This window comes from Mustela nivalis (assembly GCF_964662115.1).
Source record: "Mustela nivalis genome assembly, chromosome: 5".
Classification (NCBI taxonomy): domain Eukaryota; kingdom Metazoa; phylum Chordata; class Mammalia; order Carnivora; family Mustelidae; genus Mustela; species Mustela nivalis.
Window position 1 is genome coordinate 23,879,205 of NC_139024.1, and position 121,896 is coordinate 24,001,100.

Sequence of the window (121,896 nt, forward strand, 5' to 3'; positions counted from 1 at the left end):
AGGCAAGATGTGGAACCAACCTGGGGGGAAAGATAGAAGTTGGTTTGAGATTCTTCAAGTGGAGAAGTTAGGGAGGCAGCTGGATGGACGAGTCTGGACGTGGCCAACAAAATCTAGTTAGGAATACAAACTTGGGACTAAATGACATTACCATGCTGAATGAGAACCCCCCAAAAATAAGGACGGAGGTCTGGGCCCCGAGGGGGGTTGACATTATCAGACTGGGGGTGGGGGAGGCAAGGGCGGAGGAGTCAGAGAAAGAGCACACGGTGCGGTCACAGGAAAACCACGCGTGTGGTGACCTGGAAGACACTGTGTCAGGAGAAGGGGTACCTCTGGTGTCACCTGCTGCAAGTGAGGTGACAAGTGAAGGCAAGTGAGATGAACACTGGCCTTACCCAGGAAGAAGTGTTGCTGATCTCCCTAAGAGCAATTGCAGGGGAACAGTTGGAGACAAAACCCCATTCCAAATGGGCTTGAAAGAAAATGGGAATTAGGGCAGTGTGGTACTGGGACAAAAGCAAAGAGATCAGTAACACAGAAGGGAAATCCAGAAACAGGCCCACACATGTGGACAGACTCATGCACAGGGTGTATGTAACAAGTCGGTGTCGTAGTACAGTGAAGGAAAAGAAGGCATTTTGAAAATATGGTCCTAGGAACAATGGGATACCCATTGGGAGGGGAGTGGGGAAAAATGCACGGGCCCCGTCTCATCCTTTATGCAACAATTAATTCCAGGTGGCTTGGAAGTCTAAATTTGAAAGGCCAAACAATAAAAGCTTTTAGAATATAGGAGATATTTATGACCTTCGGGTAGGCTACAAAGATCATGTCTAAAAAGGAAAAAAAATTTTTTGAAAAATTGAATTACATCCAAATGAAGGACTTTGATTCTTCAAAGACACAATAAAGAGATGAAAAATGGAAGCCCTGGCGTGGGAGAAGATACTTGCCACACACACAATTGACAAAGCACTTGAATCCATACTAAACAAAAGACTCCTACAAACCAGTGAGAGAGAGAGAGAGAGAGAGAGAGGAAGACAACTCAATGGGAAAATTGGCGTTAGGCTTAAAAAGACACTTGGAGTCACAGATTGAGTCCTTCAGAAGCAGACACTGAGACGGGTTTGCGGTTTCAGATGTTTATTAAGAACCAAGATGTTTATTGTGAGCAAAAGAGGGAGGAAACAGGATGGGGCAAAGAAAGGAGCTCAACTTTGATGTAGGCCTAGCAAAGCCTGGGCCAACCCAGGAGGGTTGCTCAGTAGTGAATATTGCTTATTAGTATGTCCTGTGCTGGGCTGAAAAGGCTGTGTTTCTACAGTCCTGCCTTGCTCAGTGAGCTTGGACTCCTCAGGAAGAGCATGACCTTGCCAAGATGGCTTTCTGTGTCAAGGTGAACCCTGAAGGAACCGTTGGCTGGAGGCCGTGTGGCGACCACACTCCCTGCTGCCAGGCAACACGACCTTCCCCGAAGGAGGATCTGAGTGCCATATCTACTTCACAAAACACTAGATCCGAAGGGCAAAACAAATACATGAAAAGCTGTTCAAGTTCTTTATCCATCAGGGAAATGCAAATTAAAGCCACAATGAGATATAACTACCTGTTCACCAGAAGGCATAAGTTGAAGAGTTGGCGATACCAAAGAGTGGACACGTAGCACCTTAAAAATCTTACCTGCTCCCAATAAAAATATAAATCCTAGATCGCTTTGTGAAGCAGTGTGCCTTTGTTACTCAAACTCAAGTTAATGCACAGGCCGGGGCATAGTAATTGCAATTTTGGGTATTTACTGGACAGAAACACATGCACGTATGTACCAGTAGATATGTATTAAGAATGCTCATAGAAACTCTATTCGTACCAGTAGAAACAACCCAAATGTGGACTGATAATAGACTGGATAAATAAATTTTTCTGTGTTTATACAAAGGTTGTGATGGGTTTTCCAGTGATCCCCTGCCTCCCAGTGCTCACATCCGGGCTGATTCCCCTCCCCCACTGGACCAGCTTGGTCTGTGTGATCCTTAGCATACAGCAACAGTGATGGTGTGTCACTTCTGAGATTCGGTTATTAAAAAAATTGCAGCTTCCATCGTGAGCTCCCTCCCTTATTTTCTCTTAGACTATTTGCTCTGGGGAATCTGTGTTGCAGGCACTCCTACGGAGTGGCCCACATGGCGAGGACCTAATCCCCTGTCAACAGCCCTGTGATTGAATATGGAAGTGAGTGAAGGCTTCAGAGATTACCGTCTCGGGCAACAGCTTGACTGCCACCACTTTGAGAGACTATAAGCCAGAGCACCCAGCTAAAACACAAATGATTCCTGACTCTCAGAACATAGGTGATATAAAAAGTATGAAAACAGATGAAATGCAGTTACATATGTCAACATGGGTGAATGTTACCAACACAATATTATCCAATCACCGAAACCAATCACCGAAGACATTTTCCATCATCCCATTTTTTAAAGCTCAGGAAACAGGTAAAATCAAAGTGCAATATTTAGGGATGCATGCTGACATGGTAAAACAATCAAGTCAGTCAGGAAAGTGGTTTTCCTAAAAGGTTGATGGTTACCTTTGGGGGCAGAACGGGGTCAGAAGTGAGAGGTAGTGCAAGGAAGGCTTCCATCCACTGGCTAATGTGCTGCTTCTTCACCTGGATGGTGATAGCAAGGGAATTTGTTGTGGATAAATCATTAAGTTGTATGCTTATGTTTTTACCCGACTCCACCTTTTTGTCTGTGTGTCAGTTTCACAATGAATGGGCGAGCAAAGAGGACAGGATGAGAGAAATGAGGGACAGAGAGCACAGATAACTCGTTAGAGGATTGTTACAAAAACGACCAAAGAAATGGGATAGTATCCAGAAGAGAACTTCTAAGATTTCCAAAACAAGACTTTTTAAAAGATGAAACAACAGTATGTTTTATGCAGAAGGACATCTACTGGATAGGAAAAACTGGGAAGGCAGAAGGAGGGTATTGCTAGAGCCAAGTTGTGAACTGGGTGAGCGACGGGTCTGGCCTGAGTTGGGGACACTGCGTAGTCTAGAGTTCTCTAGAGATACAACCAAGAGAATGTATCTACTCACATCTATGTCTATTAATAAACCTATATCTCTATCTATCTATCTATCTATCTTTAGATTTATTTTAAGGAGTTTATGGACAGTGTATTTTAAGACTCACATGATGGTGAAGGCTGGCGGTCCCAAATCTCCAGGGCGGGCTGGCAGGCTTGGCAAGTCTTACATTTCAAAAGATGGGATTCCCCTATCACACACATACTGGGACCAGCAAAGCATTAAGCTCCCGAATCCCTGCAGAGGAGACAGGCAAAGATACCCTGGGGAGGAATGAAGATCTTCCCTGGGGGACATGCAAGCGAGAGCTTAGTTCCGCCAGCAGATGTGGGTGACAAGGTAGATCCTTTGGGGGAGTCTCAGCTGTTCCTAATCCGCGAAGACCCTGATAGAGGTGCCTTCGGAGGACATGGTCACTTTCTTCTTTCCTGTCCCCAGGGGAGGGCAGGAGCTGCCCCAGGACTCTGCCTACCCCACCCGTCTCTCGCCACCCGCCCCACCCGGTCCCCCCCAACCTCCCCTCCCAACTCCCCAGTGCAAGTGCTCATTCCGCGGGCCCGACTGCGGCGGGAGCGGGCGAGCCAGCTGTGGCCGCCAGGGGGCGCGAGCCGGCCGAGGAGGGCCCGGTCGGCGCGCGGGGCGGGGGATATGCCGTGCCCCTTCCTGGAGCCTGCGGGCCCCAGCGGGGCGGCTGGAGCTCTGCTGCAGGGTCCCCGCCCCCCAGCTCCGCCGGGCCCCCTCGGCCGCGGGCCAGGCCCCAGGCCCTTCGGAAACCAGGGCGGCCCCGGGCCTCCCCTGGTTGACCGACCACGGCCTCTGAGCGCGCTGCCAGCCCTGAGCTGCTCTCCCCGGACCCCGGACGCCAAAGGGAGCTCGGGCCGCTGGCCCGTTTGGCCTCTCAGATGCGTCGAGGTGCGCCCTGCTTCGTGCTGGGCCCTCCCCCTGTCCCCAGGCCACCCCGGGGGAAGGGGACAGCTACCTACGTTCAGGCCTCAGAGATGCCCAGTGAGCTTTCGGGGTCTGTCTCTAGAGCGGGGAGGGTAGCTTCCCTCACCCAACGGACCCCCTCTTCCTTAGGACCAGCCGCACGCCCGGCCGAGCTGTCTCCCACTTGCTGGGCGACCGGAGCAGGGGTGCCGCGGCTCCGCTCCCACAGGAAGGACCCCGGGGTCCATTTGAATCTCGGATGAACAGCAAATTTTTTTAGCGTGTGTCCTGGGCAATATTTGACACATACTTACGTACTTGGGACAATACTTACCATATGTATCTATATATAGGTATCTCTCTCTGTATAATAGATATATCTTATACATTAAATTACATTTAACTATATCTAATTATATATTATATATTAATAAATTTAATTATTTAATATATCTATGATATATAATTGTGTTATATTCATTAATATATTATATACTTATAATTATATACTTATATATTATATATAATTATAATAAAATCTATAATATAGATATAGATATTTATATTATAGATATATGTCTAGTTAAAAAAATCCGACTTCTCTCTTTATTTCAGTTAAACAAAAATACACCACCCCCTCTCCCCCCGCAAGGGCATCCACTTTCTTAACAGATTTTAAAAAGAAGCAATTTATCCTTATAATCGTGGGATTCATTCAGCTAAAGCTGCCGCCCTTTAAGTCTGTGGAACCTTGGCCTTCAAGGATCTTAATGTTTTAGTGTTAATTTATTTTTATGAGCAACTCTATATTTTGCTGTTTTAGCATGGGTCCGACGGATTACAGAAATCATGATAACATCTGTACATCACCCTGGACAAGGCCGGGTGGGAGCCTCCTGGGGAACTTACTTCTGGGAAACCATTTCATACCTACTCGCCTACGGGAATGGGACACACACACACACACACACACACACACACAGTCTATGTGTCCATTACATTCAGATTTTGGGTCAAGAGACCACTGCCCTGTAAGGAACCAAAGCCCTTACGATATTCCTAGTAATACTGCTTGGCCCTTGTTGAACTCATTTCCCTCATTCCACTGTGGAACACCATCCCAAATCCAACTGGCTCAGATGTAGATATGCTCCCCCTTGGTCCTGACTTGCTTGTCTGGGTGGACAGGAAGCCGAGGACATCAGTCTCCTGGGACCGCTGTGACAAAGTACCACAAAACTGGATGGCCTGAGCAACAGAAGTGTAGTGTCTCCCAGTTCTGGAGGCTGGATTTCCAGAATCAAGGTGTCAGCAGGTGATTTCCTTCTGAGGGCTGTGAAGGAGAGCCAGGACTTCTCCTTGGTTTGTAGAGATGCGTCTCTTCATATTTTGTTTTCCTCTGTGTATGTATGTCTCTCTAAATTTTTCCTTTTAATAAGGATACCAGTCATATTGGACTAGAGACCATCCGAATGGACCCTATCTCAAATAAGGTCATGTTCTGAGGTCCTGGGGGTTCGGATTTCAACATGTCTTTTTTGGTGGAGGGACACAATTCAACCCATACACTAAGGAAATCCTGATGTGAGGGAAGGTGCAGTTCATTGGTATCTGAGTATGACTCTTTGAGAGATCCTATCAACATCTCAGTAGACAAGAGTTTGGCCGTCAGGCTGGAGTTTTGGTCAGGAAGCTTCTAGAACCAGGAAGTGCTGACTTCATGGGAGAGCCTCCTGTTCTCGTTGGACATCTAAGCTTGGTCTGAGAGGCCGGCTGAGCTCCCAGTAAGAGAGATGATTTCCTCTCTACAGGAGTCTCAGGGAGGGGTCCTTGTCTTCACCAGCGCAGAGGCCCACTTGCCTTCTCTCACTGCAGGTGGGAACAGGACTGTGAGCGGAGCATTCTCCACAGACGTGTCCAATCCATGTGGCACCCGAGTTCAATGGGAAGCTGGGAATTGGTCCAGGAAAGAAAAACAAGGGCAGGCATTTGGAGGATTTGAGGTAAAAATTTAATAACATGTGTGGTAAATGTTCATAGTAATTTGGGTCTCATAAAACCCTGCCTTCTCACACTGTATCCCCTTACTCAGACAATAAAACTCTTATGTTTTCACACACAATTAAAAGCTGAGGGTTCGAAATAATACCTTGCCTTTTTCTTTCTATGGCAGCACAGTCACTGAAGAGTTTCAAACTCAGATTTTGGTCACCTTATCATTCTCATAAGTTTTTTTTGTTTTTGTTTTTGTTTTTTAAGAGAAAGAGCGAGTACGTGTGCACACAAGCAAGGGCCGGGAGGAGACGCAAAAGGAGAGGAAGAGAGAGAATCTTAAGCAGGTTCCACATCCAGTGGGCAGCCCAGTGGGGGTTTCGATCTCACAAGCCTGAGATCATGACCTAAGCCTAAATCAAGAGTTGGATGTTTAACCAAATGAGCCACCCAGGTGGCACTCTTATAAGATTTTATTTCTTTATTTTTAAAAGATTTTATTTATTCACTTGACAGAGAGAGAGAGAGCAGGCAGGGTGGTGTGCAGAGGGAGAGGGAGAAGCAGGCTCCCCACTGAGCGGAGAGCCTGATGTAGGACTCCACCCCAGGATCCTAGGATCATGACCTGAGCCGAAGGCAGACACTTAATGCACTGAGCCACACAGGTGCCCCTCTCGTAAGATTTTAATATTCTATTTTTTTTTAAAGATTTTTATTTATTTATTTTACAGAGAGATAGAAAGAGCACAAGTAGGCAGAGAGGCAGGTGGAGAGGGAGGAGCAGACTCTCCACTGAGCAGGGAGCCCAATGCTGGTCTCGATCCCAGGACCCTGGGATCATGACAGGAGCCAAAGGCAGCGGCTTAACCTACTGAGCCATCCAGGCGCCCCTAATATTCTATTGAGTAATAGGAAATCATGCAAGCAAGTGAGAAAATCCCAGTCCCTCTACTGATTCATGGAGAAGAAAGACTGAATCATTCTGTCATTTCCAGAGAACCATCACCTCTCCAACAGCTGCTAAGTCCAGTGTGAAAAGAGGCTATAGCCCCTCTGATCTCTCAGCATTCCTGGCCCCATGGGAGAGAATATCCAGGCTCCGACAACACTAACCTGGCAGTCAGGGTCATCACGTCGTGCTGTGTTAGGACAGATTTTTTTGACAACCCCCATACCCCACCCCACCGGCCCGTCCCAAGACTAATTTCAGACGGTCTTTTTTTTGCCAAAGTGAGATCCCTTGAATCACTATGTTGGGGATATGATTTCTTAACCTCTCCAAAATATATGGTGTGTTGGAGGTGCGAAGTTTGGCACGTGAGCACATGGGATGGAGAATTGAGTGCAGGGAGGGAGACCCCCGCTGTGACTGCCCGTGCCATTTGGGGCTTCCGAGTTAGTTGCTTGGAAAATGAATTAGATTCTGTGTTTAAAAAATAAAGTTATTTAGCAAAGTGAGGAAGCCTTGATCCAGCTGAGAGCCACAGGAGCAGCTGGGGGCTTAACACCCTTCCGCACACCTCTAAAGACATTTGAGGCTTGTGGCTGCTAGTCTGGACCTGCAAATCATTTTAATCATCAGCTTCTGGATACAAGGGAGGCACATGAATATTTTTTTCTCAATGCCTTTAAGGGAAAAAGAGATTGCCAGGAGAAGCCTGTTTAAACTGATCACCTGGGGCCCTGGGCACCAGCACCCTTTCCTCTGCCTTCGTTCTCTGGCAGCCTCTGGCTACGACCGATATCCATCACGCACATGTGAGTCAACCTTGTGCCACAAGGCCCGCTCGCCCTCCTGTAGCCAAGTGGTGCTTTCTTTCTGCTCTTCATTTCCTCTCCTCCTTGCACATGCTCACATCTGTTTCCCATCGTTTAATTATTCTGTGTCATGGTTTACATTTTACTTTTTCAATTTTCCTCCACCAGCCCACCTCCAGTTTTCCTTCAGCAAACACGTACTCCTTTCATTCTGATACTGTGTCCTGGTAGTTTTCCCTACTTGGTTCGCTTTTGTTGTTTCTTTTCTGTCTTTTTTAAATGTTTTTTGTGTTTGTTTGTTTTGTTTTGTTCTCTTTTCTTTTGTTTTGTTTTTCTGTTGCTTTGAGTTTTTTCTCTCTCTCTCAGGGTCAGGGAAACCAGGGTACAGATGCTGAAGCTGGTCAAGAGGGCATCGCCAGCAGCCCGGGATTATATCTGCCCATCTCTGTATTGGTGGTCTCTCTACTGCTTGTGAAAGCGGGGTATCATAAAGTCCCCTTCCCCCCACTTCCAGGCCGGTTCACGAAGTTTGGGTGCGTCCTCCCCACTTGGTAATATGTCCAATCATCTTCTTCCCCAAGGTTGAGTGTGCCTGTGAGTACACTGTTTTCTACAATCTCCCTCTGCAATGTCTCCTGTGCTAAGGACAACATCCCCGAGGTCACTGGCAGGGTCTGCAGGCCGAGGAGGCAGGTGGATGAAGAAGTCAGTGAGTGACAGAAGGGTACTCGTGTAGAGGGAGTTGTTTTCCCATGTTTACTTTGAATAAGGTGCTTCTCTGTACTTTGGAATATCTGGTTGTCAAAGGGCCTGCTACTGAAAGTTTAAAGATTTCAGCAGAATAGGATGCTCTAAGTTTGGTGAAGTCAATTTTAGATTTCTTTTTTTCTTTTGTTTTTAATTTTTGGATTGGTGATCTTCTGAAAGGGCAGGAGAACGATGTTTCTCTCAACTCTGTGAGCGTCTCTTGTCTTCCGCAGGGAATGTAATTTGCCTTTTCTCTTTGGCTGCCTTCAAGATTTCCTTTTAATATTTTATTTTCAGCAGTTTAAAAATGATATACCTCAGTGTGATTTTTTTTTTTTAAGATTTTACTTATTTGTCAGAGAGAGAGAGAATGAGCTCAAGCATGAGGAACAGCAAGCTGAAGGAGAAGCAGGCTCCCCACTGAGCAAGGAGCCCGATGTGGGACTCAATCCCAGGACTCTGGGATCATGACCTGAGCCAAAGGCAGATGCTTCAGTGACTGAGCCACCCAGGTGCCCCATGTGTGTGATGTTTCTGCTCGTTTTCTGCTTCATGTTTTTGTGCTTCTTGGATTTGTAGTTTGATATCTGTCATGAACTTTGGGAAATTCTCAGCCATTAGTTCTTCCACTATTTCTTCTGCCTCATTCTCGCTTTTCTCCTTCTGGTATTCTAATTGCATGTATATTAGACCATTTGACATTGTCTCACTTAAAATATAGAACATAGATTCATTATGGCTAAAAGGATGAAAAATAAATAGCATGCAAACAGTAAAGAAAGCTGGAGTAGCTGTATTATGTTAATATTTGAAAAAGTAGACTTCGGAATAAGGAATATTTTCAAGGATAAATAGTGACACTCTATAATGATAAAGAGTTAAATCCTCCAGAAAGACCTAGTGATCCTAAATGTGTACATACCTAACAACAGTGCTTAAAAAAACACAAAGCAGGGGCACCTGGGTGGCTCAGTGGGTTAAAGCCTCTGCCCTCGGCTCGGGTCATGATCTCAGGGTCCTGTGATCGAGCCCCATATTGGGCTCTCTGCTCAGCGGGGAGCCTGCCTTCCCCCACCCTCTCTCTACCTGCCTCTCCGCTTACTTGTGATCTCTGTCTGTAAATCAACGAATAGAATCTTCAAAAAACAAAACAAAACAAAACAAACCCACAAAGCAAAAACTGCTAGAACTGAAAGGAGAAAGAGACACATCTAATTAGAGATAGAGACTTCAATGATTCATAGAAAAAGGAGAGAAAATCAGTAGACATAGAAGATCTGAATAATATCATTAACCAACTTGACCTAAGTGACATTTACAGAATACTGTACTCAACAATGGCAGAATACACATTCTTTTCAATTGCATACAGGAGAGTCACCAAGACAGACCATACCCTGGCCCATAAAGAAAACTGACCAACATTTGAAACTGGACATCTCTTCTTGACTCCTGGAGGTGCAACCTCTGGGTAAGAATGGTGGGGCCTCCCTCCTGGGTTCAAGGGCAGAGGGCAGGAAGAAAGTTTAAAAAAAAAAAAAAAGGAAAAAAATAAACCTCTCAACAAAGCATGTTCTTAGAGCACAATGGAATTAAACTAGAAATCAATAACTGTGAGATATCTGGAAAAATCCCCAAATAATCAGAAATTAAACAAAACACTTTTATATAATCCATCAACAAAAAGAAGAAGCTTCAAGACAAATGTAAAAATAGTTTGAACAATTAAATATGAAAATTTATTATATCTAATCTGCAGGTTGCAGCTAAAGAGGAAAATGCATGGCACTAAAATGTTTATATTAGAAAAGAAGCAATGTCTCCAATCAATAATAAAGCTTCTACTCTAAGAAACTAGAAAAAGAAGAGCAATTAAACCCAAAACAAGCAGAAGGAAATAATTAAGAACCTAAATTAATGAAATTAAAAAAAAAAAAGGGAAAATCTTCCTCCCACCCACCCACCCCCTAGAAGAGTCCTATGTCCCTATGTACATTACTGGGTGCAAACAGAGGCACATGGAGGAGGAAGAATATATCTAATTACTCAGATCAGATTGTGTTAGCTCTGTCCTACCTAGGACCTCTGTGAAAACTACATATTATGAATGCCTTTTAAAAATATTATAAGTGGGGCTCCTGGGTGGCTCAGTTGGTTAAGCATCTGCCTTGGGCTCAGGTCGAGATCTCACAGGCCCTGGGATCAAAGCGAGCCCAGAGTCAGGCTCCCTGCTCAGCGGGAAGCCTGCTTCTTCCTCTCCCTCTGCCCCTCCCCCCATTTGTGCTCTCTCCCTCTGTCTCAAATAAATAAACAAAATCTTTTAAAAATATTATAAGCTGAGGTACCTGGGTGGCTCAGTGGGTTAAACCTCTGTCTTCTAGTTGGGTCATGATCTCAGGATCCTGGGATCAAACCCCGCATCAAGCTCTTTGCTCAGCAGGGAGCCTGCTCTTCCCCCACCCCACCCCCGCCTGCCTCTCTGCCTACTTGTGATCTCTCTGTCAAATAAATAAATAGAATCTTAAAAAAAATAAAAAATAAAAAAATATTATAAGTGATCTATGTAATTTTAAAAGCTAGCACCTATTGGGAACTTATGACAGCCCAGGTACTCTTGTAGGCACTTGAAATGCTAGTTTACATCATCCTTACAAGTTTCCTATTTCTACTTCCATTTTAGAGATGTGGAAACTGAAGCTCACAGAAGTTAAATAATTTGGCAAAGATTACTCACCTAACGAATGACAGAGTCAAGATCTGAATCCAAGCAGTGTGTCCGCAGAACTCAGATGTCATGGAGTGTTTTTGTTGGTATCTGGGACTGTGAGGTCCATGATCCAAAAGGCCATCTTTGTTTCTCCCCTGTGCCTGGCATACAACAGCTCTGGGTAAGTGTCAGTTGGCTGATTTCCAGCTTGAGACCACTATAGAATAAAAGGGAAACAGTAGTGACTTTTTAAAAAGGTAACTTCAAAATTGCTAAGAGACTAGGTCTTCAACGTTCTCGCCTCAACCAAAAAAAAAAAAAAAAAAAAAGGATCATCAGCAGCAGAAGTAACTATGTGACATGACAGAGGTGTTAGCTAAAGGTCTCGTGGCAGTCATTTTGCAATATATAAATGCATCAGATCAGGATGTCATACATCTTATACTTTCCCCATGTTATAACTCAACTCTATCTCAAAAAACAAAAAAGGTGATGACTACAACTCAACGTTTTAAACTGTATGTACTGATATTGATCAATATAGATGACTCTTTATTGTTTGATACTATATAGTGGGGACAGAAGAGAGATGGTATGTTTGCAGATTGAGTAGATCGGTGGGGAATGAAGTTTCTCTGATAACATCACAAAAATCCAGAAGAGAGCAGATAAATTCAGTCTCAAAAATCTTCCTATCCCTTCTTCAGGGTGACTTCCATTATGGCCACTCTGAGGCGCCAGACAGAGGTTAGGTAACTTGCCCAGGGCTCCTCTGCCAACATGCAGGGGGTGAGGTTCCCCTAGAGCGGATCCCTCGCTCACCTTCTTTCCACTACACATTGTGGTAGAGTTCTTGAATCTCACTGGGCTCTGCCCCACTCCCTGCTTTCAGGTTCATTACATATTTGTGGAATGAATGAATGAGTGAAGATTCCCTTGTCGTTTCACCTGTAAGTTAGGAGAAGGACATTCTGAAGTCAAGACTCTGTGGTATCTGATAGGATAGGTAGCTCAAAAAGTGCCATGTTAATGAGAAAATCCCTGCTTATGACAAGGCATGTGGCGGCACATAGTGGCTCATGTTATTTCTCTCAAATCAGGACCCACAGATAAATCTGAAGCAGCCTCTGCCTTCAAGGAACTCTCTCCCACTCATTCAGAGTTCAAGCCAGGATACTAGATGTTCACAAGTATGAAACAAATTAGTATTTCTCATTCATTCATGATCATTTAAGCATGCTTAAAATGTTTTATTTAAAGCTTTTAACAACCAAAATTATGTGTGCATATATGTACGTGTGTAACTATTGAGAAAGATTTAAAAGGGAAATATTTCTATAAGATTTATATAAAAAATAGTTGTTTCCTATTCCCCCATCTCTTCTCTCTAATGACAACCATGGTTTTAGCTGTTGCTTCTGATATTTGCCTCGCAATTTCTAATTAACCTGCATATATTGCGATTTCTTGATTACTTTTTGGTTTAGATCTAGTTTATTGATTTCTTACTTTGGAAGGTGTGGGTTTAGTTGAAAACCTCATCTCATCTTTTCCTCCCTCCATCTCCCAAAAAAGTTACAGCATAATTTTTAGTGAAATCAATACTTAGTGATAATATTATTTTGAAAATGTGCATTTTATTTAGACTTGAACTCGTGTACTATGGTTATGCTTTCTCCTCCTGAGTTAATAAGTCTCATTCTCTTTTTTATTTGTTCACTTGCTTTTCCAAGTAACTTCCATAAATTTATTTCCAAATTATCCACCAGCACTGTAACACTTTCCTTACATTTAAACATTACTTTATCTCCTACTTTTATTTTTTTTCCTTTGGAGACATTCCTCTAGGATGAACAAATCACTAGGTCCATTGATAACTTTCATTCTGGAATTTCTCCTCACCCTTATTCTGGAACGAAGCACTACTACCAACTGCCCTCTGATGATTTCTCCATCTTCAAATACTCCTGAACCAAGCCTTAGAGGACCATGGGGAAGAATTAAGGATGAGCCAGACCTGACATCATGTCTCTCTTACCACCCCTGGTATATGAGTTCCTTGACCACCGTCGCAGGCATGGTGCAGCCAGAATGCCTGTTCTGAGCCACTGGCTTCGCCTAAAACTTGTACATTTCTTGTTAAATTTTCTTTTTAGTTTTTGCTATTTCTAGCCCCTTTAGTGTTCCTATATGGATTGTATTCCTTCCTACAATCTGGGAAAATAGGGTTTCTCTCTCCAGAGAGTCCCCCAAACTCTCTGGGTTTTGTTCTTAGTCCAGAGAGGCCATTCCTGGTCTCCATCACTGGAAGGTCAGTAAAGGGCCCGCTTGTAGATGGTGCTGTCTTGTCCTGTTGCTACCGGAGTCCCCTTGGTGTCCCTGGAGCCCCAAGCTGTGTGATGCTTGCCCACCAGCTCCTTCAGTCACTGCCCCCACCACCAACCCTGGCCATTTTCTTAAGGCTTGTCTGTACCCGCGACATGGTCTAAGAGTCCAGAACTGACCCTCCCACAATTCCCTTCAGGCAGGGCCTGGCTCTACTCCACACCACACCACATCACACCACACCACACCACACCACACCACACCACACCACACCACACCACACCGGCACACATGCGCAGACATGCCCATGCGGCCAAGGGGCTGACTGTGAAGCCAGTATTCTCTTAAATAACTCATCCGGAGAATACCAATTCCAGTCAAGTCTTCCCCTCCAGAAGATCCCTCCCCTTCATTAAAGGACACAATATAACTACATACACACTCCACTTATGTGACTCTAGCCCCTTTGTCAGCTGGCTGCCTTTCTGCCCTTTAAATTTCTGATTTTCACATCCTGGAAAAGTCCAGAGTCCTCCTGGTATGGCCACTGACTCCCCCAGGCTTGATAGTTCCTAAATCCCTTTGGTCTTGGCCTCTGGCTTCTCATGAGCTATTTGGATTCACTTGCATCCACCCAGGATGCAAAACTCAGACTCTTCCACAGTTTCTGCAAAAAATTCAACGACATTAAGCACTTCACAATTCTTATGATCTTTCCCGAAGATCTGTGTCTGAGAGCACTGTAGGGGTGAGGGTCTCAGGCACAAAGCACAACATCCTACCATCTCCTCCCCACCCCCACCCTGTGCTCTTCTCTTCTTCTAGATCTCCCCCTCCCCACCTTCTAAGAGTCAGTAGCTTCTTGCTGATTTAGGTCTTTCAGCATCCATTTCTCTTCCTCTTTGCTAAGAGTACTGCAACTATTCAGGCATCAAGCCCTTTCTTAAATAACTCATTTTCCTGGGAGAAAGCAGAACTCTTCTCCTTCCAAAGGTGGACTTAAGCCAATCAGCATATCCTGGTGCACTGGTTGGTTCTAGGATAGGCCATCGTTCCCAGGAGATGAGAGAGATATTGGTAGGAGACTCTAGGAAGGAAACTTCCTAGCTCCTCTGCAGAAAAGTACCTGGAGAGGCTCTCCCTTGTGCTGGATGTCAGTGGGTAAGGATGGACTACTGGAAGCAACTGGCAGCCATATTGTGACCATGAGGAAAGCCAGGCATAGGATGAGTCTGACCATTTCTTTGGTGACATCACTGAGTTGTTAGATCAGCCTCACCATAAAGCTCACTGGACACTCTGTCAATGACTGATTTTTATTTTTAAGCCAGTTAGAGTTGTTTTTACTGTTCCTTGCAGTCTTCCTTCTTCTTCTTTCCTCTTGGCCCAGACCCAGCTTTTTGAGTTCAGTTTATATCCCAAGTGAGCTTATCAAAGACATGGTCCACACTAAAGTTGGTTATCCTTAAGAATTTATCAGCCAGTTGCTTTTTAGTCACCAGCTAGCTGCTTTTTTTTATTAAAGAGAGTGAAAAATTTCAGATTGTGTATCATCTGCATTCAGACTCAAGTTTTACTAACTAAGAAGCTTATCTTGGAGATGTTCCCTCAAATAAAGGGAGACAGGGTGCCTGGGTGGCTCAGTCAGTTAAGCATCTGCCTTTGACTCAGGTCATAATACCAGGGTTCTGGAATCAAGCCCCAAATCAGGTTCTCTGCTCAATGGGGAGCCTGCTTCTCCCTCTCCCTCTGCCTGCCACTCCCCCTGCTTGTACTCTCTCTCTGTCATAAATAAATAAAATCTTTTAATTAAGTAAAATAAAGGGAAACTAAGCCTCAGGTGATCCAGGTGACTTTATTCTAGAAACTGGAAGTGTAGGCAATCCTAACAGAAAATATCTAAGTGAAAAAAAGAAAAAAAGTAGTCTCTCTCAGCTGTACCCCCTGCTATGTCCTTGCTACTTTCATGTGTGTGCTTGCGCGTGCGCATGCGCACACACACGTCTTTCTAGAAATTTGGCCCAGGGGTGCCTGGATGGCTCAGTCAGTTGGGTGTCAGACTCCTGATTTTGGCTCAGGTCATGATTAGGTCATGATCTCAGGGCCATGGTTTCAAGCCCCACATCAGGCTCTGCCCCGCACCCCCCCCCCCCCCCGCTCAGGTGTTTCTCTCATGCTCTCTCTCTCTCTAAAATAAGTAAATAAATCTTTTTAAAAAATAATTAATTAGGGGCACCTGGGTGGCTCAGACAGTTAAGTGTCTGTCTTCAGCTCAGGTCATGATCCCAGGCTCCTGGGATCGAGTCCTGCCTCTGGCTCCCTGCTTTGTGGAGAGCCTGCTTCTCCCTCTCCCTCCTCTTGCCGCTCCCCTTGTTTGTCCGTTCTCCCTCTGTCAAATAAATAAAATCTTAAAAAAAATTTTTTTTTAAATGAAGAAAAAGTTCATTTGTTTCCAACAAACATGGCTCAGAGCAGAAGCGATCTGAAGGAAGTAACATTTTAAAAGTATAAAGGAGGAAGAAGATAGGAACTAGAAATCATCCTTTCAATTTTAACAAATTAAGATTTTTTTCCCTTTGACAGACATCCAAAGTCAATCACTTTTATCAGGGAAAAGGACTCGTGTCTAAAAGCTTATACTAAAATTGATTAAGATTAGGTTATTGTCTTTAACCCCTAGTTTCTTTTATTCATCAGCAGTAATCCTTTGTTGACTTCCTCCTCTAGAACAGACAACGTGTTACGCGCTGCAGACCTAGTGGAGTGCAGGATTGGTGCCCTGCCATCTTGGAATTTACGGCCTAGTGACCAAAGAAAAAGCCCCTGCTGTCGTGCCCCTCAGATCTCCCAGCTGTCAACACATGCACTCACCACACCACCCCTGTTAACAGACGCTGCCCCTGGGATGAGGGTCTCTGGGCTTTGCTGCTACCCGTACCGCCAGACCTTGAGACAAATATTTCCACTAAGTCAATCCCTGAATACCAGCCAGGACCACAGGCCCAGAGCCACAAAGAGAGGAGGCCCCACCTGAACGGAACCATGTTTTAGGCCCAGGAGAACTTGAATGAGTCACTTTTTCCTTGGGCAGGAGTGATTTTCACTTTATTCCATCACCTTCCACGCTCCCCGACCGCTGGTGTCTTCAGCACGTGGCTTCGCTCTACAAGACTGAGTATTACCAGCCTGGGGAGGACCCCACAGACTGTGAGAGCCCTTGGGTGGGGAAGAGGAGGGAGCCCGTCCCTGATTTTGTATAGGCTGTGCTGAGTGCCCGGTGGGGCTTAAAGGTACGAAGAGGTGGTAAGGCCCAGCGTGGAACACAGCAAGGACAGCTTCGCGAGGTGGGGACGGTCTCCATGATTGAAACACCACCTGAAGGCCATGGCTGAATGTGGCCCACAACCAAGTATGAAACAAAGGTTTTATTTTGATTCGTCACTTAAAAAAAAAAGAAATTCGAGACTTAAGATTCATGAGAACTATAAGCAAATATGTTTGTAGAGGTGATAGGAAAAATTCCGTTGCTAATCCATTGATTCACATACCTTTTTATTATCACCAAAATGTAGGTCTTCTGTTGTAGAAAATATAAAAAGGAAAGATTAAGGGCACCTGGGTGGCTTATTTGGTTAAGCAGCTGCCTTCGGCTCAGGTCATGATCCTGGAGTCCCGGGATCGAGTCCCACGTCCAGCTCCCTGCTCGGTGGGGAGTCTGCTTCTCCCTCTGACCTCTCCACTCTCATACTCTCTCTCTCTCTCTAAAATAAAATAAGATAAAATAAAATAAATCTTAAAAAAAGGGAAAGATTAAGAAGGTACAAAGTACTCATAATCCAATCACCAAAAGAACATGACCATTAACATATCTCCAACATTTTGCAAATTATTATTTTTTTCTAAGTGAAATTCCATTCTGCATATTACTTTGTAACCTACAATTTTTTTTTTTAGCGATTGTATATCAAGAACACTTTCTCCTGTCATTAAATGGTCTTCTATGAAGTCCTTTTTGGTAGTTACATTGTATAATCTATGGTGTGGAGACAGGATACACTTACTTAAACACTCTCTCTTTTTTAAAGATTCTTTTTAAGTAATAGTTATACTCAAAGTGGGCTTGAACTCACAACCCTGAGATTGAATCACATGCCCTACTGACTGAGCTAGCAGGTTCCCCATTAAGTAATCTCTTTTCATTGGACATTGAGGTTATTTCCCATTTACCTTCACTCCGAAGAATAATTCTGTTTTTAATTTCGAAAGGTCCCTGCTTGCATTGTTTAGACCAAAATCTGGCCCTGTGGCAGGCGGGGCTTTGGGTTGAAAGAGACTCAGATTGGAGGAGTCAAGGAGTCTGGCGTCCCCTTTTTGTTCTGCCTCTCTTGGTCTGAATCATCAGGTTAATCATTTGCTGCCTCAATTTTCCTTTTGGCGAAATGGTCACATAAGCCTCGTGACTTCCATAACCCTGAAACTTCTGAAGCTCTTGAACCCTTAAGGAAAAGTCTGTGTTGAATAATGGGAAGCCAAGTCTTGTGGCCACTGAATGTGGGAGACTGGTCTCCCTTCGCTACTTCAGGAATGGAATCTCAGCCTTTACGACTCCCCTGTTTTTTTCTCCACGCTCTCTCCCTCTCCCTCCATCCCAAATTGGCATTCCAAAGCAACAGTTTGCCGGGTCTTATTCTATTGAGAGAGAGGGTGCATTTTGTCCCATAGTCCTCAAAGCCATAGCCACAAGCACAGCTGAGTTCTCCTCCAACCCAAAACACTGGTTTGTCCCTGCAGATAAAGCAGTTCATCAGACTGTAGAAGGCCAGACCATCAGGGACCACAAAGATGATAGTCACCTATGTAAGGACCTATTTAGCCAGAGCGATTCCATCTTGGTTAAAAGCCATTTTGTTGTTTGTGTAGTAAAACTTAAACTGACCCTGCCACCCCCACCCCCACCACCACCTAGAGAAACTTACTTAAAAACAAGTCTGGGAAGCCAGGAGAATGTGGCCAGCCAGTTCCTAATAACAGAGCCCAGAATACAAGGCCAGGCCGGCCAGTTTCTGATAACAGAGCCCAGAATACAAGGACAAGTCAGGCCAGGTGGAGACATCCAATTAGTAAAAAGCACACATATTGTCACCCTAACCACCAAAGAATGTAAACTCCGCCTTTTGGGCGCCAACCTTGAGCGCCAATTCTGACCAGAGTAATAGGTTAGTTCAAACAGCTACTCGAGGGTAAATTGTAATTCAGTTGGCCGCCTGCGTGTGACCTAATATGACTACAATCTCATCAGCCACCTATGTGTGGCCAAAATTTTGCTCTCTAAAAGGTAGTCTGTAAGATTGGGAGGGGTCACCCTCTTTGGAGGTGGCCCTGACCGATCAGTCAATCAATTCTTAAACCTGTAAGCCAGGGCCGTCTCTGGCCAGTCAGTCTGACTTCTAATGCTTAGCATAGGATAGAACTTTGAATAACTTTAACTTTGTTTCCGTCTCGTTCCCCTGGCCAATCAGTCTGACTTCTAATGCTTAGCATAAAATAGAGCTTTGCATAACTTTCACCTTGTCTCAGTCTCGTTTCGTTTAATAACAGACCTAACAATCTACCCCCGTACCCTGGTGCTGTGTAAGGACAGTGATTTGACCAATGGCTTTGAGCTAATGGCAAAGCTGAAACAGGGGCAATGCCAGGAGTCCATGATTCATCTTGTGTCTTTGGGGACAGACTGGCTGGGGCAATCCTCTATCCAGCACTTCTGAGCTGTGTGAGCAACTTAGCATCCCTGCCTCAGTTTCCTTATCTGTAAAATGGGGATGGTCCTCAAAAGGCTCACTTCGGAGGGCTGTTACAAAAGAGGCAACTTATGAAAAAGATTCCTACGTAGTATTTCCCTAGTAAATGTTAGCTATTATTATGCTAATATGGTTGGTTTTTGCAGCTCCCACTCCTCTGCCCAGGGCACAGCTCTCACCACCTGATGCTTGCATCGGAACCACAGCTTTTTACCAGCAGCTGACAGGGATTACTCTTCAAATGGATACTCCTCTGAGCGGGTTTGCATTTGGGATGCCCCCAAATTCACCTGCTCCCTCTGGCCGCCTCTTGCTAACCGCCAACCCAGAAGCATTTGTGTGGAAAGAGCAGAGTGTGCTGCCTGTGGTCGGAGACAGAAATGTATCCTCGGTGCCAAAGAAAATTGACAGCGTGGCACAACAAAGCGTCCTGATTCAGCACAGCGGGTACAAGACTGAGAGGTGTGTTCGCTGGGAAGGGCCCCATTGCTGCGCAGCACACCCCTTAGCCGGTGTGCAGCCACCCCCCCCCCCCCGCCAATTTCTTTTCCCTTACTTGTTTAACTTAATTTTTTTCTTGGAATTAAAAACATTTAGGATTTTTACAAACAGGGATTTCATTTCTTAAGGCCCACGTCCGGGTGCATAAAGAAAGAAATTCCAGGAGATATCTATCGATCAATTATCCATCATCCATCTCTCCATCATCTCTATCTTTCTATCATTTTTTAAGCAAGCCACCTTTTAGTTAACTTCCGTTTTAAGCCTCACACTGCACCGCTGACCTGTGATGCCGATGCCTGTATTCCAGACACTCCTGACTTAAGGACAGGCCACAAAACAGCACGTCCGGGAGGAGGTGAGAAGTGTGGACTTCAAGGATCCCAATCCCAGACTCTCACAGAGCTGGGCTGGAAAACAGGAAACTCCTTTCTTTTGGGCAGATTCTGCCCAGCTCCTCCCACTCCCCCTCCCCCTTCTGCCCAGCTTCTCCCACTCCCCCTCCCCCTTCTGCCCAGCTCCTCCCACCCCCCTCCCCCTTCTGCCCAGCTCCTCCCACTCCCCCTCCCCCTTCTGCCCAGCTCCTCCCACTCCCCCTCCCCCTTCTGCCCAGCTCCTCCCACCCCCCTCCCCCTTCTGCCCAGCTCCTCCCACCCCCCCTCCCCCCTCCTTCCCTTCCTTCCTTCATTTTACAGGATTTGACAAATATTCTGATTATTTAAGAAAGATTTATTTTATTTATCTGAAGAAACATTTTAAAACAAACACTGGTTTAACATCCCAGACCTCTTGAGGCATTTTGCCGATCGTGCTGTGGGATCACGCTGTAGGACGTGTCGCGAGCATCACACACAGCAGCTGGAACAGAGATCCTGGCAGTAGAAATCCCCCTTTGGGTCCTGTTTTCTTTCCTCCACCTCTTCCTTTTCTTCCTGCTTCCTTTAATGAAATCAACTTATATTAAATAACTGATGTGAAAAACTACCAAACTTGCCTCCTCTCACACAAAACAAAACGACAAAATTAGAGGATTAAAAGAACTAAAGTAGCTGATTTCATTCTTTTTGTTAATGTAAGGCTTTATTTATTTAATTAGAGAGAGGAGAGAGCGCAAGTAAGAGAAAGAGAGCACAGGTGGGGGAAGGGGCAGAGGAAGAAGGAGAGGGAGAAGCAGGCTCCCCACTGAGCAGGGAGCCTCACCCAGGACCTGATCCCAGGACCCCAGGACCACAACCTGAGCTGAAGGCAGACCCTTGACTGACTGAGCCACCCAGATGCCCCTATTTCTTGCTCAATAAGTGCTTTGTCTTAAAAATTTTTGAATTTTTTCCTATGTTCATAATTCGAGGAGAGAGATTTCTTATTTCTTTCTAAGGTGACTCTGTGTATATATTCAGAAAAACCTCAAACTGTAATTTCTTTTTTGTCACTCTCAGTAACTGTCCAAGTTGTGGCCTAAGCCTTTACTGGCCCAAGGTCATGGTTAGTCCTAAACATTTGCTAACTTTGCTTGTTGCTCATCCCCAGGAGCAAGCCAGTGGGTGGCCCCAGATTTGCTGAATGGATCTTTCATCTTGTAGGAGAGACTTGGGAATAATACCCCAGAATGGGTGGAATGAAATGGGTGATGCGGAGTTTTGCTGCACTTTCCTAAAAAAGAAGGGGGGATCCAGTCCCTTGGCCAGTGTAAACTGGTTTGCCACAAAGAAAACAATGGGGCACAGAGGCTGACCAGTAGCCTTTCTCCTGCATGAGGTCCATTCGAGCCCACGCACACTCCGGTCACGGTCACAAGTGGACACGGGCTTCTGGGCTTACACACGGATTAGAGCCCCAGTCCTGGCTGCGTTCTCTGACCACGTGTGCTGCCCACAGCTGTCGAGTCCATCCGTGTGACTATGGTGTGTCCACCTGTGTAGGCAACACTGTGACAAACACATTCTCTCCCACACAGTCATGTTATTAGAATATTTTTGTCGTTGTCGTTTTATCTGTTTAAACTCAAACACTTACTCGTCCAGATCCCCACTATCTTACAAGCCCGGCGCTGGCCCACACTGCTGTAGGACTGGGACAAAGAGATGATGTTGCAGTCTGGTTTCTATGGCAACAGAGGAGGGGCAATGAAAACCGAAATGTTGGAAACACCCATTCTGACAATTGTGACATAATTCAGGTTATTACAAGGATGTAACTACCAAAGAAGCAGAAGTGTCATTACCCTGCAGCTCATGTCGGCAAAAAGCTATACCACACATTTCTCTGAGTTGGGCTGCTAAGAGGAAGGAAACACGAAACACACACACACACACACACACACACACACACACGCCTCGTTTTCTGCATGTAAAATGTGTGTGTTCTTTAAAAGCCAGTGGTTGGCTGGTTTTCCGGACATGATGTGGTTGAAGCTGTCATCGTAATGGAAATTCATTGCTGTAGCTATGGTAAATCGAGTTTTCTGCCTGTGCTGAATGCATTAGTCTAATGAGATGTTTGCAGCCGGAGAGCGGGGCTGCTGGAGACTCACTGTGAGCTACTAACACACGGGTGGAAGATTAGCTTTTGTAATACTCGGTTTGCATGTTCTGAAAGTCATCTGTCTTCTGAGTCAACATTCCCGGCCTGGTCAAGAATCTGATCAGGGCTCCGGTGCACCAGCCGTAGGTAAGGGAGATGCATAACTGGAGGGCGTGCCATTGACATGGGATCTTTCTCTTTCTACTGTCAGCATGACAGGTGACTTGTTCCAGAGTATCTGGCTTGCATTCCTCCCTCCATGGCAATGCCCGAGTGTCCTGCACTCAAACCACTAAGGCCAGCAGGTAACTTCAGTTCCTCCTACGCAGAACAAAAATGTTTGATTTCTTAACCAGATCGCAGAGAGGAAGAGGTCGTCTAGAATTATATAGTTTATAAATTTGGGGTACTTACACGTTCATTACTCTTTAACTCTGCATTGAAAGACGTAGAAAGTTGTTTTTGTTTTCCCCAAATATGAACTCAAATAACTGTTCTACTTTTTTGCATGATGATTTTGCTTTGCTTTTGTTTGGTTTGGTTCTAATTCAAAAAGTGTTCTATGTCTTGGGATAAACATATTTATTTACTAAAATTTAATTAGTAAAATTAATGTGTTGTGACTCATAAGAGTACTTTTTAAAATTGAGTTTTATTATTTCTATCCCAGGTAGAATATTTTACAATGTCTTTGTAAATGTAATGTCTTTTTCTTAATTTATCAAGGTAGATGAGAATACTATTTACTGCTAATAGCAGGTACTGGTTAGCTTTGGCGGAAAAAAAACAGGTGTCTATGAAGCGTCAGGATCAGTTTTCCCAAGTTCAAATACAGAGTCACCTTCTTCCCAGGTGGGGTGTTGCGTGACTACGACCCGGTGCACAAAGCTTCCTCTCCAGGTTGCTTGCTGAGTAGGACAGGACAGTGGACGAGGGTGGTGTCAGCTGTGTGGAAATCATTTGACCCATAATTGAGGCACTAAGTCCAAGTTCTTTCCGCTACCCCTAATAGTAATGGAGAGGTGCCTCATGGTGTTGTCTTGGGATCCTCTGACCATCTCAAGAGGGTCAGACAATCAGTAGCTTTCTGGAAAGTGGCTTTTGGTTGATCTCAGACACTGTGGTACTTGAAAAAGTGATCCCGGCGACACGTCAGAATAGAGATGTTGTATATTCTCGTGTTTTTCTTTCTTTTCAACCAGAGGAACCATTTTTGAAGAGTGGGAGACATAGTTTTTTTTGTTTTGTTTTTCTCAAGACTTAAAAAGAAAAAAGAATATTTGGAGTGAAAGCACAAAAATAACTTTGAAGGAATTTACAGTGTGGTAAAGTAAACTACCTAGAGGCACAATATTTGTGTGGAACATTTGTGTGTGTGTGTGTGTGTGTGTGTGTGTGTGTGTGTGTGTGTGTTGCTTGGTAGAACCAGACTGAGAAAATAAGGGGGAGCAGTTACGGAGGAGTCGCAGTTGGGTGAGGATTACCTAGAAAGTCAGTAGTGATCAACTCAAACAAAACCTTAACATGGAAACTTTGGTTTTAGGGAAGTTGTTTGATGGCTTCAGATTTTTACCTTCTAAATCTATGCGTTTACGCAACTGTTTTTTTTTTTTTTTTTAAATGTGGATATGTTTTCTTCAGCTCTTTAAATTGTGTATGTAGACAGTCTCTGTGATATTTCGGCAAATCTCTCAGTCGGTGCACTTTGTCGAATCACAAGAGCAAATCCCACCCAAAACCCCAATTCTTCCGTGCTTAACACGTTTACATTTCTTTGTGGCACCAAAATGACTTTTATTTTACCGCAAAGGAAAAAAAAAAAAAAAGTAAATGAATGGTAATAGAAAGAAAACAATAAGAGAAACAGGAGTAAATCGCTTTCGGTCACTTATTTGCTTTTGGTGGTGTGTTTTCAAGGCAAGTGAAACCAGCAGAAGCAGTTTCGCTTTCTGGTTCTCGGCTGCGGGGGCGGGGGTCGCGCGCGCAGCAGGTAGGACCCGCGGACCAGCTGCTGGGGAGCCAGCCGGCCCCACGTGCTGTCGTCCCGCCGCCGAACTTTTCTATTGAAAATTCAAGAAAGTCATGACTTTTTCAACGTGGAGTCGTTCGTATTGGCTTATTCTAAAGATCCGAGCGATGCCCCAATGCACAAAGATCGAATTTAAACTTTTTTTTTTTTTTTAATTTTTTAACTTGCAATGATGTGAAAATCACAAGCAGATGGCATCCAGCCTCTCTTAACTTGGTGGATGTATTGATGCCTCCATCTCAGTCGTGGAGCTCACACACTTCCAACCCACTGAAGGCAGCATCCCAGCCCTGAAGTTCCCCGAAATCCGAAGGAGGCACGCTCGGAGAGGAATACCCGTTCCTAGGGTTGGGGGAGTTCCCTTTCAGGCTGTTTTGCAGATCGGAGACGCATCACACACACACAGACCCCGACACGCTTGGGTCCAGGCAGGGGTGGGGCGGGCGGAAGCCGGGAGCGGGCTCCCGGGGGCTCCCAGGCGGGGCTCGGCGGGGCGTCGTCCCTACCCGGCCCGGTGCCCCCCGGCAGCCTCGGCCGCGCGCGGACGCCCGGGAGCCCCGGGGCGCGCCCGCCGCAGCCCGTGCGTCCCCAGCCGAGCGGGAGGCGACGCCGGCCGGCGCCGGCCTGGGGCTTCCCCTGCCGAGTCCCCTCCAGGTTCAGCCCGCGCCGCTCCTCTCCTACCCAGCCACCTGCTTTGACTCGGGGAGGGCGAGGGAGAGAAGAGAAACCAGGGGGCATCTCACTGCGTCTCGCCACCCCAGGGTGTAAAATTCGGTCTCACATTTTGGAGCCGAAGTTTGCGAAGGGACAAGCAGTCCCTTTGGGTGTGAGCGTCCGTGGTTCGTCGTGGGGGTGGGCGCCCTGGACCTATCTAGGAGGGAGCTTTGTTTAAGCGTCTCCTTGGACATCTGAATTCAGCCAGCTCCCCAAAGGCTGGTTTGAGATTTACGCGTTTTTAATGTTTTTTGTTGCCTCCGAAGGCAGACAGGTGAGGAGAGATGAGGGGGCTTAATAACAGCCCCTGGGAGAACAATCAAATTGTTTGGGATATATATCCCAATTTGATTGTTTGTGTATATATATATATATATATATATATATATATATATGCACAGAGAGAGAGAGAGAGAGAGAAGCCACCACTGTGTCTGGTAAATGACTCTAAATTTTAATTAACGAGTCACAAAAGCCACACCATAAGCTTTAAAAATTACCCCTTTATCAATAAGGTGATAATTAACTTTCTCTGGAATTAGCAATTCTCTCAGCCCCGGGCAGTATGCAGCCTAGGAAGTTCTCTGGAATGCTGCCAATTTTAAACAATCGGTCTTTTGGCAAATCTACTGGATTTTAATTCAAACATCTATTGTGACATTTTCCAGTGAGGTTCCAAGACCATTCGGATCGCCCCAACCACAGTTACATTTCCGAGATTGAAAGGAGTGTCTCAGACTGTTGAGATTGCCTGTGAATTTGTCCCTTTCTCTTTCTTCATTGTCCTTTTCTACCTCCGCTCCCCCCCCCCAACCCTCTGCATTTCCAGGAGCGCCACACTCGAGTCTCTGCTATAAATCTCTGTGAGCCATCTCTGCTATGAATCGCAGTGGCAAAGCCCGCAGTTGTTGGTAGTCGCATGCGAGGTTCCAGGGCTCTGGCTGCAAGCCCAGGAGGTTCCGAGTGCTTTTCTATTGTTGTTTTCATCTCGGTTTCAGTTCTGGCAAGGGTTCTTCCCTAATATTTCTGCAAACTCTCACCCACGGCTTGTCAGATGTTGAGATTTAGGTTGAGATTCAGAGAAGAGGAGCTGCGGGCAGAAGGGCCATTTTGGCTATGCTCGTGGCCGATTGAAATTTGGCTTCTTCTGACCTACACATGTTAGTGTCTGAAGAGGTACAGGAGCATTGGGCAGACAGAGCAGCTGGCTCCACAGGGAGCCCTTCCCCACAACGCACACAAATACTCCTCAGCGCTGCTAGTCACTGTTGGGTGACGTTCAGGGGAAGCCGGATGAGGGACGCTGCTGTGTGGCCACAGTGGCCAGAAGGCAAGCAGCGATGAGTGCAAATCACTCCTCCAGAAGCCAGACCTCCCTCTCCTCCTCTGGGTCCTTCAAATGTTAGCACAGGTGGGCTTCTGCTTCTCTCAGCCAAGAGTCTGGCGAGGATGGCATGCTGGTGATAAAGTTTGCTGCTGGGTTCAGCTAGCAGCGTCGACACGGTCAAGAACATCCTTCAGGAGGGTGGGATGGAGATGAGCAGCGGGCAGGAGTAGTGCCTTTTGGGATAAATCAGCATTTTTCAATCAAAAGAGGCACTTTGCCACCACCGAGGAGATAAAACACCTCTCGCTTCTTGCAATGATGACGTCGTGGACTACTATTTTAGGACAGAAAGGAATTTATTACCCGGTGGCAGGTCTTACTCTGTATTAAGCTGAAAAGCATTCCACTGGGTCTCTGGGATGCCCTGGACCAAGGGAGATATATTTGGAAGCCACACTGTAGGCTTCCCTGCGATGGCTGTTGTTATCCTCAGACCAGGTATGTTTTAGAGAGAATCCAATGGCATAGAACCATGGGAAACCCTCTTGACTCTCCCACAGATGCAGGCATGTTCCACCTAAATTTTCATTTGTGGGGAAGCACGTGTGCATTTCTTTTTCAGCAGCTGCCTTGATTGATGGGATGAACGGAACCTGGTCCTGGTGTTGCTGATTTTCAAGAATGATTGCGTACTCCTGCCGGCTAGCTGTGCCAACCCTTTGAGGGAGGGGCTTGGCTGAGGAATGGTGTCTTTACTTTCTCCAGAAGGCATCCAATACAGAAAGAGTGGAGTTGGCTGTTAGGAGAAAATTGACGTGCCAGGGAAAGAGAGTGTCAATGCTGTGTTTTGCAAGGTGGTGACGTTGTCTAGTTAGCCCCATGATAGTGACTCAACTTTTGGGAGCTCAGTATTTGGTAACAAAAGCCTTTGCCCTTTTTCTCTCTCTGTGCTGATCGTTACAGAGCAAAAGCCATCGTAGTTTCAAAACAGAAACATATGGCTTGAAATTAATCCTAAAGAAACAGGGAAACTTTCATGAGGATGTACTAAACTTGGGAACAAACACTGGGCTGGCAGAGCAAAGAATTACCCTCACTGGGTCCCAGTCCAGCCATTGGAAAATGACCCTTAACAAAGAAGTAGTGAGATAAAACCCAAAGGAGAGAGCCTGTTCCTGGCCCTTCCAACGAGTATTTGACCATCCCTGCCCACCGACCCTCCCACCTCCAGTACCCGCTGGTGCAGTTCAGATCAGGCTCAGTAATGGCCAACAGGTAGCACAGGACTGTCAGCTTATAGGGTTATTTCCTTTTAGATGGAGGGAAAGGTTTTTTTCCTTTTTCCTTTCACATTTGTCTACAAGTCATCCTGGGACATCATTGTTCTGATGAGAAAACCAGGGTCAAACACCAAGGCGTCTGCTTTTCCCAGGTGTGTGGAGCTGGGCCTGAGCCCCGCCTCCAGACCAAGGTTAAGATCACAGACGCCATATCTGAGGGTTTGCCCTGGATGCAGCCTTCAAGCTGGCTGGGGGGGGCGGGGGGGGCTCGTGGCAGGATTTTATCCTGTCTGATAGGCAACTTTGAACAAGGAAAGGAAGAACTGGAGAGAAAACCACAGGTGAAAGATAGCTTTGGCTCATTTGTGCTTTTTGCTTCGGAGACAGGTTTTAGAGGTCCCGTAAGGAACAATTCCTTTGGGCCTCGCCATTTCTACACTATCACAAGCCAACAGGAATTATTCTCTTTCTTTGCAGCCTTTTGAGAAAGAGCCTGGCTGCTTTTCTTCACAGCCCTTTGGGATTTGGTATCCTCACTTTTGGGAAGTTATGGTGATATCAATACTTCATCTAACAATTAGCTATTAAGCTATGCTATTCATCCCAAAGGGAATAACTCAAAAATGTTGTGGGAGGCACTGGGCTTATTGATCAGTAAAGAACGCCACTCCAGGAATAGATTTCGGTCATTTTTCAGTCTTGAGAAATGTGTGTCATTGGTTCATGTTGTTGCCATTGTTGCCTATGCTAGGGTGTTTGCCATGAGATCTGGGGGTCAGTACAGCACGTGCCCATCTGTGCATTTCCCCTTATGTTGGGAATATAATATAATATAATAATATAATATAATCCCATTCAGATGTCGTGAGATGCTCCAGCATATTTGATTGTATCCCTCTTAAGAACTCATTTGTAAAAATGCTTCAAGAGAATAACTGTAGATAATCAACATTTGGGTGCACAAATTACAAAGCACACAAAGAGTGGGAGAAAAAACCCCAACTAGTTCTAGTGTCTGAAATCACTACCCACAGTATGAAAATACAGCGTTTGTTTTGAGTGTTTGTAACATAATTAACATTAAGTACTTGACATAAAGAAGGAGAGCAAATTGCACGGTGTGGTTATGTTGGTGCCTGATAGGGAAACAGTTAATTGGTCCCAGAGTGGGACCTTTACAGTTGTGTGTTGCCTTAATGAGACCAGGTGAATATAAACTCTCTCCAGGGAACTGAAGTTATAAAGTCAAGTTGGGTGTGATGTATGTGCCAATGTATGGGGCCAGTGATCTGAAATAGTATGGAGGACTGATCCTTTCTTTCTCTCGCCCTCCCTTTCAGTTAGAAGTCATTTGTCACAAACCTGGTAACAAATAAAGGGACTGAAAGCAGTCTGTTAGCAGAGTAAGGGAAAAGAACGTTTAGAAAAGTTTGTCTCACAGATGTTTCCAAATCAGCCCCAGCCTCTGCTAAGGTCAAGTGCTGAGTTTCTACTAATTGGATGGAGACCAGAGTGATGTAGAATAAACTGGAAATATAATCATTTAAAGATATATTTCTGGGCACAGGTTAGGTCACTGTTTTTAGGGACTATATTTCATGTTTTCATGCCCGAAGGAAAAAAAAAATCCCATGGGACCAAAGACATGGCTGGTCCTTATAGATTTCTAATAGTGGATAGTGTAGGTTACCCAGCTTCCTGGACAAAGTCAAGCAAACCCAAGGCCTCCTTCGGCCAAGGTTTCCTGTATTCTGCTTGTGTACTTGGTAGATTATCAGTTTCCAGGGGGGCTTTCTTTCTCTTCCCTGAGAATACAGATTCAGGGCAGGTTAAGAAGAATTTGCATTGGGACCATGCAATTACTTAAGTTCCAGACCATGTTCAAGTCCATTCACCCTTCTTTGGAAGCTGGAAGGTTAAAATGTAACCAAACTAATGAACTTGAGGGAAAAAAACATTTATCTGACATTTGGAGGGATAAATTGAAAGCAAAACCCTATATTCTGAGAAGTGGTCTCACAGTGATTCCTAGATTCTTAGATCGAATGGATTTAAAGGCCTTCCTCCCTCCCAGGGCAAGCCTCAGACTCTTCCTGAGGGTCTGCAAAGGATGTAGCCGACACAGACTCCATTCTTAAGAGGCTGCCCCTTCTGCCATTGTTGGAAACTTTGATTTTTTAGCATGGACATTTTCCCCTCCAGAACTTCCCCTAGTTTTCCCATTCAGGAACTTCCTCCTGGGGGTACTTTTGTCCTCAGAGAGGTAGAGAATAAATATCCATGGAGCAGCATGGATTCTGAGTGGGAAAAGTCAGGTGAATGGTCACCAGTGTGACCTGGGGCCAATAGGGTGGCCACCCTGGGCCTCCCTTCCTCCCTGGGGATGGTATTCCCTGTCCATCTCCACTGCTGAGCCCCAGTGGTTTGAATGTGGCAAGTCCTCAGTAAACATTTGTTGCGTGAGCGATGGGGTGATGGATAACACCAGCAGGGTGAAGACAGCAAGGTGTTGTAGAAAGAACATGTGCCATTTTTGGTGTCACCCCGAGTTGATCAGATCATGGGATACAGTGCTCCGGAAGTTGTTGGGAAGACTCTTTGGTTAATGCAAATAAAGTTCAAAGGAAACAGTATATGGGGTATTTGTAAACTGTAAAGTGCTGGAGAAATGGGAACAAATACATGTTCCGTTTATTGAGCTGCGTATGCTTGGGGATGCCGAGAGAAGCACTTGCCACGCTTTATCTCATTTGTCTGACTTGAACCACACAGGAAGTCACTATAAGGCTATTTTTTTAAAATCTCCATTACACAGGTAGGCAAATTGAGGCTCACATTAAATAATTTGTGGAGGGTCACATTGCCACATGAGGCCTGCTGAGTCTTTCCTTCAGGGTTGAAAAGCCAGTGGGGCGTCCATGTCTTTTCACCTGTGAGGGCTGAGGAGAAAGAGCTCTTTCATGCCCCAGAGCCAGCTGCTGCTGCTCAGCCTGGCTGGGCTGCTCCCAGGTCCAGCAGGTTCCAGAAAGGAAATGATTCCCTGGTGTTTCCACTTGGAAAAGCATTTTGGATCCACAGCAAACTTCCTTTAAAGCAGTAGGCTCTCAGTCCTGTCAGACTCAACCCTCACTTTCATTGCAAATGTTTTTAATGCCCTGTTTACAATCCCAGAGTGAAGTTCCCAGATAACACAGCCCTCCTGCATCCCTTATTGGAGAAAACCTGGTGTAATGTCATACCTGAACTATAAAGAGGAGTAAAAGCAAAGTAATTTATAATTACTTCCGGTGCAGGCGCCCTTTTCTGGGCGCCATAATGAAGCGGTTCAGTGCTTGACACCCGCTGTCTCCACTGAGGCCTCAAACAGGGCTGTCGGCGACTCGGTTAACACAAGCTGGTCCTCCTGCCAGTGACGTGGTTTTCCCAAATTGTAAACAACCCTTGAAATCCTAAACAAAATAGAGAACAGGCTTCCCTTGATCTATGTATTATTTGCATTCCTGGAAAATACAGTATATATTACAGCTAAGTAAAAATATATTTGTTTGTAGAATGAGGTGAACTCTAGGCTCACCAAAATGAGGTTTTCACTCGTGTGACCATATGGGGAGACAGTGCTCCATTGTGTGGACGGCTCCATCTGTCTGGCATCCTTGGTTTCTGCCCTTAAAGGTCAGGAGTGCTCACAGCACCCCCCATGGTACTAGGTAAAACCATCTCCAGCACATGTCCAAAATGCCCCTCTGTGGGGAGTGTTCCCACCACCGCTGAGCACCTGTGGGTCAGAGAGTGCCAACCTGTCATGAATTTCGCTTTTTCCTACCTCCCCAAATGCCTGAATAATGGTAGTTTCAGAAAGATGGTGCTGTTCTGCCAGTTCTGTAGGTGATTGTTAAGTAAAGGCGTTTCGAATACCATGGCAGAAATTCGGGGGTAACTTGCACATTCCATGAAGCTGCTTGTAGTGGATTTCCTCTAAAAACTGGAGCTTTGAGGGGCACCTGGGTGGCTTAGTGGGTTGAAGCCTCTGCCTTTGGCTCAGGTCCTGATCCCAGGGTTTTGGGATCAAGCCCTGCATCGGGCTCTCTGCTCAGCAGGGAGTCTGCTTTCCTTCCTCTCTCTCTGCCTGCCTCTCGTGATCTTCTCTGTCAAATAAAAAAATAAAATAAAAACTGTAGCTTTGAGCCTGAGAAGATCCTTTCTGCCACATTTCATTCTCTTTCAGATTATGCACAGGTTTTATCATAAATACAGTATTTTAAAAGCAGGTTGGTGAAATCCTCACTATTCTCTGGGTCTGCTTAAAAGCATTAAAAGCCACTGAGGGACCTGGATGATGTAGGCTTTGTGCGAGTTATCCACACAATAGTCCTGGAATGTAGGGTTATTCTGCTTCACAGACAAAACTTCAGTCTTCAGTGAATTTAAGCAATGAGTCTCAGTGCTTCAGGGTCATCCATTAAAGTCCTATAACTGATTTCAAAGCCAAAGCCATGCTTTTGCTTCTGTATCAGTTTGGGTATATGGTATGCACGTTTATCTGTGATGTGGAAATCCCATGTGTGAGAACTTTCTCCTTGTTGAGTACATAAAAATGCGGTAGAGGAATAAACATGACCACAGATTCTTTGACATTCCTGCCATGAGGCTGTGGGGTCTCATTCCCCTCTCCTTGTCTCTGGGCTAAGTGACTTGCTTGGTTCACAGAATGGCCAAAGTAATGTTCCAGGACTGACGTCAGGAGTCTTGCCATTCCCCTTGGGGCTCGGAATGCTCACCCTTGGAGCCCTGAGCTGCCACAGAAGAGGTTGATGGCTCCAAGGCTGCCAAGCTGCCAGGAGCCAAAGCTCTGTAGAAAACCCTGAACAAAAAGACATCAAGGTGGGGGTGAGGCGGGTAGAGAAAGAGGCAAGAAACATAGAGCTACTCGGTGTGTGGATGAAGAAACCACCTTGGAAAGCGGATCCTTCCACCCCAGCCTCCCTAGCTGATGCTCCACAGCTCAGAGACACACTGTCCAGTCCAGCCTTTCCTGAATTTCTGACTCACAAAATGGTGAGCCAAAATAAGCCACACACTTTGGAATAGTTTTACATGCGCTGATAACCCAAACACGTGTGAATGGTATTCTTTCTTTTGTAGTGTGCATTGTGGATTATTTTTGATGCCTAAGAGAGAAAGATTTCCCATTTCATTTCTTTAAAGATATTTATTTATTTATTTATCTATTTTAGAGAGAGAGCATGGATGGGGGCGGGGAGGGCAGAGGAAGAGAGACAAGCAGACTCCCTGTTGAGTAGGGAGCCTGGTACAGGGCTTGATCCCAGGACCCTGGGGTCACGGACATGAGCTGAAGGCAGACACTTAACTAACTGAGCCACCCAGGCACCCAAGATTTTCCACTTTAAAAAAGAGGGTAAAATATAACTGATTATATAAAATATAAAATAAATTATATAAAATATGAAATATATTTATATAATTAATAATATAATAATAAATAATAATTATATATCACATATAATTTATATAATATATAATATAAATAATAATTATATATTTATACATATTTATATAAAATATAAAATATTATAAAATATAACTGATGTTGGGGTGCCTGGTTGGGTCAGTTGGTTAAGCATCCAACACTTTTGGTTTGGCTCATAACATAAGTCTTAAAACAATAAGTCTTAAAATCTATATAGTTGATCTCCATTTGCTAAGAGTCAAAATAAGAGAAGTTTTATTCCATATAGAGTTACCATCAAAAGCATGTATTTTCAGGGGGACAAAGGCTGTACCTAAGGGATCTGAAGTTTGATTAAGCACTGCTTTGAGCCCTAGGCTGTCTGTGTCTCCAGTCCAGGGGTTTAGAACTAAAATCCAGGTGGTATATCTCCTTTACCCATAGGGACATGGTCCTCTGGGTCCTTCCCATAAAGTCTCTTGAAGTTATCCTTTGGTTTGCAGAGCAGCTTTTAGAGAATGTCCCTGGAGGTGACTCTAATTCTGAGGAAGTTTGAGCTATCCTTTAGATTTCTGGCCACCCTCTCAAGAGTGGCGGTTTCCCAGCATCCCATAGCTGGCCGCCATGTTTACTGTCAGTGCCTTGGGCGGCCCACCATTCTACAGCTGCAGCTCAGGCTCCCTGCAGGCTCCCACGCAGGATTGCATGTCACAGCAGACTCAGTCCTCTAGTGAGAGAATGTCTGCCCTGAAAGTCCAGGTCACTGATACCCTGTCTCACTACTTAGTGTTAAGTCCGGCTCAGTGGTGACAAGGAGCTCAGATGTGATGTATATAATATGACATCATAGCAGCTGTGATCGGTCTATGTCTCATGGCCATGAAGGCAGCTAGACATTTTCATGTCCCCCTCTGGCCCATGCTTGTTTATATGATGTTATGTAGCACCATCAATTTCACTTACCTTCTGTCCTATCTCTGTGGATTTGTGTCCAAACTGCCCCCAGAAACAGGAAAAATCTTAAGGTCAACAATTTCATCTCTGGCTTCTTTGGCTTAAAGTGTCATTGCAGAACAGAAAATCAATGAGTCCTGCATCTGCATGAGGTAGTCAAGCTTCATGGCGAGGAGACTGAGGGGCTCTAGTTCAATGTCTTGCTCCAGGATCAAGGACAGTCACTGGATTGGGACAAAAATCTTGCATTCTTGAATCGTCAGCCACAGTCATCGTCAACTGGCTCTGGCTGTTTTCCTAAAACAGTTATTAGCAATGCATGGTGTCTGAGCATGAGGAAGCTTGAAAATATTTGCTTTTAAAATTCCAACACTTGGGGTGCCTGGGTGGCTCAGTGGGTTAAAGCCTCTGCCTTCAGCTCAGGTCATGATCCCAGGGTCTCAGGATGGAGCCCCATATCCGGCTCTTTGCTTGGCGGGGAGCCTGCTTCCCCTTCTCTTTCTGCCTGCCTCTCTGCCTACTTGTGATCTCTGTCTGTCAAATAAACAAGTAAAATCTTAAAAAAAAAAAAAAATTCAAACACTCTCCTCACTCACATTAGGTGATGTCCCAAATGTCAAGAGAAAGCACAAATGAGAACTGCCTTGCCTAGGGGTCAATGGATTTCCTGGGGGCTTGGTTGACAACTTTCTTTATCCATATGCCAGTGCCCCCTCCTGAAGGTTTCCAGTGGATTCTGGTCCCGATGTGGCAGACAGTGTGGGGAGGGCTGTAGTGAGAGGAGTGAGAATGAGTGCCCTTGCCTTTGGGCTCCTCACCTGATAGAAGTGTGGCATCAAGACCGTTGTGTGAACCTCCAGGACAGAGGCCAATGGCCAAGTAGCTAGTACCAGGGATCAGCTTTTTCAGCCCAGAAATGGCCTCTGCTTGTTAACAGCCCTTGCCTGCTGACATGTGAGAATGGGGCCTAGCGCAGAGAGGCGCTCCTTGCGTTTTCTAGATAGACTGAAGGACTCCGGGGCGGAAAAAGAGATGGGTCCCCACGTAAGGGGGTTATGTACTCAAAGTCTTACTTGGCTAGTTCCTTGGGTTCCAGGCTGGAATTCCAACTGTTTCAACAGCCACCTCCACCCGCATGTTCTATAGGCAACCTAAACTCAATGTTTCCAAAGCTGGACTTCTCATTTGCCCTCTTCCCCATAGTTTCTCCTTTATTCTGTCTTCACAAAAGCTATCACTGCTACTCCTCTGAAAGTAACAGTTTCAGAATCCCAAACTTTCCTTACCCCGTCCTGTGCCTTCCAAATGGAAGTCCTACCTGATGCTACTTTTCCAAAAGAATTTCCTGTACTTGCTCCTTTTTCCGCCTCCACCCTCTCTGTTGGCCTTGTCCAGGTCCTCACCAGCACCCTCCACCTGGACCATGGTCGTGGCCTCCAGCTCCACTTCTCTGCCTGCAGTCCTCCTCCCAACCCCACCTCATGCATCACACAAGGTTACTTTTGTAAGACACCCACATGCTCTAGCCACTCAGTTGCTTAGAAATCTCAGATAGATTCCCTTATGTCAATGGTTGCCAAATATTTGGATCGTGTTCCCTATTATAAATAATTCCTCGAGTGCGTATCTCCAATGTATGTATCATAGATTATAAACATACTAATACCTTAATATGTTATACATAGTGTAAAACATGCAAAAATAGAAATGGAAAAGGCCATGTGAGCCTTTTGATTCCCCATTGATTCTCGAAGCCTCTGTGTTTCTGCACTTTCTCTCCCCTCTTCCTTCTCTTCTCCAGGTGATGAAATTCTTCCTGTCTTTCAAGTCATTGCTTACACATCACTCCCCTGCCCTTGATTCCTTACACAGACTGCCTCTATGCCCCCTTTTTACATAATATTTATATTCCGCCTCTTCTCCTGCGGCCTGACTTGAGAACATTTTTCTAGTAGGCAAGCGGAAAGGAGGAAGGTATCAGGATATATGTCCCTGTTGTTGCCAAGAACAAAATTGTAATGGTACATACCTTTCCTTCCTTGTCAGACATTCCAAAGAGGTGTTTGGTTTGGTTTGGTTTTCTCCCTTTTTTTAACCTTCTTGTTACTCGGGGTAAAGTACTTCTCCCCCAGACGAGCGCAGACGCAGGCAGCCAGACAGACACAGAATGGGAGGGGGAGGAATTGAGGGAGATGCGCAAAAGTAAACTTAATTCTGCATATCAAGCAATTAGGCTAATGCGATTTAGAACAACGTGATGGGTGAAGTTTGTTTGTTTTCCCCTCGGTGTGTAATTAATTCATGGTAGTGTTGTAGGTTAGTACATTTTGGTAAACGAATAAAGAACTGTTCTTTGACGTAAAAGCGGTGAACAGCCTAGTCCTTTCACAGTAGCGTCAGTGGAAGATAATTACAGTTTGAGGGACCGTCCCCATCCAGCGTGAGAACACTGGCGGCTTGTCTTGGGTGGAGGGGGGAGTTGCTGCGAGCTTGAGTTGCAGGTTTGATGTCTGCCGCACCAAGGAGAGGGCTTAGCTCAATTTTTCGATATTCTGCCAGGGTCCTACAGGGAACTATGCTAATAAATATGACAATAACGCTGTAATGGGACAAGAAAGGCTGACACAGCATTTTGTTAATTTGTGTTCAGCATTAGCAGGGAGTTTTGCAACCCCTGGGCAATGAAACAGGAGCTACCGGTCGACTGTAGGCATTTTAATTAGAGGTCTTGGGAATATCCGTGCGCTATGCCCCCGGAGTGAGACGTGGCCCTGCAAACTTTAGCCAAAACTTTAATGGTTGCCCTCGGCAGCCATTAAAAGGTCTTCAGGTGGCAGGGGCTGGGGAATGGCAAAAAAAAAAAAAAAAAAAAAAAAAGTTTCTGAGAAGGGGAGGACTCCTGGTGGGCTGACGTCCAACACCAAGCAGCTACTTGGCTGTCAGTGCCCACAGTTCTTGTTTTAACAGAGTGGTGGCAGAGATGGACAGAAATGGCTTGACCCAGTGATGGATCCCAAAGCGTTTTTAAAAGGCTCTTTTTACTCTTGCTACCTTTCCACAGTTTGGTTTAAATACAATGCAAGAATAAGAACATCGTAAGTCAAAAGCTGTTACCGTATGTGACCCCTGAGATTTATGGGAATTAAGCAGAAAAAATTAGGAACGTATAACCAAATAATTTTTCAGTCCCCTAAGACTCCTTTAAAATTTACTTCCTCTCCACCCACTGTTGCTGAAGTGGATTTACTCTAGGGAAGCCTCTGAGCGCCAGAGTGGAAGGAGCCCAGAGTGGGAGGAGCCTGGAGTGGGAGGAGCCCGGAGTGGGAGGGGCCCATACTGGGAGGGGCCATAGTGGGAGGGGCCAGCTAACATTGGCACCTGAGGGGCAAAGAGCCAGGAAGCACGAGAAAGAAATGGCAAATGCCCTCGGTCAGTGATGCAGCCTTGGAAATGGCAGGGTCTATCAGTGCCGCTTTCCTTCCCATTTCTTTCACCTTCAGTCCTGGCACTGGTGGGGCGGGGGAGCTTCAGTGGGAGATGGTGGGAATAATTGGAGGTAAAGGGCCCACTGCCAGGCTAGGATGGGGACTTCGACGGAAAGCCGTCACTTCTGTGACCATTCATAGGTTGGAGGCCCAGTGCTAAGGTCAGGAAGGCAAGATGCACAGCCGTGGGCCACCGGACGGCAACACGAAGGGGCAGAACCACCAGGTTACGCCCTGGATGGTGGTTACCAGGTCTCACTGTGTTCGTGGAGAAGTAGACACCCATTGGTGGCGTTATTTAAAATTGTTGGTCACCTTGACAAATAATCCTTGAGCCCCTCTGATGGGCAAGTCACTGCCTCTGGCCAAGCAGACAGACAAAGTCAGGTGAGTAGCCACTAGGGCCAGAAGTGGTTCTCCAGCCCTCCAAGGATCACTTCTTCCAGAAAGCCTCCTAGCCTTCCTCCAGCCCCTGTCTTTACTCTTGGAGGGCCATTCAGGTCTGTATCTCAATCCTGCTTCCTTACGTTGGGGTTTCACTGGGATGTGTTTGTGTGTGTGTGTGTGTGTGTGTGTGTGATTGTGTTTTCTTCTCAACTAAGGCTAACTCTGAGGACAGCTGCTGCCTCGCACATGAGTCTCTGTGGTTCACCATTGGTGTCAGGGCAGCCTAGGCTCTGCCCCTCAGTCCTGCCATTGCCTTATGGTCACGTGGCCTCTTTTCACCTCTGTGAGCCTCAACCTTCCTACCGTGAAAATGCAAGACATTAACACCTGGATCACAGGTTGCCATTAGGAGCAAATGAGCTGGACCCAACACTTTGTATATTGCCTGGCCCATAGGGAATACACAGTAAATTGAAGCTAATAGCATTATGTCATTGAGTACATGGAATGTCGACTGAGCCTCTCTGTTCATTGTCTAATAGGAACAAAATCTCATTTGACTGTCTTTCCTTCTCGAGATGAGAAGGGGCCCTGTAAATTAAAAGCTACCTAGGAAAACTAGAGAAGGTGGTGGGCATACAACTCCATTGTGTCACTTGGCCCTGTGACAAATCCTATTCTATTCCATGAGGAAAGAAAGAAAAAGGAGCCCATCCTTAGATATTTTTCTGAGGCTGGTGGGAATATACATGGTTATCTACCAAATAACCTTGACCTTCTCCATATGAATCCCTGGGCTCTCATGCTCTCCAATCCCCCCACATGTCCTGGTTCTTCCCGGAGATAATGTCTGTCCATTCCAATGACATTGTTCTTCTTATAATTAGGAATATGATACTTCAGAACCGGGCTGATTTCTCATCAGGTCTCATGGCCAACATCAGAGCTGCCATGTGCTCTTAGATCAGAGGGCCTATAAAACAGCCCACCACATAGGTGAAACTTTATGTCATTCTTCCCTGAGCTGAGTTGGAAAATTTATAGTTAGAAGAACAGAGTCAAGTTGAAAATGTGGCTTTCGACACATTTCTCTGGGTATAATTGGAGTTTTCGGGTATAGTTAAAATCAGTCTGGTTTTAACTGAGGGTATCAAAATGGCAGGATACAATGCTTTAAAAAGGCCACAATCCCCATCTGCCTCACAATGAGTGAGAACAGCATGCTGTTGAAAAAGGTGCTGCCTGATGTTTTCCTATTTATTCATCTTTTCTTGATATCTATTGACCTCCCTGTATTTTAGGCAATTTCCTGTAATAGAAAAAAGAGTAGGAGGTGTCTGAGTCCCCAGGCAGCTGAGGGAGTACTAGAAGGGTCAGCAAACATTTTCTGTAAAGGGCCACATAGCATCTATTTTATCTTGGGGGCCATGTGGTTTGGATGGCAATACCCACCCCAGAAACTCCAGGCATTTCCCACAGCCCTCCGCTCTCCATTCATCGTGCTCTCCCTCATGTGGGCTGAACCCTCTCTTCTGTGCTGATACCCATTGCCTTGACACCTGGAAGAGAGACCTTAACGCTTACAGCAAAAGCTGATTGTGAGGACAAACTGACCTAACGTGTGCAAAGCCCTTGCTCAGGCTCTAACTGTCACTGACAAATGTTAGTCTGCCTCCCTCCTGTCCTTCCAGAAGAATCTGAGAAAACAAAATCCCTCCTGCCTCTTCCAGGTTAAGTCTACTCATGTCCCAACTTGAACCCAGACATCTTCTCCAAGACCTTGATCTACTCCGCTCTTTCTCTCAAACATCCAAGCCACCTCTCTGTCTTGTTCTGCTTTGCTGCAACACACTTAGTTATCTTCTGTATAAGACAGTTTTAAAGGAGAAGGAGAAGAAAGAGGAGGAAGAAGTAGAGGAGGAGGGAGGAGAGGAAGGTGAAGGGGAAGAGGAAAACTCGCTCTGACCTTACAGCCTCCTCCAGCTACCATTCCTTTTCTCTTTTATCCCAGGGGTCTCCAACTGCCTTCACTTTCCCATTATTTCTCTTTGTTCATTTCTGCTCCTTCCTTATGTTTTTCCTTCCCAGAGGCATACTGGGCTATGGAAAAGGAGTGCTCTAGGGTCAAGCACACATCTCCATGGTTCTGTTTGTGGTGTCACAGACCCCGTGTAGCATACACAGCACCAAGGTCCTTATCTGTGAAATGGGAACAGTGAGGCCGCCCCCAGGAGAGGATTATGAGAGATCAGGGAGGTAATTGGTGAAAGGCACCTTGTCAGGGGTTGACATGTGACAGGTGCCACTCAATGAATTCTGTTCTCTTTCTCTTCTACAAGCTGTTTAGGACAGGCAGGGACCTCTGTCCTTAGGGAAATGAGGAAAGAATGGATCGAGACTATTTTTTTGGAACAAAAAGTACTCACTACAGTCCCTTGAGTTGGGAAAACTTGCCTTGACATCTTTTTTTCCTTTTTCTTCATCTTTTATAAGATTTGCAAAAAATTGATGTGGGATTCTAGTCACGTAAGGGTGGGCAAGTGCCCAGGTTGATTTCATTTGTTAATTAATCACTCTACTCAACATATATTTATGCAGCATATGCTCACCCCTATGAGAGGCCTGGTGGCTCCTGCCTCAGAGAAGCTCTCAATCTGACTGGGGTACAGAGAAGTGAGCCAAGCCAATCACACAGGATTCTTGTGTTTTGGGGGGTGAGCTATGGGAGAGCCCACAGGGTACCATGGGAAGGCAGGCAGGGAGAAGCCCTCTCTGCTGGATGAGGCAGGGAGTCTCATGAGGCAATGAGCCAATGGAAGGATATGGCAGGGCAGAGATGGCTGATGGCTGATGGATTCTAGGAGGCTGGACATCTTGTCTGTAGGTCAGTGATAGCCAGTCCTCAGGCTGGACCAGAGAGAAGTGAGGTGAGAAAGGCAGGCTGAAGGTGTGAGTCTTGTCTTGATCCTCCTCTAGAAACGTAGAGACTTCTTCTTCCCTAGGAAGGGAAGAATGGACTTTCCCATCCAGGGGGTAAGAGGTAAGGCCTGAGGAGAGTAGTTTCTGGGAGGCAGAGTTCACATCAGGATTAGGAAGAATTTGCACTCAGTCATCTCCAGCAATGGGGGCAGGCATGTGCAAGCAGGAACCAAGGCATATGGAGGCAAGGAATGTGGGGAATCTAGAACTAGGACGGTCAGGAAAGATGAACTTGATTCGCAGCCCATACCTGGGCCATGTCCACCCTACCCCAACCCACACAGAGAGCTGATGCTGGCTCTCACACCACAGGTCTCCTCCCAGGAGAGGGCTCTGGGTCTAGCTCAGTTCGTGGCTGCCTCAAGAACTCCAGCTTTGCCACACGTTTTCCCCCTAAGGGATAACAAAAAGAAAGGGACAATTGGATAATACCTTCTGGTAGCAGGAGTTTATGGAGCTAGCCAATTTTTAAAATTAAATGGATGTGTATGTGCATATGTGTGTGCAGACACACGTATACACATTTACATAGGCTTAGTATAAAATATATGATTTGATTCCAAATATTGTTATTCCAAAAATACCAATCATTATTATGATAGCATAATTATTTATTTTTACATATTTGTTGTTTTTATATTTCATTATATAAGAATAATGATTATTATTGATATTATTCCAAATTTTAAGTCTGTTTAGAAAGTTTAAACAAATCACGATTTGCATCTGGCCCATATTGTCTCCTATCTCCTCTGGACTCCCCTTTGTGTACACTGAATCTAAAAGGTGGAAATTAACATGGAGAAATGGAACCCCAGATCCTATCTTGTCTTCCTGTGGGGTCTGGCCTCATGCAACTGTGAACACTCTGCCAGGACTTAATTTTGTAGCAGGCTGCTAGGGTTATTTATTTATTTTAAAATTGTTTTTTCTAGTTATACAAGTTGTACACACACATATTCTTGTTTACAAAGAAAACTAGTAAATTAGGACAGAACCTCCAAAGTTGTGTTCTACTCCCAGCCACTAGAGTAAGTTTGTAAAAATGTGAGTCAGATCACTTCTCTGCCAGGCTCGGAGAAAGAAGCAGTGATCTTAAGTGGCCTACAGGGCCCTCATGCTCTGCCGTACTCCCTACCCCCATTTTATCTCATTTTTCTCCCTCCCCTGCTCTGTCACGCTCTGTTCCATATCCTTACTGTCTTGTCACAAAGCTATAGTTAAAATCAGTCACACACCCACCACAGGACTCCTATAGTTGCTTTCTTCTCTGACTGGAACATCCTTCTGCTCACCCTCCAAGCTCCTTGAGGTCTCTGCTCAAATATTCTTTAATGAGAGAGATCTTCAGACCATCATTATGGAATAAGCCCATCACTACCATCACGCTTTAGCTCCCTTAACCTGATTTTGTCTTATTAACATTTATCATCACTTGGCATATTATATATTTGATTACTTATAGTCTGCCTCTCCCTACTAGAACATAAGTTCTGAGAGAATGTAAGTTCCTTGACTTTATGTTGTTGTTTCTACTATATTCTTAGTGCCTGAAGCAGTAGCATGCAGTAGGTGCTCAATAAATATTTATTGACTAAATGAATGAATTCATGAAGACTATAGTAAGAGGTAAGAATTGCTCTCTCTTATGTGCTCACTCCCTTTCCATATTTCTCAGTTCTTAGCACTGTAACTGTATCCTTCTAGAAATTTTCTTTGCATGTGAAGCATACCTAGAGGTATCTGCTTCTAGTCAGGATGTAGTAGGATGTGAAAAACTTCTGGTCATGGGAAGAAGCAGTGTTTTTCAATAGGACTAACAAAAAGTGGTGGGTGCAAGGAAATCCTGATGAATCATATCTAGAGAGAAATGATCCCTTGCCAGGTAGAGCAGGAAACTATAGCTTCCATACCTGGGGAATGGGCAGATACAGGTAGATGTAGAAGTGGGGAGTTTTCCCAGATGCAGATTCCTGTCTGGAAGGATGACTCTGAGTGAGGGAGCTGGGGAAGGGATTGCAGGAGTTGGGGAGAGTGTGTGCAAGGATTGTGCTGCCTTGGGACCATTGAAGGTGTGACCTGGGTATGGAATGGAGGAGTGGACCTGCGAAAGGCAGAGAACCGACAAGGAGAAATCAATTAGGCTTCATATACAGTGTGAGTTGGTAGGAGGGATTAGAATCTAAAAGACCCTTGGGTTCAGTCAGAAGGTATTAGCCATAGGCAAAGTTTGAACAAGGAAGATTTTTTTAAAATATTTTATTTATTTATTTGACAGACAGAGATCACAGGTAGACAATGAGGCAGGCAGAGAGAGAGGAGGAAGCAGGCTCCCTGCTGAGCAGAGAGCCCGATGCGGGGCTCGATCCCAGGACCTTGGGATCATGACCTGAGCCGAAGGCAGAGGCTTTAACTGAGCCACTCAGGCGCCCCAAACAAGGAAGATTTAATATAAAGAATTGCTAACTACATGAAAGGTGGTTAACTACTGAAAGAGATAAAGGAGAACTCTAAAGTAGTAGCTACAGGGGTGCCTGAGTGGCTCAGTGGGCTAAGCCTCTGCCTTTGGCCCAGGTCATGATCTCAGGGTCCTGGGATCAAGCCCCACATGTGGCTCCCTGCTCAGCGGGGATCCTGCTCCCCCACGCCACCCCACCCCCGCCTGCCTCTGCCTACCTGTGATCTCACGCTCTCTCTTCCTATTTGTCAAATAAATGATAAAGTCTTTAAAAAAAAAAAAAAAGTAGTAACTACAGAAAGCAGTAGCCAGCCCTAAAGCTGACAGAAAAGTTAATAAGGAACTTAGACTGGGAACCACTGCCAGGGCCCTGGCATGCCTATCAATTTGCCACCAAGTAGAGAGACAAAACAGTGGAAGAAGAAAAAGTCCCTTCTTTCTCTTTCAGATTTGCGATGTCTCTCCAGTGCTTTCTGTTGACAGGGCCTGTCAACTTCCAACTGTCAAGGGAGAAATGTAGTTGCAGAATCACCCCAGGATTCCAGAGTAGGGCAAAGAAAGATGGCTATGTTGCTGAGAAGCAATATATTAACAAATGGCACAAAAATACATATGTAAAAAAGACATAAAACCACCACAAATTCATCTCCGATCTTTGCTGAGACAGTACCAGTGAAGGAGGGGCTGGTGGGCAGAGAAAAATCAGGTAGTTTCCGACATTCTCCTGGTTTTTGGATTCTGGGGGCCGTGTAAGTTTTGAATTCAAAGATAAACAAAGAATAGAGGACACTGGCTAGGAGCTGAGCAAATCAGCAGTTAACTCGGTCTGCATAAAGGTACTGCTCAGCACCAGGCCAATTCGACTCTGGGTAAATGTATTCCATTTGCTGCTGTTTTTCTGTACACAATTCCTGAAGTACGGTTTTATTTTATTTCATTTTTTTAAAGATTTATGTATTTGAGAGAGAGAGAGAGACAGCACGTGTGCCCGTGTGTGCACAATTGGGGGCAGAGAGAGAGAATATCCAAGCAGAAGACCCATGAGATCTTGACCTGAGCTCAAACCAAGAATTGGCTGCTTAACTGACTGAGCCACCCAGGTGTCCCTGGAGTACAATTTTTAAAAAGACCCATATGTAAATAAACAGGGAAATGTTACTCATGATTAAGAAAAAATGCAGACAATAGGAACATATCCACAGGTGGCCCAGGCATTGGAATTATCAGCTAAGTACTTGAAATTAACTATTATAAACATGTTAAATAATTTAAGGAAAAGAGATGGATATTAAGGAAGAGAAATGGAAACTCTAAAAATAAAAAGTGGAAACTGAAACTCTAGAACCGAAAAATAAAATACAAGACATAAAAAAAAAAAATCCACTGGATAGACTTAATAACAGAGTAGCCATTGGGGAACAATGGATAAGAGAACTTGAACACAACTAACAGCAAGAAGCTGAGAAGACAAAAGCAGAGATAAAAATGGAATTCTTAAAAAAAAAAAAATTCACTCAGTTAATACAAAAGAAGGGAGGAAGAGAGAAATAAAAGACAAGTAGTGAGCAAATAGCTCACTGGTAGGCTCAAAGTAAACTCTTTCTTTTCTTTTCTTTTTCTTTTTTTTTTTTTTTTTAAGATTTTATTTGTTTATTTGACAGAGATCACAAGTAGGCAGAGAGGCAGGCAGACAGAAAAGGGGAAGCAGGCTCCCCACCGAGCCGGATATGGGGCTCTGGGGCTCGATCCTGAGACCCTGGGATCATGACCTGAGCCAAAGGCAGAGGCTTTAACTCACTGAGCCACCCAGGTACCCCAAAGTCAACTCTTTCAATAATTACATTAAATACAAATGGCCCAGCGTGCCTGGGTGGCTCAGCTGCCTTGGGCTCAGGTTATGATCCCAGGGTCCTGGGATGGAGCTTGGAATCAGGCTGTCTACTCAGCAGGGAGCCTGCTTCTCTCTTTCCCTCTGCTGCTCCCCCTGCTTGTGCACATGCTCTCTCTCTCTGTCAAATAAATAAAATCTTAAATAAATAAATACAATTGGACCAAATACTTCACTTAAAGGCAGTGATTTTACAGACTGCGTAACAACAACAAAAAACTTCACTCTGCTGGCTACAAGAGACGCATTTTAAGTATAAAAATTAAACGTAGGTCACAAGTAACAGATCAATAAAAGAAAGCATGCAAACAGTAATTAAGAGAAAGATGGAGTGACTATATTAATGTCATTGAAATAGACTTAAAGACAAGTAGTTTTAACATAAATATAGAGAGTCACTCTTTTTTTTTCTTTTTAACATTTTATTTAAATAAAAGAGAGGGAACACAAGCAAGGGGAGTGGGAGAGGAAGAATCAGGAGCCCCATAGAGCAAGGCTCCATCCGGAGATCATGACCTGAGCTGAAGGCAGATGCTTAAGGACTGAGCCACCCAGGCGCCCCAGGAGAGTCACTCTTAATGATAAAAGAGTCAAATCATCAAGAAAGTATTAAAATATTAAATTTATTTGTACCAATAATAAAGCTCAAAATACATGCAACAACAGCCATCGGAACTAAAGGGACAGATAGACAAATTCACAATTTTATAGTTAGAGTCACAATTAGAGTTGCAGATTTTAATATTACACATTCAGTAATTGATAGAACAACTAGAAAAAAATTTATAAAGCTATAGAGAATTTAAACAGGACTACCAACCACTTAACCTAACTAGTATTTCTAGAACATTACATCCTAGAGCTGCAGGATACTCATTCTTTCCAAATATACGTGGAGCATTCACCAAAATGGAACAAAAGCTTGTCCATAAAACAAGTCTCAATAAATTTCGAAGGATTGAGAGCATACAGAATGTTCTAAAAGTCAATAACAGAAACATATCAGGAAAATGTCAAATATGTGAAAATTAAAAACAAGCCAGCAAATAACCCTTGGATTAAAGATGAAATCATAGGGGCGCCTGTGTGGCTCAGTGGGTTAAGTCTCTGCCTTCAGCTCAGGTCATGATCCCAGGGTCCTGGGATCGAGCCCCGCATCGGGCTCTCTGCTCAGCAGGGAACCTGCTCCCCTCTCTTTCTCTGCCTGCCTCTTTGCTTACTTGTGATCTCTGTTTGTCAGATGAATAAATAAAATCTTAAAAAAAAAAAAAGAAAAATTATAAGGGGAATTAGAAAATACTTTAAACTGATGGAAAATGAAAAGAAGAAACCTAACATACTCAAAGTTGTTAGATGTGGCTAAAGGAGTGCTTAGACAGGAATTTATGTTTTTTAATATTCATATTGGAAAAAGAAGAAAGGTCTAAAATCATTAATTAAACTTCCACCTTAAGAAGCCAGAATAAGAAAAACAAATTAAACCCATAGTAAGTAGAATAAAGGAAGCAATCAAGTTAAAAGCAAAAATCAGTAGACTAAAAATCAGACAGTGGAGAAATAGTAGCAAAACCAAAAGTTGGTCCTTCAAAAAGATTAATGCAATTGATGCTCTCTTACAGGATTGATTAAGAAAATGAAAGAAAAGTGAAAATTATCAGTAGAGGAATGCAGAGAGGACATCACTACAGATATTAAAAATATTAAAATTATAATACAGAAGTATTGTGAATAATTTATGCTAATAGATTCAACAAATTCTTCAAAAAACACAACTAACAAATCTAATGCGAGATGAAATAGAAAACCAAAATAATTCTCTTTTAAATAAATTGAATTTATAATTAACAACTTTAGAACTTCCCACTTAGATTACTTTACTGGTGAATTCTATTGAATATTTAATTAAGAAATAATACCAGTCTCACCCAAGTTCTTTGAGGAGAAAGAAGAGGAGAGATGACTTCCCATCTTGTTTTTTTAAGCCATTCACCATACCTGTTTCCAACCTCGACAAAGATATGATAGGAAAAGAATATTATAAATCAATATTCCTCACAATAACAGAATAAAAGAAATTTTATGATCATCTCAATAGATGGAGACAAAGCATTTTACAAAATTTCATGTCCATTCATGGCAACAAAACAAACAACAAGGAAACTAAACATAGAAGAAACGTTTTCAATCTTGTGTAAATACCTAAAGATAATACCACACTTAAAGATAAAATATTGGAAAATTTCCCCCTAGGAAATTATTTTATTTTATTTATGTTATATATCATTGTTAATGTTCAGCATTATCCCATAGGTTCAAGGCACTATAGCAAGGCAAGGAGAAGAAATTAGAATAATTAAAAGGCAAAAAGATTGGAAAGAAATATAATTTTTAATTCACAGGTCAGATTGTGTATATAGAAAATCTACAGATGTGTACAAAAAGCCTCACGAAGTCTGGTCGTTTAGAAGTAGTTTCATAGCAGAAGACAAAGTCGATGTACACAGGTATTTCTATGTAAAAACAACAATCGGAAAATAGAGTAAAAGTACCTTTCCAATAGCATCAAAAAACAAAATATACTTAGTAATAAATTTAATAAGACATGTGCATGATATCTACACCAAAAACTACAAAATGTTTCTGACAAAAAAAACAAAGTCATAAGTAAATAAAGAGATACACTACATCTGTGGATTCTAAGACTCAGATTTCAATTCTCCCAAGTTGACTGTCAGCAGGTTCTTGGCACTTATGTGGAAATTCAAATTGTAAATTATGAAGTAATCATGAAAAAGGAAAATAAAGTTGGAGGATTCACATTACCTGATTTTGAGATTTACTATAAAGTTATAATAACTACAAGAGTTTGATATTGACATAAAGATAGACAAATACATCAATGAAATAGAGTAAATAGTTCAGATAAGAAACTAAAACTCCTCTGGTTAATTGGTTTTGACAAAGGCACCAGAGTAATTAAATGGAGAGAGAAAAGTCTTTTTAACAAATTGTTCTGGGTGACTGGATATCTGTGTGTAGGACTTTCTCACACCAAACGCAACAGTTGAGATAAATCATAGGTTGTTTTTTTTTTTCTGATTTTTACATGGTGGGATTTAATTTAATTTAATTTTAATTCAAGTTAACAAATAATGTAGTATTGGTTTCAGGAGTAGAATTTCGTGATACATCACTTACATACAATACCCAGTGCTCACTACAAGTGCCCTGCTTAATGCCTATCACTCATTTTCCCCATCCCCACCCACTTCCCTCCACTAACCCTCCATTTGTTCTCTGTAGTTAAGAGTCTTTTATGGTTTGCCTCCCTCTCAGTTTTTATCTTATTTTTCCTTCTCTAGCCCTATGTTCAACTGGTTTTTTGTTTTGTTTTGTTTTGTTTTGTTTTTAAAGATTTTATTTATTCATTTGTCAGGGAGAGAGAGAGACAAAGAGCACAAGCTGGGGGAGTGTCAGAGTGAAGAGCAGGCTCCCACTGGGCAGAGAGTCCAATGTGGGACTTGATCCCTGGAACCTGGGATCATGACCTGAGCCGAATGGCAGACGCCCAACCGACTGAGCCATGTAGGCATCCCTGTTCATCTGTTTTGTTTTTTTTTTTCTTAAATTCCACATATGAGTGAAATCATAGGGTATTTGTCTTTCTCTGATTGACTTATTTTGCTTAGCATAGTACACTCTGACTCCATCCATGTTATTGCAAATGGCAGGATTTCATTCTTTTTGATGGTAGAGTAATATTCCATTATATATGTATATCATACCTTCTTTAGCCATTCATCAGTCAATGGACAAATATTTGGGCTCTTTCCATAATTTGGCTATCATTAATAATGCTGCCATAAATCTTAGGGTGTATGTTTCCCTTCACATCGACATTTTTGTATCCTTTGAATAAATGCTTAGGAATACAATTTATGGGTAAAGTAGCTCTATTTCTAACTTTTTGAGGAAGCTCCATACTGTTTTCCAGAGAGGTTGCACCAGTTTGCCTTCTCACCAACAGTGCAAGAGAGTTCCCCTTTCTCCCCATCCTCACCAACATCTGTTGTTTCCTGAGTTGTTGGTTTTAGCCATTCTGACTGGTATGAGGTGATATCTCACTGTGGTTTTGATTTGTATTTCCCTGATGCTGAGTCATATTGAGCATTTTTCATGTGTCTGTTAACCATCTGGATGTCTTCTTTGGAGAAATAGCTGTTCATGTCTTTTTCACATTTCTTAACTGGATCCTTTATTTTGTTGAGTTTGAGTTCTATATAGATTCTGGATAACTGCCCTTTATCTGATATGTCATTTGCAAATATCTTCTCCCATTCCATAGGTTGCCTCTTAGTTTTGTTGATTATTTCCTTTGTTGTGAAGAAACTTTTTATGATTAGGAGGGCCCAATGGTTCATTTTTGCTTTTGTTTCCCTTGCCTCCAGAGATGTGTCTAGTAGGAAGTTGCTGCAGCCGAGGTCACAGAGGTTGCTGCCTATGTTCTCCTCTAGGATTTTGATGGTTTCCTATCTTACATTTATGTTTTTCATCCATTTTCAATTTATTTTTATGTATGGTGTAAGAAAGCAGCTCAGTTTCATTCTTCTGCATGTTGCTGTCCAGAGTTCCCTGCACCATTTGTTGAAGAGACTGTCTTTTTTCCATTGGCTATTCTCCCCTGCTTTGTGGAAGATTAGTTGATCATACAGTTGTGTGCTCTATTCTGTTCCATTGATCTATGTGTCTGTATCTGTGCCAGTACCATACTGTCTTAATGACTATGATAATACAGCTTGAAGTCTGGTATTGAGATGTCTCCTGCTTTGGTTTCCTTTTTCAATATTACTTTAGCTACTCAGGGTCTTTTCTGGTTCCATAACAATTTTTAGGATTATTTGTTCCAGTTCTGTGAAAAATGCTGGTGTCATTTTGATTGGGGTTGCATTGAATGTGTGGACTGCTTTGGGTAGTATAGACGTTTTAACAATATTTGTTTTTCCAATCCATGAGCATGGAATATTTTTCCATTTCTTTGTGTCTTCTTCAATTTCTTTCGTAAGTGTTCAATAGTTTTCAGAGTACAGGAATAAAACTTCTGTGGTTAGGTTTATTCCTAGGTATCTTATGGGTTTTGCTACACTTGTAAATGGGATGGATTCCTTGATTTCTCTTTCAGCTCCTTCATTATTAGTGTATAGAAATACAACAGATTTCTGTACATTGATTTTATATCCTGTACTTTGCTGAATCCCAATAACAGTTCTAGCAATTTTTTTGGTGGAGTCTTTTGAAAAACCTTTGCTTATTAGCACACACTACTCAGAGAGTGAATAAGCAAGCCATGGACTGGGGAAGAAGTTTTGTAGTACATATATTTAACAAAGGAATTGGATCCAGATAAATAGATATAGAACTTCTACAGCTCAATAATTAAAAAGGTTAGCAACCCAATAATAAATATTCGGGCAAAGGACTTGAACAGGCACTTTCAACAGAAGATATGCAAATGGCCAATATACACATAAGAAGTTGTTCAATGTCTTTAATCATCTAGGAAATGCAAATTAAATTCCACCTGGTAGAATAGCTAAAGTGAAAGGCTAACAGCACCAATGTTGTGATGATATAGAGCCCCTGGCCCTCTTCTATGCTACTGGTACAGCAAAGACGGTACAACCATTGGGAAATTGTCAGGCAGTTCCTTACCAAGTTAGACTGGAACCTATCCTATGACCCAACATCTCCAGAAACTGAAAACGTATGTCTGCAAAGGACTCATACATGAATGTTCCTAGCGGACTTATTCAAAATATCTTAAAACTGGAAACAGTCCAAATGGCTATCAACAGGTGAATGAATGAACAGACTATGGTGTAGTTATCCGATGGGATACTACTCAGCAATAAAAAGAAAAAAACTTCTGGTATATGCAAAAATAGGTTTATGAACTAATGAAGCCAGCTGTAAGAGAGTACAAATTGTATGATCCCATTATGAGGCTCAAGAACAGAGAAAACTAATGTATGGTCTTAGAAATCAGAACAGTGGTTTCCTTTGAGGAGTGGGGTTGACTTGAAAGGGGTGTAAGGGAATTTTCCGGGGTGATGAAAATAATCTGTATTTGATAGGTGTATGAATTACATTAGTGTAAACATGTATCAAAATTCATTTAACTGTACCCATAAGACCTGTGTATTTCACTGTATGTAAATTATACCCCAATTAAAACAAATATTTTTATTTGGACAATGTAGATTTAAATGGAAAACTTTATTTGCACAAATTAGTCTGGGAATAAAAAACTTAGAGTAGTATTACAAGAAAAGGCTATCACATTTTCTTCATTTTCCCAGGGGATACAGGAAGAAAAATGCCTTTATTTTATTACTATTTTTTAAAGATTTATTTTTATTTGAGAGAGAGAGAGAACACATGTGTGCAAGCTGGGAGAGGGGGAAGAGGCTAAGAGAGAAGGAAAAAGAATCCTCAAGTAGACTCCCTGCTGAGCAGGGAGCCTGACATCAGGCTCCATCCACAGACACTGAGATCATGACCTGAACTGAAACCAAGAGTCTCATGCTTAACCAACTGCACCACCCAGGTACCCTGCAAAATGCCTTTAAATGATAGCAAAAGACTTCTGTAAAATTCATATTTCAGTTAACACAACCACCATAGCTGATAAGGTGAAAGACAGTATTCCCCTTAATTGAAAAGGCATTCCTGGGTGGCTCAGTCAGTTAAGCATCTGCCTTCGGCTCAGGTCATGATCTCAGGGTCCTAAGATCGAGCCCCACATCAGGCTCTCTGCTCAGCATGGAGCCTACTTCTCCTTCTCCCTCTGTCCCCTGGCTTGTGATCTCTCTTTCTCTCAAATAAATAAGTAAAATTAAAAAAAAAAAGAGAGAGAAAGGTAGATCCATACTACTTGTACTAGGTTGAATAGTGTCCCCCTCCCCCCCAATTCATGTCCATCTGGAATTCCAGAATGTGACTTTATTTAGAATTAGGATTTTTGTACATGGAATTAGTTAAGGTGAGGTCATCCAGGATTAGGGTAGGCCCCAAATCCGATAACTAGAGTCATTATGAGGAGGCCATGTAGAGATGCAGATACCACAGAGTGGGGGGAAGGCCATGTGACAATGGAGGAAGAATTTGGGAAGATGTTGGATTGCTAGCTAGGGAATGCCAGGGATTTCTGGAGCCACCAGAACCTAGAAAGAGGCATGCAACAGATTCTCAGAGTCTCCCTCATGGCCCCAAGAAGGAATCAACCTTGCTTGAAATCTTGACTTCAGACCTCTAGCCTCCTGGACTGTGCGAGAGTAACAGAATAATTTCTGTTCTAATCCACCGCGTTTGTGCTAATTAATTATGATAGCACTAGGAAGCAAATGTACTGCACATTAAGTTATCAAAGAATAAAGCTTGAAATATTTAGCCATCTGTTTGGTGTGCTCAAGTAACTTTAGTCAATAAACTAAAACTATGCTCTGAAAAATATATGCTTTTTTTTAGTAGACATTCAGATGACACACACCTGAGATAAGTGTGCCTATTTTTTTGGCTACTTCATATTGTTGTTTTCTAAAGCAACAATAAATCCTGAAGGCCTGTCCCTGTTAGCACACAGAGAGAAGCCTGACTGTGCCCCTCTCGCCTGCCCTGGGACCAGGGAATTCGTCTTTCTAAAGACTGAGCTGTATTCCAGGATGTGGATTTGCCATGATTTACTTTGCTCCTCCTGAGACCTTCAATTTAAATCTGTTTGATTCACTCCCATCCCATTCAAACCAATTCAATAAGAATCTACAGAGCAGCCTCTCGGTGCCAACAACTCTGCTACGATTCCATTCTGGTTTCATCTTGATTGACCTCTACCCTTCAGGTCTCATAGCAAAGATACTTCTTGAAAATCTATTACAAAATATAACACAAGAGACTGATAATATGACCATAGTAGGGATACCTGGGTGGCTCAGCTGGCTGAGTGTCTGCCTTTGGCTCCGGTCATGATCCCAGGGTCCTGGATCGAGTCCCGCATTGGGATCTTGGCTCAGTGGGGAGTCCGCTTTCCCCTCTGCCTGCCACTCACCCCTGCTTCTGTGCTGTGTCTGGCAAATAAATAAATAAAATATTTTTAAAAACCCTAAAAAAATAAGACCATAGTAAAAGGGATTGACGTTTGGGATGGATAAAATATTTTTCTTTTCCTCTACTGACTTCCTTATTTTAATAAACTCTGATGTCCTTACCTAATTTGGCTTCTTGGGATTTGGAATTTGTCCCAGCTAGCAAGGTGCTCCTCAGCCTAGGAAGAAGTGACAGAACTGCAGAAAGTGTAAAAGAACGGGATTTGATCGGATTCACCTGAGAAAGACACAACCCTCGGAGCCGTGAGGACAAACCCAGGTGATCTGCAGTTGCTCAGCACGTACTGGTCCCATTCGAGGTGCAGGCACCTGCTTCCTGGCCTGGGCAATACACAGCCACTGGCGGTAACAGAGAATCTCATTCAGTTCTTGCTGCTGATGTCAGGAAGCACTTTAATTGTTGCTTTCCTGCTTTTGAGTTACACTGGCCCTTACATAGTGAGCATTTGGAGTCATCATTCCTTTAATTAACAATTTAAATTCTTTTTGAAAGATTTTATTTATTTACTTCAAAGACAGAGAGAGAGAGCGAGAGCAAGCATGAGTGGGGGGAGGGGAGGGAGAAGCAGACTACGTGCTGATGTGGGGCTCGATGCCAGGATTCTGGGATCATGTACTGAGCCAAAGGCAGGCGCATAACCGACTGAGCCAACAAGGCGTCCCCAATTTAAATCTTTGGCTCAGGGTGAGAAAGACGACCCAGGGGATGGGGATCACAGGGCACCGTCTAGAAGGCTGCCCTCCTAGGATGGGGTGATACTGCTTCAGCCTTGCCGGGCCGCCTGGATTCATCGATCTCTTCTCCAAGCCACATGTCCACTATTTCAACTGCTCCGCAAAGGAAAGTCTCCATCTGCCTCCACTCTCCTCCCATTCTGGAGGCAACATTTCCTTTAATCTCGCCCTGGAAACAAGTGTAAGACTCCAGATGCTCTGGAGACAACAGAGCTGTTGTTTCTCTCGATCTGGACACCACGTGATCTATATTCCCGTGAATTTCTTGCTAAAATGGGCCTCCCCAGCGTCTATAAAAGACTCGTTAGTAACAAACATTCCTAGAGGGTTTTCACGCGGGAAGCCTTTCCTGTCTAATCTCGCCTGTACATCCGTGAACGAGGTGTTAGCTATTTATCTTTCAAAACTTTCATTTGTCTGATTTGGTCCTTCCAATGAAAACGTTTTGAATCTCAGTTCTGTAATCCGCGGGCATTAGCTGTCCCTCCTAGACTCGTGTCATCTGCTCACTCGCTAAGCCTGTCCTCTAAATCTTTAACCATGTCGCCAGGGAGAGTATAACGGAGACTAGAGACCTGGGGTGACCATTAGAGACCACCAGCAGATGGCTGCTATACCGTTAATCATGCAACTTGGAACCTTGCTTGATTTTTCCCCCCAAGTATTATCTCTCTGCTCATGTGAACTATTTGATCCATGAAATAATCTTGGGACATTGTGTCAAAGCGTTTATGGTAATCAACACAGGCCATGGTGATGGCATTCCTCTGATTTCCAACCTAATTTCCACCCCCTCTCGCATCTAGCTAGGGAAAGCCTTAAGTGTAAGGGGAATTTGCTCTCAGAAAGCCAGTGTTCTGGTATTACTGACCACTTCCTTTGATAAGAGCATATTAATTTCCACATCCAGAAGCTAACGTGCTCCGAAAACCGGGATAAAATAGGCACCTACGTTTCTCTAGAGCTTCTCACCTGCCCATGATTCTTGGAAATTTCCAACCGCAGCTCTGAGACCCTCTGTGTAAACTCCTGCTGCACCCAAGAGGGTGTTTTGTCTGAGCCTGGGGAGATCTGAGCTCACTGAAGCAACACACATCTTGTCCATTTCCCTGTCTCCCCTCTCTGTCTTTTGTTCATGGCTTCTAGTTTGAGATCCTTTGCATTTTGGTGCTAAACACATAGATACAAATTGTTCCTGGCATCTCACTGCCACTTGTGAACTCCCCAGTCTATTTTGAGCCGTGGGTTAATTCTCTCCTTGTTCTTCTCACTTCGAAAAAGAAAAATTAACCCAACAACAACTCCTCACATTCTTTAGTGCTTTTTTGTGACTGTCAGCCCCTTCTGTGTTTTGACTTCTGCGGAGACTTTTCTTCCTGCCTCCTCCAGTTAAGTATGAAAGGTTGTCCCTAGATTAGGCATGCCTGGCGGCTGCAAGCATTCTCCTGTTTCCACGCTTCTCCCGATGCCCCCTTTCTATCTCCAGGGGCTGGCACAAATGTCTTGCACCTAGTAAGTGTTTAATAAATATTCATATATACAGATTTTCCAAAGGTAAACTTTGAAAGCTAATTAAGAATTGATTTCACTGTTGTCCATGGCCGCAGGAAACCTTTGGGGAGGGGATGGGGTTTGGGAGATGACGCTGGCGGCTAAGCCCCTGGAGAGGAGCAGGACAAAAGAGGGGTTAGTTTTTCCTTTTTTGACCTTTTCTTTAGCAACCAAGACGTGGAATACCAAGAAGTGGAAGACCGCAAGTGCATTGTTTCTAATGCACTCCTCCCTTTCTTTTTTATCAACCAAATTGTATTTGCTGAGGATTCACTGTGTGCAAGGCCCCTAAGAGGTCACAGAAGCTTTCATCCAGCCCAGACCCAGCACTAACAACCTCATCCCCTGTCTCAGGATGTGCACATGGCTTCTCGCCTGGAGGAGTCCGCTTTTAAAATGCAGCATCTCCCAGCCAGAAACAAAAGCCCTGGGAGATGAGCTCCTTGGGTCTCGGCAGCTAACATCTTGCTAACCACCTGCCAGTGGAGACAGGCTGTCCTGGCCTTAGCTGTGTGACCTCTGAGAAGACAAGGAGCCCTTCTGAGCCCTCATCCATGTAGATCTGACAGACTCCTCATCTGTATAATGGGGGTACCTGATAATATTTGCCTTAAGGGCTTGTAGTAAGAATCTAACAAAACAATGTCTGCATGGGTATATGCTTTATTAGCTCATGTATTTATTTATTTACTATCCGTTGCCTTGTTGGTCCTGTCAGCAGGGCCCTCTGCCTAACGGCGTCCACCAGAGACAGCCCCAGAAGCAAGGGGGTGAGGGTGTGAGGCAAGTAGCCCATGCGGGCTGGAGCGATTGGGAAGCCTGTGTGTCCAAGGGTGGGGTGCTCCGGGGGGAGAAGGGTTTGCCCAAGGGAGACCTGAAAGATACACTTGGCTATTTTGCCATGGGCTGGTAGGCCTGGCCAGCAGAGGCTCTGTCTTTGTAGTCATTGCCCAGCCCTCCTTGTCTGTGACAGCTTTACCTTTTCGGGTGACCTGCCAGCATCACCAGGCTCAAAGCTATCCTGGGGAAGACTGAGACCAAGAAGCTGTGTGTTGACCACACAGGCACGGAGGACTCAACTGTGGGGTTCTCCTGGAAGGGGACATGTGGGCATGCGCATGCCCGTGGAGGTGGCAGGGGGGGGCTGCGCGTGGGGAAGGGCTGGAAGAAAGAAGGCGGGGTGACCTATGTGCTCTGCTTCCCTCCCCCCCTCCTGAGTGTGTCTGCAGAAGGCATCATTCTGGGCTCATCTTCACGTCCCCAGTGGGCTCTGCACAGGGCCTGGCCCACAGCAGGTGCTCAGGAAATATTTTCCAAATGATTGAAGGGATGAGACAGTTGGGAAGAGTCCATTTCTGGCCAGCAGTTCCTTTTTGAGGGCCTCAGAAGTTGCTGTGGGGCCCCGGTCTTCTGGTGCCATGAAGCGTGTGGGGGCCACCAGAGGCCACTGGTCAGAGAAACAGCGACTTGTGCCTGCCATGTCCATGACGGGATGATGCTGTGACCACACTTCCCAGCATAACTGAGAAGACTCTGTGACCCTTGGTGGTCAGACACAAATTAGGACCGCAGTTCGTTGTCCTTCCTTTAAGTGAGACAAAAAAACCATCAGGAGCTGAGTTTTCTGGTACTCCTCGTTCCAGCCCTCCCCTCCCTTTATCCCTTCTCTCCGCAACCCTGGTGATAGTTGGCACTCCTAATGTTTGAAGGCCCTGGGATTTTATTTTGTGAAATAAAGGGGGAGACAGCGGGCAGGGACTGCGTGTGCAGGTGACGGATGGTGACCCACCCAGCCGCTCCGCCTCCTGGCTTTCCAGAGAGCTGTGGAAACTCTCCAGTGGCGATGGTGGCAGCTGCACCCTCATGGTGCGGGGAGGATCTAATCTAGAGGGGAGGCAGCCCTCTGTGACGCCCCGCAGGAAGCAACAAGGAGCATGGCGTTCTCCGGTGCCTTTGGGATATTTCTTCCGTGCAGTAGACCAAAATGTGGACTTTTGTTGTGGGCGGTCTTTGGGGACCCTGCAAGCTAGTGGTTGGGAAACAGAGTTCCTATCGACAATCTGTTCTTTGCAGAAGGAGCCAAAAAAAAAAAAAAAAAAGAATTATTTGTCTGGCAACAGCCATAATTTACATCACGTAGGGCTTTGCAGATCATGATGGATTCTTTTTTTTTTTTTTTAAACATTTGTTTTTTTAAAGATTTTATTTTTTTATTTGACAGAGAGAGATTACAAGTAGGCAGAGAGGCAGGCAGAGAGAGAGAGGAGGAAGCAGTCTCCCTGTGGAGCAGAGAGCCTGATGTGGGACTCGATCCCAGGACCCTGAGATCATGACCTGAGCCGAAGGCAGTGGCTTAACCCACTGAGCCACCCAGGCGCCCCTCATGATGGATTCTTGTGGCCATTTTTTTCTTCAGATCCTCATGGCAGCCTGGTGGTTGGCGTGAATCCGGCGAGTCCTGGTGTCTCCGTTGGCCGGGTCAGGACACTGAGGCCCAGGAGTCACCCTGCAGCTCTAATTCCTTCCCACTGTGACTCAAAGGTGGCTCTCCTCATCCTTGCGGCTGACCCCTAACCACCTGCTCCCCTCACTGACCCCTCGATGGTGGGAACCTGCTCCTTCCTACTGGGGAAGCCAGGTTCTCAGTTACCAAGCACGGAGAACTAAAACCGGCATCGGGATGATCTGCTCTTGCTCTTGCCTTTTACGTCGGAAAGGCGTCTCTCTTGGACTTGAACCGGCGGTGAGGGTGTTAGTTCCGGGGTTGTTTTCATGTTTGTTCTCTGCTGACCACTGTACCTTGCATCCGTGGGGCCAGAGCGCGCGATGTTCTTAGACGGTGAGTTCTTCGAGGGCAAACGCTAAGCTGCTGCACTCAAAAATCGCATGGCACTAACCCTGGGTCTAGGGTCTCTGCAAAACATCAGAGTTTTGCAGAGAGTATCTCTCTGCAAAATGTCAAAGTTTTGCAGAGAGTATCCCAATGAAGATATTACAGTTACACGTTTCTGTGCTTCGGTATGAACGACCTCGTGCCTGGAAATCTGTGCGAAAATGTTTGGGCTTGGAAAGGTGACTGTGCCAAGAAGCTCTGGGGAATTCACTAATCCCCAAGGTTGGTGAATGGATTCCAGTTCCCTGAGGCATTGACTTGGGAAGATGAGACTTGCACTGTTTGAATCTCCCTGTCTTATCGTTAAAGCTTGAAGAAGAATTTTTCTTAGCAAAGCCTTTGAAAAGAATCTAGGTCTACTGTTGGTTTACATTACAGAAAGTTCTTTCAAAAAGAGAGTCGGCTTTGTAGATAAAGACCGAACTAGAAACAACCAAAACACCAAACCACCAGTGCTTTCTCAAAACTAAATGTAAAGTATAAATAGAGAACAAAACAGGAAATGGTGGTTTACAAAAAAAAAAAAAAAAAAGAGAGAGAGAGAGAAAGAAATATTTGTAGCTGCCCTAAAAAGTGCCTTTCCTTCCACTGTAGGACCTCAGTTCGGAGAAAGCCGCTGGCTCTAGCTCTGGCTCGTAGTAGAGACAACAATCTTCCAGCAAGCAGTGCCCTCCTTTACCTGCGACTACTCTTTAACAAGCCCTTAGAAATACGTGGGTATCTGTGTCGCAGGTGCTGATTCAGTAAATGTGCTCTTCTCTCCATCTGGTCATCGCGGACTGGGCAACTTGATTGGGTTGTCTCGCCCACCTAGGCTTTCACTTTGGATCTGTGCCTTCTCTTGATGTCCTAGAAGATGTGGAGGTGTGGCTTGAGGGTCAGGTTTCCCTCCTGCCCCCCTAACCAGCCCCATGGCCATCTCCTTATATGCTACCCAGGGCTAACCCTGGGAGGCAGCTGAAGGGATTTGGGCAAGAGCCCAGGGCTGGAACCTGAGTTCTGCCCACTAATGAGCCATCTCATGCCACCCCTCTGGGCCTCAGAGCCTCATCTGTGCACCAAGGACAGTCGTGCTTGTCTTAATAGAGATGATGGAGCTGAAGGTCTGTCTTGGTAGCATGTGGTGCCCTGTGTCTTGCTGGAGTGGCCTCTTTGGAAAGTGGCCCATGGGCTGAGCCTGGGGGAGGCAAGTAGCCTGGGCTGGATCCTGCTGCCTCAGTGCTGGGGAATGAGAGGAGTCTGGGAAGAGAGGTTGAGTGGCTGATCATTCATTCATTCACTCTTCATTTATCTGATAAACACGTGTTAAGTCCCTAAGATGTTCCAGACACTGAAAAGGCAGATTATGTTGATCAAGACAGCATCTCCTTCAAGGAGCTCGAGTATATTGGGAGAGACAGACAAGTACACGAATAAGTGGGATGTCATGTTGCAGGTGCTATGGTAGAAATCATTCAGTCATAGCCACAGGGGAGGTTGTAGAACAGAAGCATTCACTGCAGTGGGGAGGGACCCTTTGGGAATCCACCTCCTTGAGGCACACAAGTCTTTGAAGGGCATTCCTTTCCATCTGGCCAAGGGGGAAGGCTTCACGTTTTGGGTAGAAGTTGCTGCTTTTGGAAGAGAGGATAGAGATAGAAATAGAGCTCTCTTGAAGAGCTGAGCAGAGCTCAGGTAACACCACTTTCCTGACTCTAGCCTTGGAGAAAACTGTGAGTGGAGGCATCAAAGTAGGGGTGTCTGAGGAGAACCTTCATGACTAACTTACCTTGAGTTCTCCTTCCTTCTACCTCTCCTTCTGATAGGAAGCAGGCCACTTTCATTGTCAAGTTCAAGCGCTTGAAAGCCTTCTGGAGTGGTGTAGGTAATGGATGGTAATCTCCAGGGGCTGCACACAGGGGAGCATTTCTGCTTGGATATCTTCTAGGGTCTGGAGCAGACGGGAAGGACGGTGTACAAGATCCCTCAGGGAGTGCCAGGCTGCAAGGACCTGGTGAGGGTGGGGTGGAGAGGAACCGACAGGCCCCACACTCTGGCTTCCCCTTTGTCATCCTGCGGGCCCGAGAACCTCAGGCCCAAAGGACCCCTCCTCTCCTAACGTTCTGGGCTCTTGGGTCCTCACCCTGAGGATATGCACTGTTTCAGACCTGTCCTCCTGGCAGATCATGTTCAACTGTCTCTTCTCCCCTTCTAAGGGGTAAGCTTCTCAAAGTCGGAGGGGAACATAGAGGGCCGGCTCCACCATGTTCCTTGGAGACAGGCCACTCAGGCAAGGCTTGACTGCAGCTGATCTAAGTCTTGGCAGAATCCCTGTGCCTCCAGGAAAAATCCCTTCCAGAGCAGGACAGCACGGGAGGCTGGTGAGGAGCTGCTTCCAGATCACCTGCCCATGACCGCACCTGCCTGGGACACATGTTGTAGGACAATTTCTCATTGCCTCCAGGATGCTGATAGGGGCCCTCTATTGGCTCTCCTTCAAGGCACAGCTGCAGACTCTAAGACTGCTTCTCTGCAGCCTGGTGGGAAGAGTGGTGCTGGTGGCTGCTCTGCAGGGGCCTTACCTCTCCCAGTGCAGTCATCTCGCCCCTTTTGTTTCTATGTTGTCCTGTGGGAACGAGGGGCGCTGGGGAGCTGATACTCCTCTTACTTTTGCAGTCTATGTAAGCAACTGAACAAGGGCTTGGCCCTTTATGATTGAACCTGTCAGTTTCCCTCCACAGGGATGTTAGCGATCTAAACCTGTGCAGGGACCCAGAGAGGTGGAGAGACTCATCTCCTTCGCTCAGCTGGTAAGGAGCAGAGAGCCAGGACTGGAGACCAGCCTTCTAAGTCTGGAGTCATCTCCACCAGTGCCCAATACTATGCTTTATGTCCTATGGACACCCACTCAAGTGGTTGCGGATCTGATTGGTCAAGTCTTCAGGGTTATGGGGTGTTGCAGTGGCCAGTGCAAATGCGCGCAATCGTGACTCTGTAACGAGGGCCACGCCCATGTGTCAGAGCACTGGCCCCTCCCACCTCCTCCCTGCTGGTGCAGCTGGGAGGGGCTGATCAGGGTCTGCACGTGACAGCGCCACTCTCTCCTTTCTCTAGAGTAAGAGGTTGTAGGTGGAGTTTATTAGTTTGTGTTTCTATTTTTGAATACACACCAGAAAGGAAAGGTGGAAATTGTTGTGCAGAGCACAGTCCCTTTCCCTCTCCAGTCCCTAGACCCCAGCCCTCCCGTGCCCCCACCACTGAGAGATGACTGCTACCATTGTTAAAATTTTCCAGAGATATTTGATGCATGTGGAAGGGTGTATGCCTGCCTCTGTGTGTATATACTTATGTGTCTTTCTCGGCTTCCATGTAATAGCATGCTGTACACGTGACTGTGTAAAATTTAAGCTTTACCTTGAAGATCATTGGCTCTCACCTTATATAGCCACGAGTGTGCTGACCACAGCAGTGGCAGAGAACATCTCTTCTCCTGCCTCCCCCCAGCTTCTTCTCACAGCCCATGGAGGTCTGCACGTAGGCATGGCCCCAGGTGTGCCCACTCCATTCTCTGAGAGAACAGACACGGGAGTTAATTCTCAAAGGAGCCTGAGTATTTAATGGAGACACTGAGTATTTAATGCAGGGAAATGGTGATGGAAGAGCCAAAACAGGAGACAGGACAATCAGCCCCCATCCCCGTGGTTGCCACCACCCCTGGGCTGGAGGGGCAGAGGGAAGGGCTGTTGTTGCCCAAGGCTAACTAGGTTATCCAGCCGGAGCCAGAACCACAGGGGAGAGGTTCCTGGCAGAGATGCAGTGGAGCAAAGCGAGAGGGTGTTAGATTCCCTTGACTTTACCCCTGCCAACCACCATGCTTCAAACTCAGACAAGCGCCTTCCATTGGGCAATCCAGCCAGCAGCCAGCTGTCATGAAGCCTTGGAAAACCGCTGGGGTGGGGGGTCACATAGAGAATTGCAGGGGCGGGGTGAGGGATGGAGTTGAGGAAGACAGGCCCAGGGCCAGCACCCAGGATCTCCAGAGGCACTGTCTTCTGGAAGGACGGCATTAAAGGAAAGACATGGGCATCTGGACCAAGGAGGTGATGACTAGTCCCTCCCAGCCCCTGCTTTCCCGTGCGCTCTCATGTTCCCCTTCTGAGGAGCCACCCCAGGTCCGTGGGCCCAGAGCGGGGTGCTGGAGTTAAAAGCAGCTTCTCTCTTCTCCCGCCTGCTGGGGACCAGGCGGGATCCAGAAAATGGGCGGATTCAGGCTCCAGCTGAACAGCTACCCTGCCGGTGAATTATTCATACCTCTGGGGTGCCTATCTCTCATGTTTCAAACGCCCCAAAGTTTTTCCAAATCCTGCAGATCGGAATGGTGTTTTCCCCCACATCCCTGTGCATATTCTGGGCTCCTGCTTGATGCGGCTTTCCTCCCTCCCCTTAAATATGTGAATCTTGGCTCTAGCTCACCTTGGCGGCTGCACCCTTCCTGGATGCGGGTGAGGGTTCCAGTGTGGTGGAAGGGAGGGGCTTTTGTAAGGTCAGCCAAGAGTGGAATGGATTTGATAGACTTTTAGATTCGGCTCTCACCACAGATGGCTGCCTACAGGAGACAGGAAGGCCTCCCACCCTACCCCGCCCCACCCCAGCACCCCACATCCTTCTCAGCACCCCCACTGCCGCGCCTTACCCTACAGCAGAGTTGGGAGACACCCGTGTCCTGAAGTCTCCCTCTATGTGCGAGGGAGTTCCCTTCTATATCTAGAAGCTTGTTTTCCGGGGGTTGATGGAACAAGTCTGCATGTCACAACTGCTCTTAAGACATCTAACAAACTCATCACCTTTGAACATTCTGTTGAACCTGCTTTCTACCTGGTTATTCTGTGGGACAACTGGGGCTAACCAGTCCCTTTTGTTCCTGGGCCAGTTCCTATCTTTCCAGGATAAGCTGGCTTATTTACAGTTTCTTTGTACTCACCCTTGTCTATTTCAACAGGTAGAGACAAGGGCATATCAGTATATAATGAATGGAATAAAATACCTACAGAAAAGCTCTCCCATATTTTAAAAAATCAACAAAAATTTATTATATGTTATTCTATTCACCCTTCTGTTGCAGTGAAACGATTGCTGATAGAGTTTGGGCCACCTCAAAGGATGGCTGAATTTTAGAGAGATGCCAAGGCACATCCTTCTCCCTGGAAATGACCTCACGTAGAGGGGCTGCCTCACCTAGGCTGCCTGAGAAGCCGTGGGGATGAGGGCGTGTACAACATTGTTTTTTTACCTTGATGAAGCCCCATTAGCTAGGACCTAGGCTTAAATGTTTTGGATTTGCAAAGCTGACAGGTAAAATGCCCTTCCCAAGTTCATGGACCAGATTTCAGTTTCTCTTGGTTAACTTGTAATATTTCCAGTCAAGCCTTGTTTTGATAAGAAGAGAGAGATTTAGGAAACCAGCAGTAAATCACTTGATTTAATATGTCAAGCCAGGATTTGACAACTGCTGAAAGGTTTATAACTTGAAGATTTATAGACTTGAGGATGAGGCTGTTCTAGGGACAGAATCTTTTATGTTCACTAAAGTTCTTTGTTCCAAGATGGCTTCCAAATCTGACCTGAATGAGGCTGTCTGTATTCGCTGAAGTCTGCAGTCAGAAGCAGAGAAATTCAGAGGCATCCTATAATACCTCCAGGATTTTGAGGGTTCTCAAGTGATGTACATGTTGGTTGTATCAGTTCAAGAGTCCATGGAAAGGATGATTTGGATCGCATTTGAGGTCTTTAAAGGTCTTTGGAGATGAGGGAAATCATTGGGGGGAGGGGCAGTAACCTGACTGCCACCTGGTCCCTCCGTGGAAGGGGTGGAATCAAGGAGGGGGCAAGCAGTGAGCTGTTTGTCTCTTGAGAGCTGGTTCTCTCTCCCTGTCTACCATCTGTTTATGACATTCAGAATAATCTCTACGCCCAATGAGGGGTTCAAACTCATAACCCAGACGAGGGCTGCATGTTCTACCGAATGAGCCAGCCAGGTACCCTTATTTACAGCATTGTTGTTAGCTCTGAAATAACCTTTTCCATTATTTTCGGTGATCAAGTCCTTTTTTTTTTTTTTTTTTTTTGTGGTCACAATTTGTTAGGATATTAAAGCAGTGGCACTGGGGTGTCTGGGTGGCTCAGTTGGTTAAGTGGTTGCCTTTGGCTCAGGTCATGATCTCAGGATTCTGGGATTGAGGGTTCCCTGCTCAGCAGGGAGTCTGCTTCTCCTTCTCCCTCTTCTGTTCCCTTTGCTTGTGCTCTCTTACTCTTTCTCAAATAAATAAATAACTCTAAAAAAAAAAATAAAAAATAAAACAGTGGCCACTGATGTTCTGTAGCTCAGGAACCAAAACCATGAGAAAACAAGAAAACAAAAGGCCATCTAAAGAAGCACAGATTTCAAAAAGAAAAAACAATAACAACAACAAGAAAAACACCAGAAAACCTTCAAGACCATGAGAATTATTCATTCATTGTTTATTTTTCTATTTATAGTGTTTTCTGCCTATGGTTTTAAAAATTCAAACGATGCAGAATGGTACAAAGACAGCAAAAACATCTTTCAATATCTTTCCGCTCAGAGACAACTACAATCAGCCTTTTGGTGATTATCTTTCCAAGATCTCTCTCTGTGCCTAATGCATGCAGATTTATCTATATCCATATACATAAAGAAGATAGGAATAGAATCATACTACATATGCTAGGAGCATATGTATACATATACACATACACATATTTAAATTTAGAATTTATGAATGTGAAATATCTTATTCATAAAATATCCATTTTATGAATGTGAAATAATTTACTTAACTAAAATGTTTCGAGAGACATTTTGATTAATTTCAGTATTTCACTATTACAAACAACCTGCAAAGAACATTTTTGGTCATGTATCTTGGTGCTCATCTCAGATTATCTTCTTAGGATAAAGCCTTATCAGCTTTATCCTAATACAGCTGGATTAGGAAGTGTGCATGTGAAAGTTTTTAAGTGATTTTCAATTGTTCCCCCCAAAAGGTTAGCCAGTTTCCACCCCTCACCAACCTGAACTATTGATTGGGTTACTCACATTTAGCAGTCCGATCAGCGATAAATGATACATCAATATACTTTTGGAGGAGGTAACCAGTAAAGTTTAGAGTCTTTTCTTTTGATAATTGACCATTTATTTCCCTTCCGTCCCTCCCCCTCCCCTTCCTCATTTCCTTTCTCTCTCTCTGAATTATCTGTGTCTTTTGCTCATTTTTTCTATTTCAGTGTTTATTTGTATTTTAATAATTTGAAAGAGGTTTTTTTTTTTTTTAAGATTTTATTTATTTTAGAGACAGAGAGAGAGAAAGAGTGGAGGTAGGAGCAGAGGGAGAGGGACAAGCAAAGCCCCTGTGGTAGAAGGATTTGTGGCAACTATAACACTGGGGAAAAAAATAGTCACTATGGTGACTCCATTATTTTTTGGACTAAAGATGCTATAGAGAGCTAGCTTGATTATTTTCCCCATTATAAATGATCTATTTGTTCTGCCGAAGTGCTTAGAGATTTTTTTTCCTTTGCTTTTGAGTGTATCATTTTCATTAGGATTTGTTGCTGTTGTCCATTCTTAAAGAACTTTTCTTAAGACACAGTTGGTTAGGCTTCTAAGAAGACAACCTCTTCTTATTTTCCTCTACTATTAGTTTTTTTTTTTTTTTAAGATTTTATTTATTTGACAGACAGAGATCACAAGTAGGCAGAGGCAGGCAGAGATAGAGAGGAGGAAGCAGGCTCCCTGCCGAGCAGAGAGCCCAATGCGGGACTCGATCCCAGGACCCTGAGATCATGACCCGAGCCGAAGGCAGCGGCTTAACCCACTGAGCCACCCAGGTTCGCTCCTCTACTATTAGTTTTGATCTTTTCATTAAACATGTGAAAAACGGTCATTGTCTATCTTCCACGGTTATGTTCTCCCTAAAAAAATCCCGTGTCTTCTTTCTACTGTATTCTGAGATTGGGATCCTTCCTTACTTTTAGTATTAATCTTTGCTATTACTTTTTTTTGAGGTTCGTGTCTTAGTTTTGGAAAGGGAGGAAAGGGAGATTTTTGGGGACCTTGAAATTTTGTCACAATTTGTCACAATTTCCAAAGTGCATGGGTCTGTTATTAAAATACCACTTTGTAAGCATTTCCCCCCAACTCTTTAAAATTATTCCAAGGAGACTTTCAGAGAATTCTCCCATAATTAAAATAACCTCTTCAGTTTTTAAAAGTCTCTGTCTTGTTACTTAACATTGCATTTACTTCTGTATTAAAATTGTATTGATGTGTGAGAAGGAATGGCAAAATAGTATCTTCTTGATCAATGAATGAGCTATGTCCACATCTCCCCAATTACTGTGTGCTCTGAATGCACCAATAAGAGCTCATTGCTGCTCCACCAACATGAAATTCATTAATCATATTTAGTTTTTGGGAAAGTTTCTTTATACCCTAAGATAGATGTACTTCTCTGGAAGTGATGTAGAAAGTAGCCCCAGTCCTGTTCCTTCCTCACAGTAGAGAAAGAGAAGCAGAACAACAGAAAAGCCCAGTTTAAAAGATGACTAGTTTTCTAGGAAATATTTTTTCCTAATGCACTGAGAAATTTGGGGTAGTTCAGTATAATTTTGAGTGATACAAATTCCTAGGATAATATGCTAATTAATTTGTTACCTTTCCTTTACTCCCCAAAACCTATTCAACGAGACTTTTGTGAGGGAGAATCTAGGTTAGCAGAGAATCACAATTCACCAGGGAAGGACAGCAACCAAATAAACCTTCACCTGCCGGAAACAGATTCGATGCCTTACTCTGGTCCTGGGTTTTCTCTTACTGACTTTTGATCTTCATGTTAGATACGGTGCTGACCTCACTAGCAGCAAAGTAGAAAGGTAGAGAAACAGGTCCTAGACTAGAAAAAAATCTTATTTCCCAGATAGCTAATAATACTAATTACTACTAATTAGTATTAGTATAATACTAATACTAAACCTGCAGAAGCAGGGATGTGATCGTAATCACGAGAGTTCAGAATCTCAGATCAAGTTCTGCACAGCAAAAATAGTAACGAATAAGTGTTCATGGGTTTTTGATGTTTTGCAAAGCCTTTTTTTTGAAAATAAGGGTTTGGGGTAGTGGAGTTCTGACGCCAAGTCTAGAAATGGAATGATAGCTCTGTTCACATGTTGATGGGCTTATCTTCATTGATCATGATTCATTGACTGTAAGATGCCCTTGATAATAGTACTGTTTCATGTACCTTAAGAAAGAAAAATTGCTCCTTATGGAATTCTTATGTGCTTACAGCGCTTTACGGCGCATTGTGATTTCAGAGATGTTAATGAGTGATAAAGCATGCATCTTAGAATCAATGGTATGCTATATTTTTCTTACATAAAAAAACAGGGAAAATTGACATCTCCAACAGCTTGTCTATCTACCTGAAATATTTAACAATAAATTCATGCTTTAAAACTCTGTGTACGAAGTGTGATATTTCCAAGAGTGATCAAGATTATTGAGAGAATACTGTTATTATTCAGAGAATTAACAAAGTGAACTTTTGTAAAAGATGCCCCCAATTTTCCCTGTCATGTTTTCAGATCTCAAGTATTCACTATTCGATATTTTCTTTCTTGTGCAAAGCAATGTGGTTCCTGTAGTGTTGCCTAGGGTAGGGTAGGGATGGTTCCTATCACCTTTCCCAACTCTTTCTGTAGCATTTTGAGCAAAACTTCTCATTTCCACTGTTGGCTACCACTTGGGCTCAGAAAGAAATTTTATCACTTAACATCCCTCCCGCATTAGAGTCTAATGTTCAGTCCCACTTGTCACAATCCTGAATGTTCAAGGAAATCTGACCCCTGAGCTCATGATACCATTGTGTTCTCTGGGCTGGAGAGGATCGATTACCTTTTGCTGCAAGATTTAGGCATCTCTACCTGAAGAAGCTCATTATTAGTATTTTTTTTAAAGATTTTATTTATTTACTTGAGAGAGAGAGAAAGAGTGAGAGAGAAAGCATGAGAGGGCAGAGGGTCAGAGGGAGAAGCAGTTCCCCGCTGAGCAGATCCTGGGACTCCAGGATCATGACCTGAGCCAAAGGCAGTTGCTTAACCAACTGAGCCACCCAGGCGCCCCTCATTATAAGTATTTTTAATGCTATGAATATTGTATATGGGGTATCTGTGTGGGCGAAAGGATGTGTTCATAGTGAACAATTACCCACAGTCCCACTGTCTTGGCCATTGGTGGCATTCTAGCATGTTTCCTTTCACTTTTCACCACAGAAATTTTTGTGTAGTGGTGATAATTTTTATGTGTAATTTATGAGATGCTTTTTCACTCAACCTCATGTTATTGAGAGAGTATTTTTTTTCTTAAGATTTTATTGATTTATTTGACAGAGTGAGAGAGAGAGAGACAGCGAGAGATGGGACACAGCAGGGGGAGTAGAAGAGGGAGAAGCAGGCTCTCCACTGAGCAGGAAGCCCAATGTTGGGCTCTATCCCAGGACCCTGGGATCACCACCTGAGCCAAAGGCAAACGCTTAATGACTGAGCCACCTAGGCGGCCCTAGAAATAGTATTGTTAAAGGCTTTTAACTAGTTGATTGTTTTATCCTGTAGATATATGAACTATTCCCCTGTTGTTTATTATTTGGGCTCTATCCATCTTATTTTTGCAATTCTAAATCATGTTAAAATGAACATCTCTGTATATTAATCTCTCTCCATATTTTGATCAAGGGACATAACTTTTTTTAGAGAGGGAGAGAGAGAGATTGAGGCAGAGAGGGGCACAAGGTGAGAGAGAGCGTGCCTTCAAGTGGGCTCCACGCCCTGAGATCATGACCCATGCCGAAATCAAGAGTTGGACGCTTAACCGACTGAGCCACCCTGGCGCCCCAAGGGACAAACTAATACAACTGATTTGTATTGTTAAATATCTTTCACAGGAAACACAAAGGTCACAACCATTTACAACCCAGCCAAAGGGACAGGAGTGAAGTGGGAGGAGGGTTGTATTTATTTAATACTATTATTCTATTACTTCAAAGTTAAATTAACTGGGGAAACTTGAGACACACACTGATGAAGTCGTCTCATGCTGGTGACACTTTCAGTTGTGTCTGGAGCTGGGAAGCTATTGTCCTCTCCCCCCTAGCCAGTATCCTCCCTACTTCATCACAGCTCTGTGGAAATTCGTTCTCCTGGAAATTATTTAACCAGAAGCCCAACAGCCCTGTAAAAACTCCTCCAGGTGCCTGGTTCTCTCGTATTTGGTCCCCCCCCCCCACCACCACCAATAGAGGGTAGGTAAGGCTCCAAACGCCAAACTGGATACATGCTTGCCTTGCAAACCAAACAAACCCTTCTGTTTTTGTTTTGCTTTGTGTCTGGACTAATTCTTAGCACCTCTTCTGCCTGTGAGCGATTTGTCACTTCCTTCTGTAAGACTGGCACCGGCAGACATGCAGTCCCAGAGGATCCCGGGGAGAAAGCGAGGCCGACCCCCACTTCACTCAACACCTATGAAGATGGCGGTTCGTAACCTTTATTCCGCTTCAGCTGGCGCGTTACCAGCAGTGAAGATCCCCAAGAAAAGAGGGCGGAAGCCTGGGTACAAGGTACGGCTCCATCATCTCCTTTCTCCTCAGGGACGTTGCGCTGGGGCATGGGGGCTTGGGCAGAGCGGCCGCCTCTCCCGGTGAGGAAAGGCTGGTTGCTGGGGGACGACGGGCGCCGAAACAAGTTTCTCTCAGGGAAGCGCGTCACGGACAGGGCCTCATTGTCACACCGCGGCCCACAATGCATGCTGTCCCTGTCGTGTGTGTTTTTACAAGTGAGAAAGCAAATTGCACCAGATGGGGAAAGCTGTGAGGCGAGCAGATTTTTAGGGTCAGAGCTAAACACGCAATATGAAGGCTCGCATCTAAATTAGCGTTTCAGGCACCGAGTTTTCCCCCAACCGTGCCTGCTAGGGCGGCGCTCGAAGCCACTTTCCGGAACTCCTTCGTCACTTATTTTAGTAGAAGCAGATGATGTTCCTGAGGCATTTAAATTAATACTAAGGGCAGGCTAGTGTCAAAGGACCCAGGAGCGTTTTCCCAAACAGAGGCCCAACAAGGGGACTCCTCAGGAAAATTCAGGGTGTTAATTCATAGATTGCTGCTTATAAAAAGTGCTGATGTCAAGTTTGGCTCCAAGGAGGCATAGCAGGCAGAACTCAAATCCTGTGACCCTTTGAAGACTTAACAGTTTGGAGTGGGGAGGGGGGGGCAGGTGGAAAAGAAATTCTCTGATGCAATTGCAATCACATAAAACAATCTGAACTGGGAGGAGGGAGAGCTTCTCCTCCAAGAGGTTTCTGAAGAGGCTTCTAGAGAAGAAAGACTATTGAGTCTGTTCTCCACGAGCCTTTTGGGCATTAGAAAACGAGCTTCAGAAGTTTTCCTTCAGTTATTTTTCTTGAAAGAAAGAGCTTATGTTTCCATCTTGAGACTTGAATACTCGAACCAAAATGCAAATTGGCAATTAACTCCCATATATTTAGGAAAATGTATGGAAATTATTTCAGGTCAGCAGAAAGACAGAGCTTCCGGAAGAATTGGTAATGAATTCAACCTTTATCCCTTTGGTTCTCTGCAGTTCCTCCAACTGCTGGAAAATAAAAACGGTAGGTGGGGGGGTGGGGAGGTGACTCCGAGTTATTTGGGGGTCACAGGCTTTAGTAAAAGAGGCTTTTACTCAATCATCTCCTGAAGTAAAGTCTTCTGTCACTGGTTATTTTTCTAGCCAAGAGAGCCTCCTTTTTCTCATGGGCACTAAGGGCATATGCCCTTAGTATGGGCTTCAGAGAACTATGTCTCAGAAGCAGGCACAGGGCGGGTCTTCCCAGCTCGGCACCTGCGCCCTTGCTGAGGTGTGGGAGTTGCTTCTGGAAGGCTGGAGCAGGGCAGCCTTCTATCAACAGAGTTGATGGAGCCAGGGAGCAGATCCAGGATCTGAGGAAACACACTAAACATTCCTCTCTCCTAGTTGGCCTTTCTTCGACTCCCCTGGGAGCTGTGACCTAGGAATGAAAATTACCAACAGACATAGCATTTCTGGGGCCAGGAAAAATGGAAATTCAGTCCATGGAATGAGCCCGACTTGGCAATTGTCCTGTGTCCTAAAAGGGGCAGTTTTCAGAGCTCCTAACACGGGGCAGGAAGAAAGCTTTTTGGCATGGTAAGCTGACAGTCTGGGTCCTACAACATGGAAGGCAGGCCTCATGCCCACGTCTCACAAGGGCAGCAGGTCCCAGCTCTTGCTCAAGTCCACCTTCCATGTATTTGGGGAAATGTGTGGGAATTATCTCAGGCCTACAGCTCCCAGACAGCTCCCCATGCAGTGGGTTTGGTGTTCGGGAATGTCTTCAAACCAGGTGTCGTCTGCTGGAAGGGCTGACTCCCTTGTGGTGACGCAAGAAAAATAAGAACCAGATGAAAATCTTCATAAAGCTGAAATGGTTCTGCCCAAAGGATCATCCTTTATTCTGAGATATCTGCTTCCTACTGTTTTGGTGTTAAAATTTATTTTATTTAAGTGTCTTACGTGGTGAGGAACTTGGGAATTCTAAAAAGCATTTTATTAAATGTTGTATATTGTCAGGATTTGGTAATTCAAAAAATATCCTCACTTGGCAAAATAAATTTGGCAACCTGTTAGGTTTCTTCAGTTTTATTCTGATGATTTCTGAGACCCAGAAGCCCATTTTACCATTAATGAAAAGATTTTAATCGTGGGGAGACCAGCAAGGAAAGTGTAGAGTTTCAATTCATTTACCAAATGGCCACTAATTCGGCAATTTTAACTATTTGAGATTCATTTGGGGAGACAGAAGTTGTTAAAAAAGAAATCCTGAGCAAGCGAAATAAGATATTTCTATTTCTAATATAATTCTATATTTCTATATAATAAGAATTTTTGTTTTAACTGAATGGTATTTTATTAATCATATAGAATAAAAAATACAATAACATCAATATCATACAATAGTAACAATTGTTACATCAATAATAGCATCATTATGGTATATTTATGCTAACAATATTGTCACAATAGAATAATCAGTATTTGAGTGTTCAGAAGGCTCTTTCCCAGGAGATTCTGAGGATGCCTGGTGGTGCTGACTATGTCAAGGTCTATGGTGGTGGCCATTTATTGCTTCTTGCCTGGTGCTCTCCCACACTGCGCTGCCCATCACCTCTGTGTTAATCACATGTGGAAACTCTCCCTGCTCCAAATATGGGCACAAGGCTCTCCATTTAAGACCCACGCACAGCTAACATGCGGTGTGATATTTAACCCCTTCTCTGGGTCTTGAGAATAATGAGTGAATTACAAGCAGAGAAGGAAGAATTCAACCAGTAGTCAGATGTCAGCGCCCCAGAGTTCATAGGTCATGCCTCCTCCCAGGGCCCATCTGCCCATGTCTCTTGGCCCAGGCCAGTGACCTCACTGCCAGGTCATGCTCACTGCTGTGAGAACACCATCTGATGGCCTTAAGCTCCCTTCTCACCCCAGTCGAAGGAAGCAGAAACCTCTTCACATCATATTTTCTCTGAAGAGCCATACGCTGACTGCCTTGAAAACAGCCTTCTTCAACCTGGAACAGAATTTGTATCTCAGTTTGAAGCCTCTGCTATTGGTTTAGTTCATAGACAACTCAAGGTCAACAGATAGATTTTCCTTATATCTCATGACTAAAAAGACCATTAAGTTCGTTTTAAAGAGATAAAGAGAGAGAGAGAGAGAGAGAGTCTACATCAAGGAGAAACTCTAGCTTCCATTCTGTAGATGTGGCTGAATATAATGTCACCAAACAGTGGGATTTCTAGCTCCTGTGCCTTTATGGTTGGGATTATGATGGAAGCGGGAAGAAAAAAGTGTTGAGTTTTGAAAATAGCTGCCTGTTCCCTCTACATAACTGTAATAATAATACTAACAACAACAACAACGATAATAACAATAACAGTCATAGAACATTCATTGACCACTTCTGTGTTTGAGGATCTGGGCCAAAATATTGTGTATATTTTCTTATTTGACCCCTGATAGCAAGGGGAGTCAGAAAAACGGCAGGAATTAGGTATGAATGAACCAAGTCCTACAGCCTGAGGCCACTTACTGATGGGCCAGCAACCCCCTAGACCTTGGCAATCTCTTTGTACTATTGTTCAGAATAGTAATTATGCTTTCCCATTTAGTCTTTCCAAAAAAGAGTAAATTATGTTCTGTCTGCTCTGTTTCATGAGCTCAGAAAATTGTAACATGTTTAGAAAGAATATTATCCCTAAAATACTAAAAACAAATGGTTAACATGTTCTAACATGATGGTAATTATATTACTCAGAATATAGAAGCCAGATGCTGTAACAAAGGCCAAACAACAGTGGCCTAAAGAAGATAGAAGCTAACTCCCCTGTTGTGTTAAAGTCTGAGAAGCTCATCTGAGAATGAAATGATGTCTCCATGGTTTTGGGACCCAGGCTCCCTTTCCGTTGTTCTGCTACTCTTTTTTTTTTTTAATTTATTTTTTAAATTTATTTTTATTATTATGTTCAGTTAGCCAGGATATAGTACATCATTAGTGTTCTGCTATTCTTAACACCAAATCTCTACCTCATACTCTAAAATAGCCTTCCACTTCCCACTGTGGCACTAGTCTAGGCAGCGGAATGGGGACAGAGGTAGTGGAGCATGTCTTTCCCCTTTAAGGACTCAACCCTCAAAGCTACACACACCCCTTACAATTGGATCTCCCTGGCCATAAACTAGCCCATTGGCCATACTTAGTGCCAAAAGAGATGGGGAAATGCAGTGCTAGGGGACTAGGGGATCAGGTGGCCAGCTAAAAGTCAAGGAATCCCATTGATAAAGAAAGAAGGGGGCATGGAAATTTGGGAATAACCCGCAGCCTCTGCTAAGTTCTTAAAGAACAGTCTTTTTTTTTCTTCTTCATATTTTATTTATTTATTTGTCAGAGAGAGAGACTACAAGCAGGGGGAGCGGCAGGCAGAGGGAGAAGACTAGGCACTGAGCAAGGAGTGGGACTCAATCCCAGGACCCAGGGATCATGATCTGAGCCAAAGGCAGAGGCTTAACTAACTGAACCACCCGGGCGTCGTAAAGAATAATCTTCTTTTAACTAGAAGATTCACTCTATAAAGAGAGTGATTTTCTAATAAACATAAGTAATGCCACATTATGTTTTATTTCCTCTTTTTTATTGCCATCCTTTTCTTGCCGCCCCCACCCCCCGCAAAGTATGTGTCCTTGGCATTGTGTAATAAGGAAGTCAAATTCCCAGAAATCTCAATTAAGAGAATGTTCGAACTTAAGTAGAAAGGGTTTTATTTGTTCCAACACTTGCTCAAAGCCTCTTCTAAAATGTGTTTTCATTAGAACTGTTGAATTGGCTTCCACGATTCTTTGATTATCCAGATCTTGTATTGTCTTAGAGTCCTATTTACGAACGTCAAATGCAGCATGATATTGTATGCAAGGGAAGAATAGCTATCTAATGAGCCTTCCTGCGCTGATCTTCGAGGTACGCCCCCCTTGCTGATGGTGACCATGGCATGCCCCTTGCATCCTCATTTTCCCATGGGGAAAATCATTACACAGGCACAAGTTGGCAGGAGCCGTTCCCTTAGGATGAACGGTGTGGGGAACTCAGGGTGGGGACTGTCTCTCCTATGGTTTTCTGTGACACCCCCACCCCCAGGGCTGGAGCAAGGGCCAAGGCTGAGGTTCAGTGGGGGTGGGAGGCAGAGGTATGCTGGCTAATGTCCCCCCACCAGCTGAGCGTGAGTCCAACATGAATGCTGGTTGATATTTTCAATTATGTTAAGAGGTAAGAAAGGTAAAGAGTGAAATCGTATGTTGGAAGTTTGCTCGTTTGTTGAGCATGTGATGAGCTTCTTCGTTGAACTGGGTGATAGTTTGTGAAAACCAAAAATAGTTCAGTTTTTTGTGCCATTCGTGGTGTAACAGTCGCAGACAAGGCCCACTTTTAAGTTTAATTTGTGGGGGTTTTTGGTTTGTTTATTTATTTATTTATTTGACACAGAGAGAGTGAGAGAGATCACAAGTAGGCAGAGAGGCAGGCAGAGAGACAGGAGGAAGCAGGCTCCCCGCTGAGCAGAGAGCCCATGAGGGGCTCGATCCCAGGACCCTGGGACCATGACCTGAGCTGAAGGCAGAGGCTTTAACCCACTGAGCCACCCAGTGTTTTTAACATTTTCTCCATCACTTTCTCAAGTCTGTGAGTCAATCAGAGAGTAAATCCAGCCCTAATTGGTAGCATTCAATAATTTCCAAGGCATATATTCCCAACATGTCCAGTTCCAAGATACCAAAATGGCAGCCCCGAGCATGAAGTTGCTCAGACACACTCCTGTGTCTTTACTTCCCTAAGGGCATGATAACAAAATAATTAGAATAATTAGAAAGGGATGAGTTTTTGAGTATCAATTACCTTTGTTTTTAAAGTATTTTAAATTAATACTCTGTAAATATATATATACTTCAATGTTCAGCAATCACTGTGTCAACTTGCAATATTCCTGAAAATCTAAGTCATCCTTTATGGCCCAGTTTAAGGCAGCTCCAGCTTCCCACTGCCCTGAGTTCTGCTAAGACACAGTCCCGCTCCTGGATGCACCCTGTTTTCTCTCCATCTGTAGGGTCGACCCCTTGCAGGCTGATGCAGAGAACTTGGCCTTCTCGCTAGTTTCTGTAAGAAACCCAATCATACCACACATTGCTTGAAATATGTGGTCTGTACTAAAGATTGTTGGGGGCACAGGGCGTCGTGAACAGCATTTCATGAAGTAATTCTCACAAGTAGATCCATTTTTCTGAATTCCACTTAATCCAGTGATGGTGTTTTGTGTTTTCCCTTTTCTTTTTTCTCTCTCCTGGTACCCTGGAGTACTGGCTCATCGTCTCCTCTCTCAGCTTCCCTCTGTCTAGGAGGAAACTAAGCCCTGCCCTCAGCAAAGCGGCAGCCTCCTCGTATCACCTCCACTCTTCACGGGTCTCGGGGGTTCTCTGGGTCCAGAGGAAAATCTGAACCAAGCACAGAGATGGTGGGAGAAAGCTCCAGCATCCCCACCGTATCCCCACCCTGTCCGCACCCCTGAAAGGCATTAGTGAGCCGGCCCATTTCCTCCCCAGCTTCAAGCATTCCCTTCTGTCTTCATTGTCATGTAGGCAGTTTGTTGTATTGAGGTAATATTATTTTCCTGAAGAAGTTTTAGTTCAAAGAAAGCTTAGCTAGCATCTCAGATTTAACCGAGGGGCCTGTTGCCAAAGAAGGTCTCAAGGCTGAAGGATAGCGGCCCCTCCGTCCCTTAGGTGTTTCATCTCTCCTCCAAGTGCGGGGAGAAAAAGGTATGGGTGGACCCAGAAACAAGCTGCCGCCTAGGAATGGAATTAGGTCATTGGCTATAAACGTCTTGTTCTTGGAGCTGATATGCATTTCCAACACGCATGTTTTTAGACTAAAGTCTAAGGTTAAACACAGTGAGGTATTCAATTTTCCCTAACTCTGCTCCCCACAGCATCTCCTCAGAACCCGGAGGAAGTTTTGTGTGGAGAAAGAGTGTGAGTCTAAGGGAATTAGGGCAGCTTTCCTTATTGTCAGGGGTCAGGTGGGACAAGTTTTCAACTGGCTTACCCTTCGTGGGTTTATAGCCCTTTGGATGAGCCCTGACCTCCATACCAATTCCCAAGGCCTAGATTTCACTTATATTTTGGTCTGATATTTTTTTAAAGATTTTATTTATTTATCTGAGAGAGGGATTTTATTTATTTATTTGAGAGAGAGGGGAGGATGGAGAAGGACAAGCAGACATCACACTGAGCATGAAGCCTGATGAAGGGCTCAATTCCACTACTCCAAGATCATGACCTGAGATGAATCAAGAGTTGGGCATTTAACTGATGGAGCAAACCAGGCACCCCTGGCCTGATAATTCTTTATATATTGTCAGCTCCTTTATACTTTCATTAATCTTACATTTATTGTTTGTGGCTGTTTTCAATTGATCCAAAGAACCTAGTTTTCTATATTTCCCGAAATAGAATTCCAAAGAAATTCAGGATGGCACGTTTCTTCTAATCAACATTCAAAATATGGCACTGACACTGGTTTTGTTTCAAATGCTTTCATGTTTTCAGACATAGTCTAATACAGGGTATATACGTATTATGGATTGGAAGAGAATTTAGAAACCCACAATCTACCCAATCTCATGGCTTTGGAAGATGAAGCCTAGAAGCACTGAATGAGTTGCTCAGGGTTCCATGTGAGCTGGTGGCAGACCCGGGATTTAAACCCCAGCCCTGCCTCCGAGCCCTGTGTTCCAGCCCCTCCCCTGTGGGGTGTCAGCGATGTATAGTTGATGACTGAAGTCATGCAAGTTCTCAGTGTCCATCTCCCGGGGGAGGAAATATGGGTCCATTTCTCCTTCATGTCATGCCCTCCCCCAATACTATCAACAAGAGTGATTTCCTGAGTCCTCATTTGCACTAGCCCTATGTTAGATGTTTACATTTAAATCTTAACACATCCCTGTGAGGGGATATTATTATCTTCACACAGATAAAGAAAGGCAGGCTCCAGAATCCTAAGTTACAAGAGCTCCTCACACTGAGTGGCTGAGCTGGACTTTGAGCTCAGATCCAAAAGCTATGTTCCAATGTATGTGCCCACTGGCACCCCGAACTCATTTTTAAATTTTGCTTTGTTCCTTCATCTCTGCTGATGTGTATGTCGTCTCTACACATCATACTCCCTCAACAACATTCTCCATCCTCAGATGACCAACCTATTGCTACCAGTGTATAGTTAGTACTTCTGTTCCTGCCGCACTTGAAAATTTCTAGATTAATACTTCAATTTTCGGAGCAATTAACCCCTTCTCCATTAGTGGCCCCTGGTCACACATCTCAGTTTGCAAACTGACCCTCCCCTTCCCCAACTCTTTCCAGTGGTTGTTTAGCAAATGTCTTAGAGAAGGTCTTCCCCAAAAGACAGCTGGAGTGAGAAACTCTCCAGGCCCTTATTTTGGATCTGTAAATGGAAAAGAAAGATGAGCTGCTCTTACATTCTCCAACCCCTTTTGGTGGAGACGCCAGCTGGCAGGAACCCACTCTCTACTCTTCTGCGTCACCCATCACGATACACTACCCCAGCAAAGCACAGCCCCTTGGGCAGCTGCTGGCAACCACACCCTGGTGGAGGGGGTGACCACATCCTTTTGATTGAAGTTTTGAATTTCAGGTGAAGGTGCCAACTTTGCCAGCATCTGTACAGGGCTGTTGGCTTTGAAGGCCAAGGATTAGCTCCAGTATATGTCAGAGCATGGCGTCTCAGGCACCTAATCTCTCTCTAGACTTACGCTTCCAAGAAAGAAGTTTGCCTCCCTTCCTCCCTTCCATTTTATCCAGTTTATTCTGCCAGATCCTGTTTTTAATACTTTAAAAATAATCGATATTTTAGAATAGGTTTGGATTTACAGGCGAGTTGCGAAGGTAAAACAGAGAATTCTCATATACCCCATGCCTACTTTCCTCTATGGTTAACATTTTATATTACTATGATACATTTGTCTCAACCAGTGAACCAATAATAATACATCATTATTAAATCATGTCCGTATTTTATTCAGATTCATTAGTTTTTCCGTATTCTGTTCCAGGATCTAGCCAGGATATCATATTAACATTCAGTCATCTTGTCTCCTTAGGCTTCTCTTGGCTGTGAAAATTTCTCAGAGTTCCCTTGTTTTTGATGACATTGGCAGTTTTGAAGAGTTGGTCAAGTGTTTTATAAAATGTTCATAATTTGGGCTTGTCTGATGTTTTTCTAATGATTAGACTGGGGTTATGGGTTTTGGGGAAGAAGATTCCAGAGGTAAGGTGTCATTCTCATCATGCCATTTCAAGGGTACATACTATCAATGTGGATTATCACTGTGGATGGTGACCTTGGTCACCTGTCTGAGGTGGTGTTTGATGGGTTTCTCCATGGTAAAGTCACTTTCCCCACATTTCCATGCTGTCCTTTTTGGAAGGAAGTCACTATGTGGAACTCACACTTAAGGAGTGGGAGGTTATGCTCCACAGTAACTATTTGGAATATTTATGCATAAGAGGTTTGTCTGTTCTCCTCCATGTATATAGTCAGTCATTCATTTATGTCAGTAGGGAGTAATGGATATTCATGGCATACTTTGAATCAGAATCCATTACTCATGATTTGTTGCTCATATTGTTCCAGATTTGGACACCGTAAGCTCTTTCCATTGACTCTTGTGTTCCTATGACCCACAGTCATCATTGTGTATGTGTGTGTTTAGTACTCTCACGTTCTGAGACAAGATGTCGCAGGCTCATCTTGAATGCTTCCCTCACTTGTCCTTGAATCAGCCCTTTCTCCAAAAAGCCCTAGCTCCTTTTATTGAAGAATGGTATTAGATACCAAGATTGGACCCTTCTGTTTTATTTTGTGCATTTAAAAAACAAAATGCAACAAAAAAGCTATTTAAAAAAACAGCACTTTTTTGTTTTGTCCATTAAAAAAAAATGCCACAACAACAAAAACAAACAAACAAAAACACACAAAAAGCCAGCAATGGCAAAGGCAAATGACCTGCCAGAGAATAGCATCTCTGTATGTTGGGTCATACAGGGAGTTCCTCATTCCACATGTAGGAGAGGCACTGACAGGGGGCCCCACATCACACCAAAGTACATTCCTAGCCACTGGACTCATTTCTATTTTAGGAGCCTCGAAAATCGGATGTGACTCCCTTTCCTAGGACAAGTTTTTTCCTTTATTTTAAGTGATGAGATAGAAATTTCAGCATGCTAGGTCAAAGGTATGCTTCCTGATGGTCTATTCTCTTACCAGAGAATTTTTAAAAAGTCATGGACCACCCACGAGTGCGTGAGATTTCTTCTTTGTTCAAAAGTCCCAGCAGCTGTTTGAAGGGTAGGATGAATGCCCATGGTTTGCCCTGCAACCGGCTGACTTATTCTAATTCCTTTAATTGCTTTATCTGATCAGAAATGGTGGGCAGTGTTAAGAGCCAACTCTACTTGTATTACTTCTTAAGAGGTGGATTCAACAAACAGACCCTTTTCTAATAAATATTAAAATTGTGAGCAAGCATTAGGTCTTAGGGTTATTATACACTCATGCAAACAGGAAACTCTCCACCATCACTCTCCTCACCATCATCACCATTGTCACATCACCATCCTTCTAGGGAAGGGTCACGAGGATCTTTGTGCGATTTGCTTAAAGACACAGAGGGAACATTGGTGACTTGCTAAATCTTACTTTTCCCCCACCAACATCATTATCTGTATGTTGGTTGGAGGGCTCTAAGCCTGTAATGGAAAATTTAGCCAAGGTCCTTCTAGAGACCACTGCCCACAGTTGTTGGGGACTGCTACCACCAGCCTCTCCATCACAAGCCATGCAGCACAGCATATCATTCCTAGAAGGACTGTCAGGGGGACGCGTGGTGCACGACCTGGGAGGACAGGCAGGGTAACATGTAGCCCTTGTCACACTCGGCAGGTGAGGGAACCGTGCCAAAGTCACGATCACTGAGTCACAGCTGGTTTCTCGTCCCCTCCTTTCCACCACTGAGTTGTCTTTGAGATTATTTCTATAGTATTTAGCAGAGCATAACTAATTTTTCAAATGCTAAACAGAATAAGATGATATCTCTGTTGACTGTAGCTTCTGACTAACATTGGGTCTCTTGCCAGAGCCCCAGATTCTGCATCCAGATAGCCCTGGGCAACCAGGGTGCTCACTTTTGACGATTTAATTGTAAATTTCAGTGAATTTAAATTCATTTCCACACGTCCCACTGCATCCTCAATGCTGCTCAGCAGCCACACCTTAGTTCATGAACACAGCCTCCTCTATCCTCACTCAGGCTTCTGGCATCATGGAGAAATTAGAACCCATCAGAAGAGACCTTTTGTAAGTTCCCATCTCCACATCCACCCCCCCCACACACACACACACCAGATCCGGGCCATTATACTCTGCTTTGCAATAAAATAGATGAAAGGTCCCGAGTTTCCCTGCAGCCTTGACCCAGCCCTCCCACCCACCCGCCTCCATTCACTAAATTCATTCCCTCTCACCTTCTCAAAGTCCTGATGCTGCCAGCTCTCCAAGCACTCCCCTGAATCATCCTTTCCCTCTCTGCTGGATTATTTCCCTCAGCATTAAAGTATGTCTCTCCTGTCTCAAAATATGTATGTGTGTGAGTGTGTGTGTGTGTATAAATATATAAATATATATAAAATATATAAAATTATATAAAATATATATATGTATAAAGAAGTATTTATATATATAAATACTTTTTTAAAAGCTTTAATTGTGGTAAGACACATGGCATAAAATGTACCATCATACCCACTTCTAAGCGTACAGCTGGGTAGCAAGTATACTCACATTGCTATGCATTCCGTCTCTAGAACTTCACCTTGCAAAACAGAAACTCTGTCCCCATTAAACAACTCCCCATTCCCTTCTCCCTCAAACTCCTGGAGAAAACTATTCTACTTTCTGGTTCAGTGATCTTGACTATTCTAGGTACCTTAAATGAGTGGAATCATGGAATACTTGTCTTTTTGTGACCCGCTTATCCCACTTAGCAAATATGTTCAAGACTCCTCCATGTTGTAGCATGGGCCAGAATTCCCTTCCTCTTCAAGGCTGAGTAATATTCCCTTGTGTATACATATCATCTTATGTTTATCTATTCATCTGTCAGTGTACCCTGGTAGTTGCTTCCTTGTGGACTATTGTGAGTTGTGCTGTTATGAGCATGAGTGGACAAATCCCTCTTGGAGATCTTGCTTTCAATTCTTTTGGATATAGACCTGGAAATGGAATTGTTGGGCAATTCTATTTTAAATTTCTTGGAGAACTGCTCTACTGCACCATTCCTGCCAATGGTGCACAAGAGTTCTGATTTCTCCACATCCTGCCACACTTATTATTTTTTTCATTTGTTTTTGATAGTAGCTATCCTGATGGGTGTGAGGTGATCTCCCACTGTGGGGCAAAAACTACTTGATTTGACTTTTCCTTCTTGCTATGGCTAATTTTTGGCTCCCCTTCCAGACAAGCCTCCTTGAAAGAGTTGACTTAAACTCCTGATCCCAGTGCTTCCCCTCCCATTATTTCTTGAGCTAATTCCAATCAGGTTCTCATCCCACCCACTGCACTACCCCCTCTATGTTGAGAAGTTGCTACATCTAAAGGCCACTTCTACTCTTCCTTGTGATTAGAGCTTTTGACATGGCTGACCACTCTCTCCTTCATGAAACACTTTCTCTGGCTCCCACAAGGACCCACTCTCTCAGTTTTCTTTCTACTCCACTGGATGTCTTTCCTGGTTTCTTTTGCTGGTTCCTCCTTGTCTCTCCAAGACTCTACATGTTGGAGTCTTACAGAGCTCTGTGCTTGAATTTTTCTCTTCTCCATCTGTACTCCTTCTGTTCTTCTCTGATGAGCTTACCCATTATCATGGCCTTATATATCAACTCCATATTGATAATTCAATATGGGGGGATCTGCATATATGGGCGGGGTCTGCAAATATACTAACAACAGAATACACTCCCTTGCTACTAAAAATATGGCCAATGGACTAGCAACATCAATACTGCCTAGAAGCTTGTTAGAAATGCAGAATCTCGGGCCCCACCCCAGACTTCCTGAATCAGAATTGATATTTTAATCAGATCCCCCAGGTGAGTGATTGCACCTTAAATTTGAAAAACAGTGGAGTAGTGGAAAAACACACTCAACCTTAATTGTGTACTAGAATCATCTGAGTACCTTTTAAAACTCCTGATGCCTTCGTCCCACTCCCAGAGAATGATTGAATTGGTCTAGAGTAGAGAACAGACACAGGTCAGTGGTGAAGAGGTGAAGTGACTGAATTATTCATTATTTTTTGGTGGATTAGACAATTTTCTGTCAAACCTTGCTATGGAGAGTGACTTGTTGGCATTGACATAATCAACTGACCAGTCATCTCTATTTTATTCCATATCAACAAATTTCAGCTCCTCATTTTTTATTTCAAACAGTCCTTCAAGGTGGCTGCTTCTCATCACCAGAGAATACACTCATGTCCACACTTGGGTTGCCCTTGACAGTTTCTGCTGTAGGAAATAAACACTGAGTAGTATGGCAGCCTCTTGGAGGAACGGTTTCTGGTCTCTTTTCCAGCAGGATCCAGTGATCTTTGTGAGCTGATAGCTCAGCAGAGAGTGAGGAGAGCTTCCAAATTGGTCCCTGGGTAGCTGTTGGGAAAGCTCTGTCCACAGGATTCTAGGAATTTGCAGCATGGGTACCGTCCCCTCCCCTAAATTCTGCACTCAGACAGCTCACAGGCTTCAATGGTCATACCTCTTATGTTCCCACACTCACTGCCTGACACTAGTCATTTTTTGGGTAGATACACTCTAAGGGTAAGGTGCAGAGCTGATCTCTGAATTTCACCCCAGACATGAGTCTCTATCACAATCTTGAATCTGAAGTTCAACCCCTTAGCTGCACAATAGAAAGTTGTGGAAACATGATAGAGTAGCAACTGGTAACCTGATGTCCATGAAAAATTGGGGGCAAGTGTAGAGTGTATTTCTAGATTTTCCTTGACCAAATGGGCTCTGTCTTGCAGCTCAAGTCTCGGGTTCTTATGACTCCTTTAGCCCTCTCACCTCCGCGGAGCACACCGGAGCCTGACCTCAGCTCCATCCCTCAGGATGCAGCCACCATACCAAGCTTGGCGGCCCCACAGGCTCTCACAGGTAGGTCAGTTGAATGACCTCTAAGGCTGTGATGGCCAGCCCACTGTCTAGCCGATGCTTTGTGAACTGGAGAGCTGCCATTGAGATAGCTCTAATGAAGAATTTAGTCCTTAGCTAGACAGCAGGGAGGACGACCAAATTCTCTGAGAATATTAGCTTAAGTGTCTCACAGATAGGATTACTTGAAACTTGGTTTTCAAGGCACCTCAAATTCAACCTGGTTGCACTGGGATGGGACTAGAAAGGGTGGTTTGGTGGCCCAGTATTTTCTTTTCAGAGCCACGTTTACTTTTCACCCAGAGTGAACCTGCTTACCTTGAAGAGTTTCCAACTCTGTGTTTGTGATTCCAGATCTCCTAAGGACCCTAACCTCCCATAGTCCCACCTGGTGTCTTCAATCCAGTCAGAGTAGAATTCAGTCCATTCTTTCTTATGGGGTGTCCATCAACAGCCATTTCTATTGTAAGAGTACCAGTAGTAGGATGGCATCTCTCTCTCTCTCTCTTTCACACACACACACACACACACACACACACACACACACACACACACTGTCCCCGTCATCACAAGCCACCCAACTCCCAACCCACTTGATTCCCTTCAGTTTCCCTCCCATTCCTCTTAGGTAAAAACCAAACTTGTTTATGTGGTCAACAGATCCCTGCATTCATTGTCTTCCTCTCAGTCCCTAGAGCCCCCCATAAAATTCAGCATGTTGCCTTCCCTCTATCTGGAATGACCTCCTCTCTGGTCATCCTTCTCATCCCTTACATCTCAATTCAGGCATACCTTGCTCCAGAAGGCCTTCACTGACTTTCCTGCTAGGGTCCCCATGATGGGCCCTCTTAATACCTCCCCAGTGTGTCTTGACATGGGTGACATGTCTCACATGACAGTCTCGCATGGGTTCCTGGAGTGCTCTGAGTGTCTCCACCTTCCCAGAGGGGCTCCCAGCTCTGTGAAGCCAGGGAGCCCCAGAATCTGTAGAGTAGACCTAGCGTAGTGCCTGGCATGAAGGTCCCTTATTGATTAGACTTCCTTAATCATCTGGGATGAGCACAAGAGAAGGCAACCCCATGGAGTGGAAAGAGCACAAGCATTGACATCGAAAGGCTTGCGTCCAAATCCTTGTTTCACCCTTAATTACACTTTAGACTTCAGAGCAAGCATCCAAACATTAAGCCTCATTTCTTCATTAGTTTCTTCATTAGTGAAGGAAATAATCATACCCTACTCCCAGGCTTGTCTTGAGAATTAAACAAGATAAAATATACAAAGTGCCTGGAACAGAGTAGGTGCTCAATAAAAGCGAAATTTCTTCACCCTTTTTGTTACTGTTTAATCCTTTCCATATCCTATTGGTCTCTTCTTCCAGTCCCTTTTGAACACTCCTTTGCTCTAGTGGTCAGATCCTCAAGGTAAGATCTTCCATAACCTGGGATGCGGGGGTGGGATAGAAGAGAAGTCATTGCCATGGGGAAGAAAATGTGACACCTGCCATTAATATTTATTTTTATCTCATCCTTTAAAATTTTCTATTTATTGGCTATGTTTTAAGATGCATGTAATATATTAAAACAGTCCAGAATGTATATATCCTGTGAATAAATAAACAATTTTGGGCATGTGCTCGAATATACAGATGGGGTCTATGACTTTTAAAAGCGTGGGGACCATTGGTTGGGCTCACCTAAATGGGCAGTTGTGTATTTAATATCTCTGAGATTATAAATAGCACTCTCTTTAGAACTTCTTTGAATATATAGTCTTTGGAGTAATCAGCATCATTGGAAATTTTTTGTCAATGCAAGTTAACAACAACAAAAAAAATTCAGCAAACATTATGTGTAGTTTAACAGCTCCTTTGGAGGAGAAGGGAAGATTTTGTATGTGTACCTGCCCAGTATGGGAATACATTTATACACATGGTCTGCATTGACCTCCATAATTGCAATCCCGGTTTGAGTACATCAGAGGGGACCCACCTGCCTATCTGTTTCCAACCAAGAGGTTCTCTTGATAGTGAGCCCCAGAAGTTGGGGTTGATGGGTTCTTTTGCCTCTTGTTCATCTCAAGTTGGGAAGAATCAGTCCCACCTTTGTTTTTTCCAGCTTTCCCAAGGGCCAGGAGGGCACAGCTGAGGCATCCCTCATGCACACAGAAACAGCCCCCTGGCCTAACACAACCAATGCTGAGGACTTTGTGGGTCTCTGTTTCCACAGTCTGCCTCTACATCAATAAGCAAGCCAATGCAGGGCCGTACTTGGAGAGGAGGAAGCTGCAGCAGCTCCCCGAGCACTTCGGGCCTGAGAGGCCGTCAGCGGTCTTGCAGCAGGCCGTGCAAGCATGCATCGACTGTGCCCACCAGCAGAAGTTGGTCTTCTCCCTGGTCAAACAGGGCTATGGCGGTGAGATGGTGTCAGGTAAGGCCCTGGGGGCAGGTTGTGTGAGGAGGGTGTGGGGGTCTCTCTGAAGAGGGAAGAAGCCATAATCAGGCTTGGGGGACAGTGGTTGTAGCCAGGGTCTGTCTTCCATCTGCTGGGCTCCGGGGGCCTTAACAATAAGCCTCTGTGCTGGAGGTTTCTCTCTGGGTTCAAGGAGAAGATGCTTCTGGTCCTGGACAAGAAGACTGAGCATCTGAATCCTCTTTCACTGCCCCCTACTTCTGGATCATCAGTAAATCCTGTTGCTCTTACTTCAAAATGTATCCAGAATCCAGCCACATTTCACCACTCAGAGCAGCCGTTCTGATTCTTTAAAATTCAAAGTCAGATCATGGCCCTCCTCTGCCCTGCTCCTTCCATGGTTCTCATCTCACTCCAAGAGAAAGCCCACGTCCTTACGAGGACCCAGAAGTCCTAAGTGACCTGGCTCTGAGGACCTTTTCAATCTCCTAGTCAATTCTCCTTAGTCCCCACTCTGCTGCAGCTACAGTGGCCTCCTTGCTGCTCCCTCTGCTATCTCCAGCCGTGCTCTTGCCTCAGGGTGTTTGTCCCTGCTGATCTATCTGGAATGCTCTTCCATTGGCTGTCCATGTGTGACTTGCTCCTGAAATTTCTTCAAAAGGTTTCAAATGGCGCCTTGTCCAAGAGCCTTATTCTGACCATTCTGTCTAAAATATCAGCCCTTGTCACTATCTGTTCTGCTTTACTCTACCTCATTCTTTCTTCCTGTCATGTATCACCACGCAGGGCAGTGGGGAAGCTCATGGTTCCAAGCACCTCTCAAGGGCTGGGTTGCTGGTTTTTTAAAAGATGCTTCAAGGCCATTCTCTTCTCCCATTGTCACCACTGTCCTCCAGTTTCAGCCCCACCCAAGGCTCTCTACACAACTGTTGTCACCACCTGCCATTAAGCCCTAGAACACCGGGTCTTTGAAAGATGTCTTGATTCCAAGGGGACATACTGATGTTGTCTTTGGCCCAGCCTCAAGGTCATGGCTTCCATATCACCAGGGAATAGGGAGAAGATTCCGCAGCAATTGGGGTGGTGCAGGTAACCCTGCCAACTGTCTAAGGGAAGCAGGGGAGGGGTGACTTTACTGTCTCTGGCATTTTATTTAACCCTAGATCTCCAGGGCTTTGGAGGCATGGAGGTTGTCCAACACAGCTTCCCCAGCTGTGATTGGTTCCGCCCACCTTCTGGAGCTCCCTCTGAGCAGGAAGTTGGGTCTGACTTGCTGGTAACTGATTAAAATAGAACTTGGCAAGGTTCAGGTGCCATGTGTCTTACCCAGGGTGACTTTTAAGAAACTTTAGCAGAAGCAGAGACAAGAGGAAGAAATACTGCACTGGGAGAGGCCAGGAGGAGGGTCTTGTTGTCAGCCTTCTGAGAACCCACTGGCCATTCTTCTCCAGATTCTTGTTTGAGAGCCAGGTTCACAAACCTGGGCTGCCCTCTGAGGTTGAAGGCCTTGTTCTTTCCCTTGCTGAGTAGCAAGTGTCAAGACACAGACATGGTGCTAAGAGAAAGCTATTCCTGTACCGTGTGCCCATCCTCTTGAGCAAATCCCATCTAACTGAGCTCTTTACAGCTCTTCTCCCTAAGCCGGGAGAGCCAAGCCCATCTTCTCTGCTCTTCTGCACAGTCTTTCTGTGGCCACAAGGGCCTTGGCACTGGGGGGCAGGTTCTGCAGTGCCTGGTGCCAACACAAGCCTGGACAGAGCCCTGCTGCCGACTTTCCCTTGGCTGAGGGATTCCCAGAGTCCAGAGCTCAGCACGTGGTCTTAGTGTCTTGGAGAATGCAGTAGCCCTGGGGGACTCCTTATGCTACCTCCTTGAGGTTGCAAAGTGGCAAGATGGTCTTTCACATTACCAATGGTGGTATGGAAGCTCAGAGAGCCTATGATAGCCCCAAGATGGCTCAGGGAGGGACTCAAGGAGAAATAGTTAGACTCTCCCACTTTGTACTTATTCTTAGTACTCTCCCACTTTGTACTTAACCTAATCCTTAGGGCACTGCTTTCCCAATGTTCCCATGGCACAACACAGGAAATGGTGATGTTGGTGCTGGCACAGTGGGCAAAAGGAACCAGACTGCCATGGGTAGGCCTAGGGCCATCCCAAAGGCTAAACGAGCAGTATTGCAGTTCCCCGTAAGCCTCGTGCTCTGTCCGAGCCACACTATCCCAGAGGGGTTAACCTCATGGTGTCATAAATGCCACGGCTGCTTTTAGCAGGTGGCCCTTCCAGGCACCTCTGGGAGTGTATGTACACTCATCACACTCATCTATGGGACAGAGCCAATGACCCCAGTCTCTCCTTTTGTGGGTTCAGTTTCCATCACGCTTGGTCTTCTAAAATATTGGAGGCCAATGGCAATGCTCACACTAAGAGGGAATTTCCAGAGTGTCTGAGTGGCTAGGATAAACCCATTAGGTGGGCACATGGCGCCTCTTTGCTGGCTCTCCCAAATAGAGTCACCCAGAGTGTTAATGTGACAGGCAAGTGCCACTTAGAGGCCATATGAGCCAGAAAAATCACTCTATGCCCTCTTCTCAATCTCCTCACCTGTAACATGGGGTAATAACCTCTCGTCTACTGTCCTCACAGGATAGTCAGGAGGGCTGAATTAGGGGATGAATATGAAGCCTCTTGTCAAACTATAAAGAGCTATACACACACACACAAAATGGATTCTTTTGATTTCCTAATTAAAATGGGCTGTTTTGTTTTAGTTCTAAAATCAAAACTAGTCCTAGTGTTGCCCCCTGCCCCAGCCCCTGCCATGCTCCTGCCTTTGGAAGATAAAACATGAAAAACAGGGCTGCCCTCTAGGTGTTGACAATGAGTGGCCAAGGCCTGGCTGGGAGCAGAGTGTCCTCTTAGGGTCTGCTCTAGTGTTCCTCTCCGTGGAGCTGGTACACAAGCTTCATGGGGTGAGAGAGACCCTGAGGACAATTACAGAAAGGAACATGCTGGAAGTTAACATATTTCTTCTAAATCCCAGTAACCCTGTAGACATCGGATTTCATCTAGAATCACCATGGATAGATTATTGTTTTTTTTTAAGACATCTTCCCAGAAGAGCAGAAAGAACCCTGAATTCTGTGTTGCTGGGTTAGATCTAGAGACGTGAGCATGAACTCAGGTTTATTTGGGTATCTATCTATCTAGATCTAGACCTACCTATCAGTCTACTGACTGACCTAGCTCTATCCATCTCTCTCTCTCTAAACATATATATATATATAGAGAGAGAGAGAGATAATCATAGTAGGATTGTATACATGCATATATTTCTTAGCTCTCTCCACGGAAAAGAACCTGGAGTTACTGACACTCCAGTAACAAGGAGCATATCCAGTGCCCAAATCTTGATTTCTAGATATCACACTTTTGTAACAAGGAATTGGAGCCGTTGGAGAAATGGCTGGTTTTAGGGCAGGGGCAGGGAAATTGAAGATGAATCTGAAACATATTGAAGTTTCAGTAATCAACAAGTTGTTAAAAAAAAAAAAATGGGGGCATGTCATAGGGATGCAGGGCACTGGAAGTCCCAAAGACAAAAGATGGAACAATTTGAGCAACAAAATAAATAACAAAGTATTGTATAACCCGTGGTACAAAATAAATATATGGGTCTATACTGATATCAATAAATGATTGAATAAATGAATGACTGAATGGAGGAAAATGGACAGTTCTTTCTTATAGATGAATTCTGAACAATAGAGAAGACTCTTCCCTCCTCAGGAGGTAGAGCTTAATCCTCCACTACCCTTGAGAATGGGCACAACTTTTGTTGTTTGGAATGGAATATGGAGAGTACAGTGGAGAAGTGCAGCAAACCCCATCTGGCCAGGCGTTGAAGGCTGACATCCCAGGGATGTCATGTGGACATCCCATATCTCTGATCTGATGCGATAAGAGGGGCACTTCCTGTCTTCCCCCAAAACATTAATCCCACTCAGATCATGACAAAACATCAGATAAACCCCAACTGAGGGACACTTTACAAAATACCTGACTGATACTCTTCAAAACTGTCAAGGTAATTCGAAACAAGGAAAGACTGGGAACCAGTGCCAAACCAGAGGAGACTCAGGAGACATGACTACTAAATGCAGGGTAGGCTCCTGGGTAAGATCCTGGAAAACAAACAGGGCAATGAGTGAGGAAGCAGGTGAAATCTGAATAAAGCTTAGTTAAAACCAAGGCACAACTGCACAAACAAAAACCTCTTCCCATGGCCCTGTGGCTTTCTTGTGCCCCACTCTGAGTGGCTGTCTCTGTGGCTTTCCAGTCTCGGCATCCTTCGATGGGAAACAGCACCTGAGGAGCCTGCCTGTGGTGAACAGTGTTGGGTATGTCCTTCGCTTCCTCGCCAAGCTGTGCCGAAGCCTCCTGTGTGATGACCTCTTCAGCCACCAGCCCTTCTCCAAGGGCTTCAGTGGCTCTGAGGAAGCCCAGGAGAAGAAGGAAGGCAGGATGGAGTCAGGTAGGCTTTGTTTGTCTGTCTTCCCTGTCCCTGAGGTGGTCCCAAGTGTCCCTGCCTTCCTGGGAGATGAAGGCTCCCAGGCTGCCTCGCTGCCAGCCCCCACCCCGGGAGAGCTCAGGCATGGCCAGGACACAGGGTATCTAGACAGTTCTCACCCAGGCTGCAGTGGGAAGAGATTGCCCCAGCTACTGAGAGCTGACGTTATAGCTTTCAGACTTATGTTGCTAGAATTTAGATAATGAGACCACATCACATATAATGAATTATTTTCTTCACTCTCCTCTAATTTAGACTCTTGGGCACTTATCCATCACTGTTGAGTCATGGAAAGACTATGACACTAAGGAACTCAGAAATCCTGAAAAAACTAGGGCTAAGAAATAGAGTCTTGCCTGGGGGCCTTGCCTGGGGGCCTTGCCTGGGGGCCTCAGATACCCACTCATGTCAATAAATAGTGTTGCTGCAGGGATTGGACCAGGCCATGAATCAAATATGTTTTTCAGTAAGAGTTAGTGTTTCTCTCTCATCACAGGATGGAAAGTGATCCAGGGGCTGAGTGCTTTTTGTTGCAGAGTAGCTTAGCATGGGGAAGTTGGAGGAAAGGATAATAAGGGCATGTAGGGGCCACACATTATGTGCTCAAGGGGCTAGATACCTCCACTTAGCAGCCCTGAGTTATGGGTTTGTAAAAAGTTGAACATGACTCTAGGCTCTGGATTTCAGTTTACCAAGAATGAGCCAAAATGTTGCCTTTCTTCTTTCTCTGGAAGCAGTATTGTTGATATATAAAGAACACATAGCCAGTGAAACTGGAATCTAGTCATTATGTCATTCTACAAACATTTGCTGAACACTCTTCTGTTCCACGCGCCTTCTGTTCCAAGGTCTCTACATGAGACCTCATATTGTGTTAAGACAAATACATGAGCTAGGGAAAGTTTTTGAAGTATAAAGTGACCACTACAGATAATGAAAAATAAATACATTTGCAGGTATGTGCTCACAGATAGGCTTAGAGCCTTCAAAAGAAAGATGCTTATAATAAGCGTGGCTATATTTTGAGCTTAAGAGGACAGCAGGGAAGGATAAATCTAGATTTTTAGCATAGATTTTTTTTTTTTAAGATACTGTCAAGAACTCCATTTACAATTTTACATTAATCTGTCTGAGATCTGGGAAACAGGAAGAAATTTGGCCTTTGCAATGAAAGCTGGCTAATTAAATATAGTCTATGTGAGCCAACACCACATGCATTTGTGGTTTTTGTTTTTGCTTTGTTTTGTTTGTTTGTTTGTTTGATATCTCTATATGTGCAAGCTTGGGAAAATCTTTTCTTCTCTCTGGGCCTCCATTTCCTAAATGAGGTGTTGGGGTTGCTTGTGCACAGTGTGCCTTCTAATTCTGGCAGTATGAATCTGGCCTCTCCTGTAAGTCTTAGCAGACTCAGGAGCATATCCTAAAGCTCATGTATTTTCTAGTGAATCTTGTAATGAGAATAGCAGAATGGTCTGATTTAGCTGTGCAATCCATTAAATCACTGTTACATTGAATAAGCAACGACCCATAAGATGTAATCATAAAGCTATGTCTCTCATTCTTTAAATATATCCTGTGGGACCACTTTGTTCCTATCCATGGATGAAATTTTGGACAAATCTTGTAACTTTTCTTGCTCCTTCAAGTAACAAAACATTCTCTAGTCAATAACTGATATATCTAGGTCAGTGTAATAATCAAACTTAATATTTCACACAAAGATATAGCTACTCCCCATTCTCAGTTCGGACCTGCTTCAGGACAATTGGCTTTTCTCTCCACCTCACACCTAACTTTGTGTTTTTGCCCTCTCCCACATCTAACTAATAATGATTTTGAATCCTTCATGACCAGAGTAAGGGAAGGAAGAGAGGCAAGAGGTAGGAGGAGAGTTTTTACTCGACTAATCCTGCTGTGAGTTGGTATCATACTCCCAAGTTCTAGCAGGTGTTGAAAGCTGATTCTTCATTCTATGGGCTCTTACATGGACATTTTGGTGATCCTACCATCTCTCACCTGCACTTTCCCAGACATGGACAAATATAATTCTTCTCTGGTTGGCTACCTGCTCACTTAAAATTCCTTCCACAGCCCCAAATCTGCAGGTAGATCTCTAGCTTCTTTCTGCAGAAGCCCCCTTGTGCCTCCAGTCCCACAGAAAGAACCTCAGATGATCTTACTTTTTTTTAGAAAAAGGGGAGGGGGAAGAGAAAGGCAGAGGAAGAGGGAGTGAGAGAATCCCAAATAGGCTGCACACCCAGTGCAGATTCCCACATGGGGCTCAATCTCATACCCTGAGATCATGCCGGAGCCAAAATGAAGTCAGATGTTTAACCAACTGAGCCACCCAGGTGCCCCAAAATCTTACTTTAGATCTCTCTTCTGATGGCCAACATCTGGTCCCTGAAAAACACTACATATCCTTTGGCCAAACAAACTGGGCATACAGACTGCCATCAGAGTTGCCAGATTTTTGGATTTCTCATGGGAATCAAACAATAATCCATTGTGTCTCTCAAGCTCCAGAGACAGAAATCAAGCTAGTCACGTGGCACTGAAGCTCTTGGGAATACACTAGACATTTCTCTCCATAATTCATCTCCAAGTTAACGTATTTCTCAACCTCTACATTTCTTTTGCAGGCTGGGTGTAGGTGGTCACCTATAGGTATAAAACTGGTTTTCCACCATCTTTTTTTTTTTTTTCAAGATCTGCACACTTCACTCTACCTTGGGTTGTCTGTTGTCTTGCAGCCTCAGCCAAAACTGAAACTAAAATGGTTTCATTTCAACATCCTGTCTCAGGAGCCTCCCTTCAACTTTCCTTACATGATTACTGAGGAAACTCTTGCCTTGGTTTCTACTATAGTCTCTCCCAAGTTCACCATGCTGGAGGAAGTTCCAGAGCTTTCCCCGGAACAGTGTTGCTGCCTCACTTCTTCCCCTGATTGAAACAGTTATTTCTACCCCAAAGCTGCTTTCCTTCCTATTTGGTCTGGCTTTGGAAGCAGTGACTTGAACTGTCTTCATGAGCTCTTCCCCAGCCCATGGCTGATTTGAAAAAAATGAATTGCTCCAAACCAGCCAACCTTGTGGACATTGTTTCTCATGCCCTAGGTGCTGCAGAACCGAGTGCAGTGTGTCTCATGTGTCTGGGAGCCTCAGGGAAGGTGGAAGAAGCAGCTATGTCACTATAGGCTCTAAACAACCCCCTTTCCACATGCCTTTTCCATCAGTCAGCCTCAAATGACACCAGTAGAGAGTTTGCCTTTAGATTAAGACATTGGCTCTGTAGGACTGCCTTGTCCAATTTCCTTTAAAGGGTAACACATCAAATTATTATCACTTCAGATGAAGAATTAGCTTCTCACCGCCCCCCCCTTTCCCACTACTGTGGCAAGAAGCACACATATAAGAGGGGAAGGATGGAGGCCATAGTTGATTTTAGGCTCCAGATCCCTCCAAAGGACCACATTGTTCCTAAACACGACTGCACAGTCTTGAGCTCATTTGAGCCAAGTGGTTCTCTGCCCCAGTGCGGTTCAATTAGAGCTGTAACCTATCAGAGTCAGAGTTTGTCCACGCTCATTAGAGCATTTCCAGAAGACAGTTAATCAGATGATAAGAAAAGGAAAAACCATGACAGCTAAGGAACTATCAAAGAAACAAGGTCTGTGGCCAAAAAATGGACAATTTGGTGGAAGCCATGATTTTCCGATCCACTGTATGACAGCAGGCCATGCAGACCTGTTTTCGGTGGTTCTGATGGTAGATTTAATCAAATCTAAGGTCTTGCCACTCAAACTCTGGTCAGTTCTCACCCGAGAAGGGTAAAAACTCAGAGGTCCTCCTACACTCTTGAACAAGAAACCCCAGGTGTTTTGAAGACACATGATAGTTTGAGAAGCAAGGATTTAGGGTAATAATCTCCCAGCTAGACAACGTGGCAGCTGAAGAGCCAGGTGGAACTCCTACCAGACGGCGCCCTAGGGGTCAGGTGGGGTTGTATTCGTAAAGAACTTGGCAAAGACAAAGCCATTGAAGTAGAGATCTACTAGTCTAGAGATCACTACCATTCAGTGAATGCTTGAATGGTAGTGATCTCCCCATTAGGGGTGACAAGGGCAGAGGCCCACTTTTTAGAGCCATGAGGTGGAACACCGGCAACCCAAAACAGAAGTAGGAGCAAGATGTCACTTCTGGAGTGTTAGAGTCTAGCTTTGGGCAGATGGGGCCCCAGAAACATCAGTGAGGGACCCCCCATAGGTGAAAGTGAGGATACCAAGACAGAGCAGCTCACATTGGAAGAATAGAGGCCATCTTCCACATCTCTTTCTCAGCGCATTCAAATAGAAAGTTTCTCCTGTGATCTTTTTCTTATGTCTGAGGAAAAACCAGACTACCTACTAGGCTTCCTGTATCCAGTCTGGAAGGTGTCAAGTTCTTGGCTTGAAATCAGGAACTTGGGTCATTTCCCTTAATTCTATTACCTGACAGCCACACGTGGTATGTGTTTTAGGAAATAGAGCAGCTTTCTGGTGCTTTAGGAGAATGGAGGCAGAAACGCGGATTCCATAGCACTTTGGTTCTGTCAAAAGCCGTGGGATGGGGGCGCCTGGGTGGCTGAGAGGGTTGGGCCTCTGCTTCGGCTCAGATCGTGATCTCAGGGTGCTGGGATCGAGCCCCACATCCGGCTCTCTGCTCAGCAGGGAGCCTGCTTCCTCCTCTCTCTCTGCCTGCCTCTCTGCCTACTTGCGATCCCTCTCTCTGTTAAATAAATAAATAAAATCTTAAAAAAAAAAAAAAAAAGCCGTGGGATGATCACAGGGAAATTTTACCTTACCTCTGAATCCTGAGGAGAAAAGCCCGCAATTATAAATACACTTTCGCCAGTGTTTTCCAGACTTAGTGTGCTCAGGAACCACCTGGTGTTTTGTTAAAGTGTGGATTCTAGCCTCGGTGGGGCTGGCCTGGGGCCCGAGAGTCTGCGTATGTAACAGGTGCGCCCGTGGACTGGTGTTGCTGCCGGTCGGTGACCGCACTTGGCATGATAAAGCGTGGGCTGGCAGAGTTCTGGCTGCCTAGGGAAATGTATCATTTATTTCAGGTTTTTAGTAAAATAAGTCTATTTGCACTAGGACAATGACCACACACACACTGTACAACTGTTGCCACCAAAGATGAACCAACGCCCATGGAGAGGAGAGGGACAGAGTGGTCGGGTGAGATGGCAGGGGTACAAATGCGGGTGAGAAAGAGGAGGTTTGCTGCACTGCTGAGAAGGGTGAACAGGGCTAAGAACCATGGCAGGCAAAGTCCTCAGTGGGGCCTGGCCACCTTCCACAGCAGGGCCCCTGCCATCCTCCAGGCTTCCCCGAATCCTGAGAAGATGTCCACCTGTTCTCCCAGACCCTTGTTTACACGTCCTCGGTGGCACTTCATTTTTCCTTATATTGCAAGCATCTGGGTCCAGATCTCATCTCCCTGCTGGGTAAATTGGGGGGCAGAGCCTGGGATGGAACGAGGCTGCGGCAAATATTTATGACTTGAATTCTGTGCAACACAATGGAATACATCGTCCGCTCACCAAGAGTAGAGGAGAGCTCTGGAAACCACAGATGTGATAGCTGAACTCTTCTGCAAGATCTAATTTAGTGATTGGTTTCCTGCCTTTTGAAGTTTTAACGCGATGGGAACAAACTGTTTACTTTTTCTTGAGAAGCTTTCTTGATACACAGATGGTAGGGGTGGGAGATGACGAAGGACATTTGTTCTTGAAGCTTGGTGTTTTTGGCCTTGACTGGTGGTCTTTGAGCCAGGCATTGGGCAACTAGCAGCAGAACAGCCATGCCCAGTATGCTCCATTACAGTTGAACCTATGTACCCAGGCTTTAGAAATCAAATCAGCTTCCTTGTTAAGCTACAAATCCATCTAATACGATAGCTCTACAGAGAAAGACTATACATGGAATACTTATCTTTCCAAAAGATTGTTTATTTCTAAAAGGAAAGAGAGTTTATCAAGAGCCATGAGTTAGATGACATAGAAACAGCCATTTAGTCAGCACACATTTAGTGAGCTTTCCCATTTGGGATGCACTGAGGCCCAAAAGGTCAAGGCCACTTGCTCAGAGCCACAGAGAAAGGCTACAGCAGGGAGGAGATTGGGCCCAGGTCTTCTCTTCCCCAACCCTATGCTTTCCTCCCAAGCCGGTTGTCGCTTGGGTCCTATTACCCGTCACTTGCCAGGGAGTACACCCCGTGTGCCCCCAGCTCAGAAGCCTGACTGCACACAATGGTGCTCACACACATGGCTTGGGGTACACCTGTGTCACTTCATCCCACAAACATAGAACAAAACAAACCTCAACCGCCATTTAGCAAAATCCAGGCAGAAACTGTACTCCAAGTATATCAATTTGCTTTTCTCCTTCTGGGTTTCCTATCTTGGCCCCCAGGAGTGTTTCTTCCTTGTCCCCAGGCTCTGGGCACACCCTTGCTGGAGGACATCCACAGGACAGGCAGAACCCGTCACTCCGGACACCAGGAGAGCTCTCTTATCTTCACAAACTCACACGGAGGGGCCTGCTCCACCTGACAGTAGGCATCATGTGACTTGGTACTTTATTTTGAGGATTTATTCATTTATTTTGAGATAACACATGAGTGAGTGAGTGGGGGGGTAGGGCAGAGGGAGAGAGAGAGAATCTCAAGCAGGCTCGCTGCTGACCCTGGAGCCAGACACGGGACTCTATCTCATGACCCTGGGATCACAACCTGAGCTGAAATCAAGAGTTGGAAACTTACCTGACTTAGCCACCCAGGCACCCCTCGACCTGTTATTTTATTTTATTTTTATTTTATTTGACAGAGATCACGTGTAGGCAGAGAGGCAGGCAGAGGGGAAAACATGCTCCCTGCCAAGCAGAGAGCCTGATGTAGGGCTCGATCCCAGGACCCTGGGATCATGACCTGAGCCGAAGGCAGAGGCTTTAACCCACTGAGCCACCCAGGCGCCCCTTGAATTGTCATTTTAAATAATATGTGGAATGAAGGAGGCAAACAAAACAAACAACAACAACAACAAAAACAAAGGAAGTTGTGTTATACCAGATTCCCTTGCAGCCGCTTATCTCCCAATGCAGGCCAGTGTCTGGAGCTATGTTCACCTTGTCCCAGACAGGGGGGCCACGAAAGCAAAGTGAGTGGTTCTCTTCTCAAGCTGCGTGTTGGAAAGAGGGTCATTTGGGAGGAGAACAAAGTATCAGCACCAAGCTCAGGTGTTAAGAATCCTCTGAGAATCAATGAAACAAGATGGGATCTGGAGGAAGACAAACCATAAGAGACTCTTAATCTCACAAAACAAACTGAGGGTGACCGGAGGGAGGGGGTTATGGAGAGGGGGGTGGGGTTATGGACAATGGGGAGGGTATGTGCTATGGTGAGTGCTGTGAAGTGTGTAAACCTCGAGATACACAGACCTGTACCCCTGGGGCTAATAGTACATTATATGTTAATTAAAAAAAAAAAAAAAAGAATCCTCTGAGAAAGTTTTGTTGGAAAAGTTCAAAGAGGAGTGTCCACAGGTCTGCAGCAAATACAAAGGCCTTCCTATATTTTCAGACAGCTAGGTCCCGGGCAAGCCTGGCCAGCGCTCCCACGGCAAAACATGGGGAGTGTTTGTCAGAGCAGGACTCCTAATCTTAGCTCTGGCCCTGGGCGTCAGTATGAGTTCATTTAGGGAAATTTATGTATTGCGCTTCCAATTATATCATTCATTAAATGATAATGTCTGTACACATTTTTAAAAACCGCACTAGGGCTGCCTGGCTGGCTCGGTCAGTAGAGCATGAGACTCTTGATCTCAGAGTTGGAAGTTTGAGCCCCACATGGGGTGTGAGATCACTTAAAAAAAATAAATAAAATCTTTTTTTTTTTTTTAATTGAGCTAAAAGGGAAAAATAGAATCTCATGAAAAAGGCCTGAGTTCTGTGGAGTTTAAAATTGTTTTTCTTCAATGTTCAGTAACTTACTGAACCTCTTTGCATTGCAAGCCTTTTATTCTCTTTTGAGTCCTGTAGATACTGAGGAAACACAAGATAAGTGTTCAATAATGATAGTTAAATGCACAAATGTTCCAATTAAGCCAGGATATAACCCTCTGAGATAAACTTCATGAACTCTCTCCTATTACCGGGTAGCGTGTTGGTCTCATACGTAAGCAGTAAACCGTTGGCTGAAAAAAAATCCCATCAACTTTCTGGCAGAGAACTGAACAAGCATTCTGAGGCCGATACATCATAGCTGTGAGTGAATTAATCATAATTTCCAAACTGACATGTGGAGTCAAAAGAAATGAAGCAAATGCCCTTTTCCCATTTGCGGCAAATTACCCCAAAACTTAGTGGCGAAGAATAACATTTACTACCTCAGTTTCCATGAATCAAGAGTTCAGGTGCAGCTTAACTGGGTCCCCTGGCTCTGGGACTCCCACCAGGCCATATCTCAAAGCTCAACCAGGAAAAGGTCAGCTTCCCAGCTTATTCCTGTGGTTGCTGATTTCCCATGAGCTGCTCGTTTCTTGCCACATGGGCCTTTCCACAGAGCATCTCACAGCGCGGCGGTTTGCTTTACCAGCGTTAGGAATACTGGAAAGTGTCATCCTGAGAGTCAGGATGTCTATTCAGAACCAAAACTTACAAGGAGTCCTGTATTCTGCTGACTCCAACCTTTTCCCGATCAAGGACCATTTTTAATTTCCGAAAGTTCTAGAAAGACCGAAAAAGTGTGGGGGTGTTGAGGAAACAGAAGGTGACTGTGGAGGGTGCCGCCCCTACCTGTTCTCCCTTCCCCACTTGTTAGGAGTTGCCCTAAGAACTTGGGGTACAGGTGTGGCAAAGCTGCAAGACCGTAGGGAAAATATTCTGGAATCTGCTCTCCTCTTGAGATGGGAAGGGCATTCATTATCCCGAATGGCTGACTGTGGGCAAAATTGCCTTTGGACAGAATTTCCACAGGAGGAAATCAACCCACAGACTTAGAACAAAGTCTTAGGCACACCAGAAACATTTGAGAGGACTGTTGAAGTGCAGGTGTCAGGCATTAAAATTATGGCTGGTTTCTGTGCGTCTCATTAGGGGAGAATAAATAAATGTACTTAAATGGACCGGAGGGGAGTCATAAGGTTGATTCTGAGGGCTGAGTGATTTGAACTTAGAGACAAGCTTAAAGGGAAAAATCTATACTGGCCAGAGCCCAAGTTAATGGAAAATTTAATTGAAGCGAATGAAACGCTAAGCCTCCTAGGTGGCGTGGCCTGGTGCCCTTTGAACCGGGAAGGCTGGGACAGGAGGCCACTGAGGGCCCAGAGGGAAAACGTGATGAGCTTATCTGAGCAAGAACCAGGGCGGGACTGGGCCTGAGCAAAGAAAGTCCTCAGACCTCCACCGGAGCCTCGGTGAGAGGCTGCCTTCAGGGCTGAGAAGAAATCTGCTGATTTCTGCCACCGAGAAGTCCTCCCAGGGCCGCTGCCTCCCACAGCAGCACCGGCCCGGAGGAGCTCGCCGGCCGCCCGAGGTAGGAAGCCCCTCAGCTGGGGAAGGGCAGCCCTTCTGGGGACCTGCTGTTGTTTTCCAGGGTCTCCTCCGTCCTGCCCACTTCTGCTCTCCGCTTCTCTCCTGGCAGCTCTTTCTCTGCGGCCCAGAGCTCCGAGGCTGCACCCCCGGGGTGGGAGGGGGGAGGCGCCTGGTCCGCCATCGGGCAATCGTCCTTCCCCAGCTCTCGGGGCAGCAGCCTGTGGGGCCCACAGAGCCACTTCCTTTTCGAATCTGGGTATCGGAGCTGGGATCTGGGGAGCTGCCCTCTCTTCTAGCCGCCGAGCCAAGCTGCTCACGCACGGAGCCCTCTAGACCCTACTGCAGGGAGGGGTTGGCCTTTCGTGCCAGCCTGGGCAGGGGTGCATGGCCGCTGGCCGGCACAGTCGCTCCCGAGCAAGGCAGCGGCTCCAGGCCCCGGGGAAGGGGGCGGTGATGATTATAGGAAGGGTTCACTGTGTGCAGCAGGTGCCGCTTCAATGGAGAAGTTACGACTGATGTGGGGAAACAAGGCGGGAGTGGAGGGGGTGTGTGGGTGGGTGTGGGTGCATGTGCACGCGCGAGAGAGCGGGTGGAAAGAACTGTTTGTACTGAAAAAGAATCGTTTCTAAGACTCTGGGATTTGGGGGTTATTATTGCATGAATAGGTATTAATTGAGACTAATTTTGCAGATGGCGGTATTGTGGCTTTGCAGGGACTTCGTTTGGTTAAAGAATCCAAGTAAAGTGCCGGCTTCACTTTTTTGGTAAAATAAAGAGGCAAGGTCACTTAACTAGGAGCAGTTTGGACTTGTGTCCTAAATGACAAGGAGTGAACCCCAGCCTGAGCTAAAAGTCCATCAGGAGTGTCTGCACATTTATACATGTGAGCCCCTTTTTCCTCTCTGCACTGCTCCTGCTGCTTTGGGACTTTCTTTTATTATTGTTATTATTATTATGCTCAGTTAGCCACGGTATGGTACATCATTAGTTTTTGATGTGGTATTCTATGATTCATCGCTCCATTGGCTTTTTTCTTCCTGCTTTTCTTTGGACGTTCTCTGCCTTCTGAGTGCCCTTCCCCGCCCCTCCAGGAATGGGGCTGCATCGGGCGGGTGATCTGGAAGGCTCTGCAGGGGTGAGGGAGGAGGGAGGTGCCCACACACACCTGGCCCTCGGGTTTGTTTGCTGGACAGCAAGGCTTAGACACAGTTCAAACTCAGAAGCAAATGGCCATCCCTTGAGGCTCGAGTGGGGTTGAACTCTTCCAGAGTGTTCTTTGGCTTCAGTAATGGAAAGGCTTTCTATACAGCAGTGGGGGGACAACGTAGTTCACAGATCATATTGGTGAAAAAGGAACACTGGGCTCTTCTGAAAGTTCCCGAGACATGAAACCCTGAACATGCGGCAAGATGTCTTTGATGGCGCCATTGGTGTGTTTGCCTTTCTGTGTAAGGCTGGCAAGAGTGGGTTATTCCTTTTCCTGGAGGAAAGATGTAATGATTTTCCAAGCAGCGTCCTTTGTCTCTTGGATAGAGGCAGGGAGGTTCAGAAAAAAGTACAGGAGTCCCCTCTCCCTTATCCCGCTTTGCTGAGTTGATGTTCTCCACAGAGATCTCCGCCTTGCCAGGGAGACAAGCTCATTGCATATGAGAAGGGATTTTCTAAGAAACCAGGGAGAACAGGACAGGGGAACATCTTAACCTGTCAGCTCCCTGGTTGGCCACCAGTCTCTGTGCCGGAGCTGGGTCTGTGCGGGGCCATCCCAGGACTGCTGGCCCCATCTGGTGTTCACTCACCAGTCAGCCACAAAACTGCTAAAAAGTGTCATTCTCCCTCCACAGGATCTGGTCCTTTTTTTTACCAGCTTTCAAGAGCGGTTTTAGGTAACCAATAATCCATGCATCCCACAATGAAATTCTTAGTTACTGAGAGTTCCGCATACCCACAGTTTCTCTCCCTGTATGTTGATGACTTTGTGGTTTTGAGTAGTAGAAAGGTGATATATCCAGTAGTCACAAAGAAAGCAAGATGAATGGGGGTAAGATGTAAGGAGGAACTTTTAGGCCACGAGATTTGCAGTACAATGAGCTAATTGTGAGGGAGATTGTAAAATTTCTTGCAGGAAGCTTTTAAATAAGAAGCTCATTTGTTTTCCATATTTACCACCCAGCCCGAAAAGAGGGCTTGGTACTCACTCAGCATTCATTCTACTATGAACACACCACCTTTCACAATTTCTGCTATGTCCATACAACAGTTGTAAAAGTGTTTACTCAAGATATTCCTTTAAACGGATTCATTTCCTTTAACTTTAGCTCTCTTAGTCACTTTAAGCAATGATACCGTATCAGTGAAATCAGAGTTTGATGGGCTAATTATATTTTATTGCTATACACTAAAATACATGACTGTAAGAAAACAATGTTCACCTGTTGCTCTGTCTTCCAAAAAGATACAGGTTCAAGTCCTAACTTTCAGTGCCTGTGAATAGAAGTGTTCTTTAGAAATAGGATTTTTGGGGCATCTGGGTAGCTTAGTCGGTTCAGCATCTGACTCTTGACCTCTGCTTGGGTCATGATCTCAGTGTCGTGAGATAGAGCCCTGTGTCTGGCTCTGCATCTGACATGGAGCCTGCTTAAGATTTTCTCTCTCCCGCTCCCTCTGCTCCCGCCCCTGCCACCACTCTCTCTAAATTAAAAAAAAAAAAAAAAAGAAAGAAAGAAAGAAAGAAATAGGGGTTTTGCAGATGTAATCAAGAAGATGAGGTTACATTGGATTATGGGCCCTAATCCAATGACTGATGTCTTCCTAAGACATTTGGACACAGACACAGATACACAGGCAAGATGCCATGTGGCAACGGAGATGGATAGGAGGTATATATCTATAGTGGAAGACTGTTGGATTCCACCAGCAACTAGGTGGACAAGTAGGGATACTACACTTGAACCTTAAGAAAGAACATGGCTCTGGGGCACCTGGCTGGTGCAGTCCGTAAGCCTCCTACTCTTGGTTTCAGCTCAGGTCGTGATCTCAGGGTCATGAGATCGAGTCCCACATCAGGCGCCACGCTCAGCTTGGAATTTGCTTGAGTTTCTTTCTCCCTCTGCTCCTCCCCCCCCTCCCCTTCTCTCCAAAATAAAAAATAAATCTTAAAAAAAAAAAAAAAAAAGAGGAAGAAGAAGAAAGAAAGAACATGTCCCTGCCAACACCTTGGTTTCATACCTTTAGCCTCCAGAATTATGAGACAATGCATTTCTGCTGTTTGAGGCCACTAAGTTTACGTTTTTTCCTATAGCCGTAGAAAGCAAATATACCAAAGTCCCAACTAAAATCATGCCCTGTCCCGCCAGTGGGACACACCTAACACTTACGGAAATGCTGGGCTGGTTGCTCTGTGCAGCCCCTTTTCAGTCCTGGGGGTGAATGATGAGGGCCTGCCTGGTATCCGTCATTTTCACACTTCGCTATAGTATCAACACCCCTATTTACAAAGGTGAGGAAAAGACTGTTGTAACCAGGTTTGAGCAGATGTGACTCATCAATTCTGAACGGCCCCCTCGTGTGTACACCTGAATGTACTGCTCACTCCCAGGCTGCCTGGAAGCTATAGGCTAGGCAGAAAGAACTGCAGTGGGGGGTTTGCGGAGCTATCTCCATGGTTGTTCACCCGCTGTCTCCGGGATAACTGGTATACCCTGTGCCGGCTGGAGGGCTATTGCCTAAGGGTCTCTCAAGTCAGTTTTACTTTTTGATGAATTCATTTGGATCCTAGCCCAGAAGCTGGCTTTTATTACCTTTGATCTCACCCATGGTCGTCAGCAGTTTTTCAACCAATAAAGTCCATGTTCCCTTGTTCCCCATTTCTGCACGTCATCACAGGGGGACAATCTTTCATCCGCATCTGTATTTTCCAGTGGAAAATACGGATATAGATTGGAGAATTAGCTGCGTTCTCTACCTCATCATTATCAGAACTACATAGATATATTTAGTCTCGATTTAAAATACTGAATAAACAGAATAAATGTTTTAGTTCTTTTTTATCGTTGTCTATCACGAATCCACATGACGAATTTATATATAGACCTTTGAATCTGTATTGTAATGTGTATTCTGTGTAATGGCTACCTCATTGCTAACAGTTATATTAAATAAATAAATATTTATTGAGTGCCTTCTGTATACCAGACACTACGAGTAGCTTCCTCACATATACCAAGGCACCTGCCACTAGGGACACAGAAAGGATTAGTAGCTCAGATACTGAGAACATTTCAATAAAAGGAATATAACAACAGCTTTACTGCTAACTGGCTTGTATTGGTGCTAGCGCATAGTAGGTGCTCAGTGTTTGTCTTCCTCTTCCTCACTCCATTCAGGAGGCAGCCTCGTACATAGCTCTGTAGCCTGGTCCTTTTTAGAATCTTCCTCCTGCTGTCTTCTGATTCAGGCGGAAGAGATGCAATAGACATCATCCACGTGAAGGTGTGGAGTTCCGGCTTCCTGAAGACACCTTGCAGCCCTCCACTGGCCACGAAGCAGAAAGCACAGAGCATGAGTACACTGAGGCTGCCCAGCTGGCTTGTGCCATGGTGGCCAGAGCCGTGGTGGCCAGGCTTGCCTGTGTAAAAATACTCTTGAGAATGTGTTCACACCTAACACCAGACTTTGGCAATGAATTATTTAAATAGCTTTATTGAGATGTATAATTCATAGATCATACAAGAATGCAACATAGTGGCTTTTAGTATATTCACAGAAATGTGCAGCCACAATGGCAGAACACTTTCAACACCTCAAAAAGTCCATATCCTCTAGCTAGCACTCTCTCCCCACCCCCGCTACCTCCCCTGCCCTCAGCAACCACTGATCTACTTTTGATCTCTATAGAGTTGCCTATCCTGGACATTTCACAGAAGTGGAATCACTTCATCTGTGGCCTTTTGTGATTGGATTCTTTCACTTAGCAGAATATTTCAAGGCTCACTCACACTGTTGCAGTATCAGTATTCATTTCTTTTTATGCCCAAATGATAGTCCATTGTGTGGATATGCCTCATTTCAGGGATCCATTCATCAATTGATCGCCTTTTGGGTTAGTTCCACCTTTGGGTTATTATGAATAGTGCTTCTGTAAATATTCATGTGCCAATTTTTGTGTGGATGTATGTTTTTATTTCTCTCGGGTAAATACCTTGGAGTGGAATTGCTGGGTTGTAGAGTGACTCTAGTGTGAACCATTTGAGGAGGAGAGATTGCACCATTTTACATTCGCACCAGCTGTGTATGAGGGTTCCACTCTCTCTACAGCATCATCGACACTTGTTATTATCTGACTTTTTATTGTAATCATCCTAGTGAGTAGGAAGTTCTACTTCTTTGTGGTTTTGATTTGCATTCCCCAATGGCTAATGTTGGGGAACATGTTTTTATGTGTTTGTTGGCCATTTGTATATCTTCTTTGGAGAAAGATCTCATCAAGTTCTTTGTCCATCTTTAAATTAGGTTGTCTTTTTATTGACATTTATTGAGTTACTCTGGAAACAAGTCCCTGATGAGATATATGATTTGTAAGTGTTTTCTCCCATTCTGTGGGTAATCTCTTCACTTTTTTGCTGCTATCTTTCAAAGCACAGAAGTTTTACGTTTATGGAGGACTGTAGGGCTGACCAGATCAGCATTGGTTTCCCCAGTTTATTAGCTCTGGAGGAAGGGCAGTACCCTCGGGTGTTTTGAGACTGAAGGTGGGGAGGAAGTACCATTGCCCTTATGTCACCACCCAGATCAGATTGTTAACTTAGGGACATTGTGAATCCTGTTTGAGCTCTCAAGCATCCCGGGCTGGGTGAGGAGGGCAGTGTTGGTGGGCAAAGAGAAAAGAGAGCAGGGAGATTCAGATAAGCTGGTAGAGACTGCTGGAGGGGCAACACCATGAAAGGGAAAAGACCTTTGAATTTTACTTTCAAATCATCAATAGCCAAAGTAATCACTTTTTCCTCTGAACAGAGAGGGGCACATCTCTCATCCCTACTATAATATGCTTTGTTGGTGAGGCAAGTGTCTTAATCTGTTGAGAGGTGAACTATTTGGGATTATGATGTAGGGTCCATTCTTCCTCATCTCTCATCCCCACACATAGTGGCACTGGTGCTGCAGGGGACACATTTGCCAAGACTGTCAGGTAGCCTCTTGGCTTGCTCTCTGATCTCTGCTTCTCTGTCCTGCCTTCTTGCTTAGCAAAAACAGCCACCACTGAGGAGTGCCTGGTGAACCCTGTAGGCATGAACCGCTACAGCGTGGACCCCTCCACCTCCGCCTTTAGCCACAGGGGCTCCTTCCCCACCTCCTCCTCGCTGTACTGCAAGAGGCAGAACTCTGGAGATGGCCATCTTGGGGGAGGCCTGGCCACCACTGCCAATGGTCCCCGTTCCAGCCCCATGTCCTCTGGAGGCCCGTTGGCACCTGGGCTGAGGCCCCCAGGCTCCAGCCCCAAGAGAAATGGGACCTCTCTCGAAGGAAACAGATGTGGTAATGTAATGCATGTTCTGGCTTCCCCGTGTTTTAACCTCCTCAGCCATTGCTCTGGGATCACTGCATGTAGGGGGATGGGGGTGGGGAGGGGAGGGAAACCATGCTGTCTGAACACAGGAACACTGGGAAATCAGAAGCCCTTTCGTGGATTTTTGTTGTTCTTAAAGGCAGCTAACTTCAACCTTTGACCACAGTATTTTTTTTAAGAAAGTGGTGTATTAGAGTAGGCTAGGCTGTAGGAGTAAATAGACTCCAAAATGTACAGTGGTTCAAGTGCAATAGAAATTCATTTATTGTTCAAGAGTCCAAGGTGGGTGCTCTCAGTTGGTAGATGCACCCCAATTCAGGGACTCAGGCTTTGTCCATTTTGTGTCCCAGCTATCCCCTGTGGTCTCCGTGCCCCCAGCACCCAGTGAGTAGAAAGGAAAAGAGTGAGCACGGAAGGCACACACTTCCCTGGAGCCAGGAAACGATGCATGTCACTTCTGCTCATATTTCATTGACAAGAACTGGCCATTTTGCCACACTTAACTCTAAGGGGATCTGAAAGGTACAGATCAACGCTATGCCAGGAAATAGAAGAATGAGATGTCAGTAAAGCATCGTCTCTTGTTTAGTGGGTGACCTTTGCAGGATACAAATAAATGGGCAGAGTCAGAGTTACACATTTCTACAAATGCTGGTTATAATCTGTCTATGGTTTCATTAGACAGAATGAGCTTCAGTCTCATCCGTTAAAGATCCCTCATTGGAATGTAGTGCACAAAAGGGCTCTCATTCTAGGGGTAGCTTGGTATCCATTTTGGATTATGGTTTTTTAAAAAATCATTTTCAAGCTTCCGTATTGCATTATTGAACAAAGGCTGTAGAGCATAGTAGATAATCACGTGGACTGTGGAACCAGATGCACTGGGCTGGAATCCTGGACCCAACACTTCCCGACCTTATGACCTTCTGCAAGTCTGGACTGCTCTGTGCCTCAGTTTCCTTACCTGTAAAATTGGAATGGTAACAATAGCATCTACCTCATAGGTTTGTTGGGAGGATTAAATAAATTCATATGTGTATTTAGTGCAAGACGTACACATGGTAAGAGCTCAATAAACATCAGCAGTCACAGACCATGTCAGCACACCTCTCCAGAGACCACAGCCCAGCAGCTCTGCGCCTGAAAACTGCCGAAGAGAGGAGGCTCCAGGCCGAGGAGGAGTCAGGGAGTCTCCATCTTGCCTTCTGGAGCCTCCAAGTGGGTTGTCTGTCTTCCCTGGTGAGCCACATCTTTGTTCTGAGTCGCAGCTCTCTCTACCAGTAGCCCTGAGAAGCCACAGTGATGAGCTGTTTTGTACGGTCCAACGTCCTTCACGTGCTCCTCTCAAGGACCTCCCCCATCCTGCACAAGCCTCTCCTGGCTGAGGACAGAAAGGTATGCAGGAAATGCTGGAGGGAAAGGCAGTTCTGGGGGCAGAGCGCAGAATCTCTCAGCCAAGGGGGCTTTGGCAAATGTAGAGGCGTCCTGCAGACTGCTTCCCAACGTTATCACGTCGAGCCATCAGCCGGGCAAAAGATTTGAGTGGACAGAGACACTTCCCACCTGACTTTTAAGAACAAGAGCAGAGAACAAGATCCGGCACAAATCAACATTGGAACGTAAAGGAGGGGGCCCAGCTGTTTCCTAGGCTTGTCCGCAGAGTTTGTAACATCTGGTATAGAGTAGTCCAGTCAACGTCCATTATCTCTGTGCCCCTGCCATGATGCCAGGGCCCGCACGGTTTGCCCCTGGCTGTCAAAACTCTCATGTTGGTGTCCCTCTGCCCTTCACGTGTCTCTTCCTCTCCACCTCTTCTCCTCAACCCAGTTCCCATTTTCTCAGGGCAGTGATCATAGGACATCCCCTGATTGAATTGACTCATAATCCTAAGAGTGTTAACCCTTTTTCAAAAGGAGGTTTTTACTCTCTCTTCCATTCAAGTTGGTGGAGTATCAAGCCTTAGGTCCTACCTGTAGGATTCAAGCAGTAAGAAGAAGGCACGATTTCGATGAAGAGAACTTCTGCCACTAGCTGAGTAATTGTCTGCTCCATTCCGGTCTATCTGGTACCCCCAGATGAGGGGAGTCTTGGACCCCCTGAAAAGGATCTCAAGGTAGTTTCCTTCCCATCCAGCTTCAACAACCCTCTTGTCTTTCATATTCATCCCTACCTCAGCCCTTTGTTCTCCTGGAATGACACCCTGGTTAGCTATCTGAGGAGTCTTCCTTGAGGAGAGGCCCAGACCCTCCCCAGGAACCAGCTCTCAGAGAGAGCCCTTTCTGTTGGAGCTCGGGTTGCTCCCTGGGAAAGCCCCACTTGCTCAGGACTCAGGTAAAATCAGAGAGATGGAGCCCACAGGCTACTTTCCACTCCAAGCAAATCACTAACTCTATCCTGAATACTGGCTGTCTCTTAAACAACTTAGAAATATTAGTGAGAACTTTGATACCCAGCAAATCAGAGTGGTTCATAATTAGCAGGACCACTCTGGGCTGTGGGATATTAAAAAATCACAGCTTCCTCAGAGTAAAGTGGCTGCAGGTTATAGCACCTGAAGTCTATTGTTGAGCCTCTGTGTTCCACGGAAGAAAAATAAAAGTATTCACCCTTTGTAGGTACACTAACTCTCGAATGTTCCAAGGATTCCTTTAACCAGTATGTTAAATGGAACCACAGATACCAGAAAGCCAGCCAGCTATGCTCGTTCTAGCGTCAAGGTGAAGGAAGCGGGTGGGGAGAATACGGGGTGGGGAGAATACGGAGGGCAGTGCCAACCTCTCCGAAACAGGGGTTCCGCTCTGCTTACATCTCACTGGCCGGAGCATAGTCACGTGACCACCAGCTGCAAGGGAAAGTGGGAAATATGGTTTTATTCTAAGCAACATGATCCCAGCTGGAAATCGGGGATTCTGTTACAAAAGAAGAGGGAAAAAAGATATTGGGGAGACAATCGACAGTCTCAACCACACCTCCCAATTAAAAATGTTCATTCCATCGATTTCCTTCTGTAGCACTTTGTTCCCTTATCTCCAGCATGTCCTTCTTGCCCCACAGTAGGAACCAGACCCCCAGCTTCGTGAGGTCCCTTGCTCATCTCTCAGTCCTCCACAGTCCCAGAAAAGGGGACTGCTTGTTTGAGGCATTTACTAAATAGCCATTTCGTAAATATGAGCCAGACACTTCCCATACGTTATTTATGACTTCCTATAAGTTATATTTTGCAATTTATTATTATAGGATGTATATATTATTATAGTAGGTATTATTATATACAATACAGATAAAGTGAAGATCAAGATAAGATTCAAGTGTTAAGCCAGGATTTTACTTTAACTGACTTCAAAGCCAGCATCTTTCAAAATTACCCCCAGGGATTTTCAAACTATGTTCAGTGGGCTTCAAGGAGTCCCTCTGAGGCTTTAGGGGCTAGGGACGGGGGGATTCCAGCACCCCCCCCCCAACCAGGGCCTCTTCACATTTGCATAGTGGGGTTCTATATATGCTTTGCTTGAACCGAGTTTGCACAGTTAAACCCGTTTGGAACCCATAGAGATAAGCTGTGCTGAATTGAGTCATTGGCCTCCTTGCCCATTTGTCACCTATCAGGCTGGGTCCTTGCTGTGGGCCCTCTGGAGGCTTAGTAAGTTTTCCCTCCGCCCAAGGAACTGCTCTATTTTTGCTCTGAAATTGCATCCCAGATGTAAGTAGTTGGTGGTAAGAAACTGTACCTCTTCAGGAGGGTTTGACCCGAGTCATAAGCCCTAGAAGGGACCTAAAAATGGATTTTCCCCTGTGGTGATAATCAAAATGGTTTAAAACACAGAAGCCAGAAAACTGCAGGGGGATGCAGGCAGGAGGGTGGGCAGGGACGGCATGACGAACCGTGAGGACTCCCCCTGGCCTCCTGCTCCTATGGCCTCTGCCAGTGAGTGCTGAGGGGACATATTGACATCTCCCTGGGTTTTCCTGATACTCCGGTAAAAATTTGAAAGCTCGTCCCTGTCTCTCATCCTAGATATAAGCACCAAGAACTATAAGGTTTTCAGATAACAAAAGCTTCCTAACTTTTGCATTAAATAGGCCATGTTATAGAATTCCCAACCACAGTTAGTCCAACCTTCCGAATCAAGAAAGGAAGTAAATATGACATTGTTATTGCCACCCATTGTTATTGCCTTCCCGTGGATTAGAGTTTGCTTCTTCGGGGGTGAGGTGTTGGGTGATGGACAGAGAGACTGACCACCCAGTCAGAAGAAGGAGAATGGGGCCCACACTCCATGGGAAGGGGCTGAAGTGAGCCAAGGCTTGGCAAGGGCTCCTTCATCCTGGGGGAAGAACTTTTCTTTGAATGATGAATGAACCAAAGGAGATTATGTATGTGGTTGTGGGCATGTGTGAGACACAGAGACTCAACAGGCAGCAGTGCGAGGACCTGGGCTGTGACAGTACCAGGAGTTGCTCTAAGCACTGACGCACAGGCATTCTGTCCCTGGTGCATGTGGAACAACTTTAGAAATAACCGCCGCCATCTTTAATTATACACCCAGTCACAACTGGGTTTCCCTCTTCGCTCTGCATGCCCTGGGCCTTTAGGAGCGAGATTTTTTTCACATTCTTTTCTCTGCTGTCCAATTTCCTCCGCCTGGCCCAGCTGTGTCAGGCTGGACCCATCTGTCTTCCTGACACCTTCCCATCCACTGGGAGGGGGGGGACGTGGGGGGCTAGCGTATTTATTATCTTTGTGAGCGCACACCACCGCAAAGGCTTTACAAAGCTGCCGCTGGAAAGTTCCATTTCTCTTCCTTCTACAGCGACCTTATGTGCTTTGGGTCTTGAGCGACTCCTGAGGTGTGACAGGCTTCCTGCTGCTCTCGGTCTTGTATGATAAGAGGCCCCCTCGGCCAGGCTCCCAAGCCAGGCCCGGCTGCTGCCATTCCATCCTGGAAAAGTGAAAAACGCCCACAGCAAACACCGGGCACCAGGAGTGGAGCCACTTTCCAACTGGCCTGCCTCCCTCCACAGCCAGTACCTGGAGAGCCTCCTCAGTAAAGACAAGCTCCCCCCGCCCTCTTGCTCAGCATCCTGCCGCCTCCAAAGGGGCCCCTGGCAAAGGAGTGCCCTGACCTTGCTCGAGGAGCTTAGGCTCCCCAGGACAATGCCCTGAATCAGTCTGGGGTTCTCCCTTTTCCTATCAGATATGGGAAACTCGATTTGACCTCTGCTCTGATCACTCTAAAATCATTCTTGGCACCGAAAGACTTCCAGCCTTTGTAATCAGAACATCTATTATCACCGCAATTAACGCCGAAGCTCCAATGGGGCGGATTCCGAGGCGAATGCGATTTCCGAGGTTTCCGTGATTCCTCATCTCCACGTTGCGTGCAGATGTCTTTAAGTGCAGTGAAATCAACTCTAATAAGCATGCATCCGCATTCAGATGGCCCCAGGGTGCCTTAACAGTTTCCCGGCAAAATGCCCCGTGCCAACCCACCTTAGGGGACCCTTCCAGGTCCAGCGAGGAAAAGGCAGGGGAAATCCCAAAGTAAATGCAATCCTCGAGCAAACCATTATGATTTTAGGGCAGACTTGGAAATGCGATGCTGTACTTCGCTCAGCACTGATGGAGAACCGAGCCCTTCTCGAGCGCATTGAAAAGAGGAGCAAGAAGGAGACAGCGGGGAACCACGGCACCCTGGGACTGGAGGAGGAAAGTGGAAGCCGGGATCTCTGGACGTGGAATTATTCTGTAGGGAAACCGCTTCATTGTCCAGAGCTTCTGCTTTCTTCTGGCCTGACAATAGGATTAAGAATTACCTGCTCAAGGCTTTTGAATGAGTTATTGATACTGTTTCCACAAAGTACATCGAGGCCTTATTTACCAGCACATTTACTTAGAACTGGGGAGGCGTCAGTGATTATAAACCCTGTAATGAGAGGGTCCCGTTTTTTTACCAAACACTTTGCCCCGGACCTGGCAGAGAAGAGACGCTCAGTAGATGTTTCTGGAATGAATGGGGTAGGGGTGGGGTTGGGAAAGATGAAAATGATCATCCTCAAGAAACTTGAACCTAACTGGAGGTTACAGACATGCATACTTGCAGTATAAGGCAATTGTGGAAAGCATCTTAGGACAAAGGTGTGGGGGTTAGAAGCAGAGGAAGGGCACATCCAGATGGCAGGACGCAGACATGCTGCCTGGGAAGGGTCTGCCTGGGCTTTGATGGCTGGTGGAATGTCTGTGGAAAGGTGGGAGTGTAAAAGAAGGGAAGCAAAGAGCACCAGCTGAAGATGGAGAAGGGAAGCTGGGGAGACACGTGGTGGGTGTGCCCGGACGGGAGGGTGCATGAGGGCGCCGGGAGCCTCCTTCCCTTTGGGGAGCATGTGATGCACAAGAGCTCTAGGGCCATGCCTGATCCCACTCCAGTCCTGACACTTGCCCTTCCTGGAGGACAGTGTTGCCACTTTACAGTTAATGAGATGAGTCATGGTCAAATTGCTAGCCATGGGCGTTCCAGCACTTGTCCCTAGGTCTCTCTGGCACCAAAGCTCTTCCCTTCTGTCTCAGAAGGAAAGAAATTATTAAGACCAAAGAGAGTCCTTGACCTTGAGCTAGAGTGTGCACTCTGGAGCCAGCGCATAGGCTAGGGACCTTCATAAGGGGCACAGCCAGAGCCGGGTCTGGGGAAAGCGTTGAGGCAGTGTACACAGGTGTGCTCTAGAAGAAAGAGATCCCAGGGCAAGGATGCCCACAGGAAACGGCTGCAGGGGTTTGGTAAGAGGTTTCCAGCCAGGGGAAGCAGGATACAAGGGAGAATCTGGAGTGAGAGGCATCCTTCTAAGAGCTTTAGAATAATTCACTGTGGGGACTGACTTAGGGATGCTAGAGACAGAGGTAGCAGTAGAGACATCACTACGGTTCCAGAAACCTGAGAGGCTGGAGAAGCCGGTGCGGAGGAAGGAGGATGAGTTAGTCTGGGACATACCAGAAAGAGTCAATCCCTAAATAGTGCTCGGCATCTGATGCACTCCACTCATCCCGCACCTTCCATCCGGAAGAGGCATTGTCCCATCGGTACAAGCTCGCGCAGTCATCATTTATCGAGGACCAGCTATGTATCAGGCGCAGGAGTAGGCCCTGTGCTGTCGAGGGGTTCCCCCAGCTGGTGGGGTAGATTGGAGCAAGCGCTCTGAAGAGCAGGGGTTGTGAAGGCATGTGGGGCGCGCCCGGAGTGGTAAGACCACATCTCCTGCCCGTGGCCCTCACAGACAGGGGGTCCAAGCTCTGGTGGCAGAGACCCCAAAGAGGCACCCAAATGCACCTCAGTTCTGTCATGTCTCTATTGTCTTGGTGTCCCCAGTGGGGGCAGAGGGGATCTGCATTCATTTGGGACCCCCAGCACTATAGGGCCCAGAGGGATGTTGATCTCAGCAAGTTTTCTCTGGTCACCAAGGGACCCGGCTGCAGGAGGTCCCGGGCTCCCTGAGATAGGGCTGAGCAGGAGGGGTTTTTTAAACTCAAACGTGGCTCAGAAGCTCAGCCTGCTGAAAGAGATCTATTTTCTAGCACGCCACTCCCTGGGAGGACAAAGGGCTTTAGCCTGGATGGAGCCTTTGCTTCTAGAAGTGGCCTCCGGGTGCTCCAGGTTTCCCACAAGCCGCTCCCAGGCTTTCTCTGTCGCAGAAGGTCACTCAGGCCGGGCTGGGGTGTGGGGCGCGGGCAGGCCGCCCAGGGAGGCAGGGAGGCCCTCGTCCCCTTGTCTCATCTCTTCTCTGTCCACCCATCCAGCCTCGAGCCCTTCCCCCGACGGGCCGGACGCCAGGCAGCCACGGAGCAGGAACCCTTCCACCTGGACTGTGGAGGATGTGGTCTGGTTCGTGAAAGACGCTGACCCGCAGGCTCTGGGTCCACACGTGGAGCTCTTCAGAAAGCACGTAGGCGCGGGGCGGGCAGGGTGGGGGGTGGGGTATGGTGGGGGCCTGGCCCCAGAGGGGGCGGGAGGGCTGGGGCAGGGACAAGGAAGGCGGAGGGTCAGGGAGCCAGGGCTGCAGGAGCGGGTGAGCTAAACCCAGAGCCCGGGCTCCGCTCAGAGGGAGGCCAGATGGAGCCACAGGCTTCTCAGAGCAGAACAACCACTTATTTTTGTTTTTAAGAAGGGATATTTGTCCCATCTGTTCCCTCCTTTTGGCCTTTATTAAGTATGCCTGTTTTCCTGCCCATCCATCCGTCTGTCTGTGCATTCAACAAACATTTATAGCACACCTACAGTGCGCCCAGGCACCGGGACAGCGCCGATTCCTCAGCCGCCGGGAGGATTTGATGAGAAAATGCACGTCAGGGCTTGAGCACGGTGCCCCGCTTGTAGGTGGCCTTCCGTTGGCAGGGACTCTTAAAACTAGGAGAGTCTGAAATATATAAAGTGGTAAATTGGGCGGGCGGGGGGGGGGCAGGTAATAATTACTGCTGCATGAGCCATCTTAATAGGCTCCCGATGTCAGCCCTCTATTGCTGCTATCCCCAGGTACCGCAAGCATCTAGCTTAGAACAACACAGGTTTATTATCTTCTGGTTCAGAGGGTCACAAGTCTGGCCGGGCTCTCAGTGGGCTGAGGTCAAGGCGTCGGCAGGGCTGACGGTTCCTTTCTGGAAACTCTAGGGAGAATTCGCTTCCCTGCCTTTCCCAGCATCTGGATGGCTCGGCCCTCGCCCTCCAGTGCAGCAGCAGCAGGCGAGCCCCTCCCCAGCGGCCAGCTCCCGTGCTCTCTTCTGATTTCTTCTTCCACTTTTAGGGATCCTGGTGATTACAGCTGGCTCTCCCACGCAGCAATCCAGAATACTCCCCCTATTTTTTCCCAGCCAGCTCTTTAGCAACCTTAATTCCCTTTTGCTAGGAAACCTAACATCCTCCCAGGCTCAGGGGGGCAGGCTGTAGACATCTTGGGTGGGGAGGAGAGGGAGCGTCATTTCTGGCCAAGCCCAGTTACCACGATACTCTCCTCCTGTCTCTCACTTTTATTTGGTGATTCCGTCATAGAAACCGTATTCTCAGATCTGGGGAGACTCCTCCTCTCACCGGACACTCACATTTCATGAGGGATGTATTTGAGCTCCCTGGACAGCAAGGCCTTGAAAGCAAGGATCCCAGAGTGGGATATGTTGAGCGGGATCTGAGTGGGAGGAGGCTGGCTCTCTTCCAGAGTCGTAGGGCATGGTGGAAGGCCAGGAGATGGGGTAAGAGAGAAGATTAGGCCCAAGGACGAGAATTTGTCCACTCTGCCATTTTGCCAGCGACAGAGTGATCTGGAGTGGATGCTTCTGGCTGGCTGGCTGGGTGCACGAGAAGGGTAGGGGTCCTCAGCTGTATGACTCCTGTAACTGTCTCTTTCCCCAGTCTGAGCACTCAAACTCTCTTTGGCTCTTGTGACCTGAAGATAACAATGTAGCTGAGCGAGGAAACCGAGCGTTACTAGGTTCACGAATTCTACAAGCATTCTGGAGGGTTACCATTTTCAGAGACAAATAGGAAACAATACCATGACCTCACCCTTGAGGTTGGCATCCCCTTAGTAGTTCTTTTTGCTAAGCCCTGAGATGAAGCAGGTACATTATTTACTTGTATGCCCCCTGGTATTGTTAACAGGGCCAAACACCTAAAATCCCTCGTCAAGTGTAATTAGCAATTTGGTAATCAGCTCAAGGTTGGTGGGCTTACTACCAAGGAAAGAAGCAAGAGATTAGGGTGATGGACGGAATACCAGGGCCTCATACCAGCACCTGAAATGGAGGGGTAACTGCTAGTTTCTGGGTCTAACTGATGGACGATACTTTGTCTTAGTCTGTTCCGGCTGCTGTAACAAAACGCCACAGACCGGCTGGCTTAGGAACAAGAGCAATGTACTCCTCAGCTCAGGAGGCTGCAAGTCCAAGGTCAGGGTGAGAAGCCCCCTTCCGAGGTGCAGACCGCCATCTTGCTGTAGAAGAATACTAATCCTATTCCTGAGGGCTCCACAAAGTCCTCACCTCCAAATACCATCCCATCGGGGGTTGGGATTTCAACATTTGCATTTGGATGGCGGACACAAACGTTAAGTCCACTGTAAACTTTTTGCTCCTTCAGCCCTAGAGCAGATAAGGAGATAAATATCACACAGGGGCTATTGGGAACAAAACTGGGTTTATGTTTGGCTCCTTCAATCAGGGGAGTAGGAATATGAAAGATCCAGTGTCATATGACCTCAGGGAGAGTATGGGAAGAGGAACAAATAGTATCTTTTTGCTTTAATTTATTTTTTAAAAGAAGATATTGCCTTGGGACTAAGAGAATGTGTGCCTGAGTGAACCCATATTCCCTTACCTCGTGCCCTGATCCCATGTTAACCGTAGCCACTGTCTGATCGATCTCACCATCATCTGGATTTTCTTGTTTCTGATCCTGTCCCACCAGGAGATTGACGGCAATGCTCTCTTGTTGCTGAAGAGCGATATGATCATGAAGTACTTGGGTCTGAAGCTGGGACCTGCACTGAAACTCTGCTACCATATTGATAAACTGAAGCAAGCCAAATTCTGAAGGTTTCTCAAAAGATGGAAGCGAAGTCCAGACAAGCAGGTCTCAGGATCGTCTTCTGCCTTACCAACATCCAGCCGCCATCACAAAATGGCTTCTCTCCTGAAAAATAACATCCACAAAGACTGAATCTTTTTCTAAAACTTGTGCATCTCTGCCTTTTAAAAAATTCAACATGGCCCCTTCGAAAGGCTCCTCTGTGTTAATGATTTGCCAAAAATTAATGGAAAAGCCTATTATTTTAGCATTCCTGGTAGGTTGGTTGCTGTGAGTAGGGGTCCTGTCTTTATGACGAGAGATCAGGGACCCCAATGCTACTGCCCAAGGAGAACCCTGGAGGGTTCCACGGATGTGAGAAGAAAGACCTTTGTCTTTACGGGAATTCCACCATAGCACCACCCGTTTTAAACGTTTTTAACTCTGCCCCAGGGGACCTGTCAGTGTGAGCCTTGCTTAATTCAGCTCTGGAAGCTGTCTTCTGAGGAAACATGCCTCCTCACCTTGCACTATCTGGAAAACTTGAATTCTTTTGCTCTCTGAAAGAGAAGAAAAAAAAAAATATTTTCTATTCCGACTTAATTGAAGTACTGTGTTTTCCCACTAGAGGGCAGACCGCTTATGAAGTTTCAAGACCCTCCCAGCAGCCTCCTGCTGATTTAGTGCTCACTGGGCAGGTTAGGGTCTCTGTGGACTAGATCTAGCCTACACAGATATGGGGAATTTCTTCCACAGTCAGCACCACAGATTGCAACATGGGGAAGAAACTATCTTCTAGAACGTTCTAGTTCATATCCAGTCATTATTGACTGACTGAGATGCACAAGCAGCAAAGGCAAAAATTTAGAAGTATGTTCCTCCCAGATGGGGCTTTGGAGTTCCCTCCCTTTCAGAGTCCTCACTGGGGTGTTGACGTGTTGGCGCGCTGAAGAGTCTTACTGACATTTAGCCATGGGTGTTTCTTTAAAAAAGAAGAAAAATGTCTCAGATAAGCTTTGAAATGGGAGAGTGTTGATTTCTTATTACATTGCTGGATTATGTAGTTGTACCGCTGGCTAATTTTCCTAGCTCTCAACAAATACACAGACATGCTATCATTGGATTTAATTCCATTTACAAATAGGTTTTCCCTCCTCACCGTGGAGTAATAGGAAAAAATTGATTTTTTACCCCTTTGCAGCTGTGTCCAAGGAAGGACGATGATGAGTCCCCGATTTACGAGGCAGAGGGCAACCTCATCTCCATTCTTCTTTTTATCCTTCTCCTTTCTCTCTTTCCCTCTCTCTTTTATTCGTCCTCCCACGCTGAAGAGGAAACATATTTACAAAATGAATTCACCTTTGCCATGGGTATATCCTCTCCCTTAAAAACATCTACAGTGTCCGGTTGGAGGTGAGGAGTGAAGACTAGATTCCGCAGTCTCTGGGAGGGTGAGGATCAAGGAAATCTCAGGGCCTCTCTGGGCCCAAGTGCAAATTAGAAAAAGCACCCCTTTCTCTGGGATGAGGGGACGGGCGGGCGGGGGGTGGTCTCGGGCGATGAACAGAGAAGGAGGGATTTCCTCCCCCTCCCCCTCAACCAGGTGCCCTTGCGCAGGACAGATGTACACCCTTGGGGCCAGCCAAGCTAGATCTGCATATTGATCTTCTATAAATCAGTTAGAACTTAGAGGAGGACGGCCCACTTTGATGAGAAGAGAAAAAAAAGAAAAAATTCCTAGCGAAATCCTTTTTTAGACACACTAACGGTGGCTGGACTGAAAGCAAGACAGAGACGGGAAGGAAACTTGCCCACAAACTGAGTCTGGGTCATCAGGTTGTGGAGGGGCTTAGTGTGGGTTGCTTTGGGCACCTGACAGTACTACCCGGAATCGGGCCTCGGGATGGGGTCGTCCACGATTCTAACGTGATCGATGACTCTGCCCCTCCAAGTTTGTTTATTGCAAGTATTTATGGCTGGTCTGGAGTTAGCTAAGACCCCTCAAAAGGCCTTGGCCAGTTTATGTACTCAGAACTGCCCTGTGAAAATGGTGAGAGGCAGAAAGCACCCCCAACAACCTAGATGAGCTGTTTTTTTTGCTCAGTCCTCTAAAACCTGTCCTGTCTCTTCCATCAACATATATATACCTCGTGGAGAGATTTTCACAACTTCCCACCCACCCCCACCGGTGCCTCCCTCACTAGAAAAGCATGAACGTTGGTGCCCCCAGATTCAAGTCATCCCCAAACGATGTCAAAGAGATCCTTTGAGTAGGTTTCCGGGGGGAGAGAGATTTTAATCATCTCAAGCCTCGGAGCAAACTGGATCCGTGTTCACGTGTAACTGCTCTCACGGAGGTGCGATCTCATTTTGCATTAAACTTTAAACAGGACAGATTGCTGAAGCCATGATATTTAAGGTTTGACTTTTTAAAAATCTCATTACTCTTAAAATGAATGCTGCCATATCAGAAAATAACCCGGGGAGGAAATTCCTCCTTGCCTGTTTTTGCACTGAAATGCAATTAGCCAACCAAATTATTGTAGCAATACTGCAATTATAATTAATTTTCACCCCTTTCAAAAATCTTGTCAAACCAAGCAGCTAAATAGCTCAGCAAATGTAAAACATGCCAGGCCATTTCCTCTAAATGGACCTTAAAGAGTCAGGCCATGTGTGTCACTGTTGTCCAAATGGGAGCTTATTTCGGGAGCCTCACACTTGTACAGACACGGTCCTTGTTATTCCATTGTAGCTTCGCTTCAGGTTGTGGTGAATAATGACATAGTTTTGCATAATTCCAAATTAGAGTGTGTGAGTGTGTGTGTGTGTGTGTGTGTTCATGTCCAGACATTTCCAAACACCCGTGTCTGTTAAATACTTAAAAAAAAACTAGGGACAATTCTATTGCCTAACTCATTTTAATTATTTCATAAGTGCATGGATCCCTTTGTGAAGACGTCAGGTAAAAAATGTAGGGTGTGTGTGTGTGTCCTGACACAGTGGCTGGAAGAGCCCAAGGAAGAGGCTGAGAGCGTGTCAGCTATTCTGTTCTCTGGGTGTAAAATGCCTCCCCCAGCTTCAGGAAGTTAGAGGCAGAACCTTCTCTCTGCCTTTGGGACGAGGTATCCCCACTACTGCCAGCAGGGGGCGCCCTGAAGGCAGCTGGGGACGGTGCCGGGTTCTGGTCAGCTTCCCTCAGGATCTGACCAGCCCAGTGGAGCCAGCCAGCCCAGGCTCCCTGGGACTGAGGCGGGACACCTAGCTGGGGACCTCGCGGGGAGGGGACAGACATCTTAAGGGCGTTTAGTGCCCACCAGAGCGTTCACCCGGCTCCCCCCATTGCTCTTCCCCAGGGCTGCCAAGGTTTTCTCCTTTCATCAGGAGGAAAGAATGAAGAGCTCCTAGCTCCTCAGAACCAAATACACTATTTAAATCTATTGGGAAGGAGTCCTGAGTTAGGGTTGGTTTGCTTGAGAAGGAAAGCAGCGAGAGAGAGAGAAGACACCACTCTAAATTTCTTAAGAACAACAACAAAAAAAAGAACACCTCCTCTCACAGTCCTAACCCCTGAAGCTGCAATATATTTTAGTATTTATGTGCTGTATGG

At 45.3% G+C, this 121,896-nt stretch overlaps 1 protein-coding gene across 11 annotated transcripts; it reads left to right on the forward strand.

Annotated features, from left to right (window-relative positions):
* The first annotated feature begins 22,068 nt into the window (after positions 1 to 22,068).
* SCML4 (Scm polycomb group protein like 4) lies at positions 22,069 to 119,404 on the forward strand. Of its 11 annotated transcripts, XM_082732080.1 has the most exons (10): positions 22,069 to 22,302; positions 22,587 to 22,680; positions 70,136 to 70,350; positions 71,301 to 71,399; positions 84,505 to 84,634; positions 86,857 to 87,057; positions 91,379 to 91,573; positions 107,424 to 107,714; positions 115,532 to 115,677; positions 118,188 to 119,404. In XM_082732080.1, the coding sequence occupies exons 2-10, from the start codon at positions 22,635 to 22,637 to the stop codon at positions 118,311 to 118,313; spliced, it is 1,449 nt and encodes a 482-aa protein (XP_082588206.1). In that variant the 5' UTR covers positions 22,069 to 22,302; positions 22,587 to 22,634; the 3' UTR covers positions 118,314 to 119,404. The 11 variants fall into 11 exon arrangements, with proteins under 11 accessions (XP_082588206.1, XP_082588208.1, XP_082588211.1 ...); XM_082732082.1 differs by lacking the exon at positions 71,301 to 71,399 and having other exon boundaries at positions 22,183 to 22,302; XM_082732085.1 differs by lacking the exon at positions 107,424 to 107,714 and having other exon boundaries at positions 22,224 to 22,302.
* Positions 119,405 to 121,896: the final 2,492 nt, after the last annotated feature.

Coding starts and splice junctions, on each gene's coding strand:
- SCML4 (XM_082732080.1), top strand. CDS start 22,635: ATGGCAATGCCCGAGTGTCCTGCACTCAAACCACTAAGGCCAGCAG. Junction 70,351..71,300: donor GGCGGAAGCCTGGGTACAAG/GTACGGCTCCAT, acceptor AAATTATTTCAG/GTCAGCAGAAAGACAGAGCT. Junction 71,400..84,504: donor ACTGCTGGAAAATAAAAACG/GTAGGTGGGGGG, acceptor TCTGTCTTGCAG/CTCAAGTCTCGGGTTCTTAT.